This window comes from Stegodyphus dumicola, chromosome 5 (genome assembly GCF_044657685.1).
Source record: "Stegodyphus dumicola isolate Sdum_Otavi_A_Nest chromosome 5, ASM4465768v1".
Classification (NCBI taxonomy): domain Eukaryota; kingdom Metazoa; phylum Arthropoda; class Arachnida; order Araneae; family Eresidae; genus Stegodyphus; species Stegodyphus dumicola.
In genome coordinates, this window is record NC_140772.1 from 14,233,379 (window position 1) to 14,355,274 (window position 121,896).

Genomic DNA, 121,896 nt, shown 5'->3' on the forward strand with positions numbered 1-121,896 from the left:
ATAAGGTATTTCTCCCACCTTCTTAGCATGTCTTTGTGGTTTAATGGCCACCACACTCGGCGCGTATTCGAGAGGTCCGAGGTTCGAGTCCCGGCGAAGGCATTGCTCATTTTTCATGTTCTCCAGCTTCAAAAATATCTTGTCTTTACATACAGAATAACTTCGGATTTATAATTTCATAATTTCTGCATTATTGCTTACCATGAAACATTGCTTAATTCGGAAGACAAGCGTAATGTTAGCATTTTATTACTCCAATATTACAAAATGAATACTAATTACAATGGAGCCCCTGTTGTCATGCGAAATAAATAAGTAATGCGTTATATACTGTTACGTGCGTACGGGTTCTTAACAGATGGAATACACAGGTCGAATGATAGGTTGATAAAATTTATTTTATCAAAAGAAACACTTCAGAGTTCTGGAACTTTTCACAAAATTTCTCCAATAAGTCTTCACAGTATCACACAGTGCAATCAGTAGTGACACTTCAGACTACCAAGAACGTTGAATACAACACAGTGGAAGGCGCAGCTAAACAGCGAAGCTAAATCGGAGACAATAATCGGAACTCTCGCTCAGCTAACAGCTAACGGCAACAACAACAATTCAGAACAGATGCACTCTACGACCTTATATAACTTTCACCCGCCCACCGAGATATTTCTAGTACTTTCTGCTGCTCGAAATTACTGGAAGGCAATATGAGGGCGGAATTACGGTTACAGCTAATATTTTTGAGTGATCAATTACATTTATTCAGCATTAATACTTATTGCGGTGATACCGGGACCGGACCAAAATGTCGATAAATGGTCTACAAGTTTAGTGACTTTTGGAGATTCCTCGCCAAATTTGGCGACAATAGTCACCCGAACCGTTCACCAGCTTGGCGATATCTTGCCAAATTACCTAGATACCCATTAACTCAATGTTAAAGAAACTTGTCCTGTATTCTTACTTTTCCGGCTTAGCTCGTCTCTCTAGATTTTCACGTTACATTACACAGAAAAATACAACAATTTCACATATAGTTGCACAAAAATCATCTATCTATGTATAAAATTCGTAACATTATCAGTTTCTGTGTTCCGCCTTACTTGCTTCGGGAACATTCAAGAACCTGACTCGGAACAGGGAGCTTACTAAAGCTATGTTCAATAACTGTGGGAAGTAGACAAGATACACAGGAAGGGTATACGAAACCCTTTATTTTTCACTCTTTACAATGATTTCCGTACTTCGGAATACAGAGACCAACCACTTGTGGTCTGAACGTAAGAATATAAAAATATTAACTAAACTCTAACTTAACTTTGGAATAATAAACAAGGGCCTACGTGGAAGATTGGTCGTATATTAACAGGAAGCCGTATGTAGTACAGAGAACTGTTAACACTACAATACGTTTAAAATTATTAAGAGGATTAAACCTCCGACCTGGAAGGCAACCAGCAACCGAGTAAAACTGCTAAGGCAAGCGGCCTGCTTCTACTAACTCCTTCCTCTCTCTTGCTTGGCAAAAAGCCACAACTTAAGCACTTGACGTTCGCCAGACAAATTTGCATAAATAAGTTAAAGCTTTTAATTCTGGCCGGAAGTAGAAAATAAGAAGTGATAGTAAAGATTTAAAGTAAAATAAACGTTAGTAAAACTTAAGATCCTTACAACATTACTTTAAAATTGTAATAAGAAAGCTGACGTCTCGCATGACGACAAGATCTTAGAAATTTGCGCATTGAAGACTAGAACTTAAAAGCGTAAACATAATTTTCTATGAGCACGATTCAGGCAAATTCTCATGAATAATGATCCAGACATTCAAGGAAGGAGGAAAACTTATCACCAAGCAAAAAATACAATCCATATATACATACGAGTATATTTACTTATTACATATGTACGGATTCGTAATGGATTGAGTGTATACGAGCCAGTTTCCCTTAGAAAGTCCTCCACGAAGGCATCCCTCCCTTTAGGCAGACAGCCCTAGTGTGCTTTGCCATAATTAAATACACCAACACCGTAATGGATTGAATACCCACAGAACCGATGATACTACCGTACTTTGATACTACGGTGTTTAGACAGGAGTTCTACTGCCTAAGTAGTACTTTTTTTACCCTGAGGTAGGTATACAGTGAGCATGATGATGGAGTTTCATAGAAAAGTACCCGCAGTGAATGGTCTCGAAGTAGTAAAAAGATAAAAAGGAGCTGGACGTTCTTGTAGCCCGGAAAATTTATCTTGAGCAAGATGAGAGTGAAGCGGCAGAAGCAATAGGGTTCTTTACTAGTTTATGTAAAGAGATGACGTGATTCCTAACGCCATCTATGAACAGCTGGAAGAAATATTTCTTAATCGAAAATTAAATACCTAAGAAAGTGTACTTATGATCTTTTAAAATATTATTTCAATGTTTGAAATCTTGAGTAAATATATAAGGTATTTTCTCCCTTCTTACCGCATGCCCTTCGCGGTGTAACTGGAAGCATACTAGATTCGTATTCCAGAGATCCAGGGTTCGAGTCCCGGGTAGGGCACTGCACATTTTTCACGTCTCCTATTTCAAAATAATCTAATGATCCTACAGGCATCAATACAGACGAGAAAAAAAAATCAGTGATGAAGGAAAAGGCACTGAAGTGATTGATAAACTGAAAATTGATGCTCCCTTCGGTCTTGTATAGTTCTCCCCATGTCCACCGAGAAATTTCTCGAAACTGCTATAAAACATACACAGTTACACAGGGATCGGACCCGAATAATCGTCTAGCTTGGCGAATTTGGGTTAAATTTGGCAATAAAAATTAATCGCCAATGCATCGCCAATTTGGCAAGAGATAGGCATTTACCTCAATGTTAAATGTAGTTAGTTATCTCTGTAATATTATTTTTACGAAACTCCTTCACTTTTCTAAGGTCTTTCATCTTACTTCACACAATAGGTACAATTTACATATAATTTCTTTAAAATCATGTGCATGTATAAATAATTCTTAACAATATATTGCTCTTAGAGAAAATCTTGAAACCCTAACACAGCCAGACATTTTAGTGCCGTAGAATGGAATCGGAGCTAAACTACCGCTGTTTCATGGCTTCAGCTACTGGGCCGCCTCAAGAAAAAGAGACCCGAATCCAGTCTGCACACGTCATTTCTTCATGATTACTGCTAATTTGTGGTTTTAATTGACTGAATTTTTTGGATAAACTTAGGTTTAATATACAGTTTTCAAAATAAATAAATGAATACTAAAAATAAAATTCTGAAATGGTTCAGAACTTTACTTGTTTGTTTAACCGACACGGTCAAATTTCTTTATTTGAAAAGTGAAGCGGACATTAAAAGATATACGACACAAGAAGAGATTCGAGGAATAATTGAGGTCCGAGATTAATACCCCTTTCGAGTAATAGCCCCTTTTCGATAAATACCCCTTTTTGGATTAAAAAAGGTTAATTTATAATGACCAAAAAAGGAAAGACCATTACCGGAATCTCGAAACGCGTAGAAAATTTCTGTAGAATGAATACCACTCTGGGATAGAATTTTGGAGAAATTTAATTATTTCACTACATTTGTTATTTGGTAACGCAGTGCGAACAAAACATTAAAAAAAAAATCTGAAAGGTTTCAGATTTTAAATTATGTCCCAAGGGGCGTTTTTTTTAATAGATTGTCTGTTACCTTTATTTATTAAATATCACGTTCTTCGCACTTAAACCATAAAATTCAGTTCAAGAGCAATATCGCAAAATAGTTTTTCTGTACAACGTTGCCATGGTTCGCTTTGAAATCCTTGAATTTGTTAGTCAAAATTTCCTTAAAGTTTTTCAAACTATGAAATCGATAGAACAAATTTCAAATTTGGGTTTCCACATGCCCATATTTGCAGTAGAATTACGTCATTCAAAATTCGATGGCCTTTATGTACCGTTGTTTTATCACAATGCGAGAAATATATATACATTTATGCAGATTTTTCATTATTTAATTTCTTCAAATATAATGCAGGACTCTAACATTTGGTGGCAACAGTTTGAAAAGTGAACATTTTGTGAACATTTGGCATTTTATAGTGAAAAAACGCAAAATCACAAAACGAAAACAATAATCCTTCAGGGACAAAGCCCCTTTGGACTAAAAATGGGACAGTTCTATATCTCCCGCTCTACTGAGCTAGTTGACGAAATTCAACTTGCATTTTTCATGTCTCGAAAGCGCGACTTAGGATATGTATTACATTTATATATAGCATTGTCCGAATATAGGTACTTTGACATAAAATCGAATTTTTTCTGAAATGACATGCCAGTATTTTTTCCATATTTCGATTCTACCACTGAAATGACGCCAAACTGCCAAGTTTTGTAAAAATGGCACGAGCCGTTTTTAAAATTCAGCTCTCAAAAATTTTAGGTCCTCAACATTAATTGAGTTTGTTAGATGTTTATTAATATCTCTTTTTTTTTTTTATTAAATTTATTTGACTCTTCCTTTCACATTTCGAAATTTAGGTTCATTCCAAATAACATTCGCCTATTTTTTATTCGCCTACTTTTAAAATTTGTATTTTTTAATTAATTTTTTAATTTTTTCGAAAAAAAAATTGAATTATAATCTATAAAATTTTTACCATCATCTTAAAGTAGATGTATATCTAAGCATACCGGCGAAAAATTATAATTTTTTATTCAAAATTTCCGGAAATACATGTGAATTTGTATACTGGCGCGTTTTGAAATTTGGCATATTTGTTGAAAGCGATACCAACATAAAATGTAGTTTAGTCACTTGAATTTGAAACGAGGAAAGAGGTGATTTTTTCTCCGGTCATGAGCAGTGTAAAAAGGTAGGAATGAAGTCACTTTTTTTTTCCATTCCTGCACAATGGAAGGGAATGAGAAATGGGTTGCCATATACTAAGAAATTCGCCAAGTGAATTATTCTTGGCACAAACTGAAAAAATACGCCAAGATAAATTTGTGAATTTCTCCGTAAATTTCGCACCAAATTTGACAAAATTTAATATTTAGGCATAATTTGAATCGTAGAATCGAAATGTGGAAAAAATTGGTATTTTATTTCAGAAAAAGTCCCATTTTTGTGTCAAGATATCTATGTAAGAGCAATGTTATACACAAATCTAATTTATATCCTAAATCGCGCTCTCGAGACATGAAAAACGTAATTTGAATTTCGTCAATGGCCCCAGTAGAACGGAAGATATAGAATCCCCCCTTTTTTTTGCGCAGTGTACATCATGATGATAAATTGTATTATTTCACAGACATCTATTGCATACGATTTCTCCAAGGCCAATGAAGTATTGTGCATTACACCGCAATTGTCCCTGCAGTAGCTGTAGGGAAGGTCCCCTCGCATCTGAAAAATTCCGAATATGTTTCTTCCTGCCGTCACAAACCCACAAAATGATTTACAAATTTACTGAATGTCGATAGTGCAACTGCTCAAAGTATGCGAGTCTGTTCCAAAATGGGAGTAAATTTTTAGAAACTCTGAGCAATTGATAGCCGTAGCTCAGTTAGGAAAACTTCTCTTAGTTGCATTCCATAAGGAAAATTCTTGACAAGAATACCTAAATAATTCTTAATGGTCACCATCGGTATCAAAAGGACCCTTAGCTTTAACAACAAACTGACACTTACTTAACTTTGGCAAACAAGACTCAAGAAATTATATCTGAATTCACCGGCGGAAATCTAAAATATTGTTACGAAATGTCAAAGCGCGGTGAGATAGCTTACCAGCAAAGCAGTTTTAAGGTTGCCATAAAATAGCAAGGTAAGGCAGGGTTGCCACATTTGGCGAGAAATCGCTTATTTGGTGACAAAATTGGTGAAATACCGTGGATGGTTGGAGAACCTTCTGGAACGAATTCTTACCGGTTTAGTCCAGAATATTTTCGAACACCAGCCAAAAGCTATAGAAACCCTGCTGGTACGCGGAGAGTCAGTTAGTATCGAGTTGATGTCTCGTCTAGCGAGTCAATACCTGCGGAGTCGATCGCGTTGACAGTCGGGCAGCGAGTGCACCAAAAGAGTCTCGTAGTGTATCGCGGTTAGTGCATCGTCGAGAGAGCGTGTTGAGCTCCGGGAGCGACTGAACCGAAGAGTCGGGAGCTGTGCTCTGCGTGTCGTCGAGTGTATCGCGAGTTGTAGCGTGGAGAGTATCGAGAGTACGTGGAGTTCCGAGAACGTCCGAGCAGAGTCGGGAGCTGTACTCTGGTGCTTCCCAGTGAAGCTGTCTCCACCGTTATTGCCTGACAGTGTGAAGGCTGTGTCGATGATTGTTCCAGTGTGTTTATTGTAGATCTTCGACGACTGTAAAAGTGTTTTAGAGCTGTCCTGATTAATATTGGCTGAATAAAGTGTGTTTCGATACTTCATCAAGTATCGTCGTTATTCACTCCAAATCTGCGAACCCCGTACGAACGTGAAGGAAGAAAATAACGTCTAATATAAGAAATAACTGGTGTCAGAAAAGAAAAACGTAACAATATCTTCAACCTGCTGAAATTGCAAGATCAATCAAGATTTCCCCGAGCATATTCTGCGATGCTTAGGATCTCCCCCCTTACTTGTTCGAGATTTAATAAGAATGAAAGTCTCCATGGATTTAATCTAGTCGCAACTAGGTTTTAGAAATCGGCAACACAATGGTGGTGAATTTTTTCAACTTAGATGGCTATATTTCAAAGCAGAGTAACTACTGAGAAATTTCGCAAAACTTACAGATTTTGCTTAGCTAAGTTAATTGTCAGCGTGACGTAAACGCATTGTTACCAAGTAATACTTCTAACACAAATATCTTTTATTGTTGTGTTTAATTTTTTAATTTTTGAGGGGAAAGTAAGCAACTTTTAGACAAAACTTCGCTCTCTATTCTAAATTGTAATATTTACAGTAGAATCTCGGTTATTTGGGCTAACTTAAATTATAGCTAATTCAGATATTGGAAAACTCTCCTATGAAAGACTAAATTTTAAATTCTGCAAATTTTTTTTTTCGATATGTCAGTTGCTTTCATATGCTTTCATATCGTAGCGCAGAAACGAAGGGCTATTAAATAGTCCATCACTAAAATGATCATCACTAAATCCATATAATGATTACAAAAAGGTCAAACGATCTATCACTGATAATATAATTTGCAAATGTGACTAGGATTTGTCGTTAGATACTTTTTTCTAACAACATTTCTACATCTCTGATTCATACAGAATTCGGTTAATAAAAGTTCCACCGTAGTTTGCAGCACAAAAGAGGCTACTCTCGAAATGGGATATTGCGTTGGTTCACTAAAAACGGCGTATAACTTTTCAAATTGTCGCCACCAAATATTATCGCATTGCATTTTTCTAAAGAAATTTAATAATGAAGAATTTGCTTGTATGTATGTATGTTCCTCGCACTGTGAAAAAACGACGATACCTAGAGACATCTAATTTTGAATAACATAGCTTTCCACCCGCGCAAGCGCGAATTTTGAATTTCGAATTTGTTTCATTATTTATTTCATATTTTGTAACACTTTAAATAATTTTTGTTATTAAACTCAACGATTTTAAAGCCAGCTCTGGCAACGCCGTTCGAAATAAAATATTTTTTTATTTCTGCCGCGCGATACTATTCCCATTCGTAGAAATGTAAAATATTTATCTTTCGGTGTTAATTAACAAATTCGGCTCTATAATAGCAATGTTTCGCCGCGGCAGGAAATAAAATAAATTTATGCTCCATACGTCAGAGTGTTGCCATTCAGCAAAGCATAAAATACTTCCAGATTTAATCTGGAATGTTACTGAGTAATAAACTAAGCATTTTAAAAGCAATAAACACAGTTCTTAAGAACACTTTTGTCTATTTTTAATGTGATTGATTTAAATAAGCATGTATAAAAATCACGAGATATCTAATTAAAAATAGTCAATATTTTAAAGAAATTCCACTAGTTGGATTCATTAAAATCATTGTATACTTTTTTACTTTCAAGATAACTGTTCCAGGCGGCTAGCTTTTAAAGAAATAATATAAAGGATATAAAAATATTTATGGCTCCCTCTACAGGGAATTCTAAAGATATGCTATTTTCAAGTATTCTGTGATTTTCCTGTTGAACTGAATTTTATTAATAAATAAAGTGAACACACAAAAAGTTAATAATAAAAAGACAAAAAATGTGTTAGCCATCTTACTACGAAAACTGAATAGTGATACGATAAAGTGAGAAAAGACCGAAAAACATATAAAAATGCCCCCTGCCAGCATTTAACACTGCATCGAGAACTTTAAATATATGCTGCCATGCAGCTTTTAAACACTATTTTATGATTTTGTTGTAGAACTGGCAGACTGCGAGCTTAGCGAGAGCCTGAAACACCTTAACTATTTTGGGCGACCGCTAAAATCCGAAACCTTTCAGATTTGATTTTATTTTATTCCTCTTTTTTCTTCTCCCCCCTTTTTTTTTCTTGTAAATGTATGTGTGTGTTTATTTGTATAATAAAACAATACTTTCTTCTAATAGGTTTTTCGGGGACATTTATCTGGAAGCGAAAATAAGGGGAAAAATTGCATTTATCCCAGATCCAGCCATAAATATGAAGACTGCTACGAATTTTACTATATTCATTCTTTTTATGTTCGTATATTTACAGAAGAACATGGCATACGACTTCAGAGGACGATTCTTCTGTTCGACTTGCTTCGCCAATAACCAGGACCAAAATTATCGCTGCTGCTTCTACTTATTTAAATGTTGTGCAGAAGCAAGAAGGTCCAGTTCCCCGAATGTACGACCAAATGCAGTTCCCATTCCATCCCAACAAAGAAATGGCCAGCCTTGTTTGAGCACTTGCAAAGATAATCATCGGTTATCTCGCCTCTGTTGTTCTACCCAGATCCCGCAAACTAATTTAGCCACCACTTTTAACCCATTAAATATACCCGTAAGAACCCGTGTTATAAAATTAGAAGATTTTCAGAAAGATGAAACGGAGAAACATTTTACGGAACTGGGACATGTGCTTTCGACAGGACAGAATTTGAATAACCCTTCTGGTTCCTATTCCGTGGACTGGGATTCCTTTCTTCCACCATCCTTGGCTCTGGACCTGGTATCTGGTGATGAAAGCGAGGAATCGAGGAAACATGGATGGTACACGAAGGACTTATTAATGTCTTCTGATGAAAAGTGAAACTGATAGATACAGGAGGATAAGCAAGTCAAATGTGAAATGTAAAATTAAGCGTAAAAAACCTTCCTCAAAAGCAACCAGCATTTTCAAGACTTTCCTTTTTTTCCTCCGCTGTTTCGTAGTTTGCCTTTCCATTTCATGTTTTTGGAAAAAATGTTTTTGAAGAAGAGGGACTTGTGCCAAAGCCCCTCGAAATCGATAGAGTTTCATTTACAGTCTGTGCTAATTTAAAACTGCTGTTTTAAATAATTTTACAAAAATAATAATTGTAAAGATTTACAAATGTGTTATTTTTACAGATAAACGTCGGCTTTGTAAAGATTTTCAAAAGTATTATTTTAGAAGAAAAACTCAGGCCTTTACCGCCATTATGTATTTTGGATTTAATTAAATTTCTTCAGTTATAAAATAAAAAAAAAATTCGATTCTTTGCAACTAGTTGGCATACGTCTTTTGGATTAGAAGAAATAACACATACAGAGATAAAAAATTTCTTTAAATTTCACAGAAGTTAATCCATTTTTCTTTGTAAATAATACAGGTTTATATGATTTTCAGGCCATTTATATCATTATTATATTATATTATTTATATCATTATAATTTCATGCTATTATATTTATTTTATATGATTTTCATCATTTTATATGACGTCACTGCCAGAAGACAAATCCGTCATTTATGATACACATAATCAATATAATTCTACTTACTCATACCTTGAGTCGTCAGATCTGATTGGGACTCCATCTGGTTCAAAATTTACATTAATTCGACGTTCACACTAGTATGGCATTCTTAATAATTTGTCTCAAAAATACAGGGTGGTTATAATTAAAAGTGACCCTATTCAGACCACTGTAGAACCCGTTCTGCCTATCGGATTTTGATGAAACTTAGTATATACTTTATGTGAAATATGGAGAAAAGATTTCTGCAATTAAAAAATAGTTCAAGTTTTGACCACCAGATGGCAATTTTCAAATATTCCTTCTGAAAATTAGTCAAACCTATAAAGAGACTTCCAGTCAGAGCCAGCCAGAAAAGCATTCTGCGTGCCTTTGCCATCGTTAATCATGCCCTTACAGAAGAAAGATCGAGCTTTTACTGGTAAAACGCTTTTATCAGAACGGCAGTAATAGCTTAGCTGCATTGCGTGAATATCGTCGTTTAAAAGGAATGCGAAAGGGACCCGTGTCGAAGAACGGCTTCGTGCTAACTTCGGCGAGAATCGTGTAGGTTGATCTTTACATTATGGTAACTTGGCGTTTTTTTGGCGAAAATTTGGCGACCAACTCTCCTACAGTAACCTCTATTTTTTTTTCCCCGCCGCCATTTTGTCTTCACGAAGTAAAGACATGTTTCTTTTCTTTTTATCTACTGAACACTTCTTCCAACAATCTACTAGCCGAATTACACTTATGCTAGAAATTTTATCAAACAAAACTGCTTAATCATGACAAATATTCACTGCAAAATTGGGAAAAAGTGCACAATACCATACTCCTTATGAGTTTTTCAAAATAACACATACACATAAACCATGTACACGCGGACTTATTTTTACTTAAAAAAACATCCCAGAATTGCACAAAAATGGCATTGCGCACACTCTTCACTATATCCATCTACACTGCTCTTTTCTCATAAATTAGAAAAATTTCACGAAAATACATGACAATTTTCTCAATCTTTAAACCCGGTAAAAAGAACATACATGAAATTACCTGATCGCGAAAAAGTATTTACCCTTTCCAAATATGAACATTTCCACATATAAAATAAATAAAATACCCAAAAACTTTTACCTCTAAATCATCTATTACATTATACACGTCACCAACGAATTCATACCTCAAGCATTACAAATACTTAATATCAAATATTTAATTTATTTCCATGCACGTTTATTTCAACTTAAACTTATACCAAATTCCTACAAACATAAAATTCACAAAATAACTATCATTTCATTAAAATATAATTAAATTCAAAAACACTACTTAAAATATAAATGAGCACATACATTAAATTAATAAAAATTACCTTACAATCCTAATTACTTTAAACTAAATCATTGCTAATAACAATTTTCCCAATAATACCAAATTCCTTTCCACCTTACATTTAGAAGAATGCATAAAAATAATATCCTCAAATAATTAAAAATACTAACTTACCTAATCTTCTTCAGAATCTTGATTACGTGTCCGATAAACTTTTCTTCTTTCTGTTTCAGGATCTTTAAAATCACACTTATATTTCACAGCAAGGTACCAGGTAAAATAAATAACTTAATAAAACATCTTTATTTCTATCTCGCACAACCTTAAACAAACATTTATTACTACCCTTTTCAATACCACTAAATACCCATTTCGAATTCACTTTAGTTACGGCCATGGGATCCAAAAATTAACCAACACTGTTTCAGAAAACACAGAATAAAGCCAAGTACAAAATTTCCAGATTTTTTCCCGATTTCCGCCCTTTTCCGATTAAAGAACCGTAATTCGTCCATTAATATCACATGACATATCCCATGATCTCTCATTTCCCTCACACAAAATAATGCGTAATCGGAACTGAGTACTGCTCACATTATTACCAAAGTCCCAGGTAGTAACCTTTATCGCCTCCAAAATGTCGCCAAACTACCAGTTACCATATTGTAAAGATGGCCATATTGTAAAGATCAACCATCGTGTAATATCCAGATCTTTTCCGGAAGCCTGGCCTCCTCGTTTTACCCGACTTAAATACCTGTGATTTCTGGTTGTGAGGATTCCTAAAAAACCGTGTTTATGGAGGAGGAATTAGGACTTTACCCGAGTTGAAATCCAGCATTATACGCCATCTTGCTGAAATCCCTCGAGAATTACTTGGTGCTACCATTGAACACTCTATGATGCGCTTTAAACACGTAACTGATGTCAATGGAGCACACATTGAGCACTTTCTGTAACTGAACAAATTTTAATGATTCTGACAAAATTTAAGCGCATGAACCAACAGAGGCCTGGACGATGTTACATGAATGCGTTAGCTATAAGCATTAGCTGTTAGAATGCACTGGTGTAGCTCTTGGGCATAATCCTTAAATACATCAAATACTACTAATAATAATAATAATTCTTAAATACATCAAATGCTTGTAATACTGCATTAAATATGATCCGTCAATTAACTACATTAATACATGATTAAGTTACATGGATACACTAGTTATGTACTTGAGAGCTTGATTACAGTACGACACTTGAATACATTAAACTTGTTTATTGGAGTAAGTACATGCGTTTATATAATAGATACATGATTATGTTATATGAGTACTGTTTATATACTTGAATACTAGTTATATTGTAGAGACATTAGGATTTTTTTTGGAGCAAGAGAGATGAAAAATGAGCAAACGCCTTCGCTGGGAATCGAACCACGGACCTCTGGAATACCGGTCCAGCGTGAAGAACCACTACGCCACGAAGGCATGCTGGGAAAGCCCGGAGAAATACCTTACAATGTACTTGAATACTTGATCGCAATAGAGACACTTGATTAGTTGATTACATTATCCTTTATACTACATTCATTACACGAGTACTTGGGTACGGTTGCTGAAACATATATATCATAATAAAATTCCATAGTCAAGAATACACTTAAAATTCTAACTGTATGTTCTTCTTATTTTTAATGGCGACGTTCTCTTATTTGAAAGTACGTGGAATTAAATCCACAGCCCCATAGTCAAGTTGTTTTTCCCGCCTTTTCTACACGTACAGTTTTAGAATGTTCTGGAAATATTTAAGGCGAACTGGATTGGTTGACGAGGCTGACGTCATTTCTTGGAAGCTCCGCCTTTCCAGAGGCTATAAAAAGACTCGCTAAGGAATATCGGGGGCTTTTTCTTAAATGTCCCGATGCAGTAAACTTCATACAAAAAGTTATTAGTAATTCTTTTTATTTACTCCGGATATCTGATTTTGTAACTGCTATTTCTCCTGACCAATAATAAATGGATCCTGTTTTTTAAACTTATCGTCTGATAATTTAAGCTACGACTACATTGATGATTCTTCAACAATCTATTTATTACTGACAAAAGCTGGTACATCATATATATATATAATAATTCTTGGATATATAAAGTACCTAAGTTTCATAGTTTACATTGAATACATAAATTCATATAAGCTTGAATACATAAAATTATATAAGTTTGAATACTTATATATGTTATTGCTTGAATACTTAATGAATTACCTATTTTATTATTGCTGAAATTCTGGCACTCGTTAGCACTGTCGCTGGAGGTGGAGAATATCATACATTTGCCCTTGCAGACACTGCGGAAGCGTTTCAGGAAGAAAATTAACAGAGAAGACTCAGTTCGTTACCATAATATCCAGTTCTGATGACATTAGCAGGTTAATGATGCTGTAGATTCTCTGTCGTAGGGCTGGAATTCTCAATATAAACCATCTGAATGGATTGATTAGGCATTTTGATATGAAACTTTTCGATTAGTTGACATACCGCGATGTAGTGGTCAGGGCTTCCTTGTGCTTCGCAAATACAAAGGTTCGTGTTCGTGATGGATCGGGTATAAAAAGAAACAGCTCACTCTAACTTAATAGGAAACATTATCTTTGTGGATGATTTAATTCAGGTGAATGCATTATTGTTTAATGGAGAAAAATGAAGCCCAATGATGGGACATTTATTTCAAAATTCAAAATACAATGAATTTGCTTTTTAAAGTAAAGCATAACGTAGGCATTGTTCTAGTATGGGCTGCATATCTACAGTAAGATGAAGTAATTTACATTATACTTATACAGTAGAAGTCCGATAATCCGGCACCGGCTCGGTGCCGGACTACCGAAAATTCCGGTCTATCGAGCGGTAATTATAAGAACAATTAGGTTAATAATTAAACTAAAAATACAGTATGCAAATACATACAACAAAGTTTATTTTACATTTCATATAATGTATGTACACGTACTGTAAAACATATTTCATTTAGATTTAAAAAAGTCACGAATGTCTTTTTGTTTTCTTGACTTTTGGCGTTTAGTATAAAATTTATTTCTAATGATATGGAAATCAATAATTTCTGAAGCACTGTAGCTAGTACTAGCCTCGGCAAAAGAGATAAACTTATTTAGTGATTCTGCAGCTTCTGCCCAGCTGATTTTTTCCTTTTCTTCCGTTTCGGCATCTGAGTCATTTTCTTCAAGATTTTGAGTAGGCTGAGGGTTTACTACAATGTTGATAATGTCCTCATCGGTTAGTTCTTGTTCAACAGGCTCATTCTCGTCGATTAAAAGCCACTCCTCTACCTCATCTTTGTTTTTTAATGTCATAAATAGTTGATGAGCCAATATTAAACTCATTCATTAAAACATTTCTATTCTCGCCTTTTTCTAGCCGTTTGATGATTTCTAGTTTCTGATTAAGAGTCAGTGTTACGTGTTTTCGTTTCTCTCCTTTTGAACTCGAAGGCTTAGGTTTTGAAAACATGGTCACTGTACAGTTAGAACGAAAATCACTTTTTTTATAAACAGTTTCAAAAGTTACGTTTACTGCGATGTGAAAGGACACAAAACAACAACGCACAAAAAAATGGCGAAGACGCTTCGTGATTGATTAACGGAGCTGCACTGCACCTGAAGTTGTTGTGACAGCTGAGACTAGCCGGCCGCTAATTGTTTCCGAACAATACCGAGCGCTTCCGGATGATCTCGAACTACCCCGAAAACTTCCGAATACCTCTCGAGCGGTTTTATTTGCTTTAAAGACACACTTTTGGAGAAAACCAAAATTTTTACAATTTTCCGGAGCGATGTCGGACTATCGGGCATTCCGGACTGTTGGATGCCGGACTAATGGACTTCCACTGTACTGTGATGGCTTGTGCAAAGTATTAGAAAGTTTTTAATGAGAACTTTAAAGTATAAGTACAAAACCTACGTGCCAAAAAAAAAAAATTGCAGTATAATGAAGCAGTATCCCTAAGCATATAGCTCGCTTGTACAACTGTCCAGAAGTGATAAAAACAATCAATCTCATGACTTAGATCGAATTGAACATATCTGGAATTAATTACAGATGTGAATTAGGAAGAGGGATTTCATCAAAAACCGAACTGAAAAATGTGATGAGAAAAAAAATGACATGAATGGAAATATTAATGCAAAAGTTACAAAAATAAATAAATAAATAAAAGAATTCACTCAATGGCAGAACTTTTACAGTGGGTACTAAAAGGAACAGATGACTACTAAACCTTTCCTGGCAGTTCTTTCTTGCACCATGAGAATTTTGGGAACATTTTCCCCCAGTTGTTACATTATTTTTTTCTCAAACTATTAAATTATTATTTGCGTAAATTACTAATTTTAAAAAGTAGTAAATTTATGCTTTTAATTCGAAATTATTGCAATAGTCTGAATATCATCTACCTTCATGGTTGAAAATTTAACATTGCACAGAATTTCATACATAATTTTGTACAGAATAGGGCAAAAGTATTGTTTAAAATATACAATTTAAAATATTTTAATTTAGCATGTGTGTATTCCTATTTTTTACAGTAAAAGCATCTTGACAGCTACCGTAACGGTATATATTAATACACCGATTCACCTTATTTCTACTACAATATTCCTACAACGCCGAATACCTGCAGAAATCGTCGATAATTATCTTACAGAGGGCTCGCTGCATTACAGAATGAATAAAATACTAAACACTTTTTTAAGTACATTGCAAATCATAAATGATTATGAGGAGAATGTAATGGAAAACAAATAGATTCAAAATTAGAAAATAATGAATCGAGGGGGGGGGAGATTTCACAATTTTATGAAATAAAAATTTATTTAAAAGCCAACCTTGAAATGAAAAATTTGGAAGCGACGCGACTTGACAGAATGACATTGGTACAAAAGCTATTTGGCCAAGATGGAGAATAAAAGACCAAAGAACCTTAGTAAGGGATATGACCTTCCCTAATCGCAATGGTTGCGTAGCACATTTGTTGCATAGTCTATCTATACCCAACACCAGATCACATTTGTTACATAGTCTATCTATACCCAACATCAGATTATCTAACAGTTTTTGGAGCAAGAATCCCATTCTTCAAGCTGCATCTGTTTCAGTTGTCTGGTCTTCTCCGAAGAGTAAGATCGTGCTGCCAGGCATCTCTTTAAAGTACCCCACACTTGAGAATAGAAGAGAAACACGCCAATGTGACAATAAAAATCGCTATAACAGCCTTGTATTTAGCGTACATATATTAGAACAATTGATTTCGAGGGCAGCTAAAGGTCCCCTCCTAATCAGGAGAACGAAATTACTAGAAAGGGGAGAAAAGAAGAAAACTAAAGCATTGGCAAAGGAGTCTCAGAAACACGTGGTCGTTATCAGTACTGCACGTGGTCGTAACCGGATTTTGAATCAGAGTTACACTGGCCGCCTGCTTTTACTGAACCATAGACTAAAACGGGAAAGGAAAAAAAAAAAAAAAAAAAATCAGCGAAGGGCAACTGCACCTTCACGCACTAAGTCTGAACCTCGAATGATTTTTTTTTTCTTTTCGTTTTAGTCTATGTATTATATGTTTGATCAGATAGTAAAAGTAAAAGTAGGCGGCCAGTGTAACTCTGATTCAAAATCCGGTTACGACCACGTGCAGTACTGATAACGACCACGTGTTTTTGAGACTCCTTTGCCAATGCTTTATTTTTCTTCTTCCCCCCTCCCTTTCTAGTAATTTTGTTCTTCTGATGAGGAGGCCCCTTTAGCTGCCTTCGAAAGCGATTGAGTGCTCTAATATATGTACGCTAAATACAAGGTTGTTATTACGATTTTGATTGTCCCACACTTGTTTAATGAGATTTAAATCAGGGAAACATGCTGGCCATCCATTCTGTAGCCATATTTTCACTTTCCAGGAGCTCCTCAACAGTCTGAGTCCAATATGCTCGTGCATTATGATCCATAAAAACAAAGTCGGAATGAATGGCACTCCGAAAAAGACGCATGTGAGGGAGGAAAACGTCATTACAGTAACGATCTCCGGTAACTGAATTTCTGTCGAAAATATCGAGCTCCGTCCATCCGTTCATCATATCTCCCCATAAGAGGACGCCAGGACCACCCTAGTGGTATCTTTCCCTGATGTTAGAAGGATGAAAGCGTGCTCCTACGTCTTACCATATCAACAGGCGCCTATAATCGTTTTTCACACTGAAACTAATCTCATCCGTAAAGAGGACGTGACTCCATTTTTAAGGTGTCCAATCTAATAAAATGTTCTCTACACCACTGTAAATGGTGCCACCGATGAGTTGCTGTGAATGGTATGCAGCGCTCAGGACGTTGGGCGAATATGCACCTTTGATAAAGTCGTCTGGCCACAGTAAACCGGGAAATCTGTCATTCTATTTATGCTGTGATGCACTATGCAAAGTATTAGAACGTTTTAAATGAGAACTTTAAAATATAAGTACAAAATCTGCGTGCCAAAAAAATTTGTAGTATATCGAAGCAGTAGCCCTAAGCATACAGCTCGCTTGTACAACTGTCCAGAAGTGATAAAAACAATCAATCTCATGATTTAGATCAAATTAAACATATCTGGAATTAATTACAAATGTAAATTAGGAGGAAGGATTTCATCAAAAACCGAATCGAAAAAAGTGATGAGAAACACCTAAGCAATGTTGTCCGCTGCCTGGTTTCGCGCTCTTTTCTCTTGCAAGAAGATATATCAGTCACAGTTTCTTTCCTTGGCTGAACAACACTACCAACCTTTCTTACAGCTGTAACCTGTCGTTTGGAAACCTTTCCACGCTCATGAAACAACACTTTTATCAGTTTCAAATTCTTAAGAGACAGACGCTAAACTCCTCAAGCTTGCCAATCATTTTACCATGTTCAAAATCATCCTGGTGTTTTCTTGTAGCCAAACTGCAAGTATTTCACTTTCAGCTGCAGAAGGACTGGAAATGCGCGCTTCTTTCTTCTTTTTAAGTTGCCCTGCATTGCGCGAGTTGTTCTGCATGCCCCGACGTACTCTCTGACGTCATGCTGCTAATATTTGCATATGCAATCACCTTTTCAGCGCTTTCATCACCCTTTAGGTTTTTCATTGCATTGGTCGAATAAAGCTTTTTTCCAAAATTTCATGTCTGTACGTTAAAAAATGAATTTGTTGCTTAAGGTGTGCATTTAAAACACGTTGCTTTTGGTAATCATAATGCAGGCACCTGCAGGGCTGGCGCTAGGCCTTTTTGTTGCCCTGTGCAATTTTTGTGGCTCCTAAATTATGCCCTCAGTGTCTTCCTAAATTAAAAAAAAAGTGCTTCGCCTCTAATATCTACCGCCCGGTGCAGTTGCACAAATTGCACTAGCTCCTGATCAAAACTTGGTTTATAGGTTAGAGCATAGAAACATTGGGGGGGGGGCAAGAAAGAAATTTTAATTACATTCTAAATTTGAACGTCTAAGTACGCTGTACAGTTGTCAGTCAAGGTTAGAATCTTTTTTACTTGGCTTTTTCATCGAAAATTCTTCATTCTATTTTTGCAGCTCATCTTCAAACAGTTTCCAGTGCTTTACGAGTAGCTTTATGGGAAACAGAAAGATACTTTTCAAGCATTTGTTTTTGAGATTTTTCAGTCACCAAAAACACGGCAAAATCACCAGGACGGCTAAGTTCCATTTACATTGGCGGCACGCAAGAAATGTGATTCGCACATCTGACAATTTTCTGAACACAATTTCCTAAACACTCCTCCACTTCATTTCTCGACATTTAATTTCAAATCGTTGAATGATTCTTCGACAATTTTTTCTAAAGAAATGTTGTTCTGCTTTTTCAGCCTATCCAACCACCCATTTCAGCATTAATAAGCAATCTTTCCAAAGTGTTTGCCAAATTCTTCGGTCTCTATCTGAAACAGTTGTTCAGATATCGGCAGATTGCGAGTATTTTTAATACTGAACAGTTTCGGGAATGTTCAGCACCGTTAGTCTTGGCTTTTCTCAAGTTTTTCCTTATATACGAATTTTCCTATGCGCATAAATTATCGAAGCTCGATTTTTTACATGGAACCAGTCGCAGATTTGGTTAAACTGTATTCCCCGCAGATATTGGTTTGGCTGTATCCATTCTGTATTTCCGAACAATATTCACCTTATCTTCACGCAGAACGCTTTACGTTTATAATTCTCTAGACGGATAAACTTTTGACTCAAAGAATTTACACCAATAGAGAGCAAAGAGTTAGGTCAAAGAACATATGAAGTTCTGCATTTCTAGAAAAATAAAAAAGGAAGGCAATGTCGTCTAATCTCTCCTATCCAATGTCCAATGAGTTGTAAAGCAAAGTGCATTAGCCTTTATAAAGAATATCTTAAATCTTGCAAAATACCTAAAGAACGTAAAACCCTCCATTCAGAAGAGGGAACTTGAAAAAGTTTCAGCTATTCAAAACAAACCAGTAAACATCAAACATTCTTGGTAAGGAAAACTCTACACGCTATTCGTCTACCCTAAGAGACTCTACACGGTAACTCTACACGCTATTCGTCTCTTAGGGAAGACGAAATCTTAGGGAATTCGTCTCTTAGGAAAAAATAAAAAAGGAAGGCAATTTTAGGGAATTCGTCTCTTAGGGAAAAATAAAAAAATAAGGCAATGTCGTCTCTAATCTCTCCTATCCAATGTTCAATGAGTTGTAAAGCAAAGAGCAATAGCCTTTATAAAGAATATCTTAAATCTTGCAAAATACCTAAAGAACGTAAAACCCTCCATTCAGAAGAGGGAACTTGAAAAAGTTTCAGCTATTCAAAACAAACCAGTAAATATCAAACATTTTTTGTGTAGAGTCCGAAACTCATAAGGATGTACCTACTGCTTCCTCTTTTTCTGAATGGCAAAAATTTCACAATTTCCATCATAAACATCATCCTTGAACACAGCTCCAAAGAGCATGAATAAAATTAGAAAACTCATTTAAATTCCTTACTTCAATGATTAAGAACATCATACAGTACCCTAAGGCAGAGGTTCTCAAAGTGTGCGCCGCGGCACCCTGTGGGACCGTGATATAAGGCCACGGGCGCCGCGAAGCGCATCTTTCTTGCTTCACGAAGAAACACGACTTGCGTTGAAAACTCGGCTTTTTATTAATGATACTTTCATTCTGTTTCTTAAAATAATAGTTCCTTAACATTTTCTCAGTATTTATATTTCAGGTGGTCATCTAATTCCATTTAAATCATATTTTTAACATTTTTATTTCTCCTTTTAATCTAAAGTAATTATTGCTCTCAATTTCTTTTTTTAAAGCGCTATTTTATTCTGTCACTTAGTTCTTTCAGGTTGCAATAATTCTATGTTGTTGCGTCAGATTGTACTCGATTATTCTCATATTGTTTTTGCACCTATTACCTTCCTCTCATATGATTGCTATATCTGCCTTTAATAATGACCAAATATCGTTCGGAAATCAATCTGGAGCAAGAAATGAAAATAGCTGTATCAAGCCATCTTCGGCGATTTGAAAAACTGTACGAGCATCAACAAACTCAAACAAATTCTTTACTAAAGGTTTCTGTTATTTATATGTTTCCTTATCGATTAAAATTGTTACACTTTTTCACTAAAATGTGGTTTTTATTCGTGTGCCTGATTAAATATTGCAATAGAGGCGTGGGAAAAAAAAACAGTATGTACGCCGCATACTGGAAAAGTTTGGGAACCCCTGTCCTAAGGTATACTTATAGTAACCTGATTCTCCAAGAATTCAAGTTACACCTCTCTCACATGGCGTTTCTTTAGCGTACAAAGGAAAATAGAAGAGAAGATAAAAGAACAGTAATGCCAAAGTTTCTCCGCTATCCTCACATTGATGATGTTAAAAGCCTTTTAGTTAAAACTTGCTAAAATTCCCGGGGGGGGGGAAATACTAAAAAGTTTCAATCGAAAATGTCTGATTTTTTAAACAGTTGGATGTTCTCTGTAGCCGTTAGAATAATATTAAGTGTGTAGGAAATTGGGCGGGACCGAAACGTTTGTACGTTATATGCGAAATTATCAATCAGGTAAATTTTATCAGAGTTTGACTGTACATATTAAGAACAGATTAGGAAGATATCAGGTCGCATAAAAATGACGCTGCCAAAATAAAAAAAAATAAAAAAATGGAAATAACTCAGCTCATTAGCGGCTAAGTGGTAAAATTAGTGAATACTTGCAGTTCGGTACAGATCAAATTCCGGCACGGGCTGGCAGCAAGGAAGTTTTCAATGGATTTTCCCAACCGTAACATGCCTACGAACTAATTCCCGCTAAAAATGTCCTCCACGAAGCCATCTCTCCTTGTGTGCTTAGCCATAATTCAGATACCCTAACCGTTAATTATTCTCACCCACCCAAATGCCATTTGAAATACTGTTTGAAGCTAAACACTTTTTCATGCATGTTCCTACAATTTCATGTAAAACAAAATCTCAAGCAGTTTGAAACGAACATTTGGTGAATGCATAAATAACTTTAGAATATTTTGTTTGTAAATAAAATACTATGAAGGTAATAACGCCGATAAATATTCTATGCTCGTCCTTTCGTTTACTCACACCTTTCACTGCTGCTATAAGACGTGCTGAACAATTTAACGCCCGATATTATAGGTAACCTAAGCGAATGACGCAAAGTATATTACTGAAGGTCAAGGAAAGGTGAAGACCTCGAGGAGGGCTGCGCCGGAACGACGAGTTTTGCTTTTCCGACAAAGGTCAATGCCTCGCATTCACACGATTCCCCCTTCCAGGCTTATATATAAGAAGGGTTTCTGCGAAACGTCCTACAAATTTGCTAGATACATTAACTTCGGAGCCAACATGTAAGTACACTTTCCTCTCTGTTTTCTAATAAATCTTTAAACTTCATTAAAACTTCTAAAATCTTTCAATATTTAAGAGAAGAAAACAAAAAAACTTACAACTAAAAAAAGTATGCATGTATGCAACTTGCGTATCTCTATAAATTATTCGAATTGTAAAAAATTAATAACGAATCTTTTTCCTAAATCAGACTCGGATGAAATGGTATTTGTATAAGAGCTCGTTTTGCAAATAAATTCGATTTTTTACGGTTTTGAAATTTTTCTAAAGACTTTAAATAATAGGCGGGATTTGAAATCGATATTAGTGATATCTGCATCTTTCCTGCTGTGTTTATAAATAGATAAACAAATCCTAAAATCTGATTTTGTTTACATCAGTTATGCAATAACGATAATATGCTTTCGCAGATAGTAATGTTAAGAAAATCTCTTGCAACATGATTAATTATTCCGTCAATTAATACGCGTTAACAGAATACAGTAAACAGTAAAAATACTTATATTTTTTTCTGATAATAAATTATCCAAGCTAGAACAATAGGTAAAATTTATTCAGTATCAAACACTTCATTAGACTACAATTTCAAATAAATAATTTTTTTTTTTTTTCTTTTTTTCAATTTCTAATGCAATTTGTAATACCTGGCGATCATTAATGAATGAAAATGAAATATGAAAAAAAAAAAAAAAAAAAAAAAATTCATTTCATGTGAAAAAAGAAGCTTGAAAAGATAAAATACCGTGTTTAATGATTTTAATTATAAAATAGTATACATTAATATTATAGCAATAATAAATAAAAATTATATACTAAAGAATTTTTTTTAATCAATCAAGATTTAAAAATCTGACAAGTTTTTCACGTATTGTAGAGCAGCATTATAATATAATCTTTATGCACTAGATAATATACTGAATCACGCGTTCGCAAAATAAAAAAATTACGATTGCTAATTTTCTCCGTTATTTTATAAGCATAAACTTAATTTTTATACGTTTTATGCTTTCAGGAATATCAAAATTCTTTATTAAAAAGTGTCATAGCGTAAAAAATTGCGTTATATTTTAAGCAGCAATTTCAGGAAGTAATTTTACCGCGGAGCGAATTTTAAGAAATTCTATGAATATCAGATTTAGTTCATCGAATATATCCGCGAATTTTGCTCCTCCTTTACTTTTTTTAATTTCTCTTATAATTTTTAATGATTATTGTTATATTTTAATCATTTTTATGCTACCTTCCGTTAGAATTTCCGCAAAAATACAGTGCAAAGTAATTCTATTCTAAAATTCTTTCGAAATCTGAACTTCTGGAATACGAGAAAATATTTCAGAAGTTACATAAATTCACCCTCTGTTGCCATTCACTGTCGACAAATAAGTGTTATTTAAAACTGAAAATTCTGCGCATATGCATTTTAATTATAAACACACAATCCAATTCAATACTAATTTATCTAAAATAATGATGTTGAATATATTTTCAGGATTTCGAAAATAAATGCAAATTTCCTTAAAAAACACATAACAGTTTCTACTTAGTTACGTAACAGTTATTCGCATTATTGCTTAGTTTCGTGCGCCCAAAATGTTAACATGTTGTCTCACCCAAAACATTATTATCAAAATGCTCAACTGTTTAGTATTATTTAGTTTTATCTCAGGCCACGAATGTTTTTCGAATTTTCAATATTTACGCAAGAATTTTAGCTTTTTTCCCCCTTGATTAAATTCTGCTCTAATTACAATCCATTAGAGGTGTTCTCAACCGGGGGTAAATTCAGTCAGCCTTTTATTTAGCTTATGAATATTTAAAAAAAAAAATATTCGTGTTTTGGAATTTTAAAAAATTAAATCTAAATAAATGCATACGAATTTTTCGAGTTTTGGAAAGGAAGGAGCAGGGCAGGATGACCTTCTAGCAAGGATGAAAGAGGTACAAACGGCAAAACAGATTGAGAACCACTGCACTAGAACATAAGCGATAACCTTACACATGATCTTGCTATTTTCACAAAATATTTTGATCAATTACCGACTGCACATTTATATATATTTCACTTCGCCTATCTGTTTAATGACTGACTAATGCACTATTCTACCTTAAAATGTAAATCCAATAAATAAATTAATGCAGCAAAAATTCAACAAATATCAAACTATCTTATTAGGCTCTTATTATATTATGATTTATTGGTGATACATTCCCAAATACTATGACATCGTCTGCTGCTGCCTACACATTTTCTTTTTGTATTTCATGCTGATAGATCATCATAGCAATATTCAATAGATATTCTTTTGATAGCAATATTCTTTTGTTCCATAGCAAATTCTTTTTTTATGCAGAGCCAAATTAATCTGCCGCTGAACGAAGAAGAGTTGAATGTATGGATATTTACATATAAACACTTCATAATCTCTTTTTTTTAAGATGATTTTGAGAAATCACACTAAAAGAAAAAATATGTTGTGTTTAATTTTTAGTCCAAAGGAGCTTTGTCCCTGAAGGACTATTGTTTTCGTTTTGCGATTTCGCGTTGATTCACTACAAACGGCGAATCACTTTTCAAACTGTTGCCACCAAATGTCCTGCATTATATTTGAAGAAATTAAATAATAAAAAATCTGCATAAATGTACAGTGTCTCACAAAAGTGATGGGACACGTGCTTTACGAAAGGAAACTGTAGTAAAATAAATTAAAAAAACATGTAAAAATTTTTCGTGGGTGTGTTTGATACTTAAATTTAGTAACAATTATTACATAACATACATTTTCTCAAAATAATAAAATAGTAATTTAATAAAAATACAATTGTTTAGAACGGAGCAAAGAATGGCTCACATAAGTAATGGGACACTTACTTTTCCATCAAATATTTATCCAAAAATTTTACTTCTTAAAATGTTTTAATATTTTATTGGATTTCCTTTTACTTTTAAAGCGTGATTTAATCTTCTTTTGATGGATTCGACTAATTTTTTTGTGATTTCTGGAGTGATTTTACCCCATTCTTCTTGAAGCAATGATTTTAATTGTTGTTTTCAAGAAATGGTGTGTTTGCGAATTCTTGATTCCAATTCTTGCCAAATATTCTCTATGGGATTTAAGTCTGGAGATTGTGGTGATGTTTTTATTATTTCAGGACAGTTATACAGCAGCCCGAGTCTAACGTTCAAAGCAGTGTGCTTGGGGTCATTGTCCTGGTAGAATTTAAAATCGTTATAAAGGGTCAATTTTCGTGCTGAAGATTTCAAATTTTGATTTAAAATGTCAATATACTTGTACTGATCCATTATACTGTCAATAAAAAGAAGATTACCAACTCTAGCGGACGACATACACCCCCATACCATAACTCCTCCTCCACCATGTTTTACTGTTGGCACCAAGTTCTGTTTGCGAAATTCTTTCCTGGGTTTTCTGTACATCAAGATTCTACCGTCAGAACCAAATATATTAAATTTACTCTCATCAGCAAATATAACTTCATTCCAGTAATCAGAGTTTTTATTTACGCTGGATTTTGCGAAAGCCAGTCTGAGTTTTCTATTCTTTTCACTTACGAAGAATTTTTTCCCGGCTGCTCTACTGTGATATCCAGCAGATTGAATTACTCTTCTAATAGTCTCAGGATTAACAATTACTCCATATAATGCTTGTAAATCAGCAGCAACTTTAGGAGCACTCATTCTTCGATTTTTTTTTAATATTTTGAACAATAATTCACTTTATTCCATTGGATAGCTTTGATGGTCGGCCAGGTCTTCTTTTATCCTGAATCATATGATATTTTTTATATCGTTTAATGATATTGAAAACTGTTGAGTGACTCATGTTAACTGTTTCAGCAGTTTCTCTAATAGATTTTTCACGTTCAATATGCAAATTAATAACTAATTTTCGAATTTCAGGCAAAGTTTCTTTTCGTTTAGCATTCATGGCTGCACAGAGCTAAAAAACACAAAAATTCCAAAACAAACTGGAGAGAAAGACTGCAGACAATTTTATAAAATATTGCTAATTGCTTTAGAGTAAAAATAAAAACCCAAAAAAATATTTTTATTGTAGTACGTAGTAGTATCTAATAGTGTCCCATTACTTATGTGAGCCATTTTTTGCTCCGTTCTAAACAATTGTATTTTTATAAAATTATTATTTTAATATTTTGAGAAAATGTATGTTATGTAATAAATTTTACTAAATTTAAGTATGAAACACACCCACAAAAAATTTTTACATGTTTTTTTTAATTTATTTTACTACAGTTTCCTTTTGTAAAGCACAAGTGTCCCATCACTTTTGTGAGACACTGTATGTATATCTCTCGCATTGTAATAAAACAATGCTACATAGAGGCATTGAACTTTGAATGGCGTAATTCTCCTACGAATATGGGCATGTGGAAGACCAAATTTGGAATTTGTTTTATTATCGATTTCATATTTTGTAAAATTTTAATGAATTTTTTAGTAACAAACTCGACGATTTAAAAGCGAGCAACGGTAATACTCTACGGGTAAAAAACACCATTTTATCTCCAGTGCGCGGAAATGTGTATCCAAAATTCTAAAGATATGTTCATTTTAAAATTATTTTGTGACATTGCTATTAAACTGAATTTTATGGTTTAAGTGCAAAGAACATGATATTTAATAAATAAAGGTAACACACAAAACGTTAAAAAAAATGCCCCTTTGGACGTAATTAAAAATCTGAAACCTTTCAGATTTTTTTTTAAATTTATTTATTTATTTTTTAAAGATTGTTAGGGTTATTAAGTGGGAGGAATCCAAAATTTCTGTTAAAGGAAGAATTTTTTGGCTAACTAGGGCTAGGACTAATTTTAGTGGTATTTTTATTTTTGAAATAAAATAAAAGGGATTTGAAAACAAGAAAAATAACTAGTAGGTTGAGCACTTGGTCAAAATTTATACAGTGTACAAATAACCACTATTATTTCTAATCAAATTAATTTTCATATTTAATCAAGAAATTGTTTTATGCCCTATTTGTGTATCAAAATTCCTATAAGACTGATTTTTTTATTTACCATATTACTTCAAATTTAAACTACACTTTCTATTTAAAATTTTATGATAGAAATTAGAATGTAGCTTAAATTTGAAGCAAAGTCTTCATTTTAAAATATTTATTTTTTCCAATTTCAAAATCCTATTGCAGCATAAATTCAAAGAAAAATGGTAATTTCATATTTTGCAAACTTTGTTAATCTGATAATCTGACCTACTCAATGAATTTGCATGCAGTTTTTCGCATTTCAAAGAACAAATTTCAGAATTAATGGATCTTGGCAATCTTTTTTGTTGCCAAGCAAACAGATTATACCACATACTTTGAGATACACTATTCTTTTATCTAATATCAAATTTCTATTTAATATAGTATTACTAAAATTTTATATTTCTTCCTCTAATTTTGAGCACTTCAGAGGCATTAGAATAAATACACAACTGTAAACAATTGCCCTTCAAAAAAATGTAAATATGCATAGTCTCTACTCACCTGATACTTTACCAATATCACATAATTTGCACACTATAAGCTCCATTCTTTCAATAGAGTATGCAAAATTTTACTTTCATGGATATCATAAATGTGACTCTTCTAATAACAAGCCAAATTATTTGTACTAGAAATATCTACATCAGTATTGTTTTATACAAAGTCACTAGAGGTGTTATACATATCAGTAGCATTAAGAATTTTTTTTAAAAATAGTTCCCCCCCCCTAGAAGTACATAATACCTTGATTTATGTGAACTTATACAGTTCCAGATTCACTAAAAAAGAATACGATAACTGCAAATTTGGCAGGAGATCTTGGGTCAGTTAGAACACAGACAATAATAAAAAATGCATTCTTGCTAAAGTCTATTGATAGGAAAAACTATATCACAAAAAATATCCATAGCTGGCTGGTTATTTAATATTCTAATTTAAATATTGCTACAATAAATTAAGGGTATTTTTTTCACAGTAGCAGACAATAGACACTGTCCAATTATACTTTATGATCAAAGATGCTCAGAGTATCTCAAATAACGTTTAGAACACTGAATTCAGTACAAAATTCAGCACACTAAATTCAGTAAAAAATTCAGCACACTAAATTCAGTAAAAAATAACTAAAGTTCATCTTTTATGGAAACAGATCTTTTGTCTCTTAATAACTTATAAGGTAAAAACTGCTCTAAATTCTATCAAATTTTAAATTACATTTCCTCATAATGAACTAATATGCATGACTTCTCATGCTAAACAAATCCGCTGCTTAATGATATCTGGACAATAATCTCTAACATCTACGAAAAGTAAATTAGTTTGCTATGAAGGAATTTTATGTGATTAAAAAAAAAGTTATTGAAGCATCAGACAAGTTTGTTACACTTTTATGAAGCAATGTGCATCAATATCTCCTTAATGTAGCAAATATTTTGTACTGATATGTATAAAAACTATATTATTTAATGCATATTTTTCTCCTAAACAATTAGTTTTTTACTTCCTTGTTGAAGTAAAAAGGAAGTATTGTAATCAGGAAAAGTTTCAGCCCTCATATTTCAACGAAAATATCCATTTTGACCTCTATTGAATGCAATTTAACGATGTTCTTGCGCGACATCTGTACATAAGAACATGAGAAAAGGCTCTTTTTCCCCCAAGAAAATTATAAAACTGATTTAAAATGAATTCTGAAGAGTATTTTTCATGGTGTCTGTATGTACGTACGTACATATCTCACATAACTCGAAAACGAGTAGCCTCAGAACGTTGATATTTTGTATATAGGACTGCTATAACATGTAGATGTGCACCTCGTATTTTGTTGCAATCAACCACACCAAACATATATGTATAAATATATATATATATATATATATCCACTCTGTTACCTGGCTCAGTGATCTTAGTTTACTCTTATGTTTGTAAGTTGTGCATTTTTTGCTTCAAAAATGATTGCATTATGTTGTTCTTATCTTCCGGTTAAGGTTTTTATGCCTTTAGTAAATCTGCATGCAATATTTGTGGAGTTATCAACAATTTATAAAAGTTGTTTAAGTGCAGCTAAGCCTAATGAATTATGTGATTGTGGACGTTTGTTTACATTTCAAACTTGGCAAAATAGTGGATTTGTTGCCAATCAAGAGAAACTAAGCTTAAAGATAATGCCTTCTTTTATTATTGCAAATTAAATCATGTTTTATCCATTCTGGAATTTATTCGAGGAAATAAGTGTTTAAGATTTACTTTGCAATTTTTAATATAGATATTTTGAGATTTACGCATTTTTGCCTTGTCGGGAAGTGAGAACTGAATTAATTGAATGAGAAATACTAAATCGTCTGTGAAAAACTGTTCCTTTTTGTTTTGTTTGCTTAATTTCTTTTATACATCTTTCAGATTTATTATAGTATTTGAATAGAACGTGTGGTAATGATTAGATAATTCTTCAAATGATATAGATTTACATGCATTCTGGGTTATAATATGAACGAAATGTAACGCTGTTAAGTGAACCTAGCACCAGAGTGTCGCTATGGTAAAGAAATATAGTGAATTTTAAAGAGTGCATTTATTTTATTGTGGTTTATGTGCTATAGACAATGTAGATTTAATTCAATCCAATAAGTTTAAATGAAATGCAAGAAAATATAATTTAATATTCCGTACAAAGAAGTTATGTGGTGTACCCATCAGCACTTGGTCTTGATAACTAAAATTTTATGCATTTATATGCAGATTTAGAACTCAACTTATACATATCCGTCTTACATGCTTTTCAGTGTAATTTTGATGTTACTGTATAATTCTGACGTAACACAACAGAATAAAGCTTCATGCATGAATATCTGTATGATTATGTTATAAAAACTAGAGGAATTCTTACAATTATTTCACAATAGTTCATCACACTAATGAATTATTATAACTGTAATAATGTTTTTGTGGCACATATTTATAATCATACTTTTTTATTATTTATTTATCTTTTTAGGAATTATTTCAATATAAATAAGATATTTAATATACAACCGAGCTGTTTAAAGTTTACAGTATTATATTAAAACAGGGTTGCCACTCAAACAGGAGAATGAAATTCCCTGACTTTTTTAGGTTTTCCAGGAGTGTTTTGAGAAAATTCCGGGCTATCTGTGTAGTGTGCATTGGCTGTGCTGAGGGTAAATTAATTATGGTACCACTTGAAAATACAAAAATCTGCCAATTATATATGACTTTATATATATATAATCCCCAAAGCATTACTTTTATAACTAAAATAGGAGTTGTTTTCTGAACCGAGGATTGAGATCAGAATCTGTCCAATCAGGATTTAAAAATGTCTTTTCTACAGACATTTTGCAGCTAAAGGAAGAAAGAAATCTATTTAATAATATTTTAAAATAAATTTAAGTATTTTATATTTACTTAGCAGCATACATAAGTAAAAAAACATGTGCACTAAATCTCGTGATAGTATGTCATATTACTGCTAGAATTAGTTTCGCAAGTATGCCAGAGAAAACTGCCTGAAATTTGAAAGTATTATTAACAAATAATAAATAAATTTAGAAGGAAGATGACACATTACATGATATGAATAACATTAACACAAAGTATTAACATTAAAACTTAAGGATAAAAAATTGAATTACAAAAATCGAAAGTATTTTGGCAAATATAGATATATTAAATTGTTAGTCTAGATGACTGATGGTAATTTTTCTTTTCTTTTTTTTTTTTTTTTAAATTTTACTGCAAAATGACAAATAAGGCATTTAAAGAATGAAAAACAGGTTTAAAAGTTTTTTTTTAATATGAGAATGGAAGAAATTTACTTTCCTTCGACATGCACTGCACATGCGCATGCGCATGCAAATCTCTACATTCTCGAGGTTACTGGAAACTAAAGATGCTGGAAACTTACTTGCTTTACTGCCTTTCTAAAAGTTACTTACTTGCTTTACTGCCTTTCTTAAACTTACTTACTGCCTTTCTAAAAGACAATCTGATTGGTCCTGCGAAAATTGGCTATATGCCGGTTGTCCAAATGAGGCTCACATGATACGTGATTTGCCAAGAAAGTGATTGCTTCCAACGTTGGCACGAAAATTGCTTTTTGGAGGATCCTAGTATGATATTTCCTGTTTTTTCCAGATTTTGACTAAAATATTTAAATTCCCTGACTATTTTTGGTCAATTTTTGAATTCCCCGACTTTTCCCAGTTTTCTAAGTAATGTGGCAAGATTTCACTGCAATATTAGTAACAAGAACTGGCAGCAGAAAAGGGACATTATTTCATTTTTCTCCCATGCCTTGTCAAGTCTGCAAATGTTTGGTTATTAACGTATTAGCAAATTTAAATTTTTACACAATTATGTTTATTTTATAGTAGTAAATGCTAAGAAACTAGTGCATACACACATTTTATGCATACATGGCACTTTCTTTAAATTTCTGGTGGTACACCCCAACCCTTTCTTTAAATTTTTTATTTTTGTAGGCTATGTGATTACTCTCTTTTAATGTTCCTAATTCTGCGACTCTCCAAAACTCTTTTAATGTTCCTAATTCTGTGTCCATTCTGTGACTCCTCTGTTAAGTACTTTGTTCGGAAGAAATACAAGATTAATATTCAGTTTCTCATATCAAATACAACATTTAGCAATTTCGTATCATTTGTTATATATTTATTCAAATACATATGATACTTTACAAATAATCCTCCTCCCCCACCAAAAAAAAAAAAACCGTGTATTTCAAAATATTACTCAAGATGAAAATATTAAAGTGTAGTTTTATAATTTTTGGAAGTTTTGTTTTGGTTTTATAATATATGTATAACAAAGACTAAAAACAGGAACACACAAATACATTTTAAAAAGAGAAAAGGGGAACCTAAGATTTTTTTTTCTTATAAAAATTTGCTAGAAAATTATAAAAAGAACTGAATTTGTAATTTTGAAGGTAAAAAAAAAGTTTTCCATTCCTTTTTATTGATAAATTTGAATGGATAATACATTTCTTTTATTTTTAGCAATATCTTAAGGTACTCACTTGCTAAAGCAGCTACTGCCCTTAGCTGCCCAAACTAACCAATTTAATTGCCCAATTTGTAATATGCAAATTTCAAATTTTATAAAATGTTTATGAAACGGCCACTTTAAAGTACAGAATATTGCTTAAATATCTATGTATCAACTCCATAATAAAAAATATGAATATTCAAAATAATTAGTTTATGAGTTCTAATTTAATAACTAAGAATACTTTTATATATAATTTAATAATAATTTCATATGTTTCAGAATGAAGGTCCTAGTTTTTGTGGCAATAATATCAAGTCTAATGATTATTTCATTAGCACAAGAAGGAAACCAGCCTGCAGTTTTACCAGCAGGTGGTCCACCTGTTATCAGCCGCTGTTGTTTATATGGATGGTATGATTGTTGTGGATACTTATTTGGATATCGTTATGGACAATTACCACCCCAATACCCAAAATACCCACCACTTCCACTCTCAAGCAATTACATTTATTGAGAAGAGTGATATTTATATTATTATGCCATATTTCACATCGTATAAAAAGTTATTTCATCAGCCCATGAACTGTAAACCATTTTTGCTGGAATATGATAGTGTTTTTCAAATCATTAGTGTGTATGTCTAAATATGAAAACTTATGTTATTTGGCTGAAAGACAGAAGCCATGTATATTTTAAATAAAAATTATGTTTATTTAATGTTTGCTTATTACTTACAAAACAATTCAAATTTAAGTAAAATTATCATAATAGTTTTAAATGACCAGTAATTGAATCAATCAGGTCTTCAGGGCCTAGAATAAAATTATACAACATAATTAAGAATATATCAACATTCAATACACACATTTTAACCACATTCTAAATATTTAGTTAGCACACAAGAAATAATTCTACTTTGCTTGAATTAGTTTTATATGTAAACATTTATGACAAAGATTACATATTTTAATTTGAAAAAAGTATTTCACAGTTAAAAGAAACAAAAAATAAGTAGTTTATATTACAAGCAGGTATAAATCAGTAATTTTGAATCAAAATATATTTTCATTAATTTACAAATAGTTATGATACTTAAAATATACAATTTGCATACCTGGACCAATGGCTAAAACTGTTTTACTTCCTGAAGGAATTTGGGTACGGCCAGCATCACAGACTATATTAACATTAAAATACTGTCTAGCTGCATCTGCTATAGCCAATCTAAAAACAATAAAATATGTAAAGTTCTGGGCTTTCATTAATTAGAAAATACGAAAGAACAAAATTTTGTTCAATTAAGTTTAATAACTAACAACTCCAGAGCAAAATACTTTTTTTCCTCAAATATGTCATATCTACAAATTTCATACAATATGGCTTAAAACAAATAATCAAAGCAAAAGCAAAATGTAAAATAATAAATTTACATGTGATAAAAAATAATATACATAATATTAAATATAAAAAAATTCTTTACTTATTTGTGCATCTTTAGGGTAGTACTTTGTGAATACTCATAAATGCATTTTTTACATATTGGCCTTTGCATCTGCGGGCGATGTACTTTAAGAAACAGCAAGTATTAGTATTGTACATTGGATTATCTGATTATGATAAAATATGCTAGGGGTATTGATACTGAGCTTTTTTTCTGCCTTGTGCAATATCAGTGACTCAAATTTTGCTACTTCTGCCCTCCAAAATACTAAAAATTTTGCTGCCAAATGTAAACACACTGGTTGCACCAACTTTGTTGCCACTCCTGCCTATGAGGGTGTAAGCCTTTATTAGAGGATTTTCTAAAGGATTCATCTAATGACTAATTACAACTTAAGCCACTGTTTTGCAGCTTTAATATTTTGACCACCAATTGGCATAAAGTACTTCATGTAATATGTCGCAAATTATAAATACAATCAAATTTATAAACAATATATAGTAGCATATTACTAACATAAAACAAAGTAATAATAAAGTTCATCCTATACTACTAGTGCAGCTCAGCGACTAATTAGCATCGACACAGATTCAGGTGCTGACAGGACAGACGAAAATGCACTTTTGTGTTAGTGCTATGATGTTTGGTTTTTATGCCACAGACTATGATTTGCCAATCAAAGCCATTTACTAAAATCATGGACATCGAGACAACAATGGCACAATCATGACTTCGTGCCAGGAAATGGAACCACGAGACAGTGGCCACAAAAGTGATCTAATGCCGAGTGTTCCACGTTGTGCACATATTATTTACACATATTATCACACATTATCTATTCTTCAGTTACATGAAACTAAATTATTCTGACCTTTTTAGCCTCATTTGAAGGCATTTGTATAATATTATTGCGTGCCTACAGGTTAGTAAAGAGCCATTCACACTGGAGTTTGTCTGAGCTAACAGAATCAGTTCTATGTGTCAACTAGTGGAGCTAGTCGACACATGTGCAGTTCAGATTTTTCAGCTCGCTGTGCTATTTACTGGGAAAAACTGCTTTTGGAGATGGGTCAACTATGTTAGATGTCTCCATTAGCTTAGACAAACCCCAGTGTGAATGGACCTTAACAGATTGAATGCACACAAAATTAATGATAGCTGGATGAAATTTATTTTACCAAAAGAACACTTCACAGTTTTGGAAATTTCCACTAAAATAGTTGTTCAACTCTTCACAGTATCGGAGAGTACAATCAGTAGTTACACTTCAAACTACTATGAACATTAAACACAACGCAATGCAAAGTACATCTAAAAAGTTAAGCTAACTCCTAGATATCTCAGTACTCTGAGCTCATGCTAAGCTAATAGCTACTACAACTGAAGAACTGATGTTTTCGTCAGTATTTCGATGAAATTGTTTCCTTCTGGCGGTTGAGAGATTTATAGTACTTTCTGCCTCTCAAAATTACTGGAAGGCATACAAGGGCTGAATTACGGTTTCAGCCACATAAAGCATCAATTACAATATCCATTACAGTTAAAGAGGGACCTGACCAAAATGTCGCCGAAAACTGTTGCCAGCTTGGCAGTACCTCATCAATTTTACTCAATGTTAAATAGACTTTCTCCTGTATTCGTACTTTTCCAGCACAGCATCATCTCTCTAGATTTTCATGTTATATTATACAGAAAAATACAATTTCACATATAACTGCACTAAAATCAGCTATCTGTGTACAAAATTCATAATAAATCATACATATTTTCAAGCAGTCACAATAGCAAAAAATCATGTTTTCACATTAGACATCACAAAAGCAGTGAAATACAGAAATTCAGAAGGAAACTAGGTCAGCACCTCTGTAGTACCATACGTAACTGAGATATTGGTATACCTAACTAACTGTTAAGCTTCTGTCCCAGTGTGGGCTTCTGATAGAGAACACCTGGGAGGTCGAAGGGTCTCCCAGCCCTCTTCTCTTACCGTCAACCTCTTGACATGATTTCAGCTCGGTATGTATTTTGAGTGCTCACTAGCTGCACAGACACTAAATGCTCATAAACATTACGCCATCTCTAGGAGCTGAAAGCAAGCCCTTCGGTACAGGAGTAGTGAAATATAGGTCCAAATCATCATGCATATTTATACTCATGTTCAAAATTATGATGAAAAGAAGTACATATGGATTGCATTTCACCAAACGGCTGTACACTCGATGTTGCCTCATTTTGTAACTTTAATGAATCAGGGATTGAAGACCATATCATTCACAGATACCTATTGTAGATCAAAATTGTGGAAAGCTATAGAAAAATATGGACTCTTTTTATGTTTGAACGTATACAGCTTCGTTATTTTAAAAGAAAATCTTATGAAGTTACATAACATTAAAAATATAATTTTATACAGAATATAACACACTTTAACATGTTGAATTACATTACACCCCATTCCCAAAAACAGCTAAATAAAAATAGGAGAAACATAACTGTCTTACAAAAAAGAAGGAGATTCCTTAAAACTGAAAGCCAATCTAGTATCGCATTGCAAAAATGCATGATTATCAGCGCTTTGAGATTCTATATTTTCGTATTTTTTAAAATATTATATGAAAAATCTATATTAAAATGATAAGCAATGTAAAGAAAGTTAATCATTAAAACTAGGTATAATATATTCTTTTTTTAAATCTCAAGAAGGTAATATTTATGACAAAATTATAAGAAAATTAGGTGGAAGCAAAACTAAAGAAATATTTTCTATTTTATGTAATATATATATACAAACTCATCTGAATGAAACTCATACTGGAGATTAAGACACAATAACACGCCGAATAAATACTAATTCAGAAGTCAAACACCAAAAATCAGCATTATATTTTCAAAATTTTCACAGGACTAGTTTCGATGGTTTTACCGAACCACCTACCTCAGCTGCAAAACTGCAAATGAACAAGATAGGAAATAATGATTAGATAAGATAAGAAAGCCTGGACAAGAATAAGCAAGTGGCGCCATCTGTTGGTGAAACTAGAACTAAAACATGATTTTTTTAAAGGCCAAAGGCAAAGATAGATTGGAATTAGGATCGTTAACTAGAACAGAAAGATTTTTTTTGAATGTGAAATGCCTCTAGAATATCCAGTTCTCCAATGGAAGATGTTTTTTGAATAATTTTGGCAACAGAAAATTGAAAGTGTGATTTTCGGACCATCACACTAATTCTCATCTCAACACATTAAAAGGCACACTCTTGTTTTAGGAGATTATAAAAATTCTGTTGTCATTCCCTTCTTTCCATCAAAGTTGCACATATTTTTCAGAAATTTAACTTTTGGGTTGTTTATTCTCCCATCAATAAAATTCCGAGTTCCATACTCAAGGACCCCATTCCGGATATGAATTCCTGGAGTATTTATAGGATTCCTTGCCAGTGTAGTTTAATTTACATTGGCCAAACTAAAAGAGCCTTAAAATTTCGCGTCAAGGAACATGAGACATATGTTAGAAAAAAGGAAACACAGAAGTCTTCTGTTGCTCAACATTGTTGGTCCGAAAATCACACTTTCAATTTTTCTGCTGCCAAAATTATTCAAAAAAACATCTTCCATTGGAGAACTGGATTTTCTAGAGGCATTTCACATTCAAAACAATCTTTCTGTCCTAGTTAATGATCCTAATTCCAATCCATCTTTGCCTTCGGCCTTTAAAGAAATTATGTTTTAGTTCTGGTTTCACCAACAGATGGCGCCACTTGCTTATTCTTGTCCAGGCTTTCTTATCTTATCTAATCATTATTTCCTATCTTGTTCAATTGCGGTTTTGCAGCTGAGGATGGTGGTTCAGTAAAACCATCGAAACTAGTCCTGTGAAAATTTTGAAAATATAACGCTGATTTTTGTTGTTTGACTTCTGAATTAGTCATACTGGAGATGTCAGGAAAAGATCCACAACAGGGAAATTAAAAGTAATGTTTGAGTGGTTGAAGAAAACATTTTTCTCTTCTCTGTCTGTCTTTGTCCAGCCATACACTAGTCTGTTCTTTTTACTGCCAACTGCAACACTTCACAACTGACGTCACACAACTTTTAATTGCTGATCACCTAGCTGACCATTTACACTGTATTTGTTTAACAAAGAGGTTGTTAAAGTTAATTTGTACATGAAATATATCCTTATAATTGCAGGACAGCAGCTAAACTATTTCTAAATGAGAATATATAAAATGTTTTATTCAATATTTTAAAATAGAAAATGTCCAACTGCTGATACACAGGACAGAACTTAAGACTTTTTGCATAATTATTTACTGCAGCAAGTGTGAAATTTTGTTTGTTACAGTATGAAATTTTACTACGTAAAAATCTTGAGTATTATAATAAAATATATTCCAGTATTGTATAAGTTACTCTATCATTTAAGTATTGCAATAAAATATACTTCAGTATTACTCAGCTTCCTTTATTATTTTAAAGTAGGGGAGCTAAGGACTAGTTGTAACAGGGGTGAAATTTTTTGTCAGAATTTTCCATAAATATGGTTTTTATGAGAAGTCTTATTCAGTTTCTGAGAAGCCTTACAAGCACAGTCAGTGCCCTGTAGTCACACCCTCCCAACATCTGCAATCCTGACTGACGGTCTCACTCATGCATTCTCCTACTTTCAGCGCTCTATAGCAACTAACTCAGACAGCCAGACTCAGACACGGGCTCACTCATGCATTCTCCTACTTTCAGCGCTCTATAGCAATTAACTCAGACAGACTCTATAGCAACTAATAGTATAACAATAATTTGATGATTAACTTGCAAATCATTGCAGTGTAACCAGCAGAACTTGGAGCCAAAATGGGTAGTGACAGATTGCATGCAAGTTTTCCATCTTGACTACTTTATATGAAAAAAATGCACTAAATTTTTATTTAAGTTAATCGATCTTTTCTAAAAATGGTTTTACCTATTTATTTTGTCTATGTATAAAATTTTAAAATGCTGTTTTAATTTTTTTACTAATCACAATACTTGTTTTTTTTTAAATGAATAAAAATGTCTGAAACCATATGAAGGGATAAACTGTTCTAGTTAATGATCCTAATTCCAATCCATCTTTGCCTTTGGTCTTTAAAGAAATTATGTTTTAGTTCTAGTTTCACCAACAGATGGCCCCACTTGCTTATTCTTGTCCAGGCTTTCTTATCTTATCTAATCATTATTTTCTATCTTGTTCATTTGCGGTTTTGCAGCTGAGGATGGTGGTTCGGTAAAACCATCGAAACTAGTCCTGTGAAAATTTTGAAAATATAACGCTGATTTTTGTTGTTTGACTTCTGAATTAGTATTTATTCGGTGTGTTATTGTGTCTTAATCTCCAGTATGAGTTTGTTGGTATGATATATATTAGTTTGTTGATATATATGTAGCAAGTGATAATATGCTCAGATTTTGATTCATGTACTTACTTTCTTCTTTAAATGTTAACCCTTTCATGGACCATTTATTTCCCTATTGAATTTCTCCCATTTTATTATCAATTAAACAATAGCATTTAAGGAAATACATTTTATTTTGCTAAATTTTTCTTTTGCATTTAAATTCGAAGGTTGTGAAGTATACTTCCCATGAGACCTTTAATGGTCATAGAAAAAATTCAATTTAATGCCGATTATTTGCCATGAAAAGATAAGGGTACATCACATTCTGCATACATATAGTGAGTGGGTCCTGTTTTCTTATTCCTTTGTGCTACATTTCCTACATCATCTATAGTTGGAAAACATCTTTGGCATATGATTTCCCATACTGGCTAAGTTTACATCATATGGAACTGCACACTTTTTTGCTTGAAAGCCAGCAGGATGACCTTTCCTTTTTTATGAGGAATATCAGTCTATTAGTTGACGAGCTAATGCTATACGGAACGTTAGCTGGTTTAAACTTCTGTTTCTCTTGTTTACTTGGCCACAGTATAAAACTATTTACGATACCAAGATCAATAAGAAAATAAAAAATACAATGCCACCATTTTACAGATCTTCTTCCTATTTGGTATCTTTCTTTTCTTTAATCGAAGCAATCAACCCCTCCCATAATATCGTTATATACAGCAACAGCTTTAGGAGAAGGTACTTCTGTTTTAATACCAATCTTTTTGTCCAATTTATAGATGTAATAATCGCTGGATTATATATACAGCAACAGCTTCAGGGCAAGGTACTTCTGTTTTAATACCATCCTTTTTGTCTAATTTATAGATGTAATAATCGCTGGATTATATATACAGCAACAGCTTTAGGGCAAGGTACTTCTGTTTTAGTACCATCCTTTTTGTCCAATTTATAGATGTAATAATCGCTGGATTATGTGCGGTAGTCAACTAAGTAACAGCTTTTTTTGTCCATCCACTTTATTGCAGCAACACATTCCTTAGTTAGGAACACTGATTCACGTCTTTGTAGTTTTTCATTAGCCTTCAGCATTAGTGGAAGATCCTTCCTTTGCAGCCTCACAGTCCCCACAGAAAATGGACCACTTACAAGTAGATTTTTGCAAGCCTAAAAGATGTGAAATAGTTATCATAGGCTATAAGGCGACCTGTGTGTTTCACGTCTTCCGTTAGTTTAATTACTACTGCTTCCCCTAAGCTCAATATTTTATCCTTATTATCAGAAGTTTCTTTTCCACAATAAATTCAAAATTTTTGAATATATCCAGTCTTAGTCTGCTAAACACCACACCTTGTAACCTCTTTTTATAGGCTTCATTGGCATATACTGTTTCAATGAAGTTTGAAAGCTATCATTCATACATTCGTCTATTGATAAGGTTGACGAAGGTTCGTAGACTTTAGATATGGAATCGTTCAGCTGCGAGAGGATTGGTCTGACTTTATGGAGTTTATCAAGCCCTGTTGCCCATATGGTATTGTGCTGTTATCATTTACATGTAAAGTCTTAATTATTTTTTGAACCTCTTTGCGATCATTACTCTTGCTACTGATTGAATATTGAGAACAGGGTCTGTGCTCCACTTTTATGTTGCTCTGACTTTTATGTTGATTATTATCCAGTAAGTTTTTAGTTCAGGCAATTGATATATACCCATGAGTATATGCATACCTATCCATGTTTTCAATTTTTCTGATGTGATCTTTTTCCAGTTCCAGATAATGTCTTTTGTGGTATGACCTATCTCATCCTTTCTCAGGCTGCTTTGCATATGAGTTTGTTTCATCAACAATATTCTGTAAAATTTCCTCAGTGAAAATCATGCCAAAATAATTCTTTTACTTCTCAGCAGAACTGAATGATATTTTCATATGTGGCTCATTGTTGAAAGAAGAGAAACACTGTTGAAGAAATCTACTTTATTACTCCATTCATTCTTCATTTCATCATCGCTTTCAGAAGAATTGTCGTCGTCAGATTCAACCAGCATTGCTCATCACCAGACAAGGGTTCTTCAGTCATCAAAAAATTATTTCCAGAACTTGTGCTATGGTTATCTAAATTTTCTAGCGATTGTAATTCTGAAAATGCGTCATCATCAGCTTCTACTTCAGAATCATCTGGGTCACTAGGAAGGCTAAACAACATATCTAAAGCAGCTGATGTGGACAAATACTTCTTGCTCATCTGAAAGTTATGAGAAATTTAGAAGTGTTGAATTTACCACCCCCTCCCCCCCAAAAAAGCTGCTTCCTTAGAATACATTTTTTGGCACTACTATAATTGAAATTATTTCATTTTCGAAAATTTGGACCATCCCAAAAAAGTGCTGCAATAGCAGCTGCCTACTTTGCCTATGCATAAATCAGGGCTTGCAGCTAGTCGTATTATTTATCATTCATTAAAATAAGTTAGTACTGTTACAATAAAAGCAATCTTTTCTTTCAAAAATATTATATTTATATAACAAACATATTATTTTTGAAACTAAATATTTTAATTTGTCATTATATAGCACAACAGCATTTTCACATTTCACTGTTAGACCTATAAATTACTATTCAAATTAGATAATTACTAGCACCAAAATAGCAGAATAAGTAAATAAGACATAAGTAAATAGTTACAATAAAAACGATATTTTCTTTATATCTCTTACAAACATACTATTTTTGAAGTAAATATTCTAATTTTTGTGGCTTTTAATATGATGCAATAGTATTTTCACTTTTCACCCATTATTTATTATTCAGTATTAGATAGTTACTGCAGAAATATACAAAATAAGAAAATATTATTATAATAAAAACAGTATTTTACTTACATTTGTAGTAGAATTGTATAGCAAAGCAATGCAAATGTCAAATCAAAACAGGTATCTCAGTGGAACAGATCTCACACAATGCGTTCAAACTTAAAAAAAAAAAAAAAAAAAAATGTGCTAAATTCTGTATTCCCGATGTTATAATAGCAAAGCCAATATATCATAGTCGGTTTTGCGCTTCCGACAGTTGTATTTTCCAGGATTATGCAGGTGGGAAGTAATCTTTCCAAGGCCCACAAAAGGGTACTATGAAAATTTCTCATGTATATAATATGTAGTTTTCGTTCTCAAAACAGAAAAACCTATTTTTCATCCTCACAGATTAAACCTCTCTCCACGGCTTCACTCAAAAACAATCTAACAGAAGCTAATACAAAGGAAATCTGCCATCTTAAGGACACACCCAAAAGAAAAGCACTGAAAAAGAATACAATGAAATAATAAGAAATTTAGAGAAAAAAAAAAAAATATGGGAAGTTTAAAGAAAAAAAATCCCCAAAGAAAATGGAGATAAAATGTGTGAAGAACAGGATTTTGAACTTAGATACAAATTCTGAAACAGAAAAGTGGTTCTGCTTAACTTACGGAGATGCCTATAGCAACTCTGATGAAGATGAATGGCTGCAGTGAGAACACATTAAATGTGAGAGAGGAAATAATCTATCTTTTATTTGCATTTAACTGCAATTCTCATGCAGTTATGATGATTGGTTAAAAACTTTTATTTTCTTTTACTATAAACTATTTGATATTATTCATAGTTACTACACCAAGTAATAATAACCACAAAATATTTTTTAAATATTGTTTTTACTATTACTATTTGCCCCCAGATTTGTAACAATTTGACCCAAGTCAGGAGCAAACTGTTAAAGATGAACTTTTTTCATAAAATACTTATTGTGATAAAATCAACAAAATTGGCAAATGTTTGTTTTGTGCATATGATGAATTATAGCTCAACATCTTGGGTCTATGTGGAAAGTCCAAAATCTGCGATATTATCGACTAATTTATTGCTTGTTTTGTTAAAATGAAAATTTTTAAATTAAAAAACTGGCATTACTTATGTTTCAACCAATAATTATGAAAAATATGTGTACATATAATACAATGAATAATATAAGCAATTTATATATGTAATAATAATTTAATGCATGTAATTATTGCAATAATGTATATAATAATTTAATTAAATGTATCTAATATGCCTTATTCATTTTGAACTTTTAGTCCGAATATTATGCTTTACCTTTTCTGTCCTGAAATCCACAAAATCCTAAAATCCGCACAACCTCTGGTCCCAAGCTTTGCAGATTTCTGGAATTTTATTGTATTTTTCCCCCTGACCAAAATCAATGTCACATGCCTAGGAGTCATGAAATCAATGAGGTTATCGATGAAGAACTGAAGTATTATCTCCCACTGCTGTAGAAGAGAATTTTGCAAACTACTAGAATGTTTCTGGGGGTGATAAGTAACTAGCAACTCTTCTCCATAGAATGGCCCAAACATGTTCTATTCAGTTCCTATCGGGAAACATGCTGGACAATCTATCTAAAGGATTCCTGCGTCCCCCCCCAAAAAAATTGTTCACTAGCTGAGTACCAGTCACCTGGTGTTAGCATCCATGAGAAGGAATCCAGTTGCTGCAGCATAAAAGACCACAAAAGGTCTAAAGATCTCATCCCTGTATCCCTGTTAGTGCTCCATTCCCGATAATGTGCGAGTCGGTGCGGCCATTGATAGAAATACTATCCCAGACCATCACTCTGTCCACGTCAAATCAGAAAATTTCATGCACAAATGCAGGGTATTCCATGTACCAAGTTCTGAATGGTTGAGATGGTTCTAGATGAGAATTTGCCTATTGTCAGGTTGCACATAAAAGCAGGTTGTTTGTAACAAGCACTTGCTCACTCATCTTGTTCCCATCCGAGATGCTCCTGTGTCCACCTTCTGGGGGCAGCACAGTTGTTCTATGTCAATAAAACACAAACCGTAGGTTTGCGAACATACAAACTTACATGGTGGAGTCAGTTTCGAACAGTGCGAGTCGAAACTCTGGTACCAGTAGCCGTCTCAAAGTGCTGTTGCAAGAAAGTGACATTCATAATGCAGTTTCTTCAGTAATACCAATCCTCATTTTGTGCTGTTGAAGACATATGACCTTATCCCAATCTTTGGTCAAGATTTCCACTTTCCAAAAACTAATCCCAGATTCTGGAAATGACACTCCAAGAAATTCCTAACACTTCCACTACAACAGATTGTGTTTGACCTGCCTCTAAACAACCAATGGCCCTCCAGGCTATTGATTTAGCTAAGTCATCTTGCTGAGACATTGTATTAACTGCTACAAAACATTCAATGCATGCTAATTGTTTTTAATCTCCTCCTCCAGAAGGAAAGCTGTAAGTCACTTCTTATTTAAAACACATAGTTTTCAATGTCACACACAAAATTTGTATATTCTGAACTTTGAAAATCTTATGATTTCCCCTATTTAACCTCTTCTAGCTCTTCATTAAAAATATCTCCTAATCGTTTTGAACCATGTAATTATATCATAAAATGTTAGCAAATGAATTTTCTATCTAAAACATGCCACGTTTTAGCAATATGTTTCAATTAGGTTTATTAATTTAACTACAAATAATATATGTATATATTTATCTTTGAAGTACAAATATCCTTGACGCATTCTGTAAAACCAGGAAAATTCTATGATATTTTAAAGATGTTACAAAGTATAAAAATGTAACTTACAGTGCTTCTTCATCATCAACCTTAACAACAACTTTCCTCTGTCCACTTTTTAACCATTTCCTTAGGGTTTCAGGACTAGTTTTTGAACAGCTTCTATATGCCATAACAGATGCATGAGAACACTAAAAATAGACAAGAACAAAAGTGAATATATATAACATTACATACATAATAGGAAAATTTTGTAAATTAAAAATTTTAAAACATTTTGAAATTCCTTATGTTCAATATAAATTTTTAGACAATAATGTGAACTTTTTAGATAGATTTATTTTATCAATTTTTTAAACAATTATTGAAAACATTGGTGGAAAATTTACACTCATAATGCTCTAAATAAAACTTCTGATAAAAATAGAGGGCATAAATAATAATCGAAATTGACAAAAGCTTTCTTACAAAGCAGGGGGGGGGGGAAATAAAAAATTGAAGTTACTGTTTATTAAATAAAGAGGCGTCAATTTCCTCCAAATTCTGCAGGAATGATCAGCACAGCTTTCAGTGGATCTCCTCCAATTTTATGGATGATACCCAAGTACCATTTCTGTCCAAAAGTTTTGAATCATCCTATATATTAGATGAGATATAGCTCAACATCAATGGTTCTCAAAATGTGAGTAATAATAATATACCAGAAGGTCATGACATAATTTTTGGTGTCTCACAAAATGTTTTCTATTATTGTATAATTACAATCTCCCAATAGTTTTACCATAAATATATAATTGTGAAATTATATATGTTTTCATAGCTAATATGTTCCAACTGCTAATATTATCAGGTTCAATGTTCCGTCTAACCTTCTTCGGGAACATGCAAGGACCTGACTCGGAACAGAGAGCTTACTAAAGCTATGTTCAACAATTGTGGGAAGTCGACAGGATACACAAGAAGGGTATACAAAACCCTTTATTTTTCTCTATTTACAATAACTTCCGTACTTCGGAAATACACAGACCCGCTACTTGGGGTCAAAACGTAAAAGTATAAAAATAAAACTAAACTCTAATTTAACTTTAAAATAATAAACGTGGAAGATTGGCATTATATTAACAGGAAGCCGTATGTAGTACAGAGAACTGTGAACACTACAATACGTTTAAAAATTATCAAGAGGATTAAAACCTCTAGCCTGGAAGGCAACCAGCAACTGAGTAAACTTCTAAGGTAAGCGGCCTGCTTCGACTAACTGCTTCCTCTCTCTCGCTTGGCAAAAAGCCACAACTTAAATACTTGGCGTTCGCCAGACAAATTTTGCATAAATACTTTAACGCTTATAAATCTGGCCGGAAGTAGAAAATAAGAAGTGATAGTAGAGATTTAAAATAAAATAAACGTTAGTAAAACTTAAGATCCTTACATACTTCCCGCCAGAGTTAATTAGTTTGAAACTGAGGTCTAAAACGACCTTGTTGAAAACTTTTAGCTCTAGAATCTAACACGAGGCCAATCTTTTACAAACATTTTTCGCTAGAAACTAGAAATTTAAAAGAAAGAAATTTGTTTTTACAATAGCAGCTCCCAGGACACAATTTTTTCATCTGTTTCCTGTTTAGATTTTTGCATCTAAACAGGAGCTTTTATTCAAATCTGGTTCCTTCCAGAGAGCAATGTTATACAATATATACAATGAAATGGCAAGTAACACGTATAATTATATTTCTCTTAACATTCTTATTTCATTCATAACTATTTTAGTTATCTCTCCCCGTGCTCTCTGACATGTGTTGTAAAAGAACACCAAACACGAATGTGTTTATGTCTATGTGTTCAATACTTCCTCCTACAATCAAAACACTAACGTGTTAAAATTCAACATACCAAGACCTCGTAACACACCCTAATTTCAACTCTAAACCCTGAGGTACTATTCTGAAAGTGGCTAACTCTGAAGTGTAGCGTCAGAGAGCCTAACTACATCATTCAACCTTTAACACATATTCACCATGATTTAGTCTTTTTACAGTCACACGAATAACAAATTTTTAACATTACTTTCACTTTTACCATATCACAGTATTTCTTAACATTTAAAATAACAGTTCACATTGTATATAAGAACATATTAACATGCCGTTAATTTTACGCATTTGAAAACATACATTAGTAGTACATTGTTAACTTCTATTCTTTTCAAAGCAAGTGCCAATTCTTTCTACATTGAAATAATACATTTCAAAAAGTCTTTCAGACTAAAACTTCTTTCTTGCCAGAATGTTTTAAATAATATTTATACAATAACTTTTTACAATATTTAAGTCTTTACATAACACTATTATACATCAACTTTAGTTTTACGCGCGAGTAATTGAAAAACATAATACCAAAATCGGTAACAACTCATTTCTCGCCCTTTTGGCGATAAAGGTAGACCTCGCATGAGGTAAAACTACTTGAAATCTGCCACTTGCAGTAAGAATGAAAGATTAACTTAAGTTTGCAAAGTAACATAAAATTTTACTTATCTTTTTGATATTCGGACATTCTTTTCTGGGCCCAGTCTTGAAAGGTAGTGCAGATTGCTGTTTGATTTATCCTCCTTCTTGTACGGGCTCGCCCTTCAGTGCCTTCCTCTAGATGCTTTCTTTTTTCTCCAGTTCGGTCACCCTTGAATACCTTCTTTTTCGCTTCTGCCTGTGGTCTTGGTCGTTTGATGGCAGCTGGTCTTGGCGGAACCGGGAAACTTCTTTCGTGTTCTTGCTTGGACCTCGTTGCTGGCCGTTCAAATTTTCCTTGTAACTTTTCCTCCGCCGCTGATGGCCCTTCCGCAGTTCGGCGACATTTCTGCGGAGAGTCCTGTCGGATGAGTAGATCTTCCGTTTTAGAGCCGGGTTATAGTTGCCGTCATTTCTCCTGGCTCTCTTTGCATACGTCGTCCTTCTCCCTTCTTCATTCTGGGGGTGTTCGTTAGCTCTCTTTTCTGGACGGTGGAACGGCTTCTTTTTCTTGCCACCTTCAATTTTTCCGCGGGGAAACTTTCTTTTCACTTGCTCCTGCCTCTTAATGGCTTGCCCTTGTACTTGTCGTTTTTCCACCTCTGGAGCTTGTGCCTGCGGTGTCTGCCGTGCCGGATCCTGCAAAAGATCTGAAAATATTTGCATTTTATTACGATCATAGTAGGGTTTGATTTGATCAATGTTTGCGGAGCAGATTTCACCATTTCTAGCTTTTAACACTACTACAGCGTGAGTTATTTTTTCTATGACATATGGTCCTTCAAATTGTGGAAACAATTTGGCAGTTTTATCTTCTGGTGCTGAAGAAAGTGAATGCTTAATTTTTAAAACTTCATCCCCTACTTTATAAGTTACTCCCCGTCGTTTCAAGTCATAATAGAGTTTCTGTTTTCTCTGTGCTACTTCAGTATTCTTCTTTGCTTCCTTAATTAGTTTTTCTATATCACCCATTTTAAATTCTGGGGCTCTTTGTTGCACATAAAATAATTTATCTAACGGCGTTATAATCTTTCTGCCTAAAAATAACTCAGCAGGAGTTTTGCCCGTTGTATCATGTTTTGCAGTCCTAAGGGCGAAAGCAAATTCATTGACATAGTTATCCCAGCTTTTATGAAAATTTTTAACATAACTACGGATAATTTTCACTATGTTTCTATTGACCCGTTCCGCTATATTTGATTGCGGCCGATACGGGACCATTTTTAAATGACGTATGCCCAATTTTTGGCACATGTCTTCAAATATATTACTTACAAATTGAGGACCATTATCCGATATAACTTTTAGGGGCGCCCCGTATTTTAAAATATATTTATTTAAAATAGAATAAGTAACTAATTTCGCGGAGGCTCGTTTTAAGGGAACAATTTCGGTCCATTTACTAAAATGATCAACCATAACAAGGAGATAGCGACTTTTATTTAACTGACTTTTTGGGAAAGGGCCCAATAAATCGATGCCAATTATTTCATTTGGAAATTCGGATTTAATACTATTTAGAAACCCGGCCAGGCGGAAATTAATATAATTAACTGCTTGACATGTTGGGCAGGACTGGACATACGCCCTTGTTAACTTTTGCAGTTCAGGAAAATAGAGTGCCTCGCGTACGCGTTGGATAGTTTTTCGAATACCAGCATGAGAAGCTAAAGGGCTGTCATGGAGCTCCTGCAGGATATTTAATCTAAGACTAGCTGGGATAACAGGTCGAAATTCGTTGTTGGAATTCGTAGTTTTTGTATAAAATAATAGACCATCTATTAGTTCGTAATGGGCCGCCCTATTTCTTATTGCCACAATATCTTGGTGGCTAAAATTTTCAGGATCCTTTAAATACTCATAAATGCTTCCAAACTCAGGATCTTTACCCAGTTCGGTTATTAAAGTTTCTCGGGAATTTATTGTACATGCTGTGAGCATTGCCACCTTTACAGTATTACATTGTTCATCTATTTTAATTCTTGATAGGGCATCTGCTACGATATTTTCCTTTCCGGGGGTATGCTTGATTACCAGATTATATTCTTGTAGCTTGAGTGCCCATCTTATTAACCTTGGGGATAAGTTTTTCCCTGAGTACAATCTAGTTACCGCCGCATGATCAGAGTACACTGTTATTGGCGCCTTTCCAAAATAGACTGGAACTTTTGCACTGCTAACAGAACTGCAAGTGCCTCTCTCTCGGTCGCAGAATAGTTTCTTTGTGTTTGATTTAAAGTTCGGCAAAAAAATGCCACGGGCTGTTGATTTTGCGAAAGTACCGCTCCTACCGCATAATCCGAAGCATCCACTGAAATTTCTAAATTCTCATCCTTTTCAGGAAATTTCAACACAGGGGCTTGCGTTAATGCTTGTTTTAATTTTTCGAAAGCACTATTGGCTTCGGCCGTCCACGAGAATCTTGCCTTTTTCCTTTTTAATTTTAACAATGGTTCAGCAATAGCTGCAAAATATTTTATAAAGGACCTATAATATGAACAAAGTCCTAGAAAAGAAGAGAGCTTCTTCGCCGTGTTTGGAGTCGGATACTTTTGTACAGCAATTATTTTTTATTCGTCTGTCTCTATTCCTTTCTGAGATATTTTGTAACCTAAATATTTTAATTCAGGGGCTGCAAATTTGCACTTTTCGACATTAACTTTTAGACCGGCCTCATTTAATAAAGAAAACACCTGTCTTAAATCCTGTACATGTTGGTCGAGATTATCACTATTAATAATGATATCGTCTAAATAGATAAATGTGGACTTTCCAAGAACAGGTCTTAACACAATGTCCATACATCGCTGAAATGTTGCCGGCGCCCCTGAAAGACCAAACGGCATACGCAAAAATGCATAAGTGCCAGACTTGGTTATAAAAGCAGTCTTAGGCACGTCCTCAGGCCTAACCCCTATTTGAAAATAACCAGTCGTCAAGTCTAAAGTCGTGATATATTTGGTAGATGTTATGTTCCTTAGAATTTCTTCAATTATAGGTAACGGATATACCGGATATTTAGTTATGGAGTTTAATTTACGGTAATCAATTGCGAATCTCCACCTTTTTGGATGTGTCAAAGGATAGTCATTATTTTTCTTACATAAAAACACCGGGCTAGCATAACTACTTGAGATGGGCGTTATGATCTTTTTACGTAGCGTATCGGTGATATGCCATTCTATAATTTTTTCCTTATTCTTATCATACCGGTATGCTTTGTGGCGAACTGGCATTGAATCTCCGGTGTCAATACTATGGTTAGTAACCTGAGTAAATCCTGGAATATCACTAAATAACGAAGCAAATTCACTTACCACTTGTCGGATTCTTCCTTGCTCGTCATTAGGCAGGTGGTCAAGATTTAACATCGGCGGTTCAGCCTTTTCTGCACGAACTGGTTTCATAGTCAGCTTAAGGGATGCTTCATTAAAATCCAGTGTTGCTTGTGCCTCTGCAAGAAAATCTATTCCTAAAATTATATGTGCTTGCAGATTCTTTACTATAAAAAACATCACCTTTACTTGTTCGTCCTTGATACGGACATACAGCGGTACTTTACCTATACACTTACATTTTTCTCCTTGCGCCGCTAACACTGTCGTATTATCCGAATTATATATGCGGTATTTCCGAAAATACTTCCTAAAAAAATCTTCTGCCACACAGGAACACTGCGTGCCTGTATCCAGGAGTGCGGTGGCTGGGATATTATTCACCAACACTTCAATCTTCGGAAGAGTCAAATTTTTCACCATTACTGTATTTAACTTGAAGGAAGAGGGGTTTTCTTGGCCTTCGGATTTCCGCACCCTCCCGTCAGCAGAAATCCGTTTTAGTTTAACTTATTTTTCATTTCAGTGCTTTCCTTCTTTTTCCCCTGGCCTTGAGACTTTTTTCCTGGATTGCTATTGAACTGTCGACGTTCGCCGGCTGTTTTTGAATGCTCGGGTTTCCTTGCCCACTGATTCGCTTTGCTTCCGTAGCCGTATGCTGGAGTTTGCTGTAGTCTTGGCGCACCAAATTGGTTTCGCTGTTGATATTGGCGTCTTCTTTCGACGTCCGCTGTTCTTCTACTTTCAAACTGGATTGCTAGCTCACATAACTTTTCCAGTGTAGTTGGATTTCTTAATTCAATAAAGTCTTGCACTTGGGGCAGTAACCTCGGCAAAATCACTTGAATTATCTCAGGATCCGGACGGTTTCCATACAAGAGTTTGAAGACGTGAATTTTTCTTAAAATAAAGCTTGAGAGGTTTTCGATTCTTTGTTGATATATACTAAAAAGTTCCATTTCTAATTTCGCACGATCCCTTACAACAGGGAAGGCTTTTACTAGGGCAGTCTTGAAATTCTCGTAAGTATAGGTGGGACTTCCTGCTTGACCCAAGAGACTTCTGCCTATACATTTGAACCAGTTAAGCGCTTGGCCCCTCAAAGCGCTGGTAGCTAAGGTAACTTTTTGAAATTCGTGCACGGGGTAGAGCATGAAGTGGTCATCCAATTTTTCCAAAAAACTGGTTACCGGTGAATTCCCATTAAATGTTGCTTCTGGTTTCATCGAAGCGCACATGGTCTGGACGATGTAACCAAATCCTTCCAGGGCGGCAGCTGGCATTTCTGGATTCTGAGCCGCTTCTGCAGGCAGCACAGGTTCTTCTTGAAACTCAGCCATGGTTATTCTTCTTCGTTGGGCGCTACTATCAGGTTCAATGTTCCGTCTAACCTTCTTCGGGAACATGCAAGGACCTGACTCGGAACAGAGAGCTTACTAAAGCTATGTTCAACAATTGTGGGAAGTCGACAGGATACACAAGAAGGGTATACAAAACCCTTTATTTTTCTCTATTTACAATAACTTCCGTACTTCGGAAATACACAGACCCGCTACTTGGGGTCAAAACGTAAAAGTATAAAAATAAAACTAAACTCTAATTTAACTTTAAAATAATAAACGTGGAAGATTGGCCTTATATTAACAGGAAGCCATATGTAGTACAGAGAACTGTGAACACTACAATACGTTTAAAAATTATCAAGAGGATTAAAACCTCTAGCCTGGAAGGCAACCAGCAACAGAGTAAACTTCTAAGGTAAGCGGCCTGCTTCGACTAACTGCTTCCTCTCTCTCGCTTGGCAAAAAGCCACAACTTAAGTACTTGGCGTTCGCCAGACAAATTTTGCATAAATACTTTAACGGTTATAATTCTGGCCGGAAGTAGAAAATAAGAAGTGATAGTAAAGATTTAAAATAAAATAAACGTTAGTAAAACTTAAGATCCTTACAATATGACATCCATATCCCATTACAAACCACTTTTTTTTATAACAGAAATTTAAGTGCCACTTGCAGAATTTTGAGGCCATTTAAAAACTACTGATATTTACATTCTCCGATTGTTACTGATATCAGTAATGATCTAAAATCCAGGCATCTGGATCTTCAGCAATCTCTTTTTGGCCCAAAGAGAATTACCCCAGAAGGGCTATTAATTTCATTTTGGCATTTGCATTGAAAACTTTAAATGTCAGTTCACTTTCCAAACTGCTGCCACCAAATATTACAGTCGTGTATTATATTTAAAGAAATTAAATAATGAACAATCTGCATAAATGTATGTATGTTTCTCGCACTGTGATAAAACGACGGAGCCATCAAATTTTGAATAATGTACATTTTAAAGCGAACATGGGCATGTGGAAGCTCAGATTTGCAATTTGTTTTATTATAGATTTCATATTTTGAAAAATTTTACGAATTTTTGATTAAAAAAAACTCAATGATTTCAAAGCGAGAATGGCAACACTGTACTGGGGGGGGGACATTTTTATCTCCAATGCGCGAGAATGTGTATTAGAAATTGTAAAGATATGTTCCTTTTAAAGTTATTTTGCAATATTGCTGTTGAACTGAATTTCATGGTTTAAGTGCGAAGAACATGATATTTAATAAATAAAAGTAACTCACAAAATATTTTTAAAAAATGCCCCTTTGACGCAATGTAAAATCGGAGGTACTTTTCCGTTTTGCTGACGCAATTGATAAAGTCGCCAATAATGGTACAATTGATGCCAAAAGGAATATCTTCGCTGGTAACCATTTACGCCTCATTTTCAAAACAAATCTCAACCATTCTTATCAGATTGATTGTTTCTTTCAATACTGGCATACAACTACATAGAATTTTTACAAGATAGTTAAATTTTATGCCCTAAGACGATTCGCGGTAATTAAGTCAATTAGAATGCAATCATACTGCTCACCCGAAAGCGAAAATATAGAAAAGGCAAAATCAAGAGTTAAATTCATCAATTCCAATGAGAATGCACTAGCGAAGTAAAGCACTACGGTTTTACATAATTTCTGAGTAAGCTATTCGTACAAATTGAAATAATTCTTGCATTTGAACTTGTATTCCAAATTAAAATTTTACTTGAAATGAATTTAGATAATTACTGAGAGAATTAGATTTGGAAGCACTTCCGCAGAGAACCCGGTAAATGTAAACATCGCCAACTTTGGCGATAATAATTCTAACTTGGTAACCCTTCGGATTTATCCCATTTGCTTGTTCGAAGTTTGAAACCATTCCTCTTGCGTTTTATTTTGTTGAATTAAGACTGTCGTTGTTCGCATTTGCATATTTATATTATTCTTCTCTTATTTATTATTATTTTTTATGAATTTTTTAACAACGAATAGATAGAAATATTTTCGTAGATAGATGTCGGTTCTCGGTTCGGGATGATAGGAGGGGTGAATGCTAATTTGTAACACGGCTGTTCACATTATGTTCTTAATTATTAACAGCTCTAAGAACCATGAGGCTTCCAAAGTCTAAAATAATTTGTTTTCGTAGACCGCAAAAATGTGCATGTGCATTTTAAATAATTAAGTAATGCTTTTATTTTTATTATTGGTTATTGTCATCTAAAATTATGAGAATAAAGCAATTTTTATGGCATAAAATTTTAACAAGATAATATATTGTTAATGCTTTTCTAACAATAACCTTTCAGAGGATGGAAGGTGTGGCATAAATAGATGATTAAATTGAAATAAAAAAATATTGATTATCTAAGATGACAGAATAGTTTAATGCATCACCATGTCATTAAAATTAGCAAACAACTGCTCGTGTAAGGAATATATTGTTTTCTGTGTTAACTGGAATGTAAGGCAAATTTTTTTCGTATATCACGTTTAACCGGTTAATTTCAGTATATTAATACTAATTTATATTTTTTAAATGAATTTTTATTTCCGTTATAAATGCCTATATATTGTCTTATGCTTAATAATATATTCTTTTCTGTGCTAACTTGAATTTAATACAAATTTATTTTCGTATATCACGTTTAACCCTTTAGTTTTACATCTACATGCATATTATCTGCGAATTTTTACTACCATATGCTTAATATATTGTTTTATCTGCTAACTTGAATTTACATGCACTAAAAATCACGTTTACGGCTCGGCTCATCGTCGATGAACCGCGAGCTTGGCAAGTAAGAATGCAATGACGCCAACGGGTTCTTTCCCGAAGCGCCAACGGGTTCTCTGCGGATGAAAACCCTTAGGTTTTTGTAACGTAGTTTACGTGAGATGAGATCTCTTGGGGTCATGTGATACAAACTGGCGAATCAGGATGTTGAACAATGAAAGCATAGTAAATTCTTAAATTAATGTCTTTTTACAAATTTACTGTCTTTATTTATTGGCATTTTACAAAATTTTAAACCATATTAAAATGTTTATGCCTTCAGAATAAAAAATTCATAGAGGTAACATTCATTAACATTTTTTATAGGTATACTGTATGTTGTCGCCAACAAAGTCTGCTTGGCAGGATTTGCGCCGGCGAAACGGAAAAGTACCAAATCAGATAGCTCTCACATTTCCCCCCTCCCAATTAAAACAGAGATTATGTTTGGTCACGTTGGAAATTTTTACTAAGTAATCACATACTCTGCACAAATAACTTCTAACTTGTAAATAAAATTTCTTCTTATTTTTATCTAGAAGCTCCTTTACTGCATTGTTAACTGTAATATGTCAAATATTTTTGTACAAACTGCATTTAAAACTCATGGAATGCGCTTTTAGATGCAGTACAAGGTCCGAATGTCCAATATCCAGAGTGATCTAAAATACGTACCACCAGACTACCAGCATATTCTCTTTTTTTTTTTGGAACTTTCTTTTTACATGCTTTACCCATGTGAATTTGATATTTTTTCATAATAAAACATGTGGTTCCTAATTCTTAATTTGGTTTAGGAAATAAATAAAATACCTCCATACTGAAGAAATAATAATTAGCAAAATTCAGTATGATCAATAATTTGGCTCTTTTGCCACTTTTTTGCTTAACATGCATCTCAAACAGAAACATTATACATTGAAGTATTGTCGACTTCATTGAATAATTTATATCCCTAGAGCCAACCTGCCAAATCATTGTTTATTATTTTCATTATTCATCACAATAACTATTAATACACAGCAGCTTAAGAAAAGACTCAGGCAGCAGTTCTAAACATACTTCTTTTAAATATTAGTAACTGAATACCAAAGAACATGGTAACCTTTAATGTTGACCTTGGTGTTTAATGACCCTTGCAGATGATCACAGACTTCAGCTGACTGCACTGCAAAGTACATCTGTGTTGATGAAGAGAAATTTAACAGAAATTTCTTTCCATACGTAAAAAATAAATTTTTTCAAATAATATTCATAGGCCAAAATATTACATTCAGTGCTGTTATAATTGCAAATCAAAATATTACATTTAGTGCTATTATAATTGAAAATAACTGATCTGTTGTTCAGATAAGCCTCGACACCAGAGCTAGTGCAGCTACACAGGGTAGCAAAAGTTTCAGAATTTAAAGAAGCACTCAGCAACAAAACAAGGGATAGCAAAATCTTTAGAATTTAGAAAAGGCAATGGGATGTATAATTTCTAGAATTTAGGGAGGTACTTAGCACCAGAATTTCGGACACGCAGAGACTACAACTGGTTGCAAAATGCCTAACAACAGCCTTAAGTACCTGTGGGAATTTATTTGTTCGGGATTCAGATAGGCCTTAAGTATATGTGGGAAATAGGCATAATTATAATAAATAACTAAGCTAATACAATTTAAGCTTAACTTCATCAGCAAGTGATAGAGGCAATACAAAATTTGGAGGAACAACATGTTTACAGTCAACAATCCCATGATCAAACGGCAGTAGTCTATAGGACACGTTAGCAAAGCTTTATGGTGATAGTCGAAGATTTTTCGATATTGCAAACAAAAAGTAAAGTTTTTCAATTAATAGAATTTGTGAAAAAAATGCTGAAAAGTGGGAATAAATGAAGATGATACAACAGAAGTATTTAATTGCAATGCCAATGCTGCAATCATCAATCAAATAATGAATGGCAAAATCTATAGTATGGTTCTAAATCCAGAAAACATTGCTACCGATAGTAAATACAGAAACAAAGAGGTTATTGAGAATAAAAAAATTTTGATTGACAATTTAGTGGAAAATCTTGATAATTAATTACAGCATTTGAGCCTTGTAACTGAACAAGAAATTTGTGTCTATATATAGAAGGCATAAAAACAAAGAACTCAAAACAATTCACATTGAAAGATATCTCTACATATAATAAAAGAAAGAGTCTGTCTGTGTGTGTCTTTTGTTCGTGCTGCGCGTAAGCTAATAGACCCACGACTACGAAATTTGGTATATAGGTGCATCTAGACAAGAGCCAGTGCACCTTGAAGCGATTTTTTCGAAATTCAAATTAGAATTTTTTTTATTTTATGTTTTGTGACGAAATCACGTCACTTTGAGACATAATGGGCTATAGGAAAGCGAGATTTTACTCTACACACTCCATTTTCACATCGTCATGAAACGTAGGCACTTAGCTATTTTACGAACTTAAAATAAATTTCGTGTTTCAATAAATCGATTAAATACGAATTTATTTAACAAAGGTTAACACCATTTCAGCGGAATTTTTTTTTTTTTTTTAAATGTACAGTTTATTTTTCTTTGATTTTTGGACACATTAAACTTTCATCCTTGCAACTGCTTTTACAAAAAGAATTTTGGAAAAATTATAATATTTTGTATTTTTTAAAAAAATTTTAAATGAAGCTTCCGAACACACTTCTCACATCTTTACAAATGTGATTTTGGCAACAATTTTCCTGTCTTATTGTTGTTGATAGATTTTTGATGAAATCGTATCATTTTGAATAGTTTCATTCTTTTAGAAATATGGGTTTGGCAACAATTTTTCATCATGTTTCTTATGTCACTGTTTTTAAGAGATTGGCATATTTCATTGTCATTTATATATATATATATATAGAATACATTTTTACTGTTTTTTTTTTTTTTTTTTTTTCTGATAAAGTTGTTCTGCAGAGTAAAATTCTGCACGGAATTTTATGTTTTGAGTTGCTTTCATGTTATATTTTGCTTATTTCACTGTTTGCAAGATATTGAAAAGTTTTGCATGATTTTTTTTTCTTCAACGGAAAGTTGCCTAATTTTTTTATTAGGATAATTAATATTTGTATTAAGGGATATATACCTTATTTCATTGCAATTTTTTTCTCTTGAAAATGTAAGATAAAATATCATTAATTATACTTTGCTTTTCAGAATTTTTTGTTTTTTGTATTCTTTTATGTTATTTATTGCTCATTTCACTGTTTTTAAGATATTGAAAAGTTTTGATTGTGATTTTTCTAGGAAACAAAGTTCTTAACCTCCTTTATACCATTTGAGTTCTTAAGATTTTGCAAAGGGAAGTTGGTTAATTTATTTATTAGGATAATTAATATTTGTATTAAGGGATACTGCTTATTTCATTGTAATTTTGATATACATAATAACTTATGAAGTTGTTCTGCAGAGTAAAATTCTATGCAGTTTTTAAATTTAACGTTTGGTTAACCCTTCAACCATTTTTCCGGTACATTTAAAAGCCAGATGAAGGCTGGCAGCGAAGCTGCTAGTGCTTAATAAAGCAAACAAATAAAACTGAAGTTTTTTGGGAGGGAATTATGATTCCTTTAGTGTCATAAATGCTTCAGTACTTCAAAAAAATCACAATATCTTTAATTTTATAATTTCTATATATAAGCTCATGCTCTTAATATGTGGGAAAATCCCAAATTTAAAATACCTAAATTCCCGGTGAGACCAGATCTACCAGTAAAATTTCAATGTAATACAACTTCGAGCACTTAATTAGACAAAAAATTAATTATTTCTATTTGATAATTTCAGGAAAATATCATAGCTATGGTATTTAATTATGATCAGTATTTTTAGAATTAATTTTTTTGTTCTAAAAAATTTTTCTTCTTTAAGTATAACATTGCACAAAGATGTGAATAGGGCATACAACATTTTATCACATATTTATAAAAATAAATCCTAACATAAAAGTATATGTTGATCAAACCATCTTAATCTAACTTGAGCATTTTATCACAAAATCTTTTTGGTAATATAATAGATATTCTATATAGTGTATAATAAGATAATGAAAATAAGATGAAAGAAAATGAAAACCTGAGCAGCAATCTTTCCTTTACCCATCTTCAATCCATTTTGAACAACAAGAACTAACTTGTGATCTCCTTGAACTAAATCAGAAAATATCTATAAAAGAAGAAACAATGTACTTTAAATATAAGAAATGGGTATAATTGTTTTTGAGTTTATAGGATAAAGGGGGGAATATACATTAGAGATGATAATAACAGTAATGGATCATAAAAGAAAAGTAAATAATCAGTATGTTAAAAAAAATCAGGATTGAAAACTATCAATTTGAATAAAATGGAATCTTCAAAACCAGAATGAGCATAAAAAAATCTTGTTTATTATTGAACAAAGTGAAAAAAAATTAATTTCTTCCAATAACAAAGTGCTGTATGTTCACTGATTGCATTCTTTATTGTATAACAGATAATCCTGTATGTAAACAAATTATAAATTGAAAAGCATGCATAGATTATAAAATACCTACAGCAATGGATCTATCTTGTCAGCAGCACAAATTTTGAATTTTATCTTAAATTGGAAATATCAGAGAATCATATTGGTAGTTTTGAAAATCACTGAGGGAAAAAACAACCTAATCATACTGTAAGACAAATTATCTATAAATGTGTTATAACATTCAAAGACTAGTTGGAATTCAGATCTAGCACGGCTCTTATTTTAAAAAGAATTATGCTATGAATAGAAGTTTATTTACTGTTATTGCATTCAGCCATGATATTGCATTAAATATGGTTGCTTTGTTGAAGAACATTAGGATTATAAGCTTCAGAGAAAAGCCATCTTCGTGAAGGACTTCCAAAGGAAAAAGAGCTTGTACTTACATCACATACATTAGTAGTAATGTCAATGAAGATAATGGGCAAGATGAGGAAATGGATAAAAGTACATGACTACAGTTGAAAATTAAAGGACACTTATCATGAATGATTAAAAGATTATTTATTTATAGATAACCGTGATGAGATCTCAGCAATTCTTTCTGAAGAAGATATATTGGAGAGCATAAAAAATAGCAGCAGAAACCAATTGATGATATTGAAGAAGATGAAAGTGAACGTATATAAAATCTTTGCCAGAAGATATGCTACATGTGTCTGATATTTTACAACATAATTTTCAGTTTGAAGAAAGTGTACCAGAAGATATTTTCAATGCATTACAAAGATGTGACTTTTTATGATATGATGATAATCAAAACAAACTAAAGTAACTGATTATTATTATTATTTTGCATAAATGTATGTACTTTTCATATTAATACATATGCACATATTTCATTTATGTATTTGGAGTGAATGGATGCTTTAAATTTGCATTTATATTTCATTTTATTATTATTTTGCATTTAAAACTTAAATTTCTCTTCTTAAATCGTGTTTCATAACTTCCATATCGTGAATTCCTCTTTAGGGAAAATTTTGCAGGATTATGCGACTGTTAAATACAGGTTAATTGTAGGATCATAACTTCAAAGAGAAATTGTTAGAGTATAAAACAGCAATTTAATGCAATATCAATCAGCAATTTAATTCTTAAAAGTGCATAGTGTGTTTAATTTACCTGTTGCATGACTATCATTAAATTATAGAATAAACATCTTATAACTCTATTTCTGCCACTTTCTACTGTATCAATACTATTTTTAGATTAAGCAGCTACTATCAGGATGCAGGAATAAAAAAGACATTGACAACATATTACATCCATGACGAACTTCAAATCCCACTTAAAAGCATAGGTATGTACAGTGTAACCTACAATGGCGGAAAAAATGTCTTTGGATCCATTTTGCATCTCATGAACTAATTAAATTATCTAGACTTCCATGTTAATTACGTGGGAAAACTAGAGTAAATTTTTTTATTCAACATTTATAGTAAATCAGCAAACATAATCAATATACCAAAAGGAAACAGACCTCATTAATTTAAATTAAAAATATTAAATAAGGATTATATGATTCATTATAAAATTAAATTCTGACATTTTTCATGAAATTCTTCAATAAATGTTTTCCGCTATCTTTCCGTATACACAGTGATCTGTTTTCACTTAAAAAAAAAATTGGAGAACTGCACAAACACGGTGTTGCTGGTTTTCTACAAAAGCATCTCATCTTTGTTCTTTTTTAACAATTTTGCAGTAAAGATGGATATGTTTTAAATCTGAATTTACAGCAAAAAATATCAAGATTTATCCAGGGCTGGTGCTAAGCGTTTTGCTGCCCATTGAAAACTCAGCAACTTCTAAATTCAGCTGCTTGGGTTCTTCCTAATTCTAAGTTTTGCCACTCGATGAAATTGCATACACTGCACCAGCTCTGCTTCATTCTCCAGTTTCTTTCCAGATAACAGTGCATGGATTAAGACTGAAAATTATTAGTTCTCCATTTTACAAACTATTGCATTATTTTTCTTGCCAGAACTATTACATGTTTTCATGTTTTAAATTTACTCTTAAAAATCCATCAGTAATTACAATAGGATAAAAAAATGAAAACCAGAAGAAAACAATTGGTTTACAGTATGAAAAAAGATTGATGAATACATCACATAAAAGTTTAAAATTTGTGCTCTCTTTCCTGAATACTGCAAAACAAGATAAGAGCAGATAATTAATGCTTATAATAACTACAATATTTTAAAATATCTGAAATTTTTGCTTCAAATATTTCTTTTTAATTGGATTTTTAAACAACATAAATGTTTAGCTGTAGGTCTTGTAAAATCTAGGTGACGCTTTTGAATAATTCTGAATATGGTTGCTAGATTTTACAAATAAATGATTTTTAGATTTATGCAATCACTTAGAAAATTCAGACAAACATTTAAAAAAATATTTCAAATAAACATTTAAAAAAATATTTCAGATGAACATTTAAAAAAATATTTCAGATAAACATTTAAATTTTTTTAAATTTTAATTACATGACAAAAAGCCTCTGTTGCTCAAACTAGAAAAATTAATCACACAATCTGCAGTGTACAACAGCCTCTTCAACAAGAAAGTATCTTGAAGTTTCTATGAAAATATACAGTGTTGCATAGATGATACATAGTTACTAACCAGATGCACTTGGGTTTTTTATTTATTTCGTTATCTGCTATTAATGTATCATTTTTTACCTCATTAAATTTTATTTAATTTTTATTATTCATTATTTATTTTTATTCAACTTTTCTGATGACTTTCCATAGAGCTTTAATACTTTTAAATTTTGAACTTAAGCTCTGTTATATGAATGTTCCAATTTTGTTTATAAGATCTTATTATAATAAGATAAGATGAAACAGATATGGAAATATTTCCTCTAACAAAAGTTAGTGGAAATAACTTAATATAATTTATAAAACAGTCCTTTCTAATTATCCACATCTCCACTAAAAGGCACGAATCATTGCAGACTTCGGACAGAAATATTTGCTTGAGTACCCTTATATCTAAGTGCCATCTATTCTTTTACATCCTTCGTTTTCCACAATATGTATAAATAATTCCCTTTTTTTTACACTTTACAGTTCTCCCCATGTGCATAACAACCTGTTTCTTGTTAGCAAAAAATCACTAACTAAGCCCAAACTAAGCATCGTGCAGAACTTCGGCACCAAAATTCTAATATCATCCTTGAACGAGACGTTCGTTGCAAAGGGTGCCTGGACTGGAGTGTCCTATCCCCATCGATTTTATGTCACTTTTCGAACTTTGATTTTTTATGGTGCCTAAAGACATATCTTATTATAAGACAATTATAGTAATCTTTTTTCTAGGCAATAAATAGTCCATGATAAGCAATTAAGTTGAAGATTTGTGCAATAATTCGACTGATGGGATGATATAAGAAATTGAAAGGCAGTGGCCGGAGGATCAGATCGTAGCATCGAAAGTACTAGGCACCATTCGGCGATGAGAGATGTAGCGTCCTTCACTGAAGACATCCAAGCTGGAACTGAGCAGAGAGGAGGCTGAATGACATGGTAAAAAGATGCATATAAGCATCTTAGCATCAAATGTTTAAGCAAACCACTTGTATGCAAAAAGCTAAGTCTAAAATTTTGTCAAAGATTATGAAAACTGCAGTATAAGGTCCAGTTACGCTAAAATACCGAAACTCCCATAGGAGGGACCTCCCATGACACATGCAAAAATGTTCATTTAATTAGAAAGCCATCTGGGGAAATGCTATGTGCGTGCCTGGGTTACTACATAGACTTTTTGGCAATATCATAAGCTGTCACATTTTTATAACATGGTATGTTGCCTCATCAATACTTTTCAGTGGAAGTACAGATAATGAGAAAGTATAATTACTACTAAACAGCAAAACATTATGGAAAGAACTGATTGCAAATAACTGCATGACAGGAGAGACATTTCAGTGTTTATAAAAATGACCAGAAAACTGAATAGCAGAAACACATCATGAAGTTACTGATCAGTTTATACCTTCAATAAAAGTTGTCAATTACTGCATATGTGCGTTTACTTGATTGAAACCAGACTGATCAGTTTATACCAAACACACAATTCAATAAAAGTTGTCAATTACTGCATATGTGTGTTTACTTGATTGAAACCAGACTGATCAGTTTATACCAAACACACAATTCAATAAAAGTTGTTAATTACTGCATATGTGTGTTTACTTGATTGAAACCAGACTCCTTTATACATATAAAGCAGTCTGGTTTCAATCAAGAAAATCATTGAAATAGTACTCATGAGAGCTGCTTAGAGAAATCTGAAATAGATGTATTAAATGAGTGATGTATTTTCAGAACAACCAGCTATTAAGTCAAGTTAACAATCTCCAATAAGAACTAGTCCATAAAGAAATATTCAGCTGTAAATTTCTTGTTGCTATTTTCCAATTTGTTGGGGGAGGGAATTGAAAATTTTCTAAAGCAAGCATAGTTGTTAACTCTTAACAGGCTACATCTAAACTGACAATAGGATGCAAACTGTTTTATTTTAACACATTATTTAATTAGATCCAAGTAACTGAAGAATATCTGCTGAGGAAATAAACATGTGACTGGTTGTTCTAAGAAAGCTTCAGTGAATTTACTACATATGAAACACAAAACAAAAATACATATACAATCAAGAACTGAAGCCATAATGAAACATTCAGGTTTGTTTTCAGTCTACTCATTTACTGTCTAGCACATTATCAGGACAGTATTTATCAGGAGAGTATCAAGAATGCAGGTCACTCGTTTGGTTCAGTAAATAATGAGAGGAATTTTAAAATTAAAATAAAATACATATTAATGTAAAAGAGATCAAAATATTTAGAAAGCAGAAATTTGATAACAGTCCCAAACTTAAATCTATCAGCATGGTTCTGATATTTAGTTTTTAATCTGCAATTTACAGCAAAAATCATACCATCTTAATTGCTGTGTCTGAATCATATTTTTCAAGAATTACATCATAAACTAACATACCTGATGAACCTACTTCCTTCTACTTTTATAACAGTTACAAGAATCATAATATTATAGAAACTGATACAGTGATTCAGCTTTCTTTTGGCAACACAGCCACATTTAGATTATAACTTCATTAGCAAACCATTCCAGAACCAGAAATAATTACAATATCCTTATATCTGAAATTTAATTAATCAAATAGTAAATCTATGTAAATAGAATGTAAATAGAAAATTACTTCTTCTTCTAGAGCTCCTTTTGAATACGTCTGGGAAAAATTCGAATTATTTTCATTTTTCAACCAACTTTTAATTATAAAACCTAAGAACACTCCACATCCAAGTGCACAAGTATTTGTAACAATTGTTCTCAGCAGGGAATCTTCAATCATGTCTACGAAAAAAAGGAAACAAACATATAAATATATTTCGACTTCGTCAATGAAAAATGTTACATTGCATTACATCATTTAAAATATTCCTCTTTAACAATTCGGCCATCGCGCCATAGCATTACAACTCACTGAACTTTAACAGTCAAGTCCACAAGCTCCGGAAGTCCGGTGTCAGAAATATTCAAAGCTGTGGTTGGCATCACTAAAATACGAAGACCTTCTTCAAAAATTAAATTTTGTTTTAAAATTGCCTCCTGCAATTCATCTTTCTTAACTTCAGAATCAATATTATACAAGATAATCTTTGGATTTTTCTTTATAGGAACTCTCATTTCAACATCTTCCTTTAATAATATGTTTGTTTTGATCTCTTCTTCTAATTTAACAATACCACTATGCCTCCATTATTAATTTTTCTTACATTCCTGATTCCAATTTTTAATTTTACAGGATCAATTGTTTCCACAATTTTCATTTTAACCTCTTCTGAGGAAATTCCTTTAACTTTTGGAAAAATCAATGCTACATGTTATTTTATCCTTCTTTGGAATTGAACGTTTTTCTATTTTCTGTTCTTTTACTATTTCTGAAAAAGTTTTTTCGGTAGATGTTTTTTGAGTACTTTCCAATTTACCTTTTATATTTTCTATTTCCAGAACTTGTAAGACTATAAAATTAAGCAACGCTTCTTGCGCTTTAAATATTTTCTTCCTTAAAGGAATAGTAACTCTTGAAGCTTCCTCCAAACTCGTCTCTATATCATTAATCAAAAGTCTTGCCTCCTCAATCAGTTCATTTTGAGGCATTATCTCAGTTTGAATGATTTGATCCATTGTCATTCTAATTCAATTGGGACGCTGGGGTTTCCCCAATTGAACTTCGAGCCTGGATTTTGACCTCCCCCCTTGGGAGGAGGAGCCCTCAGACCACGTCAAGGTACCAGACTCCTGGGAAGTTTTATTATTGGCTTAAATCTATAAAAAAACTATTCTAATATTCTAATATTCGCTTTAATAATCAATTTCAATCGCAATAATAGCCAATAACTTTCCCTGAGGGGACAGGGACGTAAGAAAATTATCGTGGTTAAACCAGTCTGAGCGTCATTGTAAGTTTTACCACTGAAATTCTGACTCTCTCCGGCCTTTTATAGTTTTCAACCGGCCGCGTGAGATCTTTATGGTACTTTCTCCTTCTCGAGATTTGGAAGGCAAAAAAAGAGTGTGGAATTACGGTTACAGCTAACATAGTGGTCAATTAGATGTCAATACAAATTACCGAGATCTCCATTAATTCAAAGGATCCACTTGTCCATGTATTCTTACTTTTCCGGCATAGCTTTCTCTTGAAATTTCTCTCGCGCTGCATTGCACGGAAAAATACCCCAATTTTAATTATATTCTACTAAAATTAGCTATCTAAATACAAAATTCGTAACAATATTAATTTATATTTTTTCGCATTCGGCATAGAAGTTTTATTCAAAAATGAGAAAGAGATGAAACACGATAATATTCCAATTATTGATGATTTTATGGAAAAAGATGTATTCCCCTTATTAACCTCTTCGTCGTCTGTAACGCGTCTAGCGCGTTCAAGTGAAACTTCCGCAGGGCGGCCGTAACGCGTCTCAAGCGTTCTTCTACATTTTAAAACTTTTAAACGTTTAAAACGCTTTCTAAATGTTTACTTGTTTGAGTTTTTATTTTTGTTTGTTATAATACCTCCTAGAGTGTAGCACTAATCAGGCATTCTGTTTCTAATTGAATTTGCCCCTGGTTTTATGAATATTCGCGCCATTTTACATAAGATACAAGACAATGAGCGATGGCTGTTAGAAACATTACACATTAAATAAGCAAAAATTCGGGCAAATCAGTGTATTAGACTAGAAAAAAATGTTGCCCGAGCGGCGCTCGGGAAAATCAAAAAAGTGCCATTTCCAATTACCGAACGGCGTTCGGACAAAACTGGGAAGTGTTTAAAGTCAGGACCTTCTATGAGATCAGCAATAATTACTCTCATGTATCTGCTTTCTATTTTCATTTATTTTTAATATTTGAGGTGGCAAGGAAACAAAATGTGGAAAATGTATTAAATAAATTTAATGCATTTTCCATATTTTGCTTTCAAAAATTTTGCAGCATTTACTAAGATTAACTTTTAAAAAATCTCTCTTTAAATTAGCATTTACTTTCGTTTCCTAGGGGATAATTAAAATGAATATTAATAATTCAGATATAGATACATATGTGTCCTTTTTCTTCAACCTCTTTCTTATAAAAAATGGCACCCGTATTGATGACAGTCAGGTCATACCTTCGGTCAACTGAATATCACCTAATGACCATATCAGTGGAAGCTGTTGCACAATGTGTGTAACAAAATGAATGCGGATTGCAGATTTATGCGAGAAACAAATAGTTAAATATAATTTTCGAGTATAAATTGAAACTGTTTATCAGTACATGTAATTCTAAATCCTCCCACCATCTTAATCTAATTAGATATTTCACTCTGCAACCTCTGACTGGTAGATCGGCAGGATTTTTTTCTCCAGGGACGTGTTTCAACGTGGAAGGTTTACTGAGTTCTCTGATCTCTTTAACACGGTTCCGCACGAAAACAGACCAGATTTTGTATCTTTTAATCCATGAGAGAACTGTTGTGGAATCACTTCAGTAATATTTGTTAACTCTTTCCCATCCGAGGGCTTTGGTTACTGAATCTGCCAATCTGACCCCATTTACGGCTGCCAAAAATTCCATTCTCGGGATAGTTGGTCCGCTTAAAGGAGCAACTCGAGATTTCTCAGCAAGAAGATGCAGTTTAACACGATCATTATTCTCAATCCTTAGAAATGTAACAGATGCATAACCGTCTTTGCTGCCATCTACAAAAATGCGAAGAGCACAATTAATTTAAATTTCTGAAGTGACTTGAATAAATCTGGGAGTTTCAATGTTACTTAAACATTTTAATTCTTCACGCCATTGTAAGAAATCTTTACGAAGTTCGCCAGTCAACGACTCGTCCCAGCTGACACTTTTCTTTCATGACTTTTGTAACATTATTTTTGGAGAGAGCACAACGGGGGCGTAAAAACTAAAAGGATCGAATACCTTATGAACTGCACATAATATACTTCGTTTTATTGTGTTTACCAAACTAAAGTTATTCAACCATCCCATGTTGATTTTCAGAGTATCCAGTTCTTTATTCCAAAGCAGACCTAATATATATGTGTAACGAACGCTAGCAAACAGCCTCATGTACTGCAGCGCCACCTTATCGGATGCTATTCATAACACTTACGCCCGAACTAGTCAGTTTGAGTTTCGATAGAGGACTATGAACATGAACTGTTTATTTTCAATTTGAGTAATATTTCTTTGTATTACTTCTTGTTACTTTTGTCATGTAACTTTCTTTATGTAGTGCTTGTGTTTAATTAAATTCCTTTTGTTGAATGTTAAAGTTTGTCTGGTTTAAATTTTACCAGTTTTGTTTAACAACTTTACAGCTAGCCGTGGTCACAACGCTACATATGCGTTTTTCCTGATTTCGTCAAACTCACCAGAATGCTTCCGTCCCATTGCGTAAAAACCGCTTTTGGACATAAGTATCTTAGAATCGGAAATAAACTTTTCCATCTGCCGTTTAGTGTCACCACTAGTAACGACATTGTCGACACAGAAACTTTATAACAGTCGTTGTTTAAAAGCAATTTCTATACTGTTTTCAATATACTGAATCTATACTGTTTTCAATATGGTGCTCAATAACTGAGGGCAGAAGAAAAAGACTACATTTTGCACGAAAAACAAGTCTGACATGTCGAAAAGCTCTGTGCATTTTCTCTTCCATGTTTTCCCACCATAAAAATCGTAGGAAACCTCTATCCTCTTTTCGAATACTTATTTCTAGAAAGGCTTTACTAATATCCGCTATGACTCCATATCGCCGTTCTCTGAATCGCAGTAGGACGTCTGAAAAACATTCGATTAAATTAGGACCGTACTGCAAGCATTGGTTCAGAGAAGGATGGTTTGTCAATCTCGCTGAAGCGTCAAACACTGGACGAATAGGTGTGGTACTGCTGCTAGCCTTTAGAAAAGGGCGATAAGGTAGGTTTTAAACATATGAGTTCATTTCAGAAGTGGGTGCATTTTCTATGATACCTTCATCAATCTAACTTAAAAATACATTTTCATATTTTTGATACAAATTCATTGCTAAAAGTTTCAAAATAGTATATTCGAACCTCTTTTTAGCTAAACTAAAATCATCAGCCCAAGGCAAGCAAATTTCTTATCCACCACCATCATCATTATTTACTGTAACGGTTTCTAAAAAATGTTCTTTGGTCTGAAGATCAATCTCATGTTTAGATTTCTTTTCTACATGATCATTGATTTCTATTAAATCCAATCTCCATAGACTTGAAACTTCAGCTTCATTTACAAACATTGATGTCACCGCCATTACTAAGTTTTCATCATAATAGACGGAAGTGAAAAAGTTATTTTCTTGACGTATTTTTATATGGACTGATGTTTCCTTAGCTAATGTTTCCATCAACTTGTCCGCCACAATTAATTCATTTAAAGTTTCAAAATCTTCAATTTTTTAAATTTGTAATAATAATTCCATGCTGCTTTTAACCTTGAGGCAAATTGAATATGTGTTTCATTTCCAAATTGTTTAGCTTTCCTGAAATTTTCTAAACATGTATCTCCTGTCGGTTCAGATTCTCTTAGAACGATTAGCTTTACACGTTCGTACTTGCACATTTCCTCACTTTTAATGTACGTCAACAGATTCGTAGTTTTTTTTTTTTTTACCAATATATTAAGTAATAATTCTACTTTCATTTCTGTTGGAGTGTTTTTAATTTCAAAAGCTTTTTCTAACGAGATAAAGAAAAGTTCCAAGCCTCTGGGCGTTGCGGTGCGGGAAATGTCAATATGAGAACACATTTTATCACATATTCAAACGATAATGTTCTTTATGAATCGGAATCCTTACATGCACTACTTGTACTTTGAATAAGAGCCAAGAGCAAATTCTAATTGATTCTCTTGCTGCAATCTTAATTTCTCTAATTCCAGAAGTCTATATTCGCACTTAAGCCTATCTGAAACTGTGCTTTTTAAAATTTCTGTAACAAAATCCGGATCATTCTCACATTCCGAACTTTGCAAAATAAGTTTAATTAGATCTGCTATTGTCAAATTAGGAATAACAGCCTGCCCTAAGTCTTTAGCGACAAATATTAAATCTTCTTTCCTTGTTCCTTTTACCGTAAACATTTTATCTTATTTTCATGCAACAATAGAAGAATAAATAAATAGTCTGATAAAATTAATGCCATTTCTGTCTTCTTGATGGCAACCACAACAAATTCCGCTCCTGACTCCGGATGTAATACTGTTTCTGTTCTTTCTGTCGGTGTGATAACGGCAATAATCTGAGGAGCCATTTCTTGTTCACAAATTGTTTATTTAGAAATTAGAAATATCTAATTTAATATCTACATATATCCATAATGAAACTTAAAATGCCTGTTATAAGTGACAAAGGTGCACGTCTGTAGGATACCGTGCAGCTCTGGAGCATAATTTCGATTAGTACACGCCTGCGGTAATCGTGCAGTCATCCAGTCGCTGTCCAAACCCTCACTGAATCATTCTCTTCAGCAATCAGTTGCCAGAGGGAACTGTGTAGTTTTCCCCTCGAACACAAGAGTGAGGGGAGTATCAGACATTGCAAACAATTTACATAACTATGTGTGGTTGCTCTTTTGCCTCATTTTAAATGTAACGGGCATTTGCGTCATGTATGAAGTCCCAAGTAAACCTAAACGTTCTAATTAATTAGAGATATTGTTCTCAGTTGGGATAGTTCAGAATACTCTCGAGTTATTCCGACTTCTGTTAAGATCGAAACAAACCTTTGCACTTGATATTAACTCTTTCTTTCCTGAAGCTACTCGAATCTTGAAATTGTAAAGTTTGGATCATTATCAAGAGAATCTGGAGGAATCGTGCTGGTAGAAAATTACGCATATGCTTCCAGGTTCTAGTCTATGCTTCCAGGTTCTAGTCCTCTATGCGCAAACTTCTAAATTCTAATCTTTATGCGAGACATCGAACCCTGAAATTGTAAAGTTTGGAACATTATCAAGAGAATCTGGAGGAATCGTACTGGTAGAAAATTACACATATGCTTCCAGCAGGTTCTAGTCCTCTATGCGCAAATTCTAAATTCTAAGCTTTATGCGAGACATCAAACCCTGAAATTGTAAAGTTCGAATCATTATCAAGAGAATCTGGAGTAATCGTGCTGGTAGAAAATTACGGATATGCTTCCAGGTTCTAGTCCTCTATGCGCAAACTTCTAAATTCTAATCTTTATGCGAGACATCGAACCCTGAAATCGTAAAGTTTGGATCATTATCAAGAGAATCTGGAGGAATCGTGCTGGTAGAAAATTACGCAAATGCTTCCAGGTTCTAGTCCTCTATGCGCAAACTTCTAAATTCTAATTTTTATGCGAGACATCGAACCCTGAAATTGTAAAGTTTGGAACATTATCAAGAGAATCTGGAGGAATCGTACTGGTAGAAAATTACACATATGCTTCCAGCAGGTTCTAGTCCTCTATGCGCAAATTCTAAATTCTAAGCTTTATGCGAGACATCAAACCCTGAAATTGTAAAGTTCGAATCATTATCAAGAGAATCTGGAGGAATCGTGCTGGTAGAAAATTACGGATATGCTTCCAGGTTCTAGTCTATGCTTCCAGCAGGTTCTAGTCCTCTATGCACAAACTTCTAAATTCTAAGCTTTATGTGAGACATCGAACCCTGAAATCGTAAAGTTCGGATCATTAACAAGAGAATCTGGAGTAATCGTGCTGGTAGAAAATTACGCATATGCTTCCAGGTTCTAGTCCTCTATGCGCAAACTTCTAAATTCTAATCTTTATGCGAGACATCGAACCCTGAAATCGTAAAGTTCGGATCATTAACAAGAGAATCTGGAGTAATCGTGCTGGTAGAAAATTACGCATATGCTTCCAGGTTCTAGTCTATGCTTCCAGGTTCTAGTCCTCTACGCGTAAACTTCTAAATTCTAATCTTTATGCGAGACATCAGATTCCCTATTATAATTTTAAAGTAATAAATCAGTTCCTTGATTTATTTATTTCAAGTGACAACGGCGTCTCTATTATAATCACCCTTTTAAAACAATAACGAGTTTTTTATAGAGTCATTAGGTTATTTTGAAGCAGGAGGCGTGAAAAATGCGCAATGCCGTCTTCGAAACTCGAACCTTGAATCTCTCGAATACCTGTCGTGTATGCTTCCAGCTACACCACGAAGGCATGCGGAAAGGAGAGAGAAAATACATCATTAAAAAGTAAGAAAATTTTAATATTACGTTTGTTTGCTGAAATAAACACTTATAAGGTATTTCTCCCACTTTCCTAGCGTGCCTTCGTGGTGGGTGTAGTGGTTCTGCACACTGGGCTGGTATTCCAGAGGTCCGTGTTTCAATTCCCGGCGAAGGCGTTGCTAATTTTTCATCTTTCCTGCTACCAAAAATATACCTAATGTCTCTACACACTGTTTAACTGTGAGCAATATGAAATAATAAATCTGAAGTTTTTCGGTAGCGATAGTTAGGATGGAGTTGTATTGGCTAACGCTAATGAGATATAAACCTACACGCCCCGCCAGTGGCCGAGTGGCTAGGATCGCTGAATTCTGAGAGTGACTAGCGTTTAATCTCAGGTGAACCGGCTAGTTTCCATAACTTTCCTCATATGTAACGTGAATACGAGTCGTTTCCCTTAGAAAATCCTCCACGAAACCACCTCTGACCCTAGGCAGGTAGCCCTCACATGCTTTGTTGTTGTTGTTGTCTTGTCCATATAACATGGAACAATGGTTGCCAGAGCCTACTCCGAAGAGAGGTTGGACTTCTATTTTCCACCCCCAATTTTGAGGGAGAGCCACCGAGGGGGGATCCGCGGGTCTGCCAGCCATGTCCCCTTCCACCAATCCACATGAGAAGATTTTCGGCTCGCCGCATATTTAGAGTGCCGCTACCCCGCACCGACATTATACATTTACAAACGTCCATGTCTTCTCCGGAATTCGAACCCGGGCCCTTCGGTACCGTAGTAGGGCTTCCCTAACCACTGTGAATGTGGGGAGGAGGGTCATCCAGATCATTTTGTGTTCTCCTGCCCACACACAGCACTTAACAGCCTCAAGCAACCAGGAGCCAGATTCTGGCCAAATTGGTTCCAGAATCTACAAAGTAACGGAGTTGCCCAGCGGAAACTGAAAACAATAATTGACTACTGTACTAGCAATTACTCTTCTGACACTGGAAGATAGTAGTCATAAAAGTCTATATAAGCTAGTTCAATATGTCAGCAACAGAGTATGTGATATGTATGTACAATATGTAATTTTATATTTATGCTGTGCCATGTTTTCATACATAAAGTTTGTACTATATCTGAATGGTGTAATGTATCTGTACATGTTTATATCTTTTATTTATGGTACCTAATTTACACTAAGGATCACGCGTACCTCAACGGTATGCTTCTTGTAAACTTTAACTGTCATGATAACGTATATGTATGGGTGTATATATCAATATGAGTGAGAGTATGTATACTTTAATTTGTTTCGGAATATCTATGTATGTAAGTGTGTACTATATATCTGCATATGAGTTTGTATTTATATGTATATACATATATTTTGATTGTACTCTTCTTCAAGTGCCTTGTATGCACATGTATATATTTCTTTGTACATTGTTGTACTCTTCTTCAAGTGCCTTGTATGCACATGTATATATTTCTTTGTACATTGTTGTACTCTTCTTCAAGTGCCTTGTATGCACATGTATATATTTCTTTGTACATTGTTGTGCTCTTCTTCAAGTGCCTTGTATGCATATGTATATCTCTTTTTTGCATTTTATAAATGTCATCTGCTCAGCCGGGGCTGCCCAGGGCTGTGGCCTGGTAGCTAGTGGTTGACTCCCGAGTTGGTAACCAATTCTGCACGGATATATCTATACCTGGGTCGGAAGCCAACTCAGCGGTTTACCTTCCCTAACCACTATACCGTCTGGGCGACCTCATATGCTTTGCCATACTCAAATAACCTAACCAAGCTCCGGTTAGAATTACTGAGCCAGCTTAAAGTAAGATTTAGATTGTAAAGTCTTTTTCTACTATTCCAAACTTAACTTGAATTTGAGAGTTCCTATTTATTTGCTTCACCAGCAGTGATTGATTTTGTTGCCACAAGAAGGTGCAATTCTGTTCTACGTTCTGTTTAAATAAAAAGTTTTATTTATAACTCCCTGACTTTTTACTTACTTTCAGATTTAGTGATAATTTGCTTTACGTCTGAAAGAGTTTTAAACTCATTGTCAATTCAAGTAAAAATTATGATTTGTAATATTAACATCTTCAGAGAATAATGAAAAAACGTTGCATTTTTGTACCAGAATTTTATAAAAGAAAGTTATTTTATCTTTGCAGTCAATCTATATATTTGCCAACTTGATATCTTATGCTTCCATGTGAAGTAGCAAATACAGTTTTATTAGCCCAAAGAAGCGTTAGCTCAGAAGGATTGTTAATTTCGTTTTGGCATTTTGCGTCTATTCACTGTAAATATCCGTACAACTTTTCAAACTGTTGCCACCAAATATTATCGCCCTGTGTTATATTTAAAGAAATTAAATAACGAAGAATCTGCATAAATGTATGTTTGTTTCTCGCATTGTGATAAAACAACGGTACCTAAAGCCATCCAATTTTGAATAACGTAATCCTCCTTCGAATATGGGCATCTGGAAGCCTAAATTTGGAATTTGTTATATTATCAATTTCATATTTTGTAACACTTTAACGAATTTTTGATTAAGAAATTCACCGATTTCATATCTAGCAACGGCAACACTGTACGGGGGGGTGGAATATCCCCAGCGCGCGAAAGTGTGTATCGGAAATTCTAAAGATATGCTCATTTTGAAATTATTTTGCGACATTTCTATGGAATTGAATGTTATGGTTTAAGTGCGAAGAACATGATATTTAATACATAAAGATAACAGAGAAAGCGTTAAGAAAACGCCCCTTTGGGCGTAATGTAAAATCTGAAAGCTTTCTAGCTAGATTAATGTCTAATACTTTATTACTTCATTTACTTGTATTAATAAACGTTTTGAGGAGGCAGTATTAATGGAACTTTAATAACGCTGAATAACTTTAATGAAGCTTTGTAAATGACATAGTTTTGGACATTCTTGTGCTTACATTGAAAAGATAAGGAGAAAGAAAATCCTCCCTTTCCTATTTAGTAAATTTGTCTCAAATTTCTGTTCAGTTTTCAGGCGGAAATACAAAATTGCCCTTTTAATTCAGTCCAGAGAAGGTCCTAAGAAATATTTGAGCCAGCCTTCGTCTTTGAGCCTTTCCTAGGTGAAAAAAAAATAATAATAGTAATGCATTGAGTAATTAAATAATAATAGTAATAGTAATGCATAAATTATAATAAAATTGTAAATAATAAAAATTGTAAAATATAAAAAAATAATAATAGTAATGCATAAATTAATAATAGTAATGCATTGAGTCCGAGAAAGTAAGTTGCAAATGTACACCTTACACACAAACACACACACACACACACACACAAAAAAAAAAAAAAAAAAAAAAAAAAAAAATCTGAAATGTTTCAGATTTTAAATTACGTCCAAAGGAGCGTTTTTAAACATTTTGTGTGTTACCTTTCTTTATTAAATATCATGTTCCTCGCACTTAAACCATAAGATCCAGTGCAACAGCAATATCGCAAAATAGTTTTAAAACGAGCCTATCTTTAGAATTTCCGATACAGAGACTCACGCGCTGGAGATAAAAATGTTTTTTCTGCACAACGTTGCCATTGCTCGCTTTGAAATCCTTGAGTTTGTTAATCAAAAATTCGTCAAAGTTTTAAAAAATAGGAAATCGATCATAAAACAAATTTCAAATTTCAAATTTGGTCTTCCACATGCTCATATTCGTTGGAGGATTACGTTATTCAAAATTCGATGACTCTATGTACCGTTATCTTATGACAATGTGAGAAATATACATACATTTACGCAGATTTTCATTATTTAATTTCTTCAAATATAATGCAGGACATTTTATGGCAACAGTTTGAAAAGTGAACCGACATTTATGAGTCCGACACAAAATGCCAAAACGAAACTAATAGTCCTTCGGGATTCAAATCCCTTTGGACTAAAAAAACAAGACGCGAGACAGTTCTACAGGGTGATTGTTCGCAATCCACTTATTTAGTCATAAATACAACTTAAAATGCATTTATAACAAGGAAATTTTTAAATGAGATTGAAGTCAGATAACATCTCGTATGAATTGCTTCATATACTTTACTAGTAACAGCACCCGCAGAACCTTTTATACCTCATTTAAAAAAATATTTCTTCAAATAACATTAAGAAACACATTTGCATATTATTAATTCGCATATAACAACACCGTTGCCGGTAGAGAGCAATAGGTGCGCATCTCAGAAGATAAGACGCCATTCGCGATTGTGCTGTCACTCAGTGATGGGAGACTTCACGTATGCCGAAACAGCAGACATTCGTTGCGTGTATGGTCGTGCAAACGGTAACGCTGGAGCTGCGCTACGAATGTATCAAGCGCAGTTTCTGGAGAGACGAATGCCGAATCTCGAATGTTTGAGCGGTTAGGTCGTCAACTTAATAAAACCGATTTTTTCCATAGCACTAGACAGGATACTGGTCGACGAACTGAACGCAGTCCAAGATATGAAAAAGCCATCTTGAACACTGTGGCTGACAGACCTGAATCAAGTACAAGAGCTATTGCACAAAATGTAGGTATCAGTCAGCATATCATCTGGAGTGTGTTAAACGAAAATCTGTTATACTCTTTCCATTTTCAGCGAGTACAAGATTTACAGCGCTGTACAAGAAGTTCAAATACTCGCTGTACAAGAAGTACAGCGAGTATTTGAATCCCAAAGACTTTCCTTTGCGCCTGAGCTTCTGCCTGTGGCTTTTTCAGCAATTTGCAATGCAGCCGGACTTCACAGCTCATGTGTTATTTACAGATGAGACGAAATTTACCCGTGATGGTGTAAAAGTGCGCACAATTCTCATGAGTGGGCAGCTGAGAATCCGAACACGCCCCCACATGAATCTCAACAATCAGTGTGAATGTATGGGAGGGTATCATCCACTAAATTTTAATTGGTACATACCTACTGCCGCAGAGACTCAATGGCCAACGTTATCTTAATTTTCTGGAACAGATGTTACCAGAGCTGTTGCAAGATCTTGAGATTTCCATTCGTAACCGAATGTGGTTCCAGCATGATGAAGTGCCAGTCCAATTCCGCACAGATGTCCGCAATTACCTGAATGCCACTTTTCGGGTGAGATGGATTGTGCGTGGTGAACCAGTCCCTTGGCCACCCAAATTCCCGATTTATCGAACCTCGTTTACTTTTTCTAGAGTTTTCTGAAGAGTCTTGTTTATGCGACTCCAGTTGCCTCAGCTGAGGATCTCATTGCTCGAATATCAGTAGCTGCTGCATGTATGCGTGAAATACCTAGCATCTTTGCCAGTGTACGCCAGTCTCTCCATCGACCCTGTAAAGCATGTATCGCTGTTGGTGGATGGAATTTTCAACGGTTCTTGTAAACATCCTGTTTCAGTTGAAGTACAGACACCCTGTATTTATGACTAAATAAATGGATTGCAACCTGGGTTTCCTATGTGAATATTGTTCGTATCTTTGACCAGTACCTCCCTTCCCAAATCTGTATCATAAATTTGGAATCACCCTGCATATCTCCCGTCCTACTGGGCCAATTGGGAAAATTTAACTTGCGTTTTTCATGTCTCGAAAGAACGACTTGGGATATATATTATATTTATATATAGCATTGTTCTAACGCAGGTATTTTGACACAAAATCTGACCTTTTTCTGAAATAACACGCCGATTTTTTTTTTTTTTTCCTTTATTTCGATTCTACGACACAGATTATGCCAAAGATTCGTAAAAATCCCACGAGTAATTTTAAAAAATTAGCTCTCAAAATTTCAGCTTCTCAATGTTAATTGAGTTTGGTGTATATTTACTGATATCTCTCTCTTTTATTATTATTATTATTATTAAACTTACTTGATTCCTTCTTTCACAGCTCCAACTTTAGATTTAAACCATATAAAATGCCTAGATATTTTCTGATTTATTTTAAAATTTATATTTTTTAGTAATTTTTATAAATTTTCAGAAAAAAAATTTGAATAATGACCTATAAAGGCTTTGCCATCAACTTAAAGTAGATTTATTTTTAGGCATACCAGCAAAAAATTAAGAGTTTTTAATTCAAACTTTTCAAAGATACACATGAATTTATATATCGGTGCGTTTTGAAATTTGGCGTATTTGTTACAAGCGATAATAATGCCGAATATGCCTTACACACTTTGTTAAAAATTATTTCAAAGAGTGAAAGATGCATCTTTTTTTCCTGTCTTGCACAATGAAAAACGGGAAAGCAAAATAGGTTAACATAAAATAAAAATTTCACCAAGTCGATTATTCTTGGCGCAAACTGAAAAAAGTGCGCTAAGATAATTTTTTAAATTTCTGGATAAGTTTCTCACCAGATTTTTCAAAATTTAATACTTAGGCATAATTTGAGTTGTAGAATCGAAATATGGAAAAAGACAGATACGTCATTTAAAAAAAAAGTCTGATTTTGTGTCAAGTATTTACGTTAGAACAATGCTAAACATATGTTAACGTGAAAGACCGAAATTGGAGAATGTCGACTTTCACCGGAGAATATCAACATTCATCAAATACGTCGGTGAAAGACCGAATATTTCACTACATTCTTGTATATTCGGACTCTCACCGGTGTATGTCGACAATCACAGATATGCTCTGGTGAAAGTCGAAAAGAGAGGTCATAAAGTGCCATAATAGTTTAAGTTGTTGCAATAAATAAGATTTGAATCACATAATTTAGTAAGTTTTTTATGACTGTTATTTTATTTTCTCATTTAGAACGTACTGTATAATTTAGTAAGTTTTTAACTTCCATTATTTTCTTTTCTCATTTTGAATGTATTGTGTGTTTTAGGTTCTCATGTTCTTAAGTTCTTATTTCAAGTCTCAAGTGCGTTATTCGCGACTGAATTACGGAGAAGAAAATATAATATTGTTATATGTTCAACATTCACCATTAGTAGATGGTGAATGTCGACATTGACCGGTGTAAATCAGAAATAAGAGTATTTGGAAAATATTTCGGACATACACCAAGAGACTATGTGAATGTTGACATTACCGGTGAAAGTCGACATTCTCCAGATTTCGGTGTTTCACCGTAACATATGTACTAAGTGGCGCTTTCGAAATACAAAAAGGCAAGTTAAATTTCGTCAATCTACCCAGTATAACAAAAGCTATAGAAATCTTTTTTTTTTTTTTTTTTTTTTCTTCAGAATGTTCGGGTACAGGGTCAGTCCTGTCTTGCCAATTTCTACCTTGGCGCACGTTCGACTGACACTTCGAAGTTTCATAATGCAAAAAAATATATTAAATTATTCTAACAAGCATCTTACCACAAAAGCAAAACAATACTTGTCAAATTCTTCTATTTCATTTGGTGTCTGAAATGAGAAAAAGAAATCAAAGTTCTATTAAAATCTTTTACTTGAATTCTACTGTTATGTAGATTAAAGCACAGGACTACAAGCATAAGAAAGAATGTGCTTTTTGAAAAATTCGCTTTTAGCTTATTCATTCCACCGAAACCAGGTAGCACATCTGATGCGAATGAATATCTGTTAAATAATATTTAGAGAAGCTAATTTTACGTAAAAATAAAAAATAAACAATTTAATCCCTTTTAAAATGCAATTAAAGAGCTAAATGACTATTCCTAAACTCTTTTGTTGGCCTTCTTATATAATTGTGACAAAATCTCACGTTTGCTTTAAATCGTATGTAAACACATGTAATTCTCAATTTTACTTTAAATTATATTGTTACTTATTAATAATAGTAATAAACTCAATGTTTTGCTGCTGCATAACTCAATCACACACCTGAACATTATTTTTCAATTTCCTTTTAGCATTAATCCTATATCTCTTCCTTTTTCTTCTAGTTTCTTTTAATGTATGATAAGTAGACATAGTTAAAGTTCATAAAATTAACTAAGCAGCAACTTTGTATTTGGCGTAGATATAGGCAAGAACTAATCGATTTCAAGGGCAAATAGGTACAGGTTCCTTTTCATCAGGAGCAAAGAAATCTGCAAGACTGGAAAGCAACTGACGTGGAACGGTGTTTAAGACACCCGGGTGCCTAGATCCAGTGCCTTACCACGAACGATTAAAAATTTCAAAATAATGTACTTAATAATACGTTAAGAAATAAAATAACAAATTCGCATTATTGAAATTTTTTGAAAATATATTATAAATGTTAATTAATTAGTTGTAGGAGATTGTTCAGAAAGCTGATTAAGCCGAGAACGAAAAGTACTTAAGAGAAAAATGCAAGAGGTCTTAGTGGTAAAGTTTATACATATAATACACAATTTAAAAAGAATGCATGCAATAATAATACAGTAAAATAATGCAAATCAAGGAAGGTAAAATTATAAATAAAATGACATTAAATACTAATTAATCAATTATCACTCTGGGGTTAAATACGACAATGGAGCGCTTTTATGCTGTTCATCCAGAAAGTTATAGATCCAGAGATCAGGATAACTAAGTGTTCTTATTTTTGCATGAAATTTTCGTGCAAGATGGTATTGAAATGATCTTACTTGGACAATGCCAAGTTCTTCACGAATGACATTATAACGAAAGTGCCAGGTTGCTTTGGAGAACACAGTTCTGCGCAGTTTGAGCTTCCTTCTGACAAGAATATGCCCAAACTGGATAGACATAATATAACATGGGTCGCAACATGGATTTACAAATGAGTAACATGTTGTCAATAGATAGAACACTAGTTAAGGGGTACAGTTTATCTTTACGATCTCAAAACTTCTGGAGAATACACTCCATGCGGGCTCCAAGTGAGAGAATTAGTGAGGATCACTCCGAGATAAGGGACTTGATTAGCCCAGGACAGAATTGTTTCATATAACTGAAGATGCTGCTGAATGTTCTTTTTTCTGGTGAACATGTCTGCAGTGGTGTTGTCCATGTTGACTTCCATTTTCCATTTAATAAACCAGGCCTCTAGTGCAAGTATGTGGCTTTGTTAAATAACTGAACTAAGAAATGCGTTTTGTGCAAAGATCACTGTATCATCAGCATACATTGCAAGCTTGGTGTGATAGGAATGTCGTTCACATAAGTATTGAATAAAGTAGGGCCAAGTAAAGACCCCTGCGGTACGCCTGCTAAAATAGCATGGCGAGTTAACTGCATATCAGAAATCGGAACGACAAAATGTCTACCTGTTCGCTAGGATTTACTTACGTGTGTAATGTAATCTGGGAACTCCAGATTGTGTTTTTTGTAAATAAGTGCGTCCACCGAAACACGATTGAAAGCTTTGGCTATATTGACAAACCGTACTCTCAGGAATTTCTTTCGATGAGCATTTTCGCAAATTTTCCCATACGTAACGTGAATAAGATCCAGTTTCCATTATAAAATCCCCCATGAAGACATATTTTCCCTTAAGCGGATAGTTCTCGCTTGTTATGTCATAATCGAATAAATGAAAATGGATTTAAATACATGATTAAGCAGATTGTTGAAGCTGAGATACAGGAAAAGCAATTTAATTTTTTAATTTAGTCATTTAACTTATATTGAAATAAATACCATAATGGTTGAAATTAATGGTGAAATGTAACTATTTCCTTCTTCTTTCCGATTAACTCAAGAAAGAGAATGGGACTTTTAAATAGCATTCTCGCTAATTCCCGCCCCCAATAGTAGGCACTAGCCAATATAGGCGTTGCCCACTACTTAGGCCGGAAGAGGTGGTGACTTTATTATGGCGGCGCCTAATAAGTGGGCCACCGCTGCCTCCTATCAAAGGAACAGACAATTTACATCCATGCCTTCTCCGGGATTCAAACTTCCGTAAGGCAGTCAGAGTCATTAACCACTTTTCCGTCTGGGCGGCGCACTGTCGCTAGTTTTCACAAAGAAATCTAATGGCAGCTAGCCTACACAAAAGCTAAACTATACCCCTTAACTAGTGTTCTATCTATTGACAATATGTTACTCATTTGTAAATCCATGTTGCGACCCATGTTATATTATGTCTGTCCAGTTTGGGCATATTCTTGACAGAAGAAAGCTTAAACTGCACAGAACTGTGTTCTCCAAAGCAACCTGGCACTTTCGTTATAATGTCATTCGTGAAGAACTTGGCATTGTCCAAGTAAGATCATTTTAATACCATCTTAAAATGATAGGACTGTAAACTGATAGGACGCAGAAGCAACGATGTCCACATGGAAACTCTTAAAACTACGTTCAGTTGCCCGCTACTGGTTTTAATACAATATGATGACCTTTAGACAAACGGTTAACTAGATCCGGTTGTCAGTTATTTGCATGGCAGCTATGAGGTCTGGAAAAGATTGAAACTGTCGCTCCAGGAGTATTTGATTTTTGCATGGAAAAACAACTTAGCAGAACAATAAAGAGGGAAAGCAAGATTTCCACCAGATTTTGGTTGCTACTACAGTCAAATACCGAAAATCCACCGACCTGAAATCCGCGTTGCCTCTCAAAATAGTATAAACATTCAGTTTATAGGTCCCGGAAACCGCAACATTGAGTACGAAATATCGAAGAAAAATACTTACCAAATAATGACGTCATAATTACCGAATAATAATGAGTCATAACGGAAATACCAAATTATTGAGATCATGACAAAAGTCTTTTCCCCTCTAATCTGCATCGAGGTAGGAAAGCAGACGATTCACTCAACTCTTCCTTCAAGTTCACGATTCACGTTGTTGTATTTTCTTAGCTTTGTTGTGTGACGAGATTATTTAGTGCTGCCTTTTTTTATGCGGATATTTTGTGGATAAATTAAGAATATTTTAAATTTCAGCCCTTTTAATACAATGAAAGATAAGAAACGCACTCATGATTTTACTGCTTGCAACGTTGAAAAACGTAAACACGTCGCATTGACGGTAATGCAAAAAGTGCAAATTCTGGAAAAGATGGAGACAGTTGCTTCTCCTCGGTTTATAGCAGAATCGTATGGAATTGCGATACGATTGTGTATGATATACGGAAAAATAAAGAAAAGCTGTTGAAATTATACAGTAACATTCATTCTAACACCGGAATCCAAAACCGGAAATCTTTGTACGAGGCGAAATCGGCAAACCTCGATGCTGTGTACATAAAATACAATGAATAATATAATCAATTTATATATGTAATAATAATTTAATGCATATAATAAGTTATTGCAATAATGTATATAATAATTTAATTAAATGTATCTAATATGCCTTATTTATTTTGCACTTTTAGTCTGAATATTATGATTTATCTTTTCTGTCCTGAAATCCGCAAAATCCTAAAATCCGCACAACCTCTGGTCCCAAGCTTTGCGGATTCTGGACTTCTACTGTATTTTAAAACAAATTCCATTTTTAGGCGGGGCAAGTGCACCTCCCAGCAGCCAACCGGCTACGCCCATGGCAATAGCGTTCCATTAACTCTACGGCAAAAAGCCCTATTAAAATTGTGGTTCAATTTTTCTACCAAACGCACTTCTCTTCGCCACTCAGTGTCTACCACCGCAGAATATACCCATTTTCACCAATAGCGACATCTAATGACAGACATGAGGTAGGCAACTCAAGGGATCTTAGAATAAACTGTGCCAAGACCGATATTTCCCACTTATAGCAAGATCAGTTTCCAAATAAGTTTCCCGACACTTGAAAACTATTTCAACAGATGGAATTTTCTTACCAGTACAGTTCTGTGCAGAACAGTGCTATTCTTCTTCAGAAATTCTGCTGATACTCGCACCCTGCAATTAGCCAGCTATAACAGAAAAATATTAAAATTTGTATAATTCAAAATTAAATCATAATAGGGGTAAAATCGCACAAAAAGATTACAAAATAGCGTTTAAAATTGTGTGATCAGTAAGGAATATGCAGAAAATTTAATGAGTTGTTTGAAATGGATTTATGTAATGATTTATGTTGTGAAAAACTCGAGTTAGATATTGGGAAGATATTGTTGGTATACAGTGATGGGCATCATCAGTCACCAAAAGGGAGATAAACATTTCTGTTTAGATGAAAGATTTCTGTTTAGATGTAGTGAATACAATTTTCTTTTATTCTACTATAAAAGAAAATTGGATTCACTACACCTCAGTCCTTCATGCTGGTAAGAACAGTGTAGAAAATATCTTGCACAATGAGAACTTAAACTCTCTTCAAAATCATATCCATATATTGCAAAAGATCTAACTATTCACGTTCCTCGTTAAATATGTATTAAATCAATGTTTTTCGTTTGACATTTTCCATTTGATCTCTTTTGATTGCTGAAGAATACTATGGTGACACACCGTACTAACCAAGAAGACAAGGTAAGAAAATTGTTCTTTTTTCTTCCTTACACTACTTCTATACAAATTTACAATAAATATTACCTTTTGAATGTTCTGCGTCTTTTATGCTATTTTGCTCTGTGTTAATAAACTTTTCGTGCTTTACCATAATTTTTAAAAAGATATTACGAACTAAGGATGAAAAACGTTACAAAGAATTTCAAAGCTTTCTTAAAACCAACGAGGAATGAGGAATACTCAAATATATTAAACCGTGACTTGACTCCATACAATTTCTCAGAAAAAAAAAAAAGATTCATTCTAGAAGCTTCTAGAAGTGTGTGGGCAGCTATGTATATATCAGCTGCGATGGAATAGAGGATCTATTTAGTTTTTCGGTTCAGAGTCATGCAACTGTAATTGTTCAAGGTATAAAGAATAAAGATTATCGAGATCAATACCCTATCATGATACCAAGAATTAAAGGTACAAATCTTACCTTGTCAGAAGACCTTCTTCTTCTTCTAGTCCAAAAAGAAACCGGGATTATTTTTATTAACTGACTAGGTGTACCCGCCCGGCGTTGCCCGTGCATTTAGAAAATGCAGATAAGTGAATAGCGCAGGAATAGTAGTGTAGGACATGTAGACTGTCTCTCTCTCTTCCCCCCCCACAAGCTACAAAAAAGAAATGAATTGTAATTAATCGATTTAATGTATCGTCAAAACAGCAAACTAACGCTAGAATAAAGAAATCAATTGTTACAATCGAACGTTATTTGAAAACAAATATTAATATCAGTGAGTCAAAAAAACCGTGATTAATTAATTATAAATAATTTTTTTAAAATTTTTCTAATTCAAAAATCGAAAATCGGGCTTCGAGGTCTGGTGGCCAGCCCCTTTGTGCTTCCGTATAAAAAATTCCAGGTCCCTGCGTGCGATAGATTTGGCTGGAGAGCTCGGTCAGACAGACAGACAGACACATTACACTTGCTTTTATTATTATAGATGACAATCTACTCATAAAGGGCACTTCTAAAATATTAGCATACTTTAATTTACTACACATTACTAACTAATTATATACATAACGCACAGAAGAGACGTTTATAAGTTATATTTTCCTCATTACATTGCCTTTTACTAGTTCTATTAAAATTCTGGTTTCAAGGCGACGCGCATGCGCGAATCACGTTATGTGAATCGTTTGACAAGAGTTTCAACCAAAGACTTCATATAACAGTATATACCTCGTTGGTTTGAACAGCAATGATCTGCTCAATGGTTACTCTTTTAGACTTTACTAAATTGTTTGTCTTTTAATAATGTATCAATTTCTTCTAGCTCATCCGGTTTAGTAATTAAAGAGATTTCTACGAATCGTGGTACATAATAGATTACGTTATATGACAAGGAGGAAAAGATTAAGTTATATGAAAGAGTAAATAAGATATTTTAGGAATTTGGGGAAAGAGACATAGTTGGAATGATAGTATTACCCAGGTCATCGTTTAAAGAATCTAGTAAATGTATAGTAAACGTTTATGCATAAGGGTAGTCAGTGCCAGCGCTGAGCTTTTCGCCGCTCGGTGTAAACACTTCGATTCCTAGAATCTGCCGCCCAGTAACTTCCTAAAATTTTATAAATTTTGCCGCCCCTAAATTCTGCCGCCCGGCACGTCTGCACCTACCGCACATGCTCTGGCGTTGGCAAAGGTAGTAAACGTGTGTAATTAAGAATAAGGGAATAACAATACTTTACCTTTCTACCCACGGAAGTGCTCGTGTTAGGATTGCATGCATCTTCCAAGGCTTCTTTGACACTAGTTGATCTCAGGCCAGCTTCTGCAGCGCAAGGAAGGAAGTAGCTCATGTTCTGACCACCAGAAAATAAAAAATTGTGCTCGATTAAAATGAAATAGCTAGTATACAATACATAGTAAGTTATAAAATAACACGAAAAGAAATTACCAGACAATTATGGTGTTACAGAAATTAGCATATGTGTAAAATGAACAAATACGATGTGTCAGTTTGGTATAAGAAAATTACCTTCAGTTATGGAGTATGATCTCTCCTAGAAGCAATACTACGCATACAGCGAATGTGCGATGCTGTCAATTATGCAATCTATCAGTTCCGTAGGAAGTGACAGCCATTGCAAGCGTGGTAAGGGTCTGAAGAGGAGAACTGAGAGCAGCTATACGCCTGTTTGCTGATGAAGATAATCATCCACGATGCGAGCCTTTGGCGTCTAGCGTTGTCGTCCTGTAGCAGGGTATTATCACCTATTGCCCCCAGCATAAGGACGCACATAAGCATCAAGGATGCGTTCTCTGTAGGCCTGAGAATTCTTGGTTTCATTTGGAAAGACATGGAAGTCTGTGCGTCCATCCAAAGAGATACAACCACAAGCAGAAACACTGCCTCATCCGAATGCATCTCTTTCACGGATGTTTGATGGATGATAACGAGTTCCAGGTTGTCTCCAAATCAAATAACGCCTACTATCGCTTTGAAGGCTTAGCTTGGACTCATCCGTAAAGACAACAGCTCCCCATTGATCATCTGTGCAGTGGACATGTTGACGTGCCCACTTTAAACATTCCCTTCTATGACGTGACATGAGTGGTACGCAGATGGCTGGTCGCCTCGCGTACAGACCTTCTTTGTGAAGCCTTCTGTGCTCGGTTGACGTTGACACCAACCTTCCAGTGGCTGCAACAAGGGAGGAGCTGAGTTGAATTGGAGTTGAGGTTCTATTCTTTCGTGCACATAACAACAAATATTGGCGATCAGTGCTCGTCGTAGCGGCTGGCGGTTCTTGGTTGAAACTCCTGGATGCTGAATCTGTGATTAGAAATTGTCTCCAAAGTCTGTGAACTACATAGGGATTCATACTGGCCACTTTGACTGATTTTGTCCTGCCCCTAATCTCCCACTGCTTTCCATCTCAGTTATTCGGGCAAATGATGCCTGAAGATTGTTGTTACAAACTGGCTATCCCAGATTTCTTATCTCAGTATCACAGCGAAATTTGCAGGCTTGCTCTGCAACAAGCTTTTATACTCTTGCCATGACGTATTTCGATTGCAGCACCACTAATTTGCATACAGCAATTTTATTCAGTAGTTCTTTGATAATATTTTCAAATTTTAAAAGGATTGGCTTATTTTTGAAGAAGTTATCGCTATTTTTGTGATTTTTCCTTAATGTTTGGATGTACAATCACATAAGATTCTAGTCAATGGCATGTCCTATAATTCCAAACGAGAGTTGCTCGCAGAGATATCGCATGAGGAGCTGTCTACTATGTAACAAAATATTATAACGACGACGAACAAACATCATGTGAAAAGGCATAACAACTTTAAAACATCTGTTTATGTATGAAGTAAGATCGTCTTCTGCTGGTATATGCTTTGAGAGATTTCATTTCTAACAAAATTTTTTTTTTTTTCTGAATTATAATGAAAATCATTTTAAACAGACACCTTTCGATCACATAGGGAAAACTAGGGTAAGCAAAGTTTTCGTGCTAGACATAACTTTCCTTAGGCTTTCCCCTATTCCTTAGGTAATAGATGACATTTAAACGCTGCCAGCTTACGTTCAAAGTAAACTGCAAACGTTTTTCTTGAAGCTTTTTGGAACGTTCTACAATTTACTAATAATTGAGGTACGTGATATCGAGTTAATAATAGTTGCGTTTCTAAATGGATGGCACCCAGAGCGGCTACTGTTGTAATACTACGAGATAAATTAATAATTATGTATTTAAATTAACAACAGAGGTTTTCAACCCATGGTAAACAACCCATCAAAAGTTATCATGATTCTCAGAGTATTTGTTTTCGAGTTGCAGACAAATTACCAATATATCTTGCATTTTAACTTCCTTGTACGAAGTAAAAAGGAAGTATTGTAATCGCGAAAAGCTTCAGGCAGCAGATTTCAAAGAAAATATCCACTTTGACCGCTTTCGAATGCTATTTATCGATGTTTTTGCGTGATATCTGTACGTAAGGACAGAATAAAAGACTCTTTTCTTCCCCACCCCACAAAAAAAAAAAAAAAAAAAAAAAAAAAAAAAAAAAAAAAACTAAAAAACTGCTTTAAAATGAATTCTGAAGAGAATTTTTCGTGGCGTCTGTACGAACGTATGTACGTACGTATCTCGCATAACTCAAAAACGAGTAGCCTCAGAACGTTGAAATTTTGTATATAAGACTACTATAACATGCAGATGTGCACCTCGTATTTCGGTTTCAAACGGCCGAGCCAAACGTATATAAATATATTTATAAATATATCCACTCTGTTACCCGGCTCAGTTTCTTTACTCTTATATGTTTGTAAATTGTACATTTTTTGCTTTAAAAATGATTGAATTATGTTGTTCTTATCTTCCGGTTAAGCGTTTTATGCCTTTAGTAGATCTGTATGCAATAATTTTAGAATTATCAAGAATTTTAAAATTGTTTAAGTGCCACTAAGCCTAATTTGATGGCGGCCATTGCTCTTGTTTACATTTGAAACACCTGAGTAGCGGATTTGTTGCCAATCTAGAGAAACTTAGCTTCGCAACAACAAAGATAACGCCTTCATTTATTATTTAAATCATGCTTAATCCTTTCTGGAATTTTTTTGAGGAAATAAGCGTTTAAGATTTACTTCGTAATTTTTAATACAGATATTTTGAGTTTTTATGTATTTTTGCCTTGTCGCGAAGTGAAAACTGACGTTATTTAATAACTTTAATTATATATTATGTTGATATTCTCTACATGTTAAGATGTTTAGATACATACATTACTTTAAAATCTTAAATTTTAGAATTTTCTGTTTTAGGTTTAGCAGCTAAAAAATTCAAAACTACTTCTTCAAAATCAATTGTTTTCATGGGCTCCCTTTCAGTAGTCGAACACGAAAAGCAATGTCTATGTTATATAATAAGATTGCTCAGTTGAACGTAGCTCGTTGCAAACAGCAAAAAGGTTTGGGGGGGCGACAGGGGGTTAAGGAACTGTGTAATTAATATTGTTGTACAGTTCGGGATTTATAAACAGAGGTTTCATAGCACTAAATACACAAACTGTACATGATTTATACTAAATGTGGCAGTTCGACACTCTGTTTATCCTATTAACTTCTAGGTTTTAGACAAAATATTAAAGGAAAATTACAGTAATTAAAACAAGCAGAGAATATATACTCACAAGATAGCTCCATTTTGTAGTGCAGTCATAAAACATGCCACTCAGATAGCTGCCTAAAGTTAAAACAACATATGTGTATGAGTACAAACAAATTATTTTAATAGTAACCAGTTGTAGTTTCTATAATAGTCATCATAATAATACAATTAACATTCGTTTGGATTTATATAAGCGTGATAAAGATATTATCGAATGATTGCGGCAAAGAAATTATCGGTTTTAAACTTCACTTTTAAGTAAAGATCAAATTGATTAAACGTCGCTTACACTGTAAAGTTTGTTTTAATTAACACGTTTTTGCTTATGTAAAGTATATCCTACATGTCTTTTGTTCCAACTACTCCACCAGATTGTGTAAATGAGATGGTTTTAAACAGAATTTAGAATGTAAATTAAGAGAATGAGAAATGGAAACTCCAGCTGGTCTACAACAGATTCCTCTGTTTGAATCAATTTTGGGCAGTATTTTCCCGAGATGGTGAGTTACAATTTTGCTGTTGTATACTTAGTTCGTTAAATTTACCGAGCCTGGTCTAGAATATTATTTTAAACTTGGTGAAATATTCATCGTTTGAATTCTATGTTGTCTCTTATTTTGAGAAAAGTGGAACTCAGCTTGTGTTTAATTCATTTAGTACTGTATTGAAAACAACAATAAATTTTAGTTGATTTATTATTAAATATACATTTACTCATTAAATATACATTTACTACAATGTATATTTAATGTTATGGTACTTCAGTAAAGGCAGGGACGAAAACTCCTATTTCAGTTTACAAAGTTAGACTAATCTAAGTAAAAGTGAGTTTAACTTTGTAACATTTATATGGAATTATTACATTCGCCCGTGCATGCTCTCGTGGCGTACGTGGCAACACCATGAGTTTCCACTTAAGGGGGCTCAAACACCTTAAACCCCTTGTGATCTTCGAATATGTGACTGTTGCAAGAATTGGGGTATTTTATTTATTTTAAAAGCAATTATTTCCAACTTTTTACAGCTGACTACATAATATAGCTGCTTTCGGAACTAGTAACCAGAAAGTTTGTGTTGCCACAAATATTTTTGTAATTTAATCCGCTTTGTGACAAAATTTTTCGTCATGTTTCAACCATACTCGCATGACATTTTAAAAATGGCTAATTGGACATACTTGAAATTTGTTGGAATTCTTTATACGGACACTATCTTCTAACTGAACCCAAAATCTGATAAATATTTTAATATTAAAAAATTTTATGGACGAAAACATTACAGATTTTTTTAATGAAATACACTTTATAAACTCGACTCCAAATAAAATAAAAATTTAACATGAAATTCTTAGAACTTTTGGTTCACAGTAGCTTCCAAATGGTATAGAAGCTACATATTAAATATGGAATTAAATTATGCAACAGAATGTTATAAACTGTGCGCGCAAGGTGGAAACATGACGAAAGATTTTGTCACAAAGCGGATTAAATTATAAAAATATTTGTGGCAACACAAACTTTCTGATACTATTTCAGAACGCAGCTATATAATGCAGTCAGCTGTAAAATGTTGGAAGTAATTGCTTTTAAAATAAATAAGTTATCCCAATTCTTGCAACAGTCACATACGGAATGACGTTTTCCCCCAAACGGCAAACACTCTTTCGTTGCAGATGTCAAATTCGATAGAACTAAAATCCAGATATTGCTTATAATAAAGTTTCTTCTAATCTGGATATAAAAGTTTTAAAAGTCTATTTTGTTACGAAGGCCTAAGACATAAAAGCCATTAACCATTAACGGGTTTAAGCCCTAGCAATCAGGAAAGATAAAAGTTGCAAATGCATGAATAAGCAGCTGACTCAGCTATACCGTTGGCAGAATATGAGTTCATATTTGCTTCCCTGTGATTGGTCGGTTCTTGTACCACATTGACATAAAGCTGAACAATAACATTTAGACAAAATCCTTATACCAATTCATGTGACGTAACAAGGTATTTTGACTTAGCAACGAAATCCGTTTAGTACCCAATGTGACCGCAAAGTCCTCGTGTGAGCGCTTCTTAAGGCAGCTGATGCACAAAAATATTTGCGAAGATGTGGCCTGCGAAGAGCTGCACTCGCGACATTGAGAATGAACCTTGTGACCGGGGCCGGGGCCTCTACGGAATAGCGGTGCAGTTTCGTCCTCTCATCTGCTCGTCCCAAATAGGATGGCATCAAGCTGTTTGCATGCACGCCAATCATAATTAGGGATAGCTCTCAAAGAACTCATTTCGATCCTGACCCTGCAGAGGATAATTTACGCTAAATAACCAATTTATGACCTGGAACTTTATTATCCCATTTCCTTTTCGTTAGCTTTCACCAGGATGTAAATGAGTTAAGACTATTTAAATGCAAGCTTTTAAAATTTTTAAACAGTCAGCTTATGGCAACTACGCTCGAAGGAGTACTTTTCTTTCACCCAGCTCTGGAACAGTAGTTACCTATAATTAGCTATTTTGCTAGCCGAAATAAATCACACAATTTGAGCCAACGCTTAGTTAGGATCTTTTCATTTGCAGTGTCCTGCATGGAGCTAATTTAAAAACAAAGTTTAATGTTATGTTAACTGATATCCCGCAATTAGCGGAAATTTATAATCATAACTAATACATTTGTTCAAGGTTAAGCTTTCAATAAGAAGGTTTGTTGAAACCTCTTCAAGACTTCGTGGTTATTTACAGGAGCTCTAAATTATTTGCTTCTCTTGGTAAGCCTAAAGAATTTTAGTTAAGTACAAAGAGTTACCCTATCCTGGCGTTCAAGAAAAATTCCAGGAGGTGTGACATTTAGTCTGCCCACCTTCAGGTTGGTGAAACATCACCAAGTCCTGCGGAAGAATCTTCTTGCATATTGGACACCATGGAAGCGTCTATGAAGCCATCAGCTCTGATGGTAGAAAATCATTTTGACTTTTGATTGAAAATTCATTTTCTACTATACCTGGTACGGGAGAAATAAAAAGTCGCCATAGCAATGGCCACGCGGAGTGGTTAAGCGCTCAGTTTGTTCAAGGGCATCAGGAATAATTTGCATACAGGAAAACAAACATCATTCGCAAAGAAAAAAATGTGATGTGTACACCACATGACTTCCTTGTACGGAATATTAAATTATACGCATTTTTTCTTGCATTTCGTTTAAACTTATTGGATTGAATAAAGTCTACTTCGCCGACAGCACATAAACCATAATAGAATAAATGCATTCTTTAAAAATTCACTCTGTTTACCATAGCGACACTCTGGCGCTAGGTTCACTTAACAGTATTATATTTCGTTCATATTATAACTCAGAATGCACAAAATTTATATCATTTAAAGAATTATCTAATCGTTGTCACATGTTCTATTCAAATACTATAATAAAGCTAGACCGATGTATAAAAGAAATTAAGGAAAAAGAACAAAAAAGAAACAGTTTTCCACAGACGATTGAGTATTTTTCATTCAATTAATTCAGTTCTCACATCTCGACAAGGCAAAAATACATAAAACCTCAAAATATCTATATGAAAAATATCGAAGTAAATCCTAAACACTTATTTCCTCGAAAAAATTCCAGAAAGGATTAAACATGATTTAATTCGCAATAATAAATGAAGGCGTTATCTGTGTTGTTGCGAAGCTAAGTTTCTATGGATTGGCAACAAATCCACTATTCTGCTGTTTCAAATGTAAACAAGCAATGACCACCATCAAAAACATTATTAGGCTTAGCGGCACTTAAACAACTTTAAAATTGTTGATAATTCTAAAAATATTGTATATAGATTTACTAAAGGCATAAAAACCTTAACCGGAAGATAAGAACAACATAATTCAATCCTTTTCAAAGCAAAAAATGTACAATTTACAAACATATAAGAGTAAAGAAACTGAGATAACTGAGCCGGGTAACAGAGTGGATATATATATAAATATATTTATATACGTTTGGCGCGGCCGATTGCAACCAAAATACGAAGTGCACATCTACATGTTATAGTAGTCCTATATACTAAATTTCAACGTTCTGAGGCTACTCGTTTATGAGTTATGGGAGATACGTACGTACATACGTTCGTACAGACGCCACGAAAAATACTCTTCAGAATTTATATTAAAGCAGTTTTATAATTTTTTTTTTGGATGAAAAGAGTCTTTTATTCTGTCCTCACGTACAGATATCACGCAGAAACATCGTTAAATTGCATTTGAAATCGGTCAAAATGGATATTTTCGTTGAAATATGCTGCCTGAAACTTTTCGTGATTACAATACTTCCTTTTTACTTCATACAAGGAAGTAAAAAAAAAAAAAACTGATCTATAAATATTATTTGTAAAAAACTTAATGTCATTGGATTCAAACTCTTAAAAAAAACCCATTATAACTTTTTTTCTTATGGAGTCAACATGACAGACCTCAGCTGCTGTAACTGCTGTTATTGTATTCATTTTTCTTGTCCTTCTCGTACTTTTCGCAGACAGTTTTGCTTGACTATGATGCTTTCTTTCTTTATTTATTTAGTATGTGCTCCTCCATTGGGCACTACATGGAAAGGGAGGAATGCCCCGTGAAGGACTTTTTAAAGGAAACTGCCTCGTATCCATTTTAGACATTGGGGAGAAACCGCGAAAATCCCCATGCAGCCAGCCTGTTCGCCGGGATTCGAACCCAGGGCCGAAATACTATTGTTCAGTTACGGTCAGCCGCTAAGCCTAATATGATGCTTTGTAACAGCAATTTTCCACCATCTTGGGATAAACAAATTTAACTTTGTAAAGACTGGATCGGTTAATCTGCCTTTAGTTATTCGGGAGTTGACTGTAAGTAGTTCATAATCATGTGATTAAAGCGCTAGTTTAGCCATATAGTTTCAAATCCAACAAAAGTGAAAAAAATGTTCTTTTAAATAACAGTGATTACCTAATTACTTACAGAAATATTCTTTAGCTTCATCGATATCGAAATCATCGAAATCCTCTTCTGACATGGATGATGTTTCGTAAGACTCCCAGGAATCCTGAAGAAATGCAGTACCGAAGACAAGCACAAGGATAAACCATATTTTCAGCATTTACTGGAATGTGTAAGTACTTATTCAAAATATCATAATGCACGAGAAGAATTTAAGCTCTAATTCAATGAACAACTAAATTTATATTTAACACAGCACTCTAAATATGCGGACTGACCGGAAGCTTGTTCAGATGTCTTAAAAAGTTGGTTATATGCTACAGATTATGCACATATTTTCAGTAATGAAAACGGTGGAATTTTATGTATTATATCTTGTTTGATAAAAAAGTACATAATTAAATAATTTCATATTATTGTGTATTATGGTTTCGTACCGATCTGCTTAAATAGGCCAGATGAATAGGAAGATTTGAGATTTTATTGAAAGAAAGAATAACTCTTACAGCAAAATAAACGATAGTAAATAGCCCACGGAGAATAAAATAGAATGAAATTCTTCTTAATATGCGAGGAATGCAGCAAATCAACCAAATCATTTGTTGACCAAACCCCAAATCAGCAGTCACCTAACAAAAGTTCAACAAAATAAACATATTAAGACGTTCGATCCAACTAACTCACGGATACTTTATAAGGTATTTCTCCCACTTTCCTAGCGTGCCTTCGTGGTGTAACGGTAGCACGCTGGGCCGGTATTCCAGAGGTCCGTGGTTCGATTCCCGGCGAAGGCAGTTGCATATTTTTCATCTTTTCTGCTTCCAATATTCCCTATTGACTACAAGTGGCCCCCGAACTAAAAGGGTTGTGGATGATGATTCTCCGCATCCAGGATTTGGCGATTAGGACCCCTAAAACCCTAGTCGCCCTTTAAAAAGAGGAGTATATAAGGTATTTCTCCCACTTCCCTAGCGTGCCTTTGTGGTGTAACGGTAGCACGCTGGGCCGGTATTCCAGAGGTCTGTGGTTCGATTCCTGGCGAAGTCGGTTGCATATTTTTCATCTTTTCTGCTTCCAATTAACCTAATTATTCTACAACTTGTGTTTTTCCTCTGGCGTTCCGCTTGGGATAAGTACAGGTATAATTGAGTGGGACACCAGAATTTCACCTTAGGTTGTGCAGGTATAGTCCCAACGCGCACAAACTATATAACTCCTCCCCAGGTTTGAGGGATAACACCCCTGGGGATTGTCCGAGTATCTGACACCTTTCTTCTTCTACCACCAACCACTTCTACAGGACTTTCGGCTCTCCATGTATTTTGAGTGCTCCCTTAGTGTACAGACACTATACACTTACAAACATCCATGTCTTCATCGGGATTCTTCGGACCAACAGTACAGCTGTTAGCTCCAACCTTTTAGTACATTCGGAAAAGACGCCACTTTCCTACCTGAAAAAGATAGCAATGGAGAAAATCATGGAATCATGGAAAGCTCGCTGGGACAAATCATCATCAGGAAGAAGAACTCACGAGTTCTTTTCAAAAGTTAACCATGAACTGAAAGTGCCCAACAGTTTTTCACGTGGTACTTCACAGACCATGGGCTTTCCCCAAAATATCTGAAGCGTTTTTTAGCTGGTTACTTCGGAACTTTGCCAGTGGGGAGAGATAGAAGGTCCTGATTGCTACTTTTTCAACTGCAATAGCATAGCCGACTACTACCAACAGGCCTCGAAGGCACATGACAACAGGCCCTTGACAGCTCGGATGAACCTGTATTGGGTAAAACAGGGGATTTGGCTGGAGGGGGGGGAAGAGTCAAGCAAATGGCAAGTATAAGATCAGGTGACTCTGAGCAGCCAATCTGAAATGATTGCTCAGTCAACAGCAACAAAGTATTGAAATATGACTCATGACTGCTCATAGCTTCCGACTTATAGTGTTCTTTAAAAGGGAAAGTAAGCGCTTCTTGAAACTTCCAGAAAAATTTCTTCAAAGCTTTCGCAAAGTACGCTTTCTATAAACTTGCAGAATGTTGTCAAGTTGGAAAAAAAAATCGCCAAGTATAACCAACTTAGCGACAAAAACTGTAGGCAAGACTTGTGCAATTCTCAAGTTTTATTTCAGCAATCCTCACAATTCAAACGACATTCGACTCAATAGATCTACAGCATAACACATGAAATAAATAGTTGAAATGCAATAAGAGGTCACAAATTTGAGATTAAATAAACTGTACAAAATAAATGAACAAGAAATTAGTATATGACGTGCACAAATTAAATAAATAAGCAAATAAAAACAAATGTATAACAGAAAAGAAATACGTAAAACTATACTATAAGCAAACAAATACAAACATTTACTTAAGTTATAAGAATGCTCAAGCAAAAAATAAAAATAAAAATAAACACCAGCGGCCTAATGTCGCTGAACTCTGGTAGCTCGACCTAGGTTCAATTACAGGAGAACGGAGATGGCTGCCTGGGCGATTTTGTGGTTTTCATTATGTGCAATGTACTAGATACGAGCCAATATCCCTTAAAAAGTTCTTCACGAAGGCATCTCTGCCATTAGGCAGATAATCCTCGCATGCTTTGCCGTCATCGAATAAACCAAACCAAACCAAACCAGAAAAAAACTTTATTACAGGGTTAAGAATTAAAAACAATAATAGGCCTAAATATACAGCATCTAACTGCTTCTTCATTAATTGTCGAAGTGTACAGATTAACCGAACTTTTCAAAAGAATCTCTCTCTCTATATATATATATACACATATGGATATAAATTAATGCAATGGCTTTTTTATAAAATATGTACAATATTATATCATTTTTTCATGTTTGTTAAACCAGAGTTTATCAATTTATGCTTCGGGGGCAACAAGTGGTTCTCGAAACCTTATAGACCTCCTAGATTTCTAAAAAAGACAAAAATTAAAATTCATATTGTTACGTTTTTCTTTGTTCTGACACCAGTTGTTACGTTATATTCTTCCTTCACGTTCGTACGGGGTTCGTAGATTTGGAGTGAATAACGACGACACTTGATGAAGTATCGAAACACACTTTATTTGACCAATATTAATCAGGACAGCTCCAAAATCACGTTTTACAGTCGTCGAAGATCTACTATAAACACGCTGGAAGAATCAGCGACACAGCCTTCATATTGTCAGGCAATAACGGTAGAGGCAGCTTCTTGCAAAGCACCCGACTCTGCTTTCCGGAGTACAGCTCCCGACTCTGCTTGGTAATTCTCGGAACTCCACGTGATCTCGAGACTCTCCACGCTAGAACTTGCGATGCACTAACCGCGATACACTACGAGACTCTTTCGGTGCACTCGACGACCCACTCGGCACTCGCTGCCCGGCTGTCAACTCTATCGACTAGCAGGGATTGACTCGCTAGACGAGACACCAACTCGATACTAAAACTAACTCGCACTCTAGACGAGACACACACACTCGCCCTCTCGCCGAGGCTCACTCTCCCGATACTAATTCTTCGCGTACCAGCAGGGTTTATATAGTTTTTGGCTGGTGTTCGAGAACATTCTGGCCTAAACCGGTAAGAATTCGTTCCAGAAGGTTCTCCATCCGTCCATGGCATATCGCCAATTTTGTCGCCAAATGGGCGATTTTTCACCAACTATGGCAACCTTACCTTCCCTTGCCATTTTATGGCAATCTTAAAACTGCTTTGCGTGGAAGCCATCTGCACATTTCGTAACAATATTAACTGCATGTACCACGTTAGCTAAAAGTAACACAGTCTGGAAATTACCCTAGAAATTCTCTAGGACTTTTTCCCTCAAGACTAATATTTTACTAAATGTATTATAAGATATTTCTCCTGCCTTCTTGGCTTGCCTTCCTGGTGTGATAGTCTGCACGCTAGGCGCGTATTCCAGAGGTCCGTGGTTCGATTCCCGGCGAAGGCGTTGCTAATTTTTCATCTTGCCTGCTTCCAAAAAATACCTGATGTCTCTGCAGTGGCGCCCGATCTAAAAGGGTTGTGGATGATGATTCTCCTTACCCAGGGAGTAGCGACTGCGTCCCCTAAAATCCCCAGTCGCCCTGTAAAAGGAGGAGTATATAAGGTATTTCTCCCTCCTTCTTGACATGCCTTCGTGATGTGGTGGTCTGCACGCTCGGCGCGTATTTCAGAGGTCTGCGGTTCGATTCTCGGCGAAAGCGTTTGCTAATCTTTCATCTCTCCTGCTTCCAAAAAAATATTTAGTGTCTCTACAGTATGATCAGTTATCTTACCTAGGAACTTTTCATTCTAGCTTTAGCAACAAAAGAGGGATTTAAAGCACTATAAATGATGTGTTTTTTACCAGCATACATCCAAACACAGAACAGCTTTGAAAGAATCGGCAAGTTCGTCTCATGAAAATCAGTATCAACGTTTATTCAAATTTTAATGCCTAAGATAAAGATTATCCAGACTCTAATAGACCTGAATTGTTAAAAACAAATCTAAGTTTTTTTTTTTGATTAAATTAATAAATGCTTAATACCAATAAAAAAACTAAAAGAATTTTAATTTATTGCATTTCAAAACATTTTACCACTAACATATGCTTAAAAAAATTGCTGTCGAAGAGGGCAAGAATAAGAAAACCGCAGAACATTCTCATTTATTAAAGTGGTCCTCATTTGAAAAAAATTTAAGAAACACTGATTTAAACCAATGAAAAATAAAAAAGATGCAAATAAATCAACAACAATCTTATTTGTCACAGAAAGAAGAGAAGGATTTTCGGTCATTTGGGTTAGGTAAAATCAAGTCAATCCATTAAGGCAAAGCCCACCAGGGGAGGGGGAAAGAATGCCTTTGCGAAGGGTCGTAGTCATGTTACTTATGAGAAAAGTCGGGACATAACCATAGAGTCATCTCATTCACTTTGATTGAAACCTGGATCGAACTAGCAGCTTTTAGTAATCTTCTCCGTTCGGCCATAGGCGAGTTTCGTATTTCTTGAGTTCCGGTTGCTACAATTTGGATCATTGAAATTTTACTAAATCTTCTATTCTAATTTGAGAGATACCGTCGCTAAATTCACACTAGTTTGTTACTTTTAACGCGATATTCAAGTAAACAAATTAATAAAATCTTTTACATACGTGTTCTTCAAGTGACGCTTCTAAAAACAGCCACGCAGAGGAAATGCCACAGTACTTTTATTGACTCCTAGCTAATTTCTAACAGAGCTCAAACTGGGTTTCAAACTGAGGTTTTATTGTAGGGTCTTTGGAACGAGGAAGTAATACAGCAGCTCGTGCGTGATCATTTAATTCAGCAGCTGTTACACAATATAAGATACAAAATTTCATAGCCTATTGTGGTAAGAATTTAGTTTTCCTTATTTGTGATACACCCAGAAGCTCTTTTCTTTATTTCATCTGCACTAGACGGAAATGTAAAAATTATATCTCATTCTGCAACCAAAACAGTTTCAATAAGTTTTGAATCGAGTAAGAATTCAACATCTGATGAAACAATATGCGGAAATGCATAAGTGTATGCGAATTTATAATCAACTTCTGATTTTTACAGAAAATTTACAGAAAAATACCTTTAACAATTTACCCGCATTTTCAAGCAGTTTAATCTGGAGAATAAATTCATTTAATTAAATTATGTAAAATATTTTATTAATTTTATTAATATTAAGTGAATTAAATCAATATTAGAAACAATATGCTGCTACAATGCTTTTAAAAAGTTTTGTGATTTTGCTGAAACATCGGGAACTAATACAGCCATCAAATTTTGAATAATGTAATCCTCCACCCGAATATGGATACTTGGAAACCCGAATTTTTAATTTCGAATTTTTTTTTATTGTGTATTTCACATTTTGTAAAAATTTAACGAATTTTTGATTGACCAAATCAATGATTTCCAAGCGAGCAACGGCAATACTGCACGGGAAAACATTTTTATCTCCAGCGCGCAAGGATGTCTATCGGAAATTATAAAGATATGCTTTTTATAAATATTATATTGTGCATTTCAAATTTTGTAAACTTTAACGAATTTTTGACTCAATGAGTTGAATGAAATGACTCAATGAAACTCAATGAGTTCTTACGTTTATGGTCTTATGTTTAATTTTTTATGCTTTTTAAATAATACAGGTCGATAATATTTAATGGGAACAGTTTGAAAAGTGATATAGCCCTTTAAAGTGATTTCCCGCAAAATGCCATTTCGAGCCATTAGTTCTGGGCTAACGTCTTTTGGGCTAAAAAGTATTATTAGTCGTTATTCTAATTATGTTATTTGAACATTTCGTAAATCTATAGGAATGCCAATTGTTGCTGAAGTTCAATTAAATTCAAGGGAACAAGTTCCGTAAAATGGAATATCAATTTTATAAACGAAATGCTTCGTTGCGACATCTTGATCATTTACTGGATTTCTGCAATTTGTTAAAATGTTATTTTGCATTTAAAAATTCCCATCATTTGTTAATTTTGTCTGAATTAAATCTGATGTAAAAACATCTTTAAAACCTTTCTCATTTTCTAAATTATCTTAAGTCGTTTTGTTAGAAATTCTCAGTTTAGATACATTCCTCTTCCAGGAATTTTTTTTTCATAATACTAGTAGTTGCGCTTATAGCGGCTGCTTTGCAGCTGCTGTTAAAGCAAGAATCAGATAAGAACGAAATCCTTCCCCCTTTATTCTGATTTATTTGAGATTTACTCAAAATTATCCTTTCTCCATATTGAATTTCCTTTACCTACTGCTGCACATATAGTAAATCATATTTGTTTAGGCCCACATTTTTCAAAAGTTGATGGCAATCATAGGCAAATGCAACGGCGAGAGTGAAAGAAAGATCATGCGTTGCCATGGTGATTTTTTTTTTTTTTTTTTTTTTTTCCTGTTCAAATATGTTTGCATTAGTACAGTCTGCTTGAAATTTTACTTTATTACATAGATTCTACACAATTTAATTTTCTTTAAGAGGCTCAAATACAGCTTAAAACTGCGCATAGAACAGAACACCAAATGATGAGAACATCATTTAAACAAAAAATAACTGTTGTTATTCCATGTAATATAATTGTAGTGACGTTATTGTAACAATAATAATAAATAACAACTATAGATTCACTCATCCTGAAAATTATTAGGAAGTTATATGGTCTGTCAGAGAAGAAGACTCATGTTTGTGTCTTTTCAGAAGCAAAGATTAACTCTCATGCAAGTAATCATTTAAAGTCTTTTCAAAAGCCTCATGTCTGCTCAGGCACAGTAAATCACTGCCTTGAGAATCCTCTTCTGTTGATTCCTTAGTGGTGTAGTGGTTCAGTGTTTTGATACGGGTTCAGGAACTTCAGTAGCCAAACCTTCATTCTATTGAGCAAAAGAATCTGAAAATTGCTGGTTTCATCTAACCCGGTATCTTGGGCATGTATATGCGTATCTCTTCTAGATGCTAAATAGCGTATTGAGACATCAGTTTCACGTGCATCTAGAAGTTTAACAAAAGCATAATCTGGGTTAGCTTCAACGAATTCTATTTCCTGCACAATAGGCTCATACTTATTAGCTCGAGTATGGTTCTTCAAAAGGTCTGACTTTTCCGGGTTGTGTTGATCATGCAAGTGAAGCGCGTCTATGATCTTCTAGCATGGATAACATACGTTCATGTGGTGTGGCATTTGTTGCTATATATAAAAGAAACAAGAGTGACCGGATCGAATGCAAAACCGATTGTAGAACTCCTTCCCAACGTTCGATAGCCATTTGTTTTTCATTTTCGTGACAAATGGTTTGAGGATTACATGCATATGCGATTTTTTGCTACACCAAATGAACTTAAGAAGGATTTTAATTCATGAGACATAAATGAAGATCCTCTATCAGAATGTATGTAGATTGGCATCCACAAAATTGAGAAAATACTTTGCAGATGAGCAATAACAGTAGCATATGACATATTAGACCAAGGTATTGCAAAAGGGAATCTTGAAAACTCGTCCATAATAGCACCGTGGAACCGATTCCTGGAAGCTGTACGAAAAGGACCTTAGAAATCCAGATTTAATCGTTCAAAATGTGCAGCAGCTTTAATTAAGAGTCTTTTAGATCTACGGATGCGAGATTTTACTTCACTGCAGCCTAAACATGAATTAACAGTTCTTCTAATTTCTTCTAGTGAAAAGGCAAATTTTTAGATCTTATCCAGTGATACATTCGAGTTGAAAACGTTCGGATGAAAACACTCATCATTCTAGTGCCTTTAGATCTAGTTTGAAGGTTTTATCTAGTTTGAAGATCTAGTTTAGCTTCATTTATTCTTGAAAGTGTCTGCAGTATCATTTTCATTTCCACGGCGATATTTAATATCAAATTTGAAACAAGTTCTAATACCAACGCAAAATGTTCTTTTTTTAATTTTGCTGTAATGCTGTTGATCAAACATAAATGCCAAGGATCTCTGATCTGTAAAAACTTCGAAGTGCCTGCCAATTAAATAATGTCCCCAGTTTCTTAAAGATTCAACAACATCATAAGCCTCTTTTCCAGTAGAGGAGTGTTTTCGTTCTGAACAGTTTAGAGTTTTAGAGAAGAAAGCTGTAGAGCGACCAGCTTGACTCAAGGTTGCTCCTATTGCAAATTCATCAAATTCATAAGCGTCAGTTTCAACTCTGAATGGTACATTATGGCCACTTGCAGCTAAAGAAGCTTTGGCTACATCTCTCTTGGGAACTGAATGCTTTCTCGGCATCTTTATTAATGGGAAAAGGTTCTTTAGTATAAAGAGGGCTAATCTTTTCAGAAAAAACTGGGATTCCAGAGGCAGTAATGAGCAAATATTTCCAGTGCTCATTGTAGAGAAGCTATATCTTTAGGAATTGGTAAATCCATTAGTGTTTTCAATCCATCAGAATCAGGTTATATTATAATAATGGTTATAGAGTAATCCAACAGTTTTACTGTGCATTCTTCCTTATTCAGGATTAGATTATGTTTCTTAGCAGCAGCCATAAATCTCTAAGTTATTATTATGCTCAAATTCATTCTTGCCATATACAGTTACATCATGAAGATAGGAAAAGGTAGGGAAATTTTTCATTTGAAATTATTTCATCAATTGTTCTTTGGAAAGAAGAAACTCCACTTTTTATATTAAAGGGAACACGTAGAAATTGATATAGTTTATCAACAGCTTCAAATGCTGCATAGCGTCTCTCTGATTCTTTGATAGGAACCTGACGATAAGAATTTCAGAGGTCAATTGTTTAAATATTTTATATTTTGATACCTGTGAAATCAACTCTTCAATTTTGGAAAGAGAGTAAGCAACAAACGCAGGAAATTTGTTTATAGTCCGAGAATAATCTATAACCATTCTCGGTCTGTGATGTTCTCCTTTCACAACAAATGCTTGTGCACGCAAAGGAGAATTATTTGCCTCAGTTACACCTTCTTTAATTAATTTACATTTTTCTGGAGCTATGAATATTTGATCTTCTCCAATTTGGCATCTTGACTTTGTAACAAGAGCTCTACAATCAGGCGTTAAATAAGAGAACAATGACACAGGGGATACAACAGCAGTGGCTAATGAACAAATTCTATAAGGTGGACTGTCACCTTTAAATTCTATCTGAACTTTGAACAGAATGATCTTTTAGTTATTAAATCATGCCCGATAAGAAAGTCTGCATAGAAATTTTTCATAATTAATACATCTGTATTAGTATATAAAGTATTTCTCCCGAAATCCTAGCGTGCCTTCGTGGTTCTGCACCCAGTGTGCAGAACCACGAAGGTCCAGAGATCCGCAGCGAAGGCTTTGTTAATTTTTCCACTTTCCTGCTTCCTAAAAATAACCTAATGTCTCTACAGTGGCGCCCGAACTAAAAGGGTGTTGGATGATGATTCTCTTCACCCAGGATGTTCCGAGTGGGTCCCCTAAAAACCCCAGTCGCCCTTTAAAAGGGGGAGTATATAAGGTATTTCTCCCGAAATCCTAGCCTTCGTGGTGTAGTGGTTCTGCACGCTGGGCCGGTATTCCAGAGGTCCGCGGTTCGATTCCCGGCGAAGGTGTTGTTAATTTTTCACCTTTCCTGCTTCTTAAAAATAACCTAATGTCTTTAGAAGTATATAGATGGGCTTGTAATTTAATAATAACTAAAGAACAACAATAATATCTGAGCTTAGAGAAGAGTTAGCCATGGTTATAGTACCAAAATATGGTTTTAGTTGAATTCGACATCCTTTTACAAAACTGACTGACCTGTCCGTATACATTAGGGCATTCAGCTTAAACCGATTTACTAGGACATTAATTATTGGCCTTTTAAGACAGTGAGGAAGCATCAAAGCTGATGCTAGTGTATAAACTGCCACTGTGGGAATTAGTAATACTGCATACAAGTTTGGGATTTGCACACCTTTTTGGTAATGGCTCTTTTTACCACGTCCTTGACATTGCATACCTAGCTGGGCAAACACTCCATAAATGACGGCCACTTCCACAAAAGAAGCATTTTCTGCAACAAATAGGAGCAACTACTGCCAATTGTTCATTATCGTCATTTTCTCTCAAATTGTTCAACAGCAGCTACCGGTGCTGAGAAAGACAGAATGATATTCAGCAAGCTCTAATGCTCTGGCTTGATCGTACGCTTTTTCTAATGAAATACTGGCATTTTTTAATAACCTTTCTTCAATGCGTGGATTCTTTAAACCTCGGATGAATGCATCTCTGATGCACTCATTTTTATATTTTTCAGATGTAACAGATTGAAATTCACAATTATTGCTCAATTGTTTTAATACTTATAAATATTCATTCATTTAAAAGCTCACCCGTTTCTTGAAATCGAGACAATAAACAGTGCCGGGGAAATATTTCATTTCTTTTAGCAATGTACAATGAATCTAGATCATTAATTGCACTGTGATATGATTCTGAATAACTAATACTATGATGATAAAATACATTCAGATACTGAAGTTACATAACAGTTGTAGTCTTCTTCCCTCCATTGCCTCCTTGTGTGAGGAAATTAGAAAAAGTTCTTTTCCAATGTTTGCATTAGTAAATTCAACGTTAATTTACCTTGAACTTTACTTAATAGTTTCCTGTCGCAAGTAACACGGACATAAGCTTTCCTTTGCGCTAAGTTCGGAATTAAAAGATTGTTTAAATGCTCTTTTGAGATTGTTATTGTTTCACTAAGATGGGTTGAAAGGCAGTCTCACAAGAGGATATGTTTAGATAAATAAATGAACGTTTCCCGATAACGTTAAAAACCGCCTAATTTTTTTTTAGTCCAAAGGGACTTTGTCCTTGTGGGACTATTGTTTTCGTTTTGCGATTTTGCGTTGAATCACTATGGTGTCTGTTTCACTTTTCAAACTGTTGCCACCAAATGTTAGAGTCCTGCATTATATTTAAAGAAATTGAATAATGAAAAATCTGCATAAATGTAGAAATATTTTTCGCATTGTGATAAAACAATGGTACTTAGAGCCATTGAATTTTGAATGATGTAATCCTCCTACGAATATGGGCATGTGGAAGACCAAATTTGATATTTGTTTCATTATCGATTTCATATTTTGTAAAACTTTAAACGAATTTTTGAATAACAAACTCAATGATTTAAAAGCGAGCAATGGCAGCACTCTTTGGAGGAGAAAGACCTTTTTATTTCCAGCATGCGGAACTGTGTATCAGAAATACTAAAAATATGCTTATTTTAATATTATTTTGCGACATTGCTATTGAACTGAATTTCATGGTTTAAGTGCAAAGAACACAATATTTATTAAATAAAGGTAACACACAAAATGTTAAAAAAAAGCCCCTTTGGACATAATTTAATATCTGAAACCTTTCAGAATTTTTTTTAAATATACTTTTTTTTCTAAATTTCTTAATCAAATAATCTTAATTTACTACTCATTATCCTACTGCTATCATTCTAGGAAGAATTGCTAGTCTGCTTTTAATCATTAAGGACCATAGATAACTTCTTATTAGTTTAGCTTCTGAGCTAGTATTAGCTTATGTTTTGATAAACAGACTTGTGTTTTATAACATATTTTAATGCATTAATTCTCCCACCATGTGAAATAAAAAATATTACACTAAAAATGTATTACATTTTCTTGATGAATAATACAAAGAATGTCATCTGTATATATATTTTTTAAAGTATTTTACTTTTTTGCATACAAATTCTTAAGTAGGCATTTGAGGATACTAAAAATGGAAGGGACTATTATGATCACGTTTTGTGTTATTAGCTAATTGGGGAGAGGTAACTACAGCTGCATCTGATGCCCACTGAGGAACTCAAATAACTATGTCTTCATGCACGGCATATTTACTCTTTCACATATAGCAACAGTGTTAGACAACACCTTTATTTTTGTAAGGTTTATCCTAAGTTGCAAACAGTTATTTTTAGTTAAAGCCGCTTTCCTATCATTCTTAATTTCAGCTCACAATTTCCGACCAGAATGTGTTTTCAGAATCGCGGTTAAATGCAAATGAAGGAAGAGTAAGTATTTAAAGCTGAAGTTCCACTGACTTCGTTGGAGAGTAAGATTCTGACCAGCGTGCACTCGCCTTTTGGCTATATTCTCTGTAAGCTATTAACTCGGCCATATTTCAGGCCCTCGATAGCTTCGCCGTTTAGTTAGCATTAAGAGGCCAACACCCGTAGAATTTTGATAGCTTTGGCTATATCTTTTCAGTTAAGTTTTATTTCTTAGTATTCTTGAGTTCAAGCCCCAAGTAGACTCTTCTGTCGTCCTGAGTTAAGACCGACTGTTAACTTTATTTTTGAGCAATAAAGGGTAATTAACCCTTCGTGAATTTGCGTTTCTATCTTTCTGAACTAAGCGATTATTCGCTTAACGTTCCACACACACACTGCTGTAAATTCTAGGTTGGTACATTACATTTTAAAAACCAGGTTATTGAAAGAAAAAAGAAATGATTTTAGATGCCGAAAATCAGTTTTGGGCAAAAGTAACAAAACATTAAATCAAAAAAATAAATTCAAATCTTAAGAAATATGTTACAAATTGGGTTGGCAGACATGTAGTCAAAAATTGGGAAAGCTGAAAAGTCTGCATAAGGGCAAAAAGTTAATTTTTGCCCAAGCTATTAATTTAATGAATACGAAGATATTACAAATTTGAATTCATACAAGTTAATGAAAATACATAAGCATTTATTTTCAAATATTACCATTTGAAATATAAGCAGTCAAATACAAATTGCTTAATTACTTTATATTTTGTTTTAAATTTAATAATTAACAAATGAAAATCTTAACAAGCAAAAACAAGTTAAAATTGAAATGTACAAGCAAGCATTTATATAATGTTTTAGTAAGTGATGAAAAATTCTATACAGATGCTAGCAAATGATATGTACAAGAGGGCTCTCAAATGGGTGAATCATCAAATAGCAAACTGATGACATTTTATCTAGCAACTTCCAGCTGTACTTTGTCAGATTTCATAGACTGCTCTTCTTCATTTCTCTGAAAATCCTCCTAAAAATTAAATAAAAACCACGATTCAAAAATGGTTAAAACATATTTCAGTTATGGAAAAGACAGAAATGCATTATACTATATTGTTTAAGTATTATCAGAAAAGAAAGGGGAAACAATTATATTCATTTCAAAAACACAGCCAAGTGAGTTTTCACAGAATGATCATGTCTCACAATTTAATCTTCAAGTAAGAGAGATATAAAGGTGGTAAAATGTGTAGTAATATAATGAATATACAAGATGTTGTAAAATAAAAGCTTTATTTCCTCAACCCTTTGATCCTTGAGGAACTAATGCATCCTTCCTATTAAGATGCATGGCTGTAGCTTATTTACATCCATAGTGATGTGACATGGTATGTCGCAGAACAAACAGATGTTAGGCCATACAAAAACTTACTTATATGTATGGCAGTGATGAAATAGAAGCAAATGAATTCTTTTATTTTGTTTGTATATATACTTTTAAAAAATCACAAGGCATCTTTACTTCTTTTACGTACATCAAAGTATCTTAAATAATGATATTCCACATACACTTTCAATTAACAGGCTTCTGAAGAAATTTTTAAAAAAATTTCTTTTTATACAGAGTATAATGCTATAACAAACACAAAAGACTGGCAAACTGCATTACTTTAGTGTGTCAAATTAAAAAGAAAAAAAAAAAAAAAAAAAATCAAAAAATTTTGTGTGCTGAAATTGGAATTTCCTACATATGCGTTACATCTTTTTTGAAACTTTTACTAAATTTACATTAGGAGATAATATAATTAATATTTCTTTAGTATATATATAGAGAGAGAGAGAGAGAATCCCTCTTTAGACTATATCTGGACTCGTCAGTAAACTATACTTGGGCCCAGTCGTCTTGGCTCCATTGAACATTCTGATGGCTCCAGTTCAAAAGGGCCCCTCTGGGGTTGGGAGTGAGCGAGACACATACCATTGTTTTTTTTTTTTCCTCACATATAGTACAATCTTGTTAAGCCTTTGTGCAACAGTAGATTGGAAAATTTGAGTTCCTGTGGCAGCCTTAAGGTTTAAAACCAAATCTCTTGTGGCCACTTCATGGCTCCTTCAAGCCAACGATGACAAAAAATGGTTTTCTGATGCAGTTGTTGCTATTGCTCACCCTTAATCAGGCTATATATCTACTGATCAAGTGCTTAAAAAGCAGTTCAAGTTCTTGATATGATACTTTGAGGGATATTCAAATCCTAGGACCTCCATTTGTGTTTGACCTCCCTCAATTCTACCAATTATTTGCCACTTTTGACCTTCACTTAAACGATGCCTTTTTCCAGCGCTAATGTATGCATGGAAGTGTAATTTTGTGTTCAATTGCATTTAATTAACATAAATAATTACAGCACCGGGCACTGGTTGCAACATTAACTTAGTGAGGATATTTTTTCTCATTATTCTTTACTTTTGATGACCAGTGTATATACATTTACTTCTTTAGTTGCATGTTTTATATGATATATATACAAACAAACTATCATAATAAACAAAATAATAGGAATGGCACTTACATCAGTAATCTAAATAATGTTTTTAAAACAGCTGATTATATTACATTTGCATTATTGCCATTTGCATTTAGTGCACTAAAAAGTAGTTTCGCAACCTTTTCAACCCATAACCGACTTCTCAATTTGTTGTGTACAGCTATAAAAAAAGAAAACATTTTTTCAATCCTAGCTGATGAAACTCTTACTATGCTTTACATTTCAATGATATCCCATTCTTTTCTACACTATGCATTTTTACTCAAGAACTCTTGACTACCATCACTCAAGTGTGGCCATTGATTTGAATACCTCATTTTCAAAAGGGCTTCCAGAGAAGGGTGGAGCACAAAATTCAAATTTCAATGCAATGTTGAACATTGTTTACTCTTCTTTTATTAATCCAATTGCTCTTATTTTCATTTGCTGATAATAAGGTTTAAGCTTTATATTTTGGTGATAAAAAACATGCTAAAAAATGTGCTGATGAAGGCACTTGTTTACCATATTTAATTGCAAATTCTCCCCTAGCTTTTCAGAGCCAGGTTCTAAAAATTTTTTAAATATTTGCATAATTTCCCCTTCTTCAATATGTTTACAGAATGAGCTTCCCTAAATTTTAAAACTGATTCCTCCCCATAGTCATCCTTCTCATCAAACTAATGGGACAAACGCTAGCAAACTACATGCAAATGTCCAACCAATCTACCATATATATTGCTACGAAATGTACAGGTGCGTTAAGATGGCTTTCCCGCAAAGCAGTTTTAGGGTTGCCACATTTGGCGAGCAACAAAATTGGCGATATACCATGGACGGTTGGAGAACCTTCTGGAACGAATTCTTACCGGTCTAGCCCAGAATGTTCTCAAACACAAGCCAAAAGCTATATAAACCCTGCTGACCTGCAGTCAGTAAGTGTGAGTGAGTGCCTTGTCGAGAGGGCGAGTCAGTGTGTGCCTCACATAGAGTGCGAGTTAGTTGGTACTGAGTTGGTGTCTCATCTAGTGAGAAAATCGAGTTGACAACTGGGCAGAGAGTGCATCATCGAGAGAGCGTGTTGAACTCCGGGAACGACTGAACCGAAGAATCGGGAGCTGTGCTTTGTGTGTCGTCGAGTGCATTGCGAGTTGTAGCGTGGAGAGTCTTGAGAGTACGTGTAGTTCCAAGAACAACCAAGCAGAGTTGGGAGCTGTACTCTAGTGCTTTGCCATGAAGCTGTCTTTACCGTGACAGCCTGATAACCTGGAGGATGTGTCGCTGATTGTGTCAGCGTGTTTATAATAGTTCACCAACGACCGTAAAAAGCGACTTTGGAGCTGTCCTGATTAATATTGGCTAAATAAAGTGTGTTTCGATGCTTCATCAAGTGTCATTATTATTCACTCCAAATCCACACGAACCCCGGACGAACACGAAGCAAGGAAAATAACGTAACAACTGGTGTCAGAAGGAAAAATCCCAGCAATACGCTGTCTGATCAACTAAAACATACATTTCCCTGTTCTTCATGTATATCATTTAATAATTTAATATTTAAGTCACTTTTAGATCGTGGCTTATATCCAGGAAGCAGGATTTCCATTAACCAGTGTTTCCTACACTAGACAATGGTGCATTCGTAGCTTTAAAAATTTTACTTACTTGGATGATCTAGTTTAGATTTTTGAGAAGATTGTTTTTATAACATAGTCTTAGATTAAGCACATACTATTTTCACAAAATATTTTAAACAATTTTACTTCTTACAATCATTTTTTATTGCTTAAACAAAAAATCCAACCTGAGAACACTGCAACTAAGAATAAAAATGTACTGCAATACTTACAGGATTATATATCACTTTCACAACCAAAGAACAACTTGGACATGTTGCAACATCTTCACCATTTGCAAGATCTTCCTAGAATTAAAATAATATTATTTCAATCAAAGCAATATAATAAAATATAAAAAATATCCTATTTACTGATTAAAAATTTACGGTATTACTCACGCATGGAAAGTAATAATGCATTCTAAATGCTAATAATGCACAGCATATAAAATATTATTTTTCCTTCTTAAATTCTAAATGTAACTTAGCATTTAGAATTTGTGAATTTATTTTAAAATGAAAGGTTTAGTATTGATTGGGACCCTATTTCAAAAATCCTGAAAATTACCATAAAGTAAAAATCTAATATAATTTTAAATTATTCTGATACACATATCTACAAACATATTTTCAATTTCATAATCAAAAGCAAAAAGAATATACCAGAGGCATAGCTAGGGTGGGGCAAGGGGGTACATCTGTCCCCGGGCGCAGCATTCAGGGCGCGACAAATTGATGTTACGAAATTTTACCGTTCTTGGCACAGAGAAAGGGACGCAAAATCTTCAGTTGTCCCCGGGCGCTGAAAACCCTAGCTATGCCATTGGTATATACAGTCAAAAGTCGTTAATCCGGACTCGTAGGGACTTGGGCGATTCTGGATTATAGATCATCAGTTTAAATCTGGTAAGATGGCATGCAGAAATTATAAAATTAAAAATATGAAACCGTAATTTATGAAATAAAAAACAATTATGATCTAAAGGGTATCAAAATTTACAAAAAAAAAAAAAAATGCTTAATATTTATTTGTTTACTTCATTAAACATTTCTTTCAATATAAGTTGTGGTTGATCTTTACAATATGGTAACTGGTAGTTTGGCGACATTTTGGAGGCGATAAAGGTTACTACCTGGCACTTTGATAATAATGTGAGCAGTACTCAGTTCCGATTACGCATTATTTTGTGTGAGGGAAATGAGAGATCATGGGATATGTCATGTGATATTAATGGACGAATTACGGTTCTTTAATCGGAAAAGGGGGGAAATCAAGAAAAAATCTGGAAATTTTGTATGTGGCTTTATTCTGTGTTGTGTGAAACAGTGTTCGTGAATTTTTGGATCCCATGGCCGTAACTAAAGTGAATTCGGAATGGGTATTTATGTATGTATTAATTTAATGTATGTGCTCATTTATATTTTAAGTAGTGTTTTTGAATTTAATTATATTTTAATTAAATGATAGCTATTTTGTGAATTTTATGTTTGTAGGAATTTGGTATACGTTTTAGTTGAAGTAAACGTGCATGAAAAATATGCACGAAATTTAAATATCTGACAATAAGTATTTGTAATGGTTCCGGTATGAATTGGTTGGTGACGTGTATAATGTAATAGATGATTTAGAGGTAAAAGTTTTTGGATATTTTATTTATTTTATATGTGGAAATGTTCATTACTTTTTCGCGATCAGGTAATTTCATATATGTTCTTTTTACCGGGTTTAAAGATTGAGAAAATTGTCATGTATTTTTGTGAAATTTTTCTAATTTATGAGAAAAAAGCAGTGTACATGGATATAGTGAAGAGTGTGCGCAATGCCATTTTTGTGCAATTCTGGGATGTTTTTTTAAGTAAAAATAAGTCGGCGTGTACATGGTTTAGTGATATTTTAATTAAATGATAGTTATTTTGTGAATTTTATGTTTGTAGGAATTTGGTATACGTTTAAGTTGAAGTAAACGTGCATGGAAATAATTTAAATATTTGACACTAAGTATTTGTAAAGTTTGCGGTATGAATTCCTTGGTGACGTTTATAATGTAATAGATGATTTAGAGGTAAAAGTTTTTGGATATTTTATTTATTTTATATGTGGAAATGTTCATATTTGGAAAGGGTAAATACTTTTTCGCGATCAGGTAATTTCATATATGTTCTTTTTACCGGGTTTAAAGATTGAGAAAATTGTCATGTATTTTCGTGAAATTTTTCTAATTTATGAGAAAAAAGCAGTGTACATGGATATAGTGAAGAGTGTGCGCAATGCCATTTTTGTGCAATTCTGGGATGTTTTTTTAAGTAAAAATAAATCAGCGTGTACATGGTTTAGTGATATTTTAATTAAATGATAGTTATTTTGTGAATTTTATGTTTGTAGGAATTTGGTATACGTTTAAGTAGAAGTAAACGTGCATGGAAATAATTTAAATATTTGACACTAAGTATTTGTAAAGTTTGCGGTATGAATTCGTTGGTGACGTTTATAATGTAATAGATGATTTAGAGGTAAAAGTTTTTGGATATTTTATTTATTTTATATGTGGAAATGTTCATATTTGGAAAGGGTAAATACTTTTTCGCGATCAGGTAATTTCATATATGTTCTTTTTACCGGGTTTAAAGATTGAGAAAATTGTCATGTATTTTCGTAAAAATTTTTCTAATTAATGAGAAAAAAGCAGTGTACATGGATATAGTGAAGAGTGTGCACAATGCCATTTTTGTGCAATTCTGGGATGTTTTTTTAAGTAAAAATAAGTCGGCGTGTACATGGTTTATGTGTATGTGTTATTTTGAAAAACGCGTAAGGAGTATGGTATTGTGCACTTTTTCCCAATTTTGCAGTGAATATTTGTCATGATTAAGCAGTTTTGTTAGATAAAATTTCTAGCATAAGTGTAATTCGGCTAGTAGATTGTTGGAAGAAGTGTTCAGTAGATAAAAAGAAAAGAAACATGTCTTTACTTCGTGAAGACAAAATGACGGCGGGAAAAAAAAAATAGAGGGTTGCTGTAGGAGAGTTGGTCGCCAAATTTTTGCCAAAAAATCGCCAAGTTACCATAATGTAAAGATCAACCTAAGTTGTTTACGTTGCTTCATTTTTTATGTGATAATACTTTCTCTTTGATTCTATAAACAGACATAATTTCTTGTTCAGTTACAAAGGAAGTGAATTATAATGATGAGGAATTTGATTTAAATCATATCAAAGACGGAGTACATCGAGATGAAATACTACATTTAGTAAGGAATTATATGCCAAATAAAATAAAACATCTGCCCTGAAGATAAGGATAGTGCTGACAGATCAACTTCCAGTTCATTGCGCGCCGCGATGTACAACCCCTCCCCCCCCACACGCAGAGCAGCGTGGAATTGATAAACAGATTTCGTAATGGTTAGATAAACAAATCCATTATCCTTTATCCATTTTTTGCAGCAATTCCACTTTTTGTTTAATGGACTTCAAAACATACTTTCGCTTTGTAGATCCTTTACATATTTGTAAATACAGTCAAAAGTCGTTAATTCGGACCTCAAAGCTAAAATCTTTCTGTGCATGCGCCGCGTTGACGCATGCTCATAGGCGTTTTACGCGTGCGCGCAAGACATTTACGACTACGCATATGCGTCTGCGCAAGCGCAGAATACGTTTTCGCGTGCGTGTTTAATGTATAACGGATGGTATAAGCTTAAATTATCTATTTCAGTTAATTTTGATGATTGCGTTGTTCCTTAATCTTAGAATTGGATCCGGCTTATTATTTTTTGCAGACTGTAAGAGAAATTTTATAGAAGTAAACTTGAACTTTCGATTATGTCAAATAGAATTTCCGATGCTGGAGCTCAAAAAGGATCTATAAAACGAAAGTATGATTCGATGTCCATCAAACAAAAAAACGAATTGCTACAAAAAAAGGATAAAGGTATATCCTTTGTTTATCTAACCGTTCCGAAATCTGTTTATTAATTTCACGCTGCTCTGCGCGGGGGCGGGGGGGACGTCGCGGCGCACCATGAACTGGAAGTTGATCTGTCACCACTATCGTTATCTTCAGGGCAGATGTTTTTATTTTATTCGGCTTATAATTCTTTACTAAATGTAGTATTTAATCTCGATGTACTCCGTCTTTGATATGATTTAAATCAACTTCCTCGTCATTATAAATATCGCGAATACAAATCAAATAGTTTTCTGGTTGCAATTTTCTAATTTCGGCTATGCGTAAGGTACGCATGCGCACGCTGAAAGAAATGTTTAATAAAGTAAACAAATAAATATTAAGCTTCTTTTTTTTTTGTAAATTTTGATACCCTTTAGATCATAATTGCTCATTATTTTATAAATTACGGTTTCATATTTTTAATTTTATAATTTCTGCATGCCATCTTACCAGATTTAAACTGATGATCTATAATCCGGAAAAATCGACAATCCGGAATTGCCGAAGTCCCGATGAGTCCGGATTAAAGACTTTTGACTGTATATATCAGAAATTCTATTTGACATAATCGAAAGTTCAAGCTTACTTTTATAAAATTGCTCTAACAGTCTGCAAAAAATAATAAGCCGGATCCAATTCGAAGATTAAGGAACAACGCTATCTGCAACATTAACTGAATTAGATAATTTTAGGGCTGATCTTTGAAATATAGTAACTGGTAGTTTGGCGACATTTTGGAGGCGATAAAGGTTTTTACCTAGGACTTTGGTAATAATGTGAGAAGCACTGAGTTCCGATTACGCATTATTTTGTGCGAGGAAAATGAGAGATCATGAGATATGTCATGTGACATTAATGGACGAATTACAGTTGTTTAATCGGAAAAGGGGGGGAGGAATCTGGAAATTTCGTATTTAGCTATATTCTGTGTTGTGTGAAACGTGACATTAATGGACAAATTACAGTTCTTTAATCGGAAAAGGGTGTTAATTTGGAAAAGCTTCATTGTGTGAAATAGTGTTGATTAATTTTCGGATTGAATGGCGCTATGTAAAGTGAATTCTAAATTTTTAATGTGTTTATCTGATAATAATAATAAGTTGAGATTGTGTGAAAGGAAGGATATTACAAGTTTAAATGGCGGTGCAAGAAATATGGTGAAAATGGACATTTTGTGAAAAGGAGTGTAAGGAAGGGTACGTGGTTTGCTGAAAGTATTTTGAGTATAGGTGAAATTTTATTAATTTCTTATTACTTGGTGAATAGACTTCCAGTTGACTACTGGATTTAGGATTTAGAAATTAGCAGTAGTACTGCAGCGACGTAATGAAGATTCTGAAGAAGATTAGGTAAGTTAGTATTTTTAATCATTTGAGGATATTATTTTTATGCATTGTTCTAAATGTAAGGAGTAAATAAATTAAAATGGTATTATTTGAAAATTGTTATTAGCAATGATTTAGTTTAAAGTAATTAGGATTGTAACCCAATTTTTATTAATTTAATGTATGTGCTTATTTATATTTTAAGTAGTGTTTTTTAATTTAATTATATTTTAATTTAATGATCGTGATTTTGTGAGTTATATGTTTGTAGTATTTTGGAATAAGTTTGAGTAGTATACGTTGAGTATTTTCATGCATTTTCGTGAAATTTTTCTAATTTATGAGAAAAAAGCAGTGTACATGGATATAGTGAAGAGTGTGTGCAATGCCGATTTTGTGCAATTCTGGGATGTTTTTTTAAGTAAAAATAAGTCAACGTGTACATGGTTTATGTGTATGTGTTATTGTGAAAAACGCGCAGGGAGTTTGCGATTGTGCACTTTTTTCCAATTTTGCAGTGAATGTTTCTCACGATTAAGCAGTTTTGTTAGATAAAATTTCTAGTATAAGTGTAATTTGGCTAGTAGATTGTTGGAAAAAGTGTTCAGTAAATAAAAAGAAAAGAAACATGTCTTTACTTCGTGAAGACAAAATTGCGGCGGGGAAAAAAAAAAAGAGGGTTGCTGTAGCAGAGTTGGTCGCCAAATTTTCGCCAAGTTACCATAATCCAAAGATCAACCAATTTTAGCTTAGCTTATATCGTTCGTTATACATTAAACACGCATTCGTAAACATGTTTTGCGCACAGTCATATTCGCAGCCGTAAAGGTCTTGCGCACATGCGTCAACGCGACGCATGCGCAGAAAGTGTGTAGCTTTGAGGTCCGGATTATGGGTGTCCGAATTAACGACTTTTGACTGTATATATAAAACTAAACTCAGTAGTGCAACAGCCCTAGCAGGCCCCGGCCTGCAGTGCCCTGAAATCTGCTTTCTCGACCTTTGGCCCCAAGGTGCATTAGCATATGCCTTGGGCAAGTGGTCGGCTTGTCGCAGGATCCCATATGTTCAGGCCCCAAACGAACTTGGTACTCATCTCATCGACCCATTCAAGGGATCAACCTTGCCCAGCCGAGAGATCACCTCCCCCCCCGGGACCTGTCGTGTAGCTGCACGACATGCTAGCCAGCTTGCCACCGAATGATATGTGTGTGTGTATGGTAAAAAAATATATAAATTGAAATTATAGTTTATCGTTACATTATTGCCACCGGAAGATATATATGTGTGTGTGTGTTAAAAAATATGTAAATTGAAATTATAGTTTATAACTAAACTAGCAATAGCCTCTTAATGCAGAAAAATGGTTTCATGCCTATAGCAATTATTTTTATTTAACTGATTTGCTTATGGAATTTAGATGTAGCATGGGCCCTGAACGATAAAGCAATAATAATGAAGATCTCCAAGAAAACTGAGATATCTATGTTCTTGATGATCCTGGGGATCACTGGAAATGGAAAAACAGACTAAATGGTGATATGAACAGGGTGACAATAGTAATAATGGCAGTGACTTGCAAGCTGTAGCAAATTACACAAACAATACTTTTAGCAGCATTAAATACAATACTTTTAGCAGCATTAAATAATTTGAAACTAATGGAATAACAGTAGACAACTATCAGAATGGGTGAGATTCAATACAAAGAGTAGCAGAAATGATAATACCTTACCAGACAGTGTTATATTACTCTTAATATTGCTACAATATGGTAAATGTATTATTATTATATTATTGCAATACAGACTTCTAAATAAATAATGCTGTGACGGTTACCAGTAATTTATTCATGAATATTTTTCATTTGTTTTATTCTTACTACAACTGTGTCCTTCAAAAATTTAATTATTGCAGCAAACAGTGGGCGATTCTGTACTTTCTCTCAATTTCGCACCTAATCTTCGTCATGATTAAGCACTTTTGTTCCATAAAAGTTCTAGCATAAGCGTAATTCGGCTAACAGATTGCTGGAAAAAAATGCTAAGTTAAAAAAAAAAAAAAAACATGCCTTTACTTCATGAAAACAAAATGGCATCCAAAAAAAAAAAAAAAACTTGCAGGTTGCCGTAGCAGGATTGGTCGCCAAAAAATCGCCAAGTTACCATAATCCGAAGATTAACCGAAATTTTTAAATTCACAAGTTGTGTCATTTCTTTTCAACAAAGAGTATTTAGGTATATGCATAAATCTAGTATTTGTATACTCTACTTTTCCTTATTTTTAAATGTGTCATTTTTATATGTGGCGTATAACGTGCGCCCATAAATTTCAATCTTGTTTTTTCTATTAAAAGTGCACATTATATGCAGGAATATACAGTATATACATACATATCACATTTAAACTTATTTTGGATTGAATAAAATATAAACTCCTTTTTTTTTAGAGGTGGTGATCCAGATTCTTTCCACATTACAAAATACTCTTAAATCATTTTTCAGTTATGGATAAGAAACTTATCCTCCTATTTTAAAAATTACAAAAATACACAGTAATTTAAACTTGATACACCTGTTGAGTTTTTTTTAGCTTTTATTATAACAGTTCTTTTTGAGAGGGAAAATGTAAGTGAACTCATCTGCAAATCATCATTCAGATCAGCAACAGATATCAGGAGGCCAGGGAACATTTGCCTTGCGTAAATTAATGCTTGTTCTTCTATTACTATGTTTTTCAATCAGAAGCACAATAAAAATAAAACCAAAAATACATGGCTTACACGCATGCATTATTTAACAGCCTGTCCAGATATATGCAAGTCTTTTGTATCTAAAATAACACAATTTTTATGCCTTTTAAAGGTATCTTAAATTGTTTTACAGTCACGATTTATTTATTTTTAATTATGGGAGCTTAACAGATTAAAGTGGCCTTGGTTAAAAAAAATTTGGAAATAATTTGCCAACTTACTTTTGTTATTTCAAACCTGTCGCCACACGGACAAGGATAATAATAGGTCCCTGTTTCTTCATCATATTCAAAATCCTCTATTTCTACTTCGTCGTGATACACAGACATTATAATACTATTTATCAAGTCCTTGGTTCAACAATTTTAAGCACGTGTACTTCCACCTCATGCAAACCGTATTCGCAAAACAAACTACAGACCATAGGTTTATAACTGCTGCCATTCCTATTTTAATAAATGTTTTCAATTTTACGCAATATGATAGTAATTTATAATTTCGATTCTAAATGTCTGCACTTAATTATAATTTGTTTAAAAAAGATTTAGAGCCTACTTCCGCAAAGAACCCGTTGGCTACAGAGGATTTTTACTTGTATTCGCAATTTCGAATGTTATATCAACAAGAACATCCATGACTAGAGCTACTAGAGATACTTTATAGTAGCGTACTACTTTTTTCTATTTTTTTCTCCGTACGGACGGACGCGTATTTCCAAATCCTACCCCACTTTTCCAATTTTTGACGTCATGGACAAATCGACTAGTTTCGCCTAGAGCTGCTAGAGATACAGGCTGACTCGTCAGCCATTTTGAATCTAAGCTTTCGGGTTGCAATTTAGGTGTGGAGCGGCAACTTTGGCTCTTCAGCGCTGTCCGCTAAAATTTAACATTCTAGAGAATCCGAATTTCAGCTTTTTTCTGCACTCCTATAAAGATGTGTGGCTTTTTCCCCTTCTTTTGTCTGCAGTTCAGATTCTTTCTCGTATTTTTTTTTAAATTGCCAAATTTCTCGTATGATTCAAGTTATTTTAAAAGTTTCTAAAACATTTTCACATATCATATTTCAAATTTGTATTTTTAGTTAAAAATGCTTTCTTTTTGAATTCCTTTATTGAATTTTCAATTTTTTCTTTTAAATACACGCATAATGTTATTTATCTCAAAATGTATTTTTTGACAAGAGCTTTCCCTCAACCACATTCTTAATATGGTTGAGGGAAATCCCTCAACCTCCATTAATTTAGGATAAGGTTTAATCTTTAATTTTTGTTTTTTATTTTTAATATGTTATTTGAATTTTGCTCACATGGAATCAAACGTCTATTACTGTAGCAAATTTGTTAAAAATGTTATTTTGTGTGTGTTTCCAGAAAAAGCTGCTAAACACTTTATGATTTTAAATACTGATTCAAGATATACACCTTTAAATTATAATGCTTTTAGAATGAAGTGCAGAATGCTATAAAAATTACTTCAATGCTCAGATGACTGTGGGATTCATAGATTTAATAGAGTAAAAAATTCCATTAATTTTTTTTTTCTTCTTTATTTAGCTATAAACAATATTAAAATAATACACACACAAATAAATAAAAATAAAAATAATACCTTTACATACAGAATTTACAGATACTATTTACTTAAAAGTTTATTTGTTGTTGATGGTTACTTTTTATTATACTTGGAAAAATTATACTTACATACATATGCTCTTAATATTACACGTATCTGAATATTTAAATGATAATTCCATAACATAATAAGATTCAATCTATATCACAGCAAAGACAATACTTGAATCACAGTTCTTTTTATTAATTAATTTGCATAAGTAAAAACATAAAAATATTCTTTAGCTTCAAATCTATAAAATAAGTCCTCTAGTAACAAACATATGACAAACACATATAGTGAAAATAAAGATAAATAAATAAAAATGTTTTGCTTGTTGGTCTAATGTAGTGCAATTCAGTCTATTATATTCAAATTTTATTAAAACATACTGCAGTAATTGAATTTTTTCCATTATACATGAAACAGCTTTATATAGAATGATATTATATTAGTTTTACTTTTAAAACTAATATAATATAATTAATTCTCATTTATATGCGGAGATGTTTGAATAAATGCAAAAAACCATCTAAATAAATTTTAGCCAACACTATTCAGATAGTATTCTTGTTTTCAAGGTATATCATTTTTATTTTGTTCTTTTTCCATTAAAGGAGCTAACCTAAGACCACAAAGGTTCGATAATATTCAGGTCTGGTGACTGTGGTGGCCAGGGGAGATGGGACAACTCATCCTCGTGCTCAGAAAACCAGTCCTGGACAATGTGAGCTGTGTGAACAGGGGCTTTGTCGTCTTGGAAGACACCATCACCATCGGGGAACAAAGTTTGTACCATGGGATGAACTTGATCGGCCAAAATATTCACATAAGTCTTGGCAGTCATGTGCCCTGACACAGTTCATTTGGGGCTAGCAGAGAACCACGATATGGCTGCCCAAACCAGAACAGAACCCCCGCCATGTTTCACTCTTGGCAACAAACAGTCTGTATTATAGGCTTGAGATGGCATTCTCCAGGCATAAACTCGGCTAGAAGTGGGAAACAATGTGAAAGAAGACTCGTCAGACCATATTACTCGTTTCCACTGCTCTATAGTCCAGGCTTTATGACTTAAACACCACCTTTTCCTGTTACGGGCATTAGTGTCACTGATGAGTGGCTTCTCAATTGCAGCACGGCCAGCAATTCCCTGTTTATGAAGCTCCCTTCTAATTGTTTTGGTACTCAC

General features: G+C 33.9%; 4 protein-coding genes across 4 annotated transcripts; 1 reads left to right on the plus strand and 3 right to left on the minus strand.

Annotated features, from left to right (window-relative positions):
• Positions 1 to 21,998: 21,998 nt before the first annotated feature.
• LOC118192058 (uncharacterized) lies at positions 21,999 to 32,928 on the plus strand. The gene is made up of 2 exons (XM_035362950.2): positions 21,999 to 22,152; positions 32,491 to 32,928. Exons 1-2 carry the CDS (start codon positions 22,049 to 22,051, stop codon positions 32,723 to 32,725), a joined length of 339 nt encoding a protein of 112 aa, XP_035218841.1. The 5' UTR covers positions 21,999 to 22,048; the 3' UTR covers positions 32,726 to 32,928.
• On the minus strand, positions 32,900 to 64,697 carry LOC118192057 (peptidyl-tRNA hydrolase 2, mitochondrial-like). The gene is made up of 5 exons (XM_035362948.2): positions 64,394 to 64,697; positions 58,727 to 58,816; positions 44,695 to 44,816; positions 33,326 to 33,435; positions 32,900 to 33,023 (listed from the first exon to the last, which is right to left on the minus strand). Exons 1-5 carry the CDS (start codon positions 64,544 to 64,546, stop codon positions 32,974 to 32,976), a joined length of 525 nt encoding a protein of 174 aa, XP_035218839.1. The 5' UTR covers positions 64,547 to 64,697; the 3' UTR covers positions 32,900 to 32,973.
• Positions 64,698 to 74,391: 9,694 nt separating this feature from the next.
• On the minus strand, positions 74,392 to 99,764 carry LOC118192055 (uncharacterized). The gene is made up of 7 exons (XM_035362947.2): positions 99,531 to 99,764; positions 94,409 to 94,550; positions 89,463 to 89,515; positions 86,006 to 86,119; positions 83,647 to 83,721; positions 79,279 to 79,326; positions 74,392 to 75,069 (listed from the first exon to the last, which is right to left on the minus strand). The coding sequence occupies exons 2-7, from the start codon at positions 94,545 to 94,547 to the stop codon at positions 75,013 to 75,015; spliced, it is 486 nt and encodes a 161-aa protein (XP_035218838.1). The 5' UTR covers positions 94,548 to 94,550; positions 99,531 to 99,764; the 3' UTR covers positions 74,392 to 75,012.
• A 7,836-nt stretch (positions 99,765 to 107,600) lies between these two features.
• Dph3 (Diphthamide biosynthesis 3) lies at positions 107,601 to 119,512 on the minus strand. The gene is made up of 3 exons (XM_035362946.2): positions 119,313 to 119,512; positions 111,296 to 111,370; positions 107,601 to 107,951 (listed from the first exon to the last, which is right to left on the minus strand). Exons 1-3 carry the CDS (start codon positions 119,418 to 119,420, stop codon positions 107,880 to 107,882), a joined length of 255 nt encoding a protein of 84 aa, XP_035218837.1. The 5' UTR covers positions 119,421 to 119,512; the 3' UTR covers positions 107,601 to 107,879.
• Positions 119,513 to 121,896: the final 2,384 nt, after the last annotated feature.

Excerpts from the sequence above, each read along its gene's own strand:
- LOC118192058 (XM_035362950.2), top strand. The coding sequence starts at position 22,049 with ATGCCTCGCATTCACACGATTCCCCCTTCCAGGCTTATATATAAGAAG. Across the intron at positions 22,153-32,490 it reads ATTAACTTCGGAGCCAACAT|AATGAAGGTCCTAGTTTTTG; the intron begins GTAAGTACACTT and ends CATATGTTTCAG.
- LOC118192057 (XM_035362948.2), bottom strand. The coding sequence starts at position 64,546 with ATGATTGAAGATTCCCTGCTGAGAACAATTGTTACAAATACTTGTGCA. Across the intron at positions 58,817-64,393 it reads AAGGAGCTCTAGAAGAAGAA|ATATTTTCTGATTTAGTTCA; the intron begins GTAATTTTCTAT and ends CTTCTTTTATAG. Across the intron at positions 44,817-58,726 it reads AAGGAAAGATTGCTGCTCAG|TGTTCTCATGCATCTGTTAT; the intron begins GTTTTCATTTTC and ends GTCTATTTTTAG.
- LOC118192055 (XM_035362947.2), bottom strand. The coding sequence starts at position 94,547 with ATGCTGAAAATATGGTTTATCCTTGTGCTTGTCTTCGGTACTGCATTT. Across the intron at positions 89,516-94,408 it reads TGAAGCTAAAGAATATTTCT|GCAGCTATCTGAGTGGCATG; the intron begins GTAAGTAATTAG and ends TTTTAACTTTAG. Across the intron at positions 86,120-89,462 it reads CTACAAAATGGAGCTATCTT|AACATGAGCTACTTCCTTCC; the intron begins GTGAGTATATAT and ends TCTGGTGGTCAG.
- Dph3 (XM_035362946.2), bottom strand. The coding sequence starts at position 119,420 with ATGTCTGTGTATCACGACGAAGTAGAAATAGAGGATTTTGAATATGAT. Across the intron at positions 111,371-119,312 it reads ACAGGTTTGAAATAACAAAA|GAAGATCTTGCAAATGGTGA; the intron begins GTAAGTTGGCAA and ends TTTTAATTCTAG. Across the intron at positions 107,952-111,295 it reads TGAAAGTGATATATAATCCT|GAGGATTTTCAGAGAAATGA; the intron begins GTAAGTATTGCA and ends TTTAATTTTTAG.